At 43.1% G+C, this 105508-nt stretch overlaps 4 protein-coding genes across 4 annotated transcripts; 3 read left to right on the top strand and 1 right to left on the bottom strand.

Annotated features, from left to right (window-relative positions):
* Positions 1 to 1835: 1835 nt before the first annotated feature.
* LOC306912358 (solute carrier family 22 member 23-like) lies at positions 1836 to 61825 on the top strand. Its single transcript, XM_079488515.1, is given in 11 exon segments — positions 1836 to 2959; positions 17270 to 17373; positions 17895 to 18049; positions 43685 to 43853; positions 45680 to 45807; positions 47193 to 47295; positions 48989 to 49018; positions 49020 to 49228; positions 51770 to 51802; positions 56692 to 56815; positions 58874 to 61825. Coding segments are annotated over 11 exon segments (3231 nt in total). The 5' UTR covers positions 1836 to 2497; the 3' UTR covers positions 60588 to 61825.
* A 3319-nt stretch (positions 61826 to 65144) lies between these two features.
* Positions 65145 to 70151, top strand: LOC306912503 (tubulin beta-2A chain). The gene is made up of 4 exons (XM_079488775.1): positions 65145 to 65305; positions 65851 to 65959; positions 67306 to 67416; positions 68329 to 70151. The coding sequence occupies exons 1-4, from the start codon at positions 65249 to 65251 to the stop codon at positions 69414 to 69416; spliced, it is 1365 nt and encodes a 454-aa protein (XP_079344901.1). The 5' UTR covers positions 65145 to 65248; the 3' UTR covers positions 69417 to 70151.
* Positions 70152 to 71473: 1322 nt separating this feature from the next.
* LOC306943809 (desmoglein-2-like protein) lies at positions 71474 to 85446 on the bottom strand (the record flags this gene model as incomplete). The annotated part of the gene is made up of 13 exons (XM_079530334.1): positions 71474 to 73753; positions 73962 to 74318; positions 75089 to 75216; positions 76042 to 76281; positions 77065 to 77286; positions 77398 to 77540; positions 77634 to 77914; positions 78462 to 78647; positions 79455 to 79589; positions 80315 to 80472; positions 82063 to 82204; positions 82309 to 82415; positions 85434 to 85446. The coding sequence occupies 13 exons, from the start codon at positions 85444 to 85446 to the stop codon at positions 72413 to 72415; spliced, it is 3453 nt and encodes a 1150-aa protein (XP_079386460.1). The 3' UTR covers positions 71474 to 72412.
* Positions 85447 to 90496: 5050 nt separating this feature from the next.
* LOC306912384 (desmocollin 2-like protein) lies at positions 90497 to 102088 on the top strand. Its single transcript, XM_079488562.1, has 16 exons — positions 90497 to 90623; positions 90871 to 90961; positions 91283 to 91488; positions 91587 to 91679; positions 92082 to 92237; positions 93032 to 93176; positions 93815 to 93969; positions 94404 to 94538; positions 95272 to 95457; positions 95603 to 95850; positions 96487 to 96629; positions 97537 to 97758; positions 98381 to 98602; positions 99047 to 99162; positions 99407 to 99802; positions 100275 to 102088. The coding sequence occupies exons 1-16, from the start codon at positions 90585 to 90587 to the stop codon at positions 100470 to 100472; spliced, it is 2751 nt and encodes a 916-aa protein (XP_079344688.1). The 5' UTR covers positions 90497 to 90584; the 3' UTR covers positions 100473 to 102088.
* Positions 102089 to 105508: the final 3420 nt, after the last annotated feature.

Below are 105508 nucleotides of genomic sequence, written 5' to 3'. Positions count from 1 at the left end.
AGGAAAAATGAGGTCAGTCCGTTGCTCTCCTCAGGTTGGCAGAGGGAGTGTAGCGGCCAGGATTACATCAATTGACACTGGATGAAAAAGGTTACAAAAAACAAAACAAAAAGTTCTTTCTTGTATTTCATATATTTCTTGACTAGATTACACATTTCATTTCAGTCCTCATTTTACCCTTCATATTGAGCCATATGAGATTGCTGATGTCATCAGTATGCCAATTGTATGTGCATGCCCCCCTTTGTGCCCATATATGGAGCTAACTGATTGCCTGTGGTATAATCTCTGATTGATTTATTATTGGATGATGACAATTTTCTCCCCCTCCCTGTCTGTGATCTCACCTGAGCTGCACCTGAGCCACCCGACGGGTAGTCAGGTGGGCACATAAACACACTACTCAAATTGTAAGGCATGTGTGGGTCAAGAAAGCTGAAAGCACCTGTAGATATTTCATCTTCAGGACACATATATCTTAAAAGTCAGATGTTACACCTGTTAGATAGCCATACAGTAGGAGGGGGCTTCGTTCTGCTCGTTCTGTGTAGACTGAGGGGCCCACATGTTTGAGTGAGGGACGTGGTGACCATTGGGAAATCTGGGACAACTTCCAAACAGCCGGTCCAGTCCAGGCGGAACCTGGCTGTCCGTTTTAGGAATTAGGATAATTTTTTATTTTTTATATAGGCCTACAGTATATAATTTACTTTCCCAGGCTGAATTACAGGCCAAATCACAGTCACCGTTCATCAGTTAGTATTTTTGAGTGGTGCAAACCACTCCAACAACCAGCTTTGTCTGTACCTGTGTATGTGTGTACCTGTACGTGGGGCCACATACAGGTGAGCATGGTTGCTATGGTTAGTGTGTGACGTCACTGCACCACTCAGTTCACACGGGTGTGATTTATTTCTGGCACACAGCCGAAAGGGCCTCTCCAACTCAATTTCCCAGGCTGAATTAGAGGCCCAGCACGTCCTGTTAGATCCTAACATGTTAGTAAATTGTTGACCCTGGGCCTTCTAGGGGCCCCTAGTAGTCAAGGGCCTCTGTGCAATGGCCCTATTGGCCCAGTCCATAATCTAAGTCAAATTATTACTATACACACCATTAACCAAATGTTTTAAGTAGTTGAATGAGGAATTTCATTCATAATGTGGAGGTTCCTTACAGAAGTTGATTCAATCAAACCCTTAACCAGTTCTCCTCAATCCAACTGTGTTGCAACTTGCAACTAGGTGATATAGGAGGGTTCTCTACCCAGCCAATCACACTAGACCTAGAACATGTGGGGGAGCAAAATGGGAAACCCTGAGTTAACCCTTTGTTGAGTCAATGATATTGTTTCACAGAAGAGAAAACATATTTTGTATTAGTTAAAGTGTATAGTAGTCGGACAATTAAACCAAAAGCGGTAGGACTGAGTGAGGAGGATGCCTGTAGTCCCTACATTCCCTAATTTAAATCAACACTCATGGATGGTCCTCTCTCTCTCTCTCTCTCTCTCTCTCTCTCTCTCTCTCTATCTCTCTCTCTCTCTCCCCCTCTCTCAATTCAATTCAATTCAATTCAATTCAATTCAATTCAATTCAATTCAATTCAATTCAATTCAATTCAATTCAAAAATGGGCTTTTATAGGCAGAGGAAACATAATTTGCAAAAATGCAAAATACCCTCTCTCTCTCTCTTTCACACACACGCGCACACACACACACACACACACACGCACACACACACGCACGCACACGCACAGTGGGTGGGGATAGAGTGAGTCCCTCCTCCTCTCAGACGTAGGTAGAGTAGACCGTAGACACCTGGTGGTAGGTAGGTGTCTTTTGTTGTCATTGCTTTTCTAGTTGGCATTTTATATTCCTTTACTAAAAGTCTACAGACCTTTTGATGTGTCTTGGGGACCTAGTGCACCATGGCGACATTGCAGTGTCTTTAAAGGCACGGGACTACTAGGTCTCGTCTCTGTCGGTATTTTTGGACAGGTGTGTTACCTGTAGCGCCCTCAGGAGAGGGCGGACTCGGCACTTCCTCCACGGCTGTGACACACACAAGTCGGCTACAATGTATGAGACGAGGGGGCCTCAAGAAGGGACATACTACTCCACTACCGGTTATACATAGGGCTGCATCACTGCAGTCTCTCCTGTTTTCCAGTGATTTTTTTTAAACCGAGATTGAAGCTTTTTAATTTCAGTAGCACGACTAGTCTACTCTGTGGCAGGGAGGGAGCACAGCCACACACACACACGCGGAGTGAATGCTTAGTTCCTGATAATAAAGAGGTGCGTCTTATTTCCATTCCCAGTGATTGAGTGCGCACTGCTTTCAGCAGCACCAGCAGACAGAGCAGAGCGGAGCGGGGGCATTGACGCATTGTGGTGGACTACTCGACTCGACAGGGGCAGTAGTGTAGTAGCACTGCCAAACCGCCCGCCCGCCTGTTCGGCTGCTGCTGCTGTCTGCTGCGCTACAGACGCATCCATGAGCGAGACCGCGATGGCCGTGGTGCAGCTCGACACGGACCAGGACCATCAACCGGAGAACGGCTTCGTGTCTCCCGACCCCACGTCGCCGTCCGTGCTGGCACGCATCGACGACTGTGTTCTGCCGTTTCTCGGGGGATTTGGGAATTACCAGAGACACCTCATCGTGCTGACATGGATCCCGGCGATCTTTATTGGATTCAGCCAATATTCCGACAATTTTCTCCTTGCCCAGCCGAACAACACGTGTGTCCACCAGCCTACTATGGCAAATGTTACCAATTTGACTAGAAGTCATTCCGCTTTATTTCACGCTCCGCACAATAGCAGCACGCGTCCCGCTTTTATTTATGCCAATGGAAGTTATGGCACTCACAATGATTCGGCCAACATGCAGTGCATGTGCAAGGAATGGACATTTGAGCTGCAAACGGGACTTGTGCGGAATGTTGTCACCAAGGTAAGTTATTACCTCGTGCATCATGGAATGTCTTCTCAGTCTTATCAATATATTATGTATCAATGCCCCATCCCATCTATATTTCGTGATGACGAGTGGAATACATTGTGAGTGATGGACACCATCTGATTTCAATACCAGGGTAAACCCAATGAATAGGCCTGTTTTTCCCCGTTTTTTATTCGAACTACAGCATGGCTGGCAGGTGATGGCTTTGATCTGCTCCTGACACCTTTTATATTATTGCATGTGGCAAATATGTTCTATAGCCTCCTATCTGCCTAGTACTGTATGAGGCAGATGAGATGCTGGGGCAGAATGCAGGGTTTCTCTTCCACACAGTGGGCGTTTTACACTGTGGGTTACCTACTGCATAATGCATATGCAATAGCATTGGTAGACTATAATCACTTCCATGCACCTTTTGTTGACAAATCGTGGTTCTAAAGTAGGACATGGGGACACTCAACATGGTATATTATAGACCAGAGAGCATGCTTCATGGCAGCCGGGGACAGCAGCATGAGTGAGTCATCCCAGCAGCTGACTCGAGGTATACGACCTGCTATCAGAGACATGCTACTGTCCTTCGGCATTGTTTCACTTTGTGTCATAATGCTTTCCACTTGAGAAACTAATCATCTTCCCTCAAGTCTTGAGGGCAGATGAGGCCCTCCCCCCCTGCCCTCTCTCTCTCTTTCTGTTTTGCAGTTTGATCTCTATCTCAGTTTGTCAGGATGAGGCCTTATTATGTCCGTCTGTTGTCATTATGGTTCAACAACATGGATGTGATGTTATGCTAAATGAGGGATTATTAACATCAGTCCTTCTTCTGTGTGTGGATAGATACTCTGCATACAGGCCTACCCACGCCAAGCATCATCTCATTGTATGAGGACGTATAACAGAAAATCAGTAATCATGAATTCATAAGGTCCTCCTCACGGTATTTGACTTATGAGCTTTGTGATAATGTCATTTATGAACACGCCTCACAACCTGAGGTGCATTCAAAAGCCACGAGTTTCCTTTTTGCAGCTCATTCATTAGACTGATTTCTATAATAATTCCTACCTGAGAGTGCTGGGTTTTGAAGTTGATATCATTTTCTTTCATTTCCAATGGAAATGTTCCTACAGTAATGTAACATAGCATACCCTATATTGTATTTCTATATGCGTCTATAGCTGCCATGTCAGCAGCACCTAATGTCAGACATTGGCTGTGCTGAAGAACATCCTCATCGTTCTTTGTGAGTGATGCAATGTAATAACCTTGCGCCCTAGTACACTCCACTTGTGCGACACTGTAAACAAGTGGTATCCAGTTCATCAGGATTATTTCTCCCTCAAATATTTGATTTGACAATGATGATCAAATAGAAGTGATAGACTGGTTTGGTTTGATCTGCCACGGGGAAGAGGAGACGGTGTGCCATCCATGCTGAGCTTTTGGCTCGCAGGGATGCCAACGATCCATCTGTTTATCACTGATAATGTCCATGCTTAAACTGCCAGCACATAAAATGGAGCTCTCTTGCATCTTGTCCACTGTGAGGAGACACTATGATACACCCTGCTCTCGTTTTTTGTATTGTCCAGTGATACCTAATTGGAGAGGCTGCTCTAATAATTCTGGTGCACACGCTATTCAGATAGCTTGCATTAATAGCACCCTTCACCTGGGGGCAAACGCATTCAAGCCGGAGCTATATTTGATATTATGATAATCCCTCCCTGCCTGAAGACTAGCCTGTACAGGACACCATCTGAGTGGAGAAACTGATGCAACAGCTTCCCCAATTTCAAATAACTTCATTCCCCCTCGTGAAGATGCTAAGAATAATGAAACGGTTATTCTTAATCCTCTGTCAGCCATACCACCCATGGCCACATTTTGTATTTTAAAACAAAATGCAACGCTATATGTACTTCATTGACCCGTGTCCCCCAGGGCTCTATACTTTTCTATTTTCCCTTACGCCAAATCTTGCATGATGATCTACAAGCTCACAATGCAACGCAGTATGTTGTGAACTTGTAGATCTGCTATATTTGCAGAATGTTCTCCTGTTTTTCTTAGAATGATGATGGCCTCTCAATAATAATAATAATGCAATTTATTTATAAAGCACTTTACATTCTCACAAATCTCAGAGTGCTACAGGGTTAAAAGCATGGCAAAAAACAAACAAATAACAAAAACAGCATAAGCAACAATCAATATCATGGCTAAGATTGGCTAAACTAAGCTTGGCTAAACTAAAAGGGTCAAGTCTAGGTAAGAGATTTTTTTAAACAGAATGCTTTGTTAAAAGAGGGAGGTCTTTAGTCCATTCTTAAAAGCATCTGTGGACTGTGGTGCTCTCAGGTGCAAAGGGAGGGAGTTCCAGAATCCACAGACATGGGGCTGTGTAGCAGAAGGCCCGGTCGCCCATGGTGCGGAGATTGGCGGGTATTGGAAGAGCGGAGGCTTTGAGTGGCAGGTTTAGGGGCGATGAGTTCTTTAAGGTGGGTGGTGGTGGGGGGGGGGGGGGGGGGGGGGGGGGGAGGACATTGTCCTAGATGCACTGATGGGTGAGAAGGGAAATCTTGTATTCAGTCCTGACTCCTGAAGGGGATCTGAGTGTGAGTTAAGTTAACCAGAAAGATATTGTTGCACCTGCAGCCATACACAGCAAGCAAGTGTTAGGATTTCACTGTGTAACAGTGTGCACGTTGACCAACGGTGTTGCACTACACTACAGGACTGTTGATTCTCCTTCATACTTGGTGGCTTAGTGGGCCGTGAATACATGCATTTGTGTTGCCTTTACACACACACACACACACACACACACACACACACACGCACACGCACGTCCTCTGAATGTCATGTTGACACTGCCACCAATGCAGAACAGTCGGTGACAGAGCCGAGCAGTTGGTGAAAGCCTCCCTGGAACGGTGCCCTTCCCTTCCCTGACCCAGACAGACGTTCCGTGTTGTGACAAAGGTCATGCTTGGGAGAAATTGATTGGCGAGGCAGGCGTTCAGGACAGGTGACCCCTGACGACGAGAAGCCAAATTGGAAGAGAATGGACTCTCCAGTCCCGAGCAGCATATCTCTACCTTTCATATGACCTCAGTGGAAGTCGGGGGACGTGACACTGTTGCAGGAAGTGCTGACTCAGCAGCCATGTGTTTGGATTGCCTCGGCATAACTGCACATGACCGTGTGTGTGACTTGTGTGTGTGTGTGTGTGTGAGACATCCTATATACATGGGCAGCGGAACGGAGTGCCAAGACTCGCGTGTGTCTAGTAAAAAGAATATACCATCACGCTTTAACCCCTTCACACCCTATTAACAGTCAACGTTGGTCGCACGCGAAGACATAATAAAATGTCCATTGGCTTTATTCCCAGTGGTGCCTTTTCAACATAGGTTTAATCTGCAGAAGAGAGAGAATATAACGTGCCTCTTGGTGTAGTTCACTAAGGCAACATCTGAAAGGAGGCTTTGAAGTACAATTACTTTACTGTACTTTTACTTCTACTACACTACATCTCAGAGCAATTATTGTACTTTTACTCCATTATTTGAAAACCTTTGTTACTAGTTACTTTGTAGCTTTTCATTATTATTTTCAAAACATACATGAACCACTTCAGCCCCAATACGTTTGTACTTTTACTACCTTTTGAATTCAGGACTTACTTGTAACGGAATATTTCTAGTTCTACATCGCAGTATTGATACTTTTACTTAAGTAAAACACGTGAGTAGGCTACTTTTTCCACCGCTGTGTGCAGGGTATAAAGAGGCTGATGTGGACCTGTTCTAATAGAGTCCTGGGTCTCCTCTGGGTCTCATTTAATTGGGCTGAGCCATAGAAGTGAGAATGTATCATTACTGGGAGACTAGTAGGGTCTCTCTGCTCTCTGCCCAATCCACTGACTCCCATTCAGACAGATATAACGGCGCTGGCGGCACGCACGCTGCTGGAAGAAGCATCTCATCACACACACACACACACACACACACACACACACACACACACACACACACACACACACACGTACGTGTTATAGCATCATCATGGAAGATTGATTAGGATCTTTCTGTTTTGAAACAGGATTATCCTATGGAGATTGGAGAAACATTTGACTGCCACAAAGCTACTGTACACACCTTTTGAAGCTATTGGATTAGATTCAATTTTAGATTAGACTATCATTGTCCCAGAGGGATATTTGTTTTCACAGCCTGTCCGACATAGAAACGCATACCAATAGCATACAACACAACATAGTGAACATACAGGTAAAGACAATTCATAGAATCTCAAATACATCCATTTCACTAACACACAACAACATGTCAGCAACACAGTTTGGTTAAACGCTGCAATAGCCGAGTGGACAAAACTCCTGGAAAAGCAACCCTTTTCCCATCTCAAAGTTGTCTCTGTCCAGATGCCATTATTGTGAAGTGATGATTGAGGGGGTGCTATGTGAATGCTAGGCGTGTGGTGGCTCTGTCATTCATGTGTGAGTTTTTTTGTGGAAAGATATTTCAGAGGCTGCCTGTGATGGTACGTTTGTTTATTTCGTTGGAGATGGTCAACATGTTGAAAAAGCATGAGCAACAGAATGGGATGAATTTGGCTTACTTACTGTAGATTGACTAAAAGACGTGGGGCAAAAGTTTATTGTCCAAAGTCAGTCCAAGTCAAGATATGTGAAGTTGTCTACCTGTTTTATTATCTCTCATGGGTGGAGGAGGGTTCAGTCCAGTGTGTGGTGTGTTAATGACCAGTTATTTTGTCTTGTCCATGTTCAGCTGTAGGTAATTGTCAGGAAATTGCTTTTTGAGCAGTCTGAAAATGGCAGAGTCATCAGAGTATTTGAAGTATGTGGTGATGGGTGAGCGGCTGATAGTCATTTGTGTTGAGGGTGTGTAAAGAAGGCACTGTTAGAGGTCACAGCCCCACAGTCTCTTGCTAAGGAAGATGTGAGTTGATTGAGGAGTGGAGGGATGTTGAGTTGGTGTGAAGTTTCTATTATATAATCTGATGGTGTTGGAAGGCGGAACTGAATTCAACAAAGTGAATTGTTGCTAAATTGTCTGGTGATTCCAGATGTTGGGAGGAGGCATGCTATGTCCCTCCTTTGGCTCTGTATGCAAACTGGCAGGGGTCCAGTTGTGGTCTGATGGCTAGCAGGATTGTATTTTGCTCTCCAGCTTGGTTTGCTGATCAGAACACTGCAGTATCTGCTATTATAATGTAATTTTAATTTTGAGTACTTTAATTAGTACACATATTGTATTTCGTAAAATACAGTAATCATGCAGACATAACCTCTGAAGCATACATACAGTATGTTCTTTACAAGCTTGTTGGTGGGAACACCCAGTCCCAATATCGCTATGAGGTTGCACACCCAAAGATTTGCAAGTTGATACCGTAGTCCAACTCCCCCCGGCCTCTCTTGCTCCATGTGCGTCCATGCTGTTTACCCAGCTGGCCTGTCACTCGCACAGACCCCAGATCAGTATGGGACAGTAGGAGGACGGTCTCAGCTGTTGAGAGGGGATGACCCCGCCGCAGATGCCAAGTCGGCACAACAACGACACCCACTAACGGCGTCAACTGGGAGAAGAGATACTTGTGTGACTGAAAGATAAGACTCTCTGCAGACTGTGGGTGCCGCATGGTTTGTTTCTGATAACTTAAGTGGCGAGGATAAAACTGTGTGCGCACGGCGTGTTTACTGCAAGGCTACGTTCTGATAAGTGGTGGTCTTGATCAGTGAAGAGTGAACATAGAGGCTGGGTGTTTGACCTTTGGCTGGTCTTCAGGTTTTGTTTGTAGGATTAGGACAATGGAATGTGAGGCGGAGGATGGGTAGTGGGTTTCTTTCTCTCTTTGAGCTGGGCAATTTTATAGCCCTATTAAAGGAGCATTCAGTGATTTGGGTGATTAGGAACACCCCCCCCCCGGTCCGCCCCGGTAACAAGATGTGCACATGCACGCACTACAGTGGGGGGACACACGACAAGCCAACAGCACACACACCAAGCCCCGCCCCCGCTCGATCATGATTGGCGGAAGGCCCCTCTCTATCCTGATTAGATGAAGGCTTTGCCACCTAGTCAAAAACGAAAACCTAAGGTTTTTTGACCCCCAGGGGCTCGCTGGGGACAGGGAGGAACTCCTTATATGGTCAGTACACTCTATAGTAGGGAGGATTATCACAACAAAACAAAGAAATCACACCCGTGTGAACTGAGTGGTGTAAGGCCTGTCTGACGTAATGAAATCATGTCTGACGCAATGAAATCACACCCGGGTGAACAGGGTGAACATAGCAACCATGCTAATTTTTTCTGCACTAACAAAGCCAGGTGTAGGAAATCATACCCGGGTGAACAGGGTGAACATAGCAACCATGCTCATTTTTTCTGCACTAACAAAGCCAGTTGTAGGAGTGGTTTACACCACTCAAAAATAAGTGATATTTGAATTAAGTGAAATCACTGAATATACCTTTAATATCGTGTGATACAACATACAAGACTAGATAGATCTTCTGGTATTATGCATATTGGCATATCCGAAGTGTTGTCTTTTCCGTGTTTTAAAAGATGCCTTACAGCAAAGCAGATGTAATTTTCGGCACTTACCTGACTGTTCTAGCTGTTCTATTATTTGGCTTTGTTCCATTAGTTATTATATAAGCATTGATGATTAATATTAATAAATAAATATTATGACACCAGTAGCCACAATCTCGTCACAATATTGTTGATATCAACATATTTGATCAATAGATATCTCCCAACCCTAATCTCAGAAGATAGAGATTGATAGAGATCAGAAGATATGTATTGTTTTATGTCGAGGGGCCTCTATTGTACACCTCCAAGGTTGTTTCCCCCTCTGACCATAGGGGCTTTATATCGAACCATACATGTTATCTTATCTCTGTAGCATCCTTGAACCCATTCCAGACGGATGTAACCCACTTGGGTACTAGGCCTGGTTAGTGGGTACTAGGCCTGGTTAGTGGGTACTAGGCCTGGTTAGTGGGTACTAGGCCTGGTTAGTGTGTACTAGGCCTGGTTAGTGTGTACTAGGCCTGGTTAGTGGGTACTAGGCCTGGCCCTGGGTAGTGGGTACTAGGCCTGGGTAGTGGGTACTAGGCCTGGTTAGTGGGTACTAGGCCTGGGTAGTGGGTACTAGGCCTGGGTAGTGGGTACTAGGCCTGGGTAGTGGGTACTAGGCCTCCTGGCATTGTAGACACTCAGTGGAGCGCTCCTTTCTAGTTTCTCTCTCTGTTGCAAATTGCCAAGGGATATCTATATAAAAATACATACAAATATTGTATAATAATAAAACTACTTTTGCCATTATCTTCTTACTTCTGATGAGGTACATTTATGTATTGTCAAGTAATAAATAAACAATAGCTTACATACAAATGCACATACAGTACCTACCTACCTAACCCTACTGTATCTACCAACGAATCCCAATCCCAATTCTCATCGCATCAGGCCTGTCCCCCTGTCTAGTGCTCAAAGCCTGAAAACAATGCACAATGAATTAATTGAAAAAAGATCGCGATCTAGATTCAGACACCTACGCAATCTCATTTTGTGAAGAATCGTGCAGCAGTAGTTGGCTGTCCAATTTATTTGAGTTACTCTTATGCTTTTGCTATAAGAGTTGTGACTACCCATTTTGCAACCAGATCTTATTTTAATGATGTTTGCGAGACGAGAAACACTCTCCTGGGATTTTGATTTGGGTAATTTGTGTTTTTTTTAGATATTTTAGTATTTCAAAGTGTCTGTGATGTCATGGACACTGGTCTCACTGCTGGATTACTACAATGACCCTAATGCTTTGCTGCACTCACCCCACCTTGGCTTGTGGAGTAGGAGCAAGCCCCCAGGGAGGCTCTCCAACGTTGAAGCGCTCGGCCCTAGTGGTAAGAGCGGGGACTGCAGGCGGACCCGTGGATTTATCATGAGGAAACCCCGTGCATCTGGGCTTTATCATTGAGCGCTCGTTTGCACTACCGCATTTTGGACACCAGATAGTAGATAGTAGTTCTTCCGGGTGCTTCAAAACGCCACTGAGCAACTTCTATCGAAATGAATAGCAGGGGGCGGCCTCTAACCTTTTATTACTCTCTGAGTAGGAGAGGGCTGTCTTACTGAGACAACATGTAGTCCTTTATTACTCTCTGAGTAGGAGAGGGCTGTCTTACTGAGACAACATGTAGTCCAGGAAGGAAATGAGACCAGTGTACATGACATCACTGGCACATTGAAATACTGAAATATCTAAAAGCACATACAGTATTACACACATTAAAACCCCATGGGAAAGTGTTTCTTGTCTCCCAAACATCATTAAAATAAGATCTGGTTGCGAAAGGGGTGAAGTGGCCCTTTTATGTCAAGCTTTGATGTTGTCTGTTTAAAACCACAGTAGTCGGCTCCAGGTGCCACATTTTGAATGTTGGCAACTAAAGGAAAAAATTAGAATCGTGATATCAATTCTTGTGGAGGAAAATCGAGATTCACATTTGAGCAGTTGTGGACATACCTGTAATACTGTACTAGCATTGTAACCTTCATATAGCTGATCTCTCTAGAGGTGTAAAAAACAACAACATACAGTACATTGATCGAACAGACAATAGTGAAACCTACTGACGCTAAGGTAATTTGTCATGCGGCTGGAGCAGCCTTCTTGTAACGCTGGGCATTTTTTCCTCTGTGGGACGAGCACAGAAGCTCCAGTTGTTCATTATTTTCCATTGAGTAGAATGGTGTGTTGTGTCTGTCTGCAGTGCTCTGTGAATGTGCCAGTATTGTTTTTTATTTCAGGAAAGTGCACATGCTGTTACCCATCTTGTTCAACATGTTTCTGTTCATCCTCTAGTCTTTTGTGTTTTATTGTCTAGATGCTGTAGTGGCAGTTATTGGCAGGCGTTGCTCCACACCCAGTTAATATGAACTGGCTCCTATGTATTGAATTGCACACGCAGTGCACTGTCTGCAATGGCATTTAGTTTACACGGTGAGAATCCTCGGTGTTATTTTAACTCTGGGAGTGAAAAAACAGACCTGCAACTCTCAGGACTTTCCTGTGTGTACGTTACTACTACAGGACAGAATGCCGTAATAGAATGCCTGTAATGCACGCTATGCGATGCTTGCCTGCTCGGCTGCTCCACATTCATTCACTTGTTCACACTCCCTCTCTCTCACAGTACCTCTCCGTCATCATTGCTCATTTTCACGAAAATCGTATTCTCTCAAACCTTGGGGATGCAGGAGGAAATCGTGTTAAAACTTACACTGTGGGAATTCAAAAGAGATGGATAAGCAAGGCGAGGGGGGGGGGGGGGGGGGGTCTGTTGCTAGGCAGTAACTCTGCAGCAGTCTCCCCTCTCACATTTCTTCCTCCACGGACGGACGCTGGCCTCGTAGGTAGCTGTCTCCCAACACATCTTTCACCTTAGAATATAATTGTCTCTGTCTGTTAATATGCCTCGATCCCCTTCCTCTATCGGTGCCTTCATTTTTTATTTTTTTTCCCCCTCTGAATCGAACCCCTCCCACCTAGTTTCTCTTTCTTTCTTCGAACACCCCCCCCCCCCCCCCCCCCCCCCCCCCGCCACCCCCGCACTGTAGTTCAACGAGTGCAGTCGGGGACTCGGGGTGCAGCTGTAGTTGGGAGGAGGCGTCCCCATCATGGCTAATGACGCTCACTGGCGCAGAATGACCATTGATGTAGGACAACAGACCGCTTTTTTAGACAGACAGACACCCCAGGGTTTTCACTGCTTGTCTCCCGGTCCCCCATCTGTGCCTTGGAACAGTGTGGAGGACACGATACGCACAAGTGCGTGTGTGCATGCAGTCGCACGCACAGACTGTGAGACACACACAGTTGCACGCACGTACGCACGCACGCACGCACGCACGCACGCACGTCACACACACAGTTCCAGGCAGCAGTAGGGCTTTTGTCCGGTGCTTTGTGCTTGTCAGCTAACAAATTAAGAGGTGTCTGCCTAACTACCTACACAACAAGACTTTTCATTCAATGCTTCGGAATAAGAGTTGGAATGGCGTTTAAGATGATTGCCTGCGACCGACCAGCAGGCAACGTTGTTGTTAATATAACAGAGTGCGCAAATGTAGTCATTTAATTACATACATTCAGACATCTCTCAATGAAAACCATTTATTGGAATGAATTTAAGGTAGGGAACGGGTTAAAACAAAATATTTTTGGTTAAAGGGTTAAATCGCTATATTCTGATAGTAATCATTGCTATAGAGTGGTTTGTTCAGTAACAGGGGTCTCCCTGTCTCTCCAGCTCTTTACATTTTCAGGTAGGTGACACAATTTCAGCCAATCAGGAGAGAGTAGCCATTTATCACCTTATCAACGTGATGTTTATAGTGTCCGTGTCATCATTTACAGTTCCACTTTTTTAATCTGTATCCTGACTGTGTTCTCTATCCTGATTGGATCAAATCTGCATCCCGACCTGAAAATGCATTTTCTGTTTAATTAAAAGCTGGAGACTCCTGTTACTGAACAAACACTACCCATTCTGGGCGGGAACCCCTTTTTAGTGTTTTAACTAAGCATTATGTAATACTTTAGCTATTGAAAAATAGCAGATCTACAAGCTCATAGCGCGCCACCGAGTGGCACGCTACGTGCTTGTAGGTCTGCTATTTTTTTTAAATCGTGAAAATCAGGCCGCAATGAGTACTACAATATAGAGCTTTTTAACACTTATTTTAACCAAAGAAAAGTACTTACCCGCTACCTTTAAAGGAGCATTCAGTGATTTGGGTGATTTGGAAAACCACCCAGTCCGCCCGGCAACAAAATGTGCACATGCACGCTCTACAGTGGGGGGAAGTGCAACAGGCCAACAGCATGTGCACCAAGGCCCGCCCCCAGTCGATCATGATTGCAGGAAGGCCCCTCTCATCCTGATTGGATGAAGGCTTTGCCACCCGCCACCAAAACTGAAACTAGGGTTTTTTGACCCCAGGGGCTCACTGGGGACAGGGAGGAACTCCTTATATGGTCAGCACACTCTATAGTAGGGAGGATTATCCAGAAAAAAATAAAAAATAAGTGATATTTGAATTAAGTCAAATCACTGAATATACCTTTAACTAATTACAATGACGGTGTGTCTCTGGTCCCATGATGCTGCAGAACCATCTGTGCGAGCATGACACAGACTGTCTGAGATCACCCTCCGCCCCCAAAGCAGGGCCTAAAGACGGTCTCTTTATTTAACCAGGCAAAACAAATTAAAGAACACATTAAAATGTTCAATTGTGGCCAGGGAGAGCGGGCTAAAAGAAATAACTCAAGATGCACAGTTATTACATGGACATGATAATGGATAATATAAATGAGCCGAACCGCTCGTTATGGTACGTAAAGAGGAGGCTGGAGAGTTGAAAGGAGATTGATCACTGATGAGCTGTCATTTATTGCACTGTAGCAGCGAGAGATGTTGAACATTATAAGAATGAATGTCGGTCTGCTTAAATAGACCACGTAGATTGGACCATTTAAGATTGCTGCAATTTGTGTAATTGGAGGTCGTATGAGAGTGAGACACAAAATGAATAAATGTACTATTAGGAATTAGAAGAACACGGATACATTGCAGTGTGTATACCATTTATATATTGCCTTTTTCAACATGGGTGGCCACAGTGGAAATCAACTGCCATGTTATTCTTATACAGTATGCTGTTAACTGCTTAACAGCTTTCATTCTACGTTGTAACTTGTAACATTTAAGGTGTGTTTTGGATGACTTGTACATAGTCTTACAGTTACACCTTGCCCAGCTCTTTGGCACAAATGCCCATTTTGTTGGGCACTGTCCAACATTATGCAACATAGTAAATTTCCTGCCACAGATGTCCATTCTGCATTGTCATCAAAGTGTGATCAGCCGTGACGCAGCATTAGTCATGTGTTTGTTATTCAGAGTTCAGACACAAAGGTTCAAGTCTTCATAAATTATAGCACACGCAATGGATTTTTGATTCGGTGATATGCTGGGCGAGCATCTTTACATTCAAGTGTTCCATGTTTTCCTCTCTTGGTGCCATTGCACAACAGGTACTTGTTTGCCTCCCTGTCTTTGTCCCGGCTGACATCGATACCGAAGCCATTGAATGAGTGGCATGCCTGGGTCATGTGACCCATGCCTGGGTCATGTGACCCATGTCTGGGTCATGTGATGGCTGGGTGGCTCTGGGTAATCCTGGAGCGTACCATTCTGAGCAGGTCACTATCCTGGAGCGTACCATTCTGAGCAGGTCACTATGCTGGAGCGTACCATTCTGAGCAGGTCACTATGTATCCTGGAGCGTACCATTCTGAGCAGGTCACTATGTATCCTGGAGCGTACCGTTCTGAGCAGGTCACTATGTATCCTGGAGCGTACCATTCTGAGCAGGTCACTATGCTGGAGCGTACCATTCTGAGCAGGTCACTATGCTAAGAGGTTAGAAGAGGATAGAATCCCCCTCTCTCACTGAAACTGTTAAACACGGTGACGGCCAAGAGGACTTTGTTTGTATCCCAAAGGGGATGATTTCTCTAAATCTCTGCAATTGTTCTTGACAATGAGAACGTAAACCTGAAACTTTAATGTGGAGTGTTGCTTGGGTTCTCTGACCGGCTGCCTGATAAGTGCACCTGTTACCACTGCCACACCCCAGCATGCCTGTCCCTCTATGCCTAATGTCCCCCAACAGACAGCTGGAAGGCCTTTATCCCTCTCCCCCTGTCCCAAAGCTATGGGACTACTACTAAAACTAGCCTTCATTTGACATGACGGTATGGCAGTAGAAATGACAGTCACATAAATGTTTGACTAGTGGTATGTAGCATATGTTAACGAGGCATTTTTCTAACTTCACTGGTTTTACCTCTAGGCTCTATGCCCTCATGTTTTACATTTTTTAGTTTCCATTCCTTAGATGTTTCTAGTCTTGTGATGTTTCTTCTTTTTATGCATTTGCCTAGTAGCACATTGAGATTCTGTGGAATGTAAAGTGGCATTATAAATGTCATTATTATGTTTAAATAGCTGTTTTTGCATAATGAGACTATAGCTGCAAAAACAACATTCTTCAGGGATGTTTGCCTGTTCATATTTGGGACTATAATTATTACTTTTCTTTAGGCATTTCTGTTTCTATTTTTATTTTGATGGACAGTGAACAGAAACGGGGGGGGGGGGGAGAGAATGTGGATGACATGCAGTAAAGAGCCTTGGGTCTGAATCGAACGCGGGACAGCTGCAGTAAGGACTCTATAGCCTTATTTACGTGGTATGCGATCTAAAGCCCAAACCACGAGACATGGGTCGAGAGAGACGGGACGAAGCGGTTTTAGCGTTCGTCCCAGCGGTGTGATATGCCCTGTTGCACGAACTGGTTCAATTCAATGGCCCAAACCACACCAATGGGTCGCCATGCAACTCCTCTGAGAGGCACTGGGGCATTATTTTGACATTAGTTTATTACAATTATTCTGTGATCAAAGTCTACTGTTCAGGTCTTGAGCGACCCATATTTACAGTGCTGCAGAAAAAATAATTAACAAGTTGAACACATGCAAATTGCGCGCACACACACACGCACGCGCACGCACGCACGCACGCACGCACACTGTATAATTTGCATGCTAGGAATCCCATTGCTGCTCGAGGGAAGTAAAGGCTTCCTTCAGTGAATAGTTGACTCATGACTTTGAGATGGAAAATACAGCTTTCGCAATATCATGGACTCAGCACAATACAGTGAAAACAACAGTGATCACTTTTGCCCAGCACTTTGAGTTAAATAAAGAACTGAAGGCACGTATTCCATTATCCAAAAACACATCCCCATTGCTCTCTCAAAGTTAAAACGAATGTTTTGGCCCATAGAATAGGTGAAAAGATATCTCCTTTTTAGTTCATTTCGATGTGTGCATGCATATAAAATCACATTATTACTATGCATACAGTACTGCTCACTATCACTGATATCTGCTAAGAGAGATGTCCTTTTTTAACAAGCACCTTATGTATTTGATATGGTTAACCTGCTATGCTAGGTTTTTTTTACTTTGTTTATTTCAATATTCTTATGGCTATATAAACTGCAAATCATCGGAGACTGTACAGAAAGAAAAGCATTTCACCCTCTGTAAACCTATGTGACAATGAACTTGAAAGTGTTTGTTTACTTCTCTCAACAGTGGAGTCTGGTGTGTGACTCAGCATGGAAGGTCCACATTGCAAAGTTCTCCCTCTTGGTGGGATCCATCTTCGGATACCTCGTGTTTGGCGTTCTTGCCGACTGGTAAGATACTGACTGCATACAGAGGTCTTCATTGCTGCTGTCATTGTGGCAGTCATTTTTTTCAAATACATTTACCACTACATCTCGGAGGCAAATGTACTTTTACTCGACTACAATTCTATGAAAACTAGTTATTTGAGTGGTTGGTTGAGTATTATTACGAAACACACTAAACACAAGTTCATCCCTATTCATATTTCGGCCATTTGAAAATTGCATATCTACATGATCACAATCTGTCGCAAGCTTGTAGATCTGCTATTTTCAAAACACATTTGAAAACTTGTGAAATGGGCCATTCTGCATGATGAGTACAGTACTTTCTGCTTTTCGTACTTCAAGTACATTTTAATACCTACTTTTGCTCAAGTGCATTTGATTTTTTTTTTACTATTTCTACAGTACATTGCGGTATTGATACTTTTACTTAAGTAAAAAAAAAAGTAGTACTTTTTCCACCACTGTACTTGAACTGCATTGAACTTGTATCGTCCCCTTTCCAACTTTCTCTTGTCCAATAGGTTTGGCCGCCATCCGGTGCTGATCATCTCTGTGCTCTTCATGTTGGTGTTCGGTCTGACCGTGGCCTTCTCCGTCAACGTTCCCATGTTCAGCACCCTGAGGTTCTTCGAGGGCTTCTGCTTGGCAGGGATCAACCTATCCCTCTTCGTTCTCAGTAAGTGATAACATACATGCAGGATATATTGTAACGTAATGCATACTATATAATTGTCGTTTACACCGTGGGTTTGTTCATTAAAGCCATTAAAACCGGGAAAGCATCTGTGTAACTTTAGATGCTAGCGTTGGCTATTCAAAAATAGCAGATATACAAGCTCACATCGTGTCGCTTCATGGCGCACTGTGAAGCTTGTACACATGTAGTGTATCTGCTATATTGGAATTTTTGAAAGTTCTGAGAGCTACTGATTTAGAAGGCATCAATGGTCATAATGGGTTAAAATACTCTATTAACACCTCCTTAGAAGCCCGGAACTATTTAATCCATTTCATCCAGGGTGCCCATCATTTGTAGCGCACGGACCACTTTTACCGGCGCACCGGAAGCTGGTGTGCATGTCTGTGTAGCAGCTAACGATAGCTCTAGAGTCGATCGACAACAACGGGAGGTAATAATAAATCTATCGCGACTAGCGACTGGACCGCTGAGCGCCGTCTAACACAGGATCTTTTTTTCAGAATTAGACGGGATGATTTAGATCGGGAGTTATGATCGTTTTAAGATTTTCGTTTTCGTCAGCTAAACGGGCAGGGGAGATTTTCGATGGCGTGTCACTTTTTGACACGTCATCGGATCGGGCAACAAGCGCTCCAAGGCTCTAGAGCGATGCGAACGGTTTTGTTTTCATTAATCTCCGTCCTGTTTATCAATCTCCGTGTTGGACACTTGACCATGACCTTGAACTTGGACGGAGAACTCCGGCTTGGACATCCAAGGTGTTAATATGTCACAGAAGGATGAGTTCCGTGCCCTTCGGGTCTAACTTGGACATCTTGTTTTGAGAGTTGTTTGTCTCTGGTGTGGGTCTATGTGTCACCCACAGGTCAGGCAGCTGCTTTAATGTATGTTCTAACCAGAGAGAGGGAGAGAGGGAGAGAGGGGGAGAGAGGGAGAGAGAGGGGGAGAGAGAGGGAGAGAGGGAGGGAGGGAGAGAGAGAGAGGGAGAGAGAGAGAGGGAGAGAGAGAGAGGGAGAGAGGGAGGGAGGGAGGGAGAGAGAGAGAGGGGGAGAGGGGGAGAGACAAAGGTCACTTCTGCTTCATGGCAATACAGGACCTGCAGGTCTATTACATGGACCACTGACAGAGTCCTTTAATGCCTTCAGGGAAAAACCTTTGCTGCTTTGTTTTGGTCTGGGCTCTACTTCTAGGAAATGGCAGCTACTGTATTGCCGTTACTCAGCAAATTAAAAAGTAGTGAGGTGGAAGGAAAAGTTATCCTTAGTTTACCCTCAAACACTATCCTGAGTGTTATTTCAACTCGGATGGTGTAAACATGGCCTCTTGTGAACCTTAACTCATAAATATGAACACGCAGGGTTTTATATTACAATGTATATCTTCCCTGATATCAAGAAAGTGAACTTGATTAAAGAGAAAAGTGCTACTAGGCAAATGCATAAATAGAAGAAACATCCCATGACTAAAAACATCTAAGGAATGGAAACAAAACATTTAAAACATGAGGGCATAGAGCCTAGAGGTAAAACCTAGTGAAGTTAGAAACATGGCTTGTTAAAAAGGCTTAAAAAAACATGTTGTATTAACTATATTCTAATAGTAATCATTGCTGTGTTTGTTCAGTAGCAGAGGATCCCAGATTCCCAGTCTCTCTCTCTCTCTCTTTTTAGTAGACAGAAAATGCATTTTCAGATCGGGATACCAATTTTATCCAACAATCGGGAGAGAAATGAGAAGTGATGACGCAAAGTAATGAGCAGACACATTTCTAACTGGAACACTATCCAACAGAAGCTGATTTAGTTGGTACTCTCTCCTGATTGGATGAAATTGGCAACCCACCTGAAAATGTATTTCCTGTTTTATTAACAAGCTGGAGAGAGACCAGTTATTGAACCAAACACTAGTCTACAGCAATGATTATTATGTGAAATATAGAGCTTGTAACTCCTACCATATCTGCTCTTAAATACTCTTGCAAAACATTTTATTTGAGTGGAGCAGCTAAAATACTTTTATCATTTTTGGATTGGCCATTACTCCTGGTCCATATCTTGGCAAAGGAAGAGAGGAGAGGAGAGGAGTAGAGTTGCTGCTTCACTGCGTCACTGCTGTTAACTGTTGCTATTCTGCACATGTATATTGCCCATGGAGATGATTGCAACCTTCTCTCTGTACAGTAAAGGCTTGAGGACTGATCATCTGTCCTCCTGTTAAATTGATATACTAGTTGAGAGAAAGAGAGCGGGTGGGAGAAAGAGGGAGGGAGACACACAGAAAGGGAAGGGGTATTTGTGATAGAGTGCTTATAATTGGCCTTGCCGTTGATGTGGAGTTTGGTCGCTCGATGGAGCCTTAAAAGCCTCTTTGGCGGCAGTTATGTAGAGCAGAGGGACGTGACAAAAGTGTAGGGAATATGTGCGAGGGAACAAGGGCAAGATGACGAACGAGGGAGACCTCCGTGTCCTTGTCATTCTAATTTATTTATTTCCCATCATATACCTCAAAAAGCTTCAGCGCACTCCCAAAATAGAAGTACTGTCTGGTCCAGTCCTGAGGCAAGGGCAGAGAGGCAGCCCGACTGACGGGGGGGCTTTCCTGGGGTTGAGGAGACTGCATGGTTAATTGAGCCTTGACAGTTTGTCTTCATTGAGTTAAAAGAGAAGCTTGAACTTGAAGACAGTAGCCTAGTAGTAGTAGTATTTCCTCATCAAGCGACAGTTTAATTACTAAAGTTTGTACATTTTGAAGTACAGTTTGTATATTGTTCCATACATCATCATAATTGTAATTGCCTAAAATCATACATCTTGTACACTGGCCACTGCTGCTTGTATTTATTACATTGTCATGACTCATGAAGGGTAATTCTGCATTTCTACTCCGGTATATTTGGATTGAGAGGGTGAACAGAGAGACGGGAGGGGTGGGAGAGAGAGAGAGGGGGATGACTTGCACTAAAGAGCCTTGGGTCGGATTGGAACCCATGCCGGCTGCAGGAAGGACTACCTAGTAGTATGCTCTCTTAGAAGGTGAGCGACCCTCAGTGCAGTACTTTTGATAACAGAAACGACAGTGTAGCAAGAAATGTATATAGGAACAGAGGGCCCAATCTCTTTTTTTTAATAATATTTATTTTATTTGGAAAAAGCAGTACAATAACAGCATTTCTATGTATACATAGGACACAAGTGCAGTTCCCAGGATTTTCTTTTTTTTCCACCCTCTTCCCTCCCTCCCCCCTCCAAGTGACTCCATCTCCAGTGTCTCTGTAACATCCTTGCTTTCTTCAGGACTACATATGGCATCAAGTCAACACTTAACAGGGGCAAAGGGCAATATCGCTTCAGAGTGTACATTTCAGAAGGAGAAAAAGAAGAGAGAGTGGGCAGACAAAAGAAAAAGACAAAGACAAAAAAACAACAACAACCAAGAAACGAAAGTATTTACAATATTGCTGAGGGGAACAAAAACAAAACAGCTTTGGACTTCGACCATGAGAAGAGGAAGGGTGTCTTAAACATTTTCTACAAAGATCATAAAGCAGGCTATTAGGACCAGTGAGATCACACAAAGTCAGCTAGAGGGCCCAATCTCAACATCATTTCCATTTTATTATTATTATTATCATTAGTAGTATTATAAAATTGTACACATTGTCGCATTCTATTTAACTTTTTCACTACACCATCTCAGAAGTACTACTACTACTTTGTATGATCAACACTTTCATTCCTCCCTCTCTCGTTCTCTCTCTCTCTCCCTCCCCCATGTCGCCATTCTTTGTATTCTCCATCCCAGTGATTGCAGAGTAAATAGGGTTTTAAGGAGTGTCACTCTGAATCTCTGAGCCAGCCAACTCCTCAGGTAACACAGTCATAAGAACAGTCAGCCATAGACATGCAGGGAGCTCTGTGTTTTGACTTTGGCTGTTGTCAAGCAACATGCACCAAACACAAATATCTTCAAACCACTTCTTCAGTTAAGTGCTAATTTATCAAACAGGGAAGATTATATAGCATTGCTAGCCAGCTGGGCTCTAAGGATAGCTATGATGGTCTGTCCGCCCCAACACTTTACTCCTAAATAAGATATCTTCAAAAGTACGCCCAACACTTTACTGCTACTGTAAATAAGATATATCTTCAAAAGCACTTTCTGGATTGCCTGTGTGGAGTTTGCTGCTTCCAGGAAGATTAACCTTAGTGATTTTGGTGACCCCCCCCCATAGCATTTCCTCTCGGTTCTTCCTTGGATTTCCTCTGAAAGAACACATTGACACAAGATATCTGAAAATGTAATGGGCAGATTGCCATGAAATCTGCTGAGTAATCCTCAGCAATAATCACCTGAGGTCTCATGACCTTTCCTCTAGTGCCACCTTCAGGCTACAATGTCATCTTTTCACAGAAGATACATCATACCATAATAGGCAGATTACATGATGAACCCTGCTGATTTTGGTGAAATCCCCCCCCCGTTCCCTTTCCAATAGCGCCTCGGACCAGGAAGAACATGCTTGTGATGAGATTAGACAAGTAGGCCTATGGTAGCCTATACACTTATGAGAATATGACTATATGAGTGGTCACTGCTTCCAAAGCTTCTGGTACTTTATAGCACATGTATTATCTCTGCCAGTCCAGTGGGCCAAAGGCCGGAGTACAAACAAACACCCAACGTCTTCACCCCCACCCCACGCCCTGAGCAAGCATGTTTTCAGAGGTGGCGAGAAAAAACTCCTTTTGCAAAAACCGGCCAGCCGTGACCGTGTCAGGGAGAAAGCAGGAGAGAGGAGAGAGACGAAAGAGATGCAAGCAACTACTATTGTAACTAGGGTTGTCCCGATCTGATCGCGTGATCGGAAATCGGGGCCAATCACGGCATTTTCAAATGATCGGAATCTGATCGTGAGCAATATTTATATCCATTGGATTTGATATTATAATTGTAATTTTGGATAGTCTACTATGGTGATATGTCTATGTTCTATGAAAATATCATCCTTAATTGTAACAATAGTTATTAATAGTAACTAACGATAACAATAATTAAATAGGCCCCAGAGCTGCAAATTGTATCAAATGGGGGCCAATTAATGTATGTCAAACTGGGGGTTGAAAGGTTTGACACTGTCACTGTGTCATGGCATGTTAAGAACCATCCAATAGAGTAGAGTAGAGTTCAACTTACATATAGGTTCAACATGTTGGCTATACTTCCTCCCTTACTGCGGTGTGTTGTGTCTACTGGGTCACATGATGTTTTCCCCTCAGCTGTTCTGTATTGACTAAACTCCACCAGTGCTGGTGCTTATAAAAGGTTAGCGATATATCATTCAATAACACACACACTATTTATATAGGGACAACCATCATTTGAATGCAGATGGATTAACAAGTTAGTATTTAGTGCATAGATAGACGCATGAGTACATGGGCCCTGATGAAGGCCCCTGAGCCAAAACCCATTGGTCACCTGCGGTTTTAACTTTGCCAAACCATGACCTAATAAAGGCTTTTTAGCTCCTTAGTGCCTTGGATTCTTCTTAAGTTCACCGGATTCTCTCTCTCGGATGTTAGCCTTCTACAAAGGGAAGGAACGTAAATGTTTTGACCTGCCTGTGTGCATGACATGTGTTTTGAGTTTTAAAACGATTTGGAAAGATCCATTCCATTCCATTTAATAATGGAACAATAGACTTACAATTATTGTTTATATCATTGTAGATTAGTGGTATCTGTTAGTTACTAGACCACAAACAGACATCTCTTAGTCAGTTGCATTCCTAAAGCCATTGTGTATTGCCAATAATCCAGTTTAACTCCTTACATAGTCACTGTCAGCCATTGAGCAATCCCGTTTTAACCACAAGTTATGTTGTGGTGTCTTTCATTGCCTCTGCCTGCAATGGAGAGTTGGGCGAAAACCATTCTTTAGCTCCGTTTGAACTGGAGACAGTGACCATATTCACAGCACAGTGGCCATTTTTCTCTCTTACGTCATACTCGCCCCTTGAGTATCCATATGGAGGTTTAGGGGTCGTTACAATTACACAAATGTTTAATCCTTCGTTGGATATAATTAACAAGGAGACACTCACAAACCCCCACCCCCACTAATCCCCAGGCTGTGCACTGGGAAATGCACGCATGCAGAGTTGTAAAGCTGCTGGTAAGCGCCGTTCGTAATGGAATAGTTTGCACACTGCCACCGTCCATTCCGCTGCGATGGCCTGTCGGCTTCGGGTCCACTGTGGTTGGCGGCCAAGTCTGATGTGGGGTGACACCTAATACGGTGCAGCCCCAGACACTAAATAGCGCCGTCCAGAGAGAGAGAGAGAGAGAGGGAATGAAAGCAGAATGGGGGTGATTGGTGGAGAGTGAAGGGAACAGTGGGGGAGAACAACGGTTCAGGAAACGGCACCGGGATAAAAGAGAAAAGTATTAATGAGAGACTTGAGTGTGAGAGATCTTTTGTCTGCATTAACCATTCTCGCATTAATGATTCCGGCTGCCTGTCCGTCTCGATGGTGCTACGCTGTGGTGCAGCACGAGGAAAATCGCACTGCCTCGGTCTCGACGTGAAAGGGTGAAAGTGCTGCCGCATGGTAACACTAAGCCCTTTCATGTGAAATGGTCCGGACCGATACATCATCTCTCTGTGGCATTGATCTATGTCGGCTATTAAATATTACAGGGTGGGGGAAAGCAAAGCGTATACAGTATAGCAGTGAAGAGTCATCCGATGCAGTGCTGCTATTTATACCCCAGTGTCCCATCTAGTGAGTGTGTGTTAGCATTTTTAGCATTGTAGCAGCAGGCAGGCCCTTCGGTGCTTTACTGCTCAGGGTCATACTGCTGCGTGCTAGTACTCGCTCTCTACTGTAAATGTAACAGAAGCACAAGCAGGTGCACACACACACACACACACACACACACACACACACACACACACACACACACACACACACACACACACACACACACACACACACACACACACACACACAGTCACTCACCCACGTGAACACACAGCTTGATGTCGAGCTGTGAGTCACGCAAAGCTGGCTGTGTTGGGTGTTTTGTGTGAGATCATTGTGTTCAGAGTGAGACAGGGTGGTTGTGCTCTTGGGCAGTGGTCAACAACAGCAGGCTGTTTGTTTACCTCTATGCTTTAATTGTACTGTTCCGCATGTTTCTAATCCACACCATACTGTCCAATGTGTCCATGCCCAACAGAAACAAACTTTTCAGTATTACCCGTATTGCTTCCAAGATAATCAGACTCCCTACACCCACACTTTCTTATATGAACAATAAGGCCATCACACGGTTAACACTTTCAATATCAAATGACACTGATCATCCCCTGTATCGCTTTTTTAACCACATGCCATCTGGACAAAGATACAGAACCTTGCCATGGAAATATGTCTGTTTTATGTTTTAGTAGGAGTTTTGTCCCCTCAGCCATCGCGGCATTAAACAAACGATCGGATCGGATGGTTCTGTATAGTGTATACAGTGGGGACCTCATGTATTTGTATTGTCTTGGAGTTTTGTGCTATGTGTTGTTTTTGATGTGGGTGTTTGAACAGATCTGTGAAGACGAATATCCTTCGGGACAATAAAGATTATTATTATTAGCGCTAGCAGCAGGTGGAGCTACAAGAGGCTGCTCATTTAAGATACAAATAATTGATTTGTTTTATTATTTTTTCCAGAGTAGTCTAATAATGACAAATATCGACGATGATGTCATGTGAGTGACCGCAGCCCTGGTGATCACATGACATTTGTGGAAATGTTCATGTTCAAATATTTCACATTGAAAGCTTCCAACTTTTGATCAGATCGCAGCTTTTAACTAAAAAGTAAATGTTCCCCAGTATTGTAAATATAAATTGTTGGACATTTATTTGATTGACTTTCATGTAATTAATCTCAATGGCTTCTCAAGTCACTTTTAGATGCATACGTGCACCATGTATTATACACTATATTCAAAAGGATAAAACTGTCGTTGGTCATAGCCACTGTTAATTATACAAATTCAACATCAACTTTATTATCACATCACAAGTTTACTGACTGTAGGTGTAAAAGCGTGGGTGAAATTATTTTCTGTACAAGCTCCAACATTTTGCAGTTACAAAATGTAATCATAGAGAAAGAAACTAAGGAGAGAGTCAGATGACATGAATATTATTGATGTAGCCTTGCGTAGCCACACTTTTGAAATGCTTCCGTCATACAGTCTGGAGCACGGACGCTCTGCACATGATCAGAGGATGAAGCAGATGTGACGCCTCCTCCCCGCTTCTGTTTCGCCTTTACAGTTAAAATAAAAATAATCACAGCATATTAGCTATCAGAAATGGACGTTCTAAAATAAAAATGTCAAGATATTTTAAAATATTGAACAGAAATGACGAAACTATGACGCCTTCCGTTGTCGCTGTGGCTTCGTTAGGTGTGGGTTACTGGGTTCAGAGACTCTATTTAGCATTCAGAGGTTGTGGAATAGTTGGCTGGCTACGTGATACTAGATGACATGACAACGATATAAAATATACATATCGTGTGTGCTCAAAGGAAACAAAATGAGGCAGATTACCGCTCTTTGTGTACGAGACATAATTTAGCCACAGATATCAAACATGTAAGTGATGCTGCCACTGCCAGTCCAACAGCAATGGAGTGTATTAGTCATTCATATTCATATTTTATACCTGTGGATACATGGTTACACTGTGTTCGTGCACTGTGACAGCACTCATATCACACCTGTAAATTGCTTATTTCCCAGGCAGTCCAAGTATTGAGAACCAGGGATGTTTTTATTTATAGAATACCTTGTTTCTGGTACTCTATTCGTAATCCATTACATGCGTAATTACTTACTACAGCCTATCTCTGTCCTGCGTTTCATTTCTGCTGCACTGACAACTGTATTTCCCCCATGGGGTCAATAAAGGTCTATCTATACACTGTAGTCATATACCGTGCATAAAGTGACGATGCCTGTGTGACGGTTTGTGTTGCCAAGACTTGGCGACAGGGCTTAGCACCCGTTCAACAGCTTGTTGGTTGACAGGATGACACTTCCTTGTTTCACTTGCCTACCACCATACAAGTGTAATTGAGCATACATACAGCAATCATCATACGTGTGCTGCAGCTGTGGCTGGTTGCATCATTACACATACAATTCTCTTTCTAAGAAGGTATATGAAATTAATACACATTGTTTTCTACATAATTTACACAATTACACAGACTATTACTGGTTAATTCTAAGGGATAAACCTGACCAAAATCTATTTAATACCAGAAATCAAAAGCAGATTATTATCAGTATTTACATATAATAGTCTAAAACTATAATAATGAAGTATTTAGGACAGCCCAGTTTGTTTCTAGAGCCTGGAGTAGAAGACATCAGCTTGTGACTGCAACTTGTTCCTGTTCGCAGATGACTCGGCACTGCTAGTCTCGGACAGGAACAAACTACAGGTTGAAAAGGCCCTCAGCTCTGAACTCGGTAGAATCTGCACCTGGCTCGCTGATAACAAACTATCTTTACACCTGGGGAAAACTGAATCCATTCTCTTTGGATCTAATAGTAATCTCAGCAAGGCAAATGGCTTCTTGGTTAGAGTGGGTGACAATGTTATCACACGTAAAGATGAAATGACCTACCTAGGTTCCATCCTGGAGGCTAATCTTTCCGGTGATAAAATGGCCACCAACGTAATCAAAAAAGTCAACCAAAGAACAAGATTCCTTTACAGGATCTCCTCACTGGTCAACAAAAACACCTTGAAGACCTTAACAGGAGCCCTCGTACAAGGTTTCTTTGACTATGCATGCACCTCCTGGTACCACAGCACCTCAAAGCCTTTGACAGGCTGGAATGGCTTAGGGTCGACGACAGAGTACAGCATCTTGCAATGGGTCTGGTCCACAAGATAAGATACACCACCAAGATACCCATGTACCTGTCTAGATACTTCCTTAATGTTAACGAAGTCCACACCCACAACACCAGAGGAAGTGCAACGAACCATGTACAACCCAGATTCGGCACAAACAAGGGACTAAATTATTTTCGCTCCTATGCCACCAAAATGTGGAACGCCCTACCAACAGTCATTAAGACATGCGAATCCCTTGACTCCTTCAAAACCGCTCTCAAAGGGCACCTACGGACGGCTGCAATTCGAAACTGGCCTCCGTAAAATCTGAATCCCACCGCCCACCCCCTTTTCCCCTCACTGTATATGTTTCTTTTCCCTTTTTATCTCCCTTATGATGAATTCCTGTTCTGTTCTTTGACTATATAGAAGTGTCTATTTGTACGTCTCTAAATGTTTTGATGAATTGAACAAGGTGGACCCTCTTGTAAACGAGTGTAATGCTTAATTTGTATCGTCCACTCACAGTTAACAGTCTTTGTATTGAGTTTGTGCTTGAAATGTACTGTAATTCTGCAAACTGTTAATAAATATTTCAATCAATCAAACAAACAAACAATCCCAGCTCTTCAAGTAGGTACATGTTGTCAGTGCGTCCCCATTTTGCTTTAAATGCAAGACAGAGATTGGTAATTATGTTCACTGTCTTTGGTCCTGTGTGAAGCTTCAGAACTATTGGTATGACATTGTATCAGAACTCTCTGTTATTTTTGGTGTCCCGATCGATTTAAACCCGTTGTGTCTTTTACTTGGTCTCCCAGATGATCATGTTATTGATGTCAAACATAAGAGGTTGTTCAACTTATTAACGTTTGCTGCTAGGAAAAATATTCTTTTGTTTTGGATCAAGGATGTTGCTCCATCAAAGAAATCATGGCATAACATTATAATGGACTGTATTCCTTGTGAATACATTACATGCATGTTGCATTCTAAATTGGACACTTTCTACAAAATTTGGGACCCTTATTTAGATCATATTGGACCAACATTGTCTGCCACAATACTTGGAGGTTTTCCGTGCCAGCCTTAGATATCTTATATGCCAGCATTCTTCCCTAGTGTGTGCTCTGCTTTGGGGTGGGGGCTGGTCTGCCCTTTGGGTATGGGGGGGTGGTCGCCCGGGCAGGGGTCTCGATGCATTGCATCGGGGCCGCTTCTTGGGGCGGTGGCCCTGCCGCCTGGAGGGGGGGCGGTTGCCGCCTTTGAGTGGAGTATGCATGGGTCTGCTCTTATTCTAATGTTTTGTGCCTATGATAACTGTATTGTCTGCCTTTTTAACATATATTTATATACTGTATGGATGTATTTCCTGAATGGGAGTATCAAAACTCAAGAGTCATTATGGTTCATTGTCCTTGCCATGTCTTTGTATGTTCAATCTTTTTATTTATAATGATGTTGTGCCTGAGCTGTTTTTCTGTTTTTATTTTCTTTTGTTGTTTGTTATTATGTTCTTGTTGTGTAATGTCTGTTTGTTGTCTAAGTTTGTTAAAAAACCAATAAATATACTTTGTAAAAAAAAAAAAAAAGTAGGTACATGTGTCTCCTGTTACAGGCCTAATGGTGTATTTTATTTTATGGTATTTTATTTTATGTTGTATTTTATGTAATCTGCCCTGTAAGGATCTGGAGTGTATTAGTCAGTTTGGTATTCACTTGATCATTGTTTGCAAACTGTCATGTCGGTTTATTGTCATTGTTTATGTAAAAAGTGTCCTGTAAGTCCATATGGGCTGGGCTTCTTCGGAAGCATGACACTTGCATGACAGCATGACAAAGAATCAATCAATTAAAAAAAAGCTATATTACAGGGGTATTGTTGCACTGAAGGATCAGATGGGGCCATAATTATAGTGTAATAATCAGTGTTAGTCACAGTAAAGATATAGTAATATGTGTATCATTTGATATGTTATTGAAATGTTGTGTGTAAAATGCATGTGAGCACAAGCACCTCACATGACCACGGCATTTCAGCCATGCTCTCGGAGTCCATCTCAGGATACGTTTTGGATGTCAAGAAGTTAGTATGATGTCACATCCAGGCTGTTTGTTGGTTCTACTAGCTTGTCTATACCTGCCTAGAGAGGAAGACGTATAATCTTGTGTATGTGTGTGCACATGCGCATGTACACGAGCGTGTGTGGCAGAGAGAGAGAGAGAGAGAGAGAGAGCGAGAGAGAGAAAGAAAATGTGTGCCTTGGGGCCTGGTACTAAACAGAGCAGTGCGGTCAGGGGCATGCATGGTGGTTGGGGGGGGGGGGGGGGGGGGTGTTATAGAAACATGCTGTTTGTTGTAGTGTTTACTTTCATGTATCCCAAAGAGAACACATCAAAGAACGCATTACTAATCTCAACCTTTGACCCAGATTCTTACTGACCCAGATGAGTCACTGGGTGCACTGCACACGTCACCCATATGGCTATGATCAGCCAGGAAGAAAACATACTATAGTGTTGGTGCACAGTCAAATGGAAACCAAAATATAGAAAACATACTCTAGTGTTGGTGCACAGTCAAATGGAAACCAAAATATAGAAAACATACTCTAGTGTTGGTGCACAGTCAAATGGAAACCAAAATATAGAAAACATACTCTAGTGTTGGTGCACAGTCAAATGGAAACCAAAATATAGCCATTAAGGATAAACTAACAACACTGAGGATTTTAAAGTCTTATATACATTCAAGCTTCAAAATGCTGTTTGGCTAGCACTTGTTAATATATTATTATTAGGGATGTCACGATACCACAATTTCTGTGTTAGCTGATACCGATACCGAATACAGATACCAGAGAATAATATGATATAATAATAAAAAAATATCTTATTTTGAAGTCCACCTACTGGGAATAGTGTTTATAGCTAGACTCCTCACTCAAATGTGCACTCCACATGCCCCAACATTTTATTTACCTGCCATAGTGTCAACCCCTTACCCCTGTATTGGATCTGTGGCATATTGTGATATGATATGACCAAATAAGGGGCGATCCGATACCGATAAAGTATCGGGACATCTCTAATTATTATGTTGTTTTTAGGTTTAATTGTTTCAAGTTTTGTTGGTTATTCATTTCGCTTATATAACTGGACACGGGAGAAGTACAGCAGTTTCACATCCACGTCTGCTATGCCGTCCAAAAACATCTTCCAAAGGTTGTTATTACTATAATCTTTTCTGTAAAGTCAGGATTGCTGGTGATGACAATGCTAATAACTTCCTTTGTCAGCTGAAGGGTCTCTATATGACACAACCAACGGCCGGTGAAGTGAAACCAATTTGATGGCTCACTGTTTGCACAAGAGCTTGTTCAGCAGCTTCAGTACCGGTTTTGACTACTATAAAAATACTGTTATAAAATAACTTGGTGTAAGATATTAACTAGGGGAGTAATCTGCGAGCTCACAACAATTCTCAACAATTATGATTATTTAGGAAAATATTCAATGCATCATGAATTCTCTTACTTCATCAAGTCTTTCACGTTTACTTCCTAGAAGTGCCATGTTTCATAATTCTAATGTCATACTCATTCTGTTGATTCAGGTCTACTGTAGCTGAGTTTTAGCCAACAACGAAAGAGGAAGGTCAATAAAGGTTGCATGTTCTGTTATTTGCTGACATGCTGGGAGTGTGGTCCGCGCTGATGTACATTTGAAATCAGGATTATGTTCGTGAATAGCTTGAGAATCTTATTTTGACCTTTTTTAAGAATCAATTCCAACATCGATCCCATGATATCCATGCAGTTAATTTGCCACCTTCAGATCTATGCAACACAACACATCGATGCATTTGTACACCCCTATGGGGTTCAATCCTCGGCTGAATCAATAAAAATGGTGGCCAAAACCTCCCTGCTTGGGCATCAAGGGTAGACCTGTCACAATTATCTGTCTAATAGCAATTATTTGAGATGATCACTATTATTTTTGCATAATCATCATCAATCGTGTTCATGTTTAAAAATGACCTACCAGCTTGTAGATCAACCTTTTCCTCTATTTTGTACATTTCAGACAGAATTAAATCATTAATCACAATTATTTGTGCGATAAATTAATCATCAATTTAAATTAGTAATGGTGACCGTCCTAATCAAGGGTTGGATTGGGGGGGTTGGTTAGTTCCTGCAACATACAGTACCAGCGTCATGTCCAGGCCAGGGGGTGTTATTGTACACCATGCTACGGAAACGGCAGATGACCTATGGGCCACATGGCTCGGGAACCACTGCTTCCTACGGCTACTTACTTACACAACACTGTACGTTCTATTGTGCTGACTCAAACCAGCTTCAGTTGAAAATATGTGTTTTTGCCGACACGCCGCATGACACTCAGCATAAATCAGGCTCTACACTGCATTGACTCTGTGTGCTCTCTGTCTGTGTCATAGTTTAACATGTACAAATATAGATGGTTGGAGCTGAGGGCACATACTGGGGCAGACTACAGACTACTGTACGTCTCTTATAGCATCACAGCTTAAGGCAGGTTCGCAATGAGACACGGCTTTTACGGTACGCTGCTGCTCATGGTTTATCCATCTCTCCATCTGATCTGTCCTTAATGGGACGGTATGTGACCGTGTAATGTAGTCTTCTACGGTGCATCATACATGCTATATATATATATATATATATATATATATATATATATATATACACCGCAGCAGATATTGCTGTTTTGCTGCGTATACATTAGGGCTAGGTGAGATCGATTGTAAAGAATCGAATTACATCATGATTACATTTAACCATAACTTTGGCAAGTCATTTTAGAAAAAAAAGAGAAAAAAAAAAATCAAAAGCAGTAGGGCTTGAGTGCTTAAGAATTAAATGACATTGTATAAATTATGATTAAGTCAACAGTTCTAGGTAGGGTTGTCCCGAAAATCGGAGCCGATCACGTCCTCTCCAAATGATCGGAATCGGGAGCAAAATAATGTGATCGGGACATCCCTAGTATCAATATTATATCCATATCATGATATTAGACTGGATAGTGTGTGATTTTGGATATTATATTATATTATGATAATAGCATAAGTGTTCTATAAAAATATAAATATCGGATCGGTAAAAATCGGCAGATACTCAAAATCAAGTGCTCGGAATCTGATTGGGAGCGAAAAAACGTGGACATCCCTATAGTTCTAGGTCATATCTCGTTCTCTAGCCATGTAGCCATGTCCCTGCTTTCTTCCTTCCATGATCCATCCTTTAGTTTTTTGCGATGCAGGCGGGCGGAGCCGTCTCTTTCAGACAGGCTTGGTTCCGCTGGCTCCGTGCACGTCATTCAGACAGGCTTGGTTCCGCTGGCTCCGTGCACGTCATTCAGACAGGCTTGGTTCCGCTGGCTCCGTGCACGTCATTCAGACAGGCTGGGTGCTGCCGGCTCCGTCGTGCTGCAGCACTGTGCCATGCTGTGCCAGGAGAGAGGCCAGGCCAGCTCGCTGATCCTCTCCTCCACTGTTCTCTCCTGGTAATGAGGTGCTTTCTCACAGTGCCCCCCCTCGCCTCCTTACCACAGGCATTAATCTCTCCACACAGAGAGACGAGGGCCGGGGGCATCAGACAGAGGAAATTGTGGGGGATCGTGTCTGTCTGTGTGTTTGTGTGCGCGTAGTACACGTTTCCCTTCATTTGTGTCAATGTCATGCTCCAGGTTTTTGCTTCTGCGTACAATTATGTGACAGACAGATTACTTAGTTTGTTTGCCTATTTGCTCGTCCGTCTACTGGAGCAGTATTTTTGTGTGTGTGTGTGTGTGTGTGTGTGTGTGTGTGTGTGTGTGTGTGTGTGTGTGTGTGTGTGTGTGTGTGTGTGTGTGTGTGTGTGTGTGTGTGTGTGTGTGTGTGTGTGTGTGTGTGTGTGTGTGTGTGTGTGTGTGTGTGTGTGTGTGTGTGTGTGTGTGTGTGTGTGTGTGTGTGTGTGTGTGTGTGGAGAGATCTGGCCCCACAAAACATTGTCTGGTACTGGACAGTGAAGATGAGCATTTCATTCCGTTACACGGTCTATGGCTCCCTGGGGACTAGCGATGGAGGCGTCTCTTCTTCTTCACACAACTGCAGCCATGCTACACAGACAGGGCCCAGTGTTGCCTCGGGTACTAGAAAGATCTTTGTTGGGGGTTTAAAAAGAAGAAAGGAGAAAAAAAAAGGCCAGAGAGGCATCCGATCTGTCACATGTCCTCATGTTATCCCTAACCGATAAAACAGGCCATTGACGAGATACATCAAATTGAGCATCACTCTTTCTAATGGAGACAGACAGGGCTATAGGCACCACGTCGTGAGAGCACAAAGGCTTTCCGACCAGAGGAAAGGAAACCAGTTTCCACTGTGAAGCACAAGTCCAACCATCCTCCGTCTGTGTTGTGCTTCCTCCTCCCCCCCCTCCTCCTCCCCCCACGCCATCTCCTGATAAATGGGTTAAGGTGCAGACTCGGTCCCCCCTCCCCCCCCCCCCCCCCCCCCCGGGGGGGAGGGTTAAAGTTCCCTTTTTGTGCAGTGTGTGCATTCTTCTGCACGCTCGGCAGAGTTCCAACCTGCCGTCCGTCCTGTCTCTCTGCATGGCATTTTTACTATACAATGCTATAAAGCTCTCCATCTGGGTTTCCTCTGGATTTCCTCCAGGGCTACAGCTTTCTCATCAGACTGAAATAGAGTGGATATTGTGATCAGCGCAAAGTAGCTATACACTAGATCCCTTGTTGTTCACAAGACGTACCACATGCTACACGGTCGGATTTAAAGTACATGCATACTAGCCGTTGTCCCGCGATCGGCACATCCCTAGTATCAATATTATATCCATTTCATCATATTAGACTGGATATTGGCCGGCGTTTTGGATATTGTACTATCGTGATCGGATCGGGAAAAATCGTTAACGGCAGATACTCTGCGTACCGGAAGCAAAAAAAAACGTGCTCGCTAGTATTCGTGTTGGGATCCGGAACAGGATCCAACATTGAGTTCTATCACATTTGGAACTTGGTTTGATCACACTGTCAGATCTGGTATTCACGTCTGCTACGCAATTACAATACTAGCGCTGCTGAAACTTGAATTTCAAGGACCACCAAAACTCTTGAGGGTACAAAATACAAATAGGTTTAATTTGTGCACTCTCAAGAGTTACAGACTTCTAGTGGTCCATGTTGAAACCCCTTTTAAAGCGAACCACTAAGGAATCGGAGGGAATTGTTAAGGAATAGGAATCGTTAAAATCCTCAAAGATCCCAACCCTGCACAGTATGACCCAATGGATCTGAGCATGGGTTTCCCGAGTGGGACATCAAACCGCTACCGCTCAGCCAAAGTGGAATCCCTCCCTCAGGGGAAAGGGAGATATTAGGCTTCTGGGCCTTCAGGCTGCAGTCTATCCTGCTACACCGTCTCATTCCACAGATGCCCGAGTGAAGTCCATTGATTAACAAAATTAGCATGTTAAATCACTGCAAATTGTCTCTGTAAACAGATGGAGATAATGAATCCCATGTTTTCTATTGAATCGGTTCCGATGACACTGTGGTGCGCTTTGTGTGTGAGACTGAATCTTTTATTGTCTGAGAGTGGGAACCTTTTTATCAGTGACCATGTTCCCATAGGGGACCTGCTTGTAGAGCTGATAGTCTGGCTGTGTGCATTCAACACAAGACACATCTCATGCTTTTACATCATCAAACGATAGTGAAACCCTTTGAGCTGTTTCAGTCAGATGTTGACAGCTGCACATTTTGTTGATCAGGCCACATAGATCAAAGAACCCTTATAACTATGGTTAATTGCCAGTAATTGGCCGTGTTTGTTTTGTGCGATAAGACATTGATGAATGATTATGGGCTTATCTCAAAAGTCCATAGGACCTCGTGCACACGCAAACATGCACATTACTGACACGCACACACACACACACACACACACACACACACACACACACAGTCCACTCTGTGTCGTAGTTTGTGTTGTTTTTACTGGGATACCAGCATGGAGTCCCAGGCTAGATTAAGTCAATGAACTAACAGTATTTGGTCCCTAAATAATTCAACATTTGTCTAATGGAACTGGTTTGGAATGGATATTCCAAAGCTGACACGGTGCAAACACCGTTTAATTGTAACGTTTGCAACGACGATGTCCAAACGTCACTCGACATTACCGTTTAACGAAAGGCGAGTCAAACACCAAGGGGTCTGTCCCTGCATAAAGAGTGCAACAGGACAGCTCTGGCTCACAGCCTAGACGGCAGGTGAAAATGAGTGATTCATGAGACTGCTCAAAATAGTTGATCTGATCAGCAGTAACCTCACGTTGCCAGACTGTTGTCTCTCACGATTTTCAAATGCTTCCGTCATACAGTCTGGAGAATGAAAGCTCTGATCATGAGCAAGCGATAAAGCGGAAGTGAAGCCTCCTCCCCACTTCTGTTTCATCTTTACAGCCGCACAAATTTATCCTAATATAAATCGCAATCATCTAAGCATATGTAGCTTATTGCTTAGCAGAAATGAAAATAAAATGTTTTTTAAAATATATTTTCTTGAACCGAAATGGCATCTTCCTTGCTCGGATTTGCTCGGAGGTGCAGTTCCAGACTATAGCATTCTGATTGCAAAGCAAACAGCAGGTCTATGAATAGGTCTGAAACTTACAACACCGCAAATTGCGAGAGAACGACAGTAGTGTACGATGCGTGTCGTCATGCCGGTGTCATTGCTGTGTGTGGTTTATTTGCCACTTCTAAAACGGTTAGTCCCAATACTTGATTCTGATTGGCTGGTTACCGTCACGTGACCGTTGTAAATTTCACCGATAACCCACACCTTCAATCACTTTATATAATTCGCAGCTGATTCCGCATCTCTGTAGCTGTACTGGGGAAGGGGAGCGCTTTATTGCCTTACGAATGCCGTGCGGGCGTCTAAGCACCGCCCGGCTCATATGACTGTAAATGTGTGGCTCCAGGCAGTCCCGTAAAGACATCAAGCGCTATTCTCCCGTCACATAGTCTACTTGCCGAGCAAAACAAGGAAGTGATGTGGCTCGCTCTGGTGGTGCAAAGCATAGCTACTTTTGTGAATGTAATAGTTTTATTAAGTTAATATTGCTATATGTTTGTAACCGTTTTAGAAAAGCAATAAGCCACTCGAGGCCCCAGCTTATCGGGTATTTTACAATGGCTGGAGACACGCAAATTCGTGAAGCGTTCCGTATTAAAAAAAAAAAAAAAAAGAAGACCCTCCGCTGCACGTCGGGTCTGCCTACACCTCCCAGCCATTGTAAAATACCCGATAACCTGAGACCTCTCGTGGCTTATTGCTTAATTCTATGCCTGGTTGCTGGTGTCAATTTCCACATGGCTAGTATGACGGAGCGGTTATGTTGTGATTCATCTTCATGGCGTGCAGACTATGGGATGTTATCCCCATAGGTTGTTGCTGGAGACAAGGCACCCAATCAGCAAGCAGAAGTAGTCGGCAGTATGGTTGCCAGTGTAGTCAACTTTTTTGTGTCAGAAATAAGCTAACCAGCCTCCCAAAACCAGCCAAGCAACTGTGAGGTAATGAAATCTGTGGACTAGGCAACCCAGTGAGAAACTGTCCTTCTCTCGCAATTTGCGGTGTTGCAACCCAGTGAGCAACTGTCGTTCTTTCGCAATTTGCAAGTGTTGCAAGTTTCAGACCTATTCATAGACCTGCTGTTTCCTACTCACTAATTCTTGTTATCTTGAGCCCATTCTAACAAAAACAAAAAATGGACAAAATGTCATTGACTGGGATACCGTTTCCGACACTCTTTTATTTGAAAATCTGTGTATTACATAGATTGATATAGAGTATATATCTGTAGATGGATATCTAAACAGTATAAAGGCATACTGTAGATAGAGAGACAGACAGACAGACAGAGACAAATAGATATTAGTTTGTATGCTGCTGTACCATCATGCGGCAGTCTGTAGGCTACAGCTGTGAATAGCTGTGTTGAAACAAGAAAATCAAAATTGATTAAATCAATGAATTACCTGCTGATTGTTATTATCTGCGGGGGTCCGCTATAACTGCCTCTGTGTCAGTTTCAGCGCAGTAGTTTAGGTAGGAACCAAAGTTCTCTAAGGTGGAACTATTGTGTTCTGAGTGAAAACTAGACCGCGGGGACCCTCCTTATCCGCGGACCCCCACGCAGTATCCCGCGGGCCCCCGCGGAGGACGCCGCGATAGTCTGCGTGGGGGTCCGCAACGCATGACTGTCCCCGCAGACGTCGGCAAGGGAACAACCAAATGGACCAACAGTCCATTTGTACAGTGTCTTTCGTTTTTTTGGACGAAAGACAAACATGCAAGACAAGCGCCCACACTGGTTACATTGCTTATCTGTCATGCAAACGCTATCTGTACAGCCTACAATGTTCAACGTCAGATTATTAACTCCCCCTTGTGCCATTATCATCTGCCAGTAAACACAACACCGATAGCACATGGCTAACTTGTTAGCCGTGCCAGCCAGGGAGGAGGAGGCATGACAACTGTTTGAAAGTATTGTACAGTCACTACAATGACAACTATTGAAACTTTATTGGAAACAAACAACACTGCGTGGTCCACCCAGCTCAACCCCTCTGCCCCCATTCACTTGACACCTCGGACCGTTTCCCACCAGTTGGTTCCCAATGGGAACCGGTTCAGTTCTTTTTGGTTCTTACTCCATGAGCCAGAGCTCCAAAATTGGAACGTTAATTCAGAAATGAGTGGGCAAAACCATATCTATATTAGATTGGTAACACCATGACACTTCTCCAATTGAGTACTTACACGAAGACAATGATTTATTTTATTACAAATTTCACATTTTTCAATATGCAAATGAAGCATTATGTAGGAACATATGCAAAATAATCACAAATATGAAAAAGCTACTACTGTGGAAGGGTTACCATGTATTAATTTACTTGTATTGATCCTATAAACAATTTAATATAGGTCTAGTTTTCACTCTGAACACAATAGTTCTACCTTAGAGAACTTTGGTTCCTACCTAAACTACTGCACTGAAACTGACACAGAGGCAGTTATAGCGGACCCCCGCAGATAATAACAATCAGCAGGTAATTCATTGATTTAATCAATTCTTGTTTCAACACAGCTATTCACAGCTGTAGCCTACACTGACTGTCGCATGATGGAACAGCAGCATAAAAACTAATATCTATTTGTCTGTGTCTGTCTGTCTGTCTCTCTATCTACAGTATGCATTTATACTGTTTAGATATCCAATCCATCTACAGATATATACTCTATATCAATCTATGTAATACACAGATTGTCAAATAAAAGAGTGTCGGAAATGGTATCCCAGTCAATGACATTTTGTCATTTTTTTTTGTTGTTAGAATGGGCTCAAGATAACAAGAATTAGTGAGTAGTAATTTGACACACAAACCCAGTGGCCAGGCCAGGGATCAGAGTGTGATATCATGGCCATGGGCCGTGAGGAGCATGTGACCAGGAAAGGTCATGGCATTAGCTGCTAGGGACAGGCAGTGGCCCCCTCTGAGGGCCCCGGGTGAAGTGATCAACCCAGTTGTTTCACTCTACAACAATGGGCCTCCTTCACTGAACATTCTGTACTTGACACAAGGCTAGTGTACTGGTGAGATTTGTACCAGAGAGGGGGGGGGGGGTCTGTGAATCGCACAGTTGTTTTGGCAAAGTCAGCAAACCAGTTAAAGTTTGAAACGTACTGTAATTCTGCAAACTGTTAATAAATACTTCAATCAAAAAGCTTCTTTGGGGATTGTCATGGTTATTAATTGGCTATTGGCTCATACTTTGACGATGTTTTGTTTTTTTCACCCAGTGTGTGTTGTGCACACGATAATAGGTATTTTATTGGAACTTTTAAACTTCCTTTTATGTTAAGCTTTAACCACTGAAGCCTTTTTGCTATGTTGAAAAGATTGGGTGAGTACACTGGGCTGTGGGTGGGTGAGTACACTGGGCTGTGGGTGGGTGAGTACACTGGGCTGTGGGTGAGTACACTGGGCTGTGGGTGGGTGAGTACACTGGGCTGTGGGTGGGTGAGTACACTGGGCTGTGGGTGAGTACACTGGGCTGTGGGTGGGTGAGTACACTGGGCTGTGGGTGGGTGAGTACACTGGGCTGTGGGTGGGTGAGTACACTGGGCTGTGGGTGGGTGAGTACACTGGGCTGTGGGTGGGTGAGTACACTGGGCTGTGGGTGGGTGAGTACACTGGGCTGTGGGTGGGTGAGTACACTGGGCTGTGGGTGAGTACACTGGGCTGTGGGTGGGTGAGTACACTGGGCTGTGGGTGGGTGAGTACACTGGGCTGTGGGTGAGTACACTGGGCTGTGGGTGGGTGAGTACACTGGGCTGTGGGTGGGTGAGTACACTGGGCTGTGGGTGGGTGAGTACACTGGGCTGTGGGTGGGTGAGTACACTGGGCTGTGGGTGAGTACACTGGGCTGTGGGTGGGTGAGTACACTGGGCTGTGGGTGGGTGAGTACACTGGGCTGTGGGTGGGTGAGTACACTGGGCTCTGGGTGGGTGAGTACACTGGGCTGTGGGTGAGTACACTGGGCTGTGGGTGAGTACACTGGGCGCAGGGCCGGATTAACACCTCTGAGGGCCCCTGGGCACTGAAGCTCGAAGGGCCCCCCTTCCCATGCACGCGTAAAAATGTGTGTTTTACAACGGTTTTCTGCCGTTGTATTGGCCTATTCCCGGTCACCTACCCCGCCCCAGAGTGACAGCCAGGCAGTAACAAACACATTATTTTTATTTGACCCACATAGTAAGCAAATAGGTAAGAGAATTGGCCAGTGTATTTCAGTTTTTTACCTTTTTGTCGAGCCACCCTATGCAAGCAGAATGAAAACAGCAATGCTGGATGGCGGACGTACGTCTTTTATTACACCAGAATCACTTCTCCACCTGACCTCTTACAGCCCAGTGGGCCCACCCACCTTGAACAACAGCCAATCACCTGACCTCACACAGCCCAGTGGGCCCACCCGCCTTGAACAACAGCCAATCTAGCGCATTGTTGCTGCTTTACACACAATTGCACTTTTCAGCTGCCTTCTCACCAACAATAAAACATTAATCTTTTTAGACGCCATTTATTTCATTCGGATTAGCAGGGAAAGTTTCTGTGGAGCTAAAAAAAAAGTGACACACAAACCCAGTGGCCAGGCCAGGGATCAAAGTGCCCATATGGTAGATCTGGCCCTGACTGGGTGAGTGCTTGCCTTATGGGTGACATCAGATGATTTACGGGTGGATAATATGTGTGTTAATGCTACCCAGATCGTGCAAGGCATTGTGGGAGTGTTGATTTAGTGGGATATGGAGGATTACGGGTAAGCAGGGGTAAGGCGCTCAACTCTACAAACCCCTTCTACTAATGTAGATTCCACCCACAGTTGATGTTTACTTACAGTATATGTATTGTATTCTGGAGAGGGCGATGTGTGCTTACAATGTTACCGGATGAAGGCCATGTGGGTTACAATGTTACCTGATGAAGGCCACGTAGGCCCAAACAATGTGTGTTTTTTTTACCGTTATCTGGTAATAATAATTTATTTTGGGAGCTTTCAAAACTGTGTGCAGACTTCCTCCTTTTCTTCAGTTTATCTTTTTTGTTCCAGCACCCGTTGAATTTTCTTGGATATGCATGCACCTCCTGACCACTATTGCTTACAAAATACATTTGTCACAAGGTGTGTGTGTGTGTGTGTGTGTGTGTGTGTGCGTGCGTTTATGTGTGTGTGCGTGCGTGCTTGCGTGCATGTGTCAGCATTTTTTTACACAGTCTGCAAGTACACGGGACATACTGTGCGGGCACAGCAAACTGACCTGTTCAGTACACATGGCATCTCATGCGTGGCTGCAGAATTCAGACCCCATGTAGTCCACAACCAGTGATCCATGAGTTTGCTCTCTCGATGGAGGCTTGAGGTTAGCTGGTTCAGTCCCAGCAGGCCTCGCTCGCATTGCCTCGCTCTCCACTCATTGGCTTTGTCATTCCAGCTGCGATGGTGTCTGTGAACAGAGGGCATTATTCATGTCCTCAGGAGGGGGGCAAGTCCTAATTGAAATTCCAGGCTTTTCCTCTGGACCGAAACAGAGCTGCCGACACCCACTGTATTATTCCGGTCTTGTCACCTTGAAAGGCCCATCTGGAGACTGGCCGCGTGCCTCGGCTGCAGAAAAGACCCAGACCCAAAAAATAGAAAGTGATGTGTGAGATGGAGAGAGGGATGAATGAAGTAGGGCAGGCAACAGCAAGAATGCCAGTGTTCATTAAGCTTCTGCAGTTTTCATCCAAAGATGGATGCTAGGGAGTCCATGCTCCATGCATCGCAGATTCAGACCATTGGGGATTTCCCTTCGCTACATGCTAATGCTTACATTTATGCTAAGTCGTATGACGGTATTGCACGCCGTAAATAGTCTCATCTACAAACTCACAAGTCACAACGCTTGTGCATGTTGTGATGAGTGTGTATTTCGCATATTTTTGGTACAAGACGTAGTCTTATATAACTAAGTACAAATCGAGCATAGATCTGTTTTGTCTTGTCACAAAACTTTGAAGTATCTGAACTAGGCTTAACCCATTCTGTACGGGAATCCCTTTTGGTGTTTTAGGCATTATGTTATGCTTTAGCTATTGAAAAACAGCAGATCTACAAGCTCATAGCGCGGCACCGAGTGCCGCGCTACGAGCTTGTAGGTCTGCTATTTTTCAAAAATCTTGAAAATGTGGCGCAAATCTTTGAATATATATATTCTTTCAGCGTGAACGTTTTCAACTCAAATCTTTGCTTCTGAGGGGTTCCTGGAATAACATATTTTCAGATGGGGGTCGGTGGCCAATTACATATCATTTTTGGGGTCCTTGACATGAAATTTGAGCACCACACTGATACAGAAACATACTGTAGGTATTTCAGAAAACTGTCAGGATTTAGAAGACATTTTTTTTAAATGTTGACGTCAGGCCTAAATGGGTTAAAGGGCCTGAGTGGCTCTGGTTGCTGCCAGCCAGCGTGGCGTGCATGCTAATCACTGGCTGAATGAATCGGTGCCATTCTGATAGAGGAGCAACGAGTACAAGGAACCTCTTTCTACTTCAACGCTCCAGAGAGAAGCCCACTGCCTCGCTGCGCTGAATAACAACCATAGACGCGCAGATTTATCTCTGATTCTTCTGAATTCTAGTCCTAATAATAAAGTAAATAATGTTTTGAGTGTGTGTGCCATGTTTATTATTGACCCACATTGTGTGTGCGTGTGTCTGCTGCTCCTTAATTGAAAGATGAGGTCATTGTTGGAATAAGGCTGGTAGAATGAAATCGCCCACGGTTAATTTCATAACGAGACTATTCTCCAGGACAGTCTCTATTAGACGCAGAGTGCTAGATCTGACATTGTATTCACTATGCTAGTTTAGTCATTGAAAGATGACTCTCCACTCAAAGCCTGTGAAGCCTGTGTTTTTTCCATCTTGAACTCGATGCCCTTTATAGAATAACCAAGTGACTTGTCAAGTGACCTTTGACCCTCTTCCTTTTGTTCTTTCTGCCAGGAATCGAGCTCTGTCTTCCAGGATGGCGTTTCTCCATGACCATGGTGGCCAATTTTGTGATCTTGGGCGGGCAGCTGGCGATGCCGGGCGTGGCTTACCTCTGCCGTGACTGGCAGGTTCTGCAGGCTGTCATCATCTGCCCACTGCTGCTGATGCTCTCCTACATCTGGTGAGGGGAAGGGATGATCCTGTCCGCCACACGCTAGCACAGACCCGTCATATCATCTAATGGCTTCCCATGAATATTTGAACATTTAAAACCGCCCTTTTGCACAGCGTGTCTCTATAAGAGGCTATAAGAGGGTCTGTCCATCTGTGTCTCTGTCTGTTTGTCTGGAGCTCATTTCGCATACTGCTGAATCGATCGGTGCCAAACGTTTCGTGCACACTGCCACACGCCCATGCCGATCAATTAATTCACTCCGCCGCCAGATATATAGCATATGCCAATGGTCCATGCTCATGAGCTGTTGACCAATACAGTAAGTCAACAAAAGTTTACAAAGTTTACTTCCTCACTCTCTTTATATGCCAATGGTCAATGCCCATGTTGCAAGTTCAGATGGAATGGATGTAGGAAAGAAGGAAGAACAGATTTCCTCATTTTATTGTAGGATTCAGTGAATTTTTTAAAACATTTACGAATGTCCCTCTGGTTAAGCAATACTCATTAGTACCCGTTGTCCGAACCCTGTTCTGTCTGTCTGTCTGTCTGTCTGTCTGTCTGTCTGCCTGTGACCCCTTTTATGACCATATGGATATCTTTTTTTTTTATCTGTCTGTAAATCCCAAATCCCCATATGTGGGGATTTGCCTATTTTAAGAGAACCGTAGAGCTGGCCGACTTCACACCGAGTGTGAAGTCGATCGGTTGGACGGCTCTTGAGATCAGCAAACGCAGAGATTCTGTGCATACACAGTTGGGCATGTATCCATTAATAAATTACATTGAATCCATTGGAAACGCAGGTTCTTTTCTCCATTCGCTGAAAAGTAACGCTTTTACAAGGTTTCTGCCCGACTACAGCAACGCTATACAGTAGCCATAGTGAGCATTAGCAGAAAGTCAGGCTCCACAAGGGCATTTCCAGCAGCGTATTCCCAGCCGTAATGGGTTTAATACCTTATCGTTAAGTCGTCTCCAATGACCTCTACTATTACAGCAGTCTATTTTGGTAAGATTCAAGCACTAAACACTCATTTATTAACCTCCATTTACCCTCTGCCATGACACACATTACGCTAATATAGTCCACTACAGCCAGGAGGCAGCAGGGATTTAGTTCTGCCACGGTGTAGTATCGCAAAGCATGTCTGACTGTGATGCATCTGGACAACAAAAGAGCTTTTCCATTCAGAAGAAATCTAAACTATTTCAGGGCCCTAACCCCCCCCCCCCCCCCCCCCCCCCTGTCGCGTACAAGATTGCTGACACAATGCACTTAGGGGAAAACGAAAAGCAGTATTAGCTTTACACAAAGTGAGGGATTCGTTTCAGATGATGTAGTGAGATTTGAGTCGGGCTCCCGTTTCACGTCTGTGTTGAAAGCAAGGAGTCGTTTAACCCATTTAGGCCTTGAGTTAAAAACATTCACTTTGAAAGAATATATATTCAAAGATTTGTGCCACATTTTCACGATTTTTCAAAAATAGCAGACCTACAAGCTAGCGCGCCACTCGGTGGCGCGCTATGAGCTTGTAGATCTGCTATTTTTCAATAGCTAAATTATAACGTAATGTTTAAAACGCCAAAAGGGGTTCCCGCCCAAAATGGGTTAATTTAGACGTCCATTTTTTATTAACCACTTACTTGAACCCCAGCATTCATATTCTGTAGGGAACGTTAGCCAAAAATTGCCGATCTACAAGGCTATTTATGCCGAAGAGATTTGGTTTAAATGGGGGGGGAAAAGAAGTCCAAGTACAGAGCCAACTTGGGTCCAGTTTACTAAGGGTTGAAGTTGTTAACAAAGTGGTGTTCTGTCATCTTTTCAGGATCTTCCCCGAGTCCCTGCGGTGGCTGTTGGCCACACAGCAGTACTGCCGCTCCAAATGGATCATGGGCTATATCGCAAAGAAAAACCAGGCCAACGTGGACCTAGACGCAGATCAGATCCTTTCAGGTAACGGAAGCACACATATTGTCACATAGTAAATATTGTGTTATAACTAATATTTTGTGGGTAGTCATTGCCATTTACATTACCTTCCTCTTAATACAGTCATGTATATTAATACATTTTGTGCCTGTCTGGTGTATATTAGTTTTACAATTAATTTAATTAAATTCCAGGTATTTACTTGTCATTCCAACTGCAAAGACAATTGTGTTTGCCAATGCACTGATAAAATGTGTGAGCGACGCTTTTTTTTCCCTTTTTTTTGGTGGCTTCCCTTCCCAGCACAACTCCTGAGGGAGTCGTTATTACCTTGAGTGAATACTTGGAGCGCACAGGGACATTGTATACACTACAGACTGCAGAGCACGAGTCCACCACATGGATTCAGAGTTGTATAGTCATCAAAGCCAGTGATTTATCTGCCTTTTTCCTTTCAAGGCCCCCCTCTACACTGTAACTCTTTTTCTTTATGAGGAAAGCGGACATAACTAATTGTTTTTAGAGGACATGGCCGATTTCCCTATTGCACTGTAACGTACTTCTCTTAGTCATGTTTACTGTTATTATTAGACAATACAGTGCAGTGCACTTGCTTTGTTTGGCCACGAGTTGTTTACGTTGGAATCGCTCAGTCACAACACCTGTGCGCACCTCTGACATTTTATTCACCCTCTTCCTGCTGGTGTTAATACAGTAGCTGGTTGTCGCCAAGCCTTAAGTGAAATTGCTTGATGAAAGTAGCTTCACACACACACACACACACACACACACACACACACACACACACACACACACACACACACACACACACACACACAACTGTGTTGTTCTGTACTGAATGAACGGCATAGTGATTAATCTGCACATAACTCTGTCAAAGTAGATAAAGGCAAACAGCCCACAGTGTACACGGTGACTGTGGATGTAAGCTCTAGAAAGTCTTGAATTATTAAAATGGCCTTTTGGGAGGATTATTCTGATACTGTCTGTATTTTCCTTGGCCCGATTCATCAGAAATAATACCACGATATGACAAGGGAGAAAATGTGATGGGGATGTGGATACCAAGGCACACATCTCTGGATCCAGCATCAGAATGCAGGGTTTTGTTTCCCCGGCAACCTGCTCCGTACCAAAAATATCCAAGACACCTCATTCCCTGTGTGTCACCCGCAGTTTCAGGGCGTTGTCCTGAAGGCACATTCTTCCTTCTATTCATTGTCTCATCAAGTCCTCACATAACCAGCTGTCCATCTTCCCCCGGATGTTGTTGTACCTGTCGTTCCATACATCATCTGTTGAGGACTTCCTTCCCCTTCCTTCCTGACTGAAGAGATGAGTCACAGTGTCGACGGTGACGTCTCGTGTTGTCTCTTTCATCTTTGCAGAGCTGCAGAGGAGTCTTCAGAAGAAACCCAAGAGGACCTGCATAGTGAAAATGGTCGGGACGAGGAACCTGTGGAAGAACATTGTCGTGCTCTGCGTCAACTCGTGAGTAGCACATGGATGCAGTGTGGGGAAACTGCATATTTTGCATATCTCTCTGTGTGTGTGTGTGTGTGGGTGGGTGGGTGGGTGGGTGGGGTGTGGTATGACTATGAGTGGGTGTGTGGGTGGGTGGGGTTATGTATGACTATGGGTGGGTGGGTGGGTGGGTGGGTGGGGTTATGTATGACTGAGTGGGTGTGTGCCAAGGAGGTACCAGTCAGATGTGTATGTATGTATGTTTTTTTTTTTTTTTTTTTGTCAAATCAGTTTGTATTAACAGGTTATAAATTGTTATACAATAGGCACAGTATACATTATTTTTCTTTTCTTTTCTTTTTTGAATGATAAATAAAAAGGGAAAATAAGACGGACAAAAATAAAACCCTCAGTCCCTCCCACCCATACTGCATCAAATCTAGTAGTAAGATGAAATGCTGTCATGGAAACAACAGCACTTGAAATGATGATGATGGAACAGTCAACCACATCAATGCTATCCTGTCCATTAGGTGTGTATGTTTTTTGTTTTCTGTGCGAGTCAAGATGACCTGGCTGGGATACTTGATACGCTATTGATCAGTAGAACCTCACCTCTATCCAGCTGTCTTGTCCTGTCTGTCTGTCTGTCTGTCTGTCTGTCTGTCTGTCTGTCTGTCTCCTCTGTCTGTCTCTCTGTCTGTCTCTCTGTCTGTCTCTCTGTCCGTCCGTCCTTATGGCTGTTGCTCTCCCCACTTATCTGAAGCATTATTTCTCCTCTCTTCTCCTCTCCCCCCACACCTTAGACCTTGTCCTTATAGTTCCACAGGCACAATGTTGACTCTGCCTGCATGGTGTCCCTGACTCCCTAACTCACCATGAATTATACATGAGCTTTGTCCTCGTGAATCGGTAGATGGTGTGTGTGTGAGTGTGTGTGTGTGTGTGTGTGTGAGCGTGTGTCTAAGGAATGGATGAAAACAAGGAGATAAACATAGAATCTCTCCTCTTCCTCTCTCATCGGTTCCCCCCCCACCTTCGGTATCTTCATCCCTCATCTTGCATGACTCTTCTCCTCTTGCATTCTTTCTCTTGTTCTTGCTCATCTTTTTTTTCCTTTGGCATAATTTCCTTTCTTCCCTCTCCCCTCCCCCTCATCCTTCTATCTCTCACTGTCCTCCCTTCAAACATTTCCATCTTCCCTTCCCACGCTCCCATTCTCCTCTACGCCCCCCCCCCCTGTGTGACACACACAGTCCAAATCATTCAACTTGATGACACTTCGGATTGTCACTGTGTACACCCCTCTCCCTCGCTGTCACATTTTATATCGTTATTTCGTGCTCTTCTCTGCATTCTCCCCAACCATACTTAGTGTGTGTGTGTGTGTGGGTGTGGGTGTGGGTGTGGGCGCGGCGCTGCGCGGCGCGGTGCCGCAACATGTTGTGAGCTTGTAGATAGGCTATTTTCGGTTATTAGTAATTTTAGATAAAACTAGCAATAGAATACATGTAGAAGCATCTTCCATAAACATGAATGAATGGTCTCCGAAATGTAATAAAGGTTAAAGCCTCAATCTGTGATTTCTTCCACTGGTTGGCTGTATGTGGAACAGCAGCAACATAGATTTAGATTATGTTTAGAATGCCTAGACATCTTCATGAGATTTTATTTCTGCTTTATTCCGTGTGTGTGTGCGCGCGTGTGTGTGTGCGTGCAGGCTGACGGGCTATGGGATCCACCACTGCTTCGCGCAGCATGATGGACGACCTGGAGGCCCCGGGCACCAACACCATGTTCCACAACTTCTACGCAGACTACTACACCATGGCGGGCATCGCCGTGGCGTCCCTGCTGGCGCTGTGCCCGGCGGTGGGCCTGATGGGCCGGCGGGGCGGTCTGCTCATGTTCATGATCATCACGGCGCTGGCCTCCCTGCTGCAGCTGGGCCTCCTCAACTGTGAGTACTAGGGTGGGGAACCTCTAGGAGTTTCACCATTCCCTCTTAACACAACGGTTGCCGGGATTCCTTCAAAATAGGAGCTCTGGGGTGCCGGAAAGATATGGCTGCTTTTACTCTGAAACCCACGACCCGGCAACAATCCGCTAAATAAGTGTGCTTTACATTGCTAGCTTACAATGCAATCGTTTTAGTTTATACGATATATAATCCAAAAAGCATTCATATTTTGCGCGAGAGACGGATGAGGAGCAGAAATGAAGCGCCAGTATATCGATCCGTTCAACACCACGGAGAGCGCCCTGGATTAGGAGAGACGAGTCATTCTTTCTGCCGCGCTAACGGCTAAATCAACGTTAAGCTAACAGGGGCTCAGAGCGTAGCATACGGTAGCCGAAAGGCGAACTGACAAATAAAAAAAAAAGGAAAAAATTCAGAATATTCTTATCTCGCCCCGTATCATTGAGGATGCGCTAGGACGTCTGAGGACGTCGTATGTACCCCTCGGTTCGAGTCCCTATGACGTTTCCAGACGTCCTATGTACAGAATGTGTTGACGGCTGACGTCGAAATAAATAAAATTCTTCTCAATATTTCATGTCAAGGACCCCAAAAGTGTCCAAATGAACCCGTAAGGGTCACTCTCAGAGTGAAATGAAAACGTTTGAGAACCACTGGTATAGTAATTGTATAGCAGACGTTCCAAATACGATGGAACCCGTTCCGGTTCTTCAATCCCGGAACCGGGTCTGTAAAAGAACCAGTTCTGGGTCCCAACTCTAATTGTGAGTGGAATCGCTTGTCACGATATATATATATATATATATATATTTATTTTAATTATTATTATATTTTTTTCTCCCAAAATTATATATATTTCTTTAGCCATTCTGCAACATTCCAAATCTTTGTTGTAAAACGCCAAATATGGGGACGCTCGGAGCGTGCACAACGACATGGAAACATTTCTATTCATGTGTTCTGTTTTTAGACGGATGAATTCAAACATGACACAATTTATGTTACTTTCATCCAGCTGTTTTTTTTTTTTTACACAGATGAAAGGAAAACCATTCGAACGATTAAGCAAAAATAATTGCGATTAGCTCAAGGAACTGGGATCAGGCGATTATGTAACAGTTGTGACAAGGCCTACGCAACACGTGCAAACACAAACAAGCTTCTTGTGTTCTATAATACCGAGGGGCAGATTTGACCTCCAGGCAGGGGCATGAATGAGCACGTTATATTATGTGACCCTCATATCAGTCTTTAGATTAGAGAAGTGTCTTCACCCGCGTTTGAGTCCAATGTCTTCTCCCACAGAGCGCTCTCCAAACACCCACATTCATTCCTTCCACTGACTTGAACCTACAATATGCCAACATTACACTGTAAAGTCCAGAGTGTATATTCAACTCTGAGCATGTCATTTGATAAACGGAGCGTGTAAATGGAATCAAATGGACCCACAAATGGAGCCAAATGGAACCTCCTCTGTACACGTACACGTCCACAGTTAAATAGACACAGAGTGCTTAAGAAAACCCATTGTTGATCGCTATGAAACAAGGGTCAGAGAATGGCTGTGCCTTTTTAAAGTTGTTGTACAACGGCAGCTTTTGAAGGCTTTTACGTAATTATGTGATTACACGCTGCCTTGCTGTCAATGTGTAGGAAGGCAATTCAAGATCGCCAGAATGGTACACTACAAGCCATTCCATTCACTCAATGAAGTCACTCTTAATGTTTAACAAGAGTTTACACATGAAGGTTACGCTTGTGTGTTTTTATGTTCTCTTTGAAGTGGTTTGCTTCACCATGTTGAAAAGGTTTTTGCTGCGTGTGTGTGTGGTCTTTTCATGTTTTTTGGAGGGAGAGCGAGTGCATTTTCCGGCACCCGCGGCAGTGTTTCTCGACGGCATCAGTCTTGACACCCTAACCTCACAGGGTAGCCACGGCTGATTTTTAACCGGCAGTGGAGTGTAATAATCCCCCCGACCTTCCCCGGCAGGTGCCGCCCCTCCCCCCGGCAGTGCCGCGGCTGTTTCCGGTAGATGCTGCGTCTGCTGGACCGGCGGCCGCCGAATGGACCGGCACTGCCGCTGAACGGAGCGGCAGTTCTGTGCCATAATTCCCCCACCTTCCCCGGCAGGTGCCGCCCCTCCCCCCAGCAGTGGGGAGGGGCAGTGGGGAGTGTCTGATTGCCCCTGCCGGAGAATGCACTCGCTCCTTCGGGTGCATTACTTAGTTTAGACAGTTTTTGGTTTAGACTAGTCATTGGTTAGACCAGTCATTAGTCCTACAACTACAACCTATCTCAAACCCTCACCCTAAACCTAACCTCCCACGGGGCAGCACACCTAAACCTAACCTTAACCCATGTCTAACCAATGACTAGTCTAAACTAAGTATGCACCCCGCTCCTTCTGTTTTTTTTTAACCTATTGGTCCAGCTTCTGTTGTGACACTTTGGTGGTATTATATATTGTTTCCTTCCTAGGTGACTATGATTACTAATGCATTTTATTTCATCCACAGTGCTGGGGAAATACAGCGCTCACCTGAATATAGGTAGGACCCTCTCTTTGTGTGTATTCTATTCAGTTCTTAGCTCGATGGATGGATGGATGGCTCAGTCGAGTCAGTCCAAGCCATAGTGTCAGTTAGATCAATGGTTCTCAACCTTTTCAGGCCGCGACCTCCCCAAATAATCATGTGTTTTTTAACTGGGGACCCCTTGACAACTGACAAGCACTTAAAGTAGTTGAGGCTCAGGCTATACACTTAAAGTAGTTGAGGCTCAGGCTATACACTTGAAGTAGTTGAGGCTCAGGCTATACACTTAAAGTAGTTGAGGCTCAGGCTATACAGTTGAGGCTCAGGCTATACACTTAAAGTAGTTGAGGCTCAGGATATACACTTAAAGTAGTTGAGGCTCAGGCTATACAGTTGAGGCTCAGGCTATACACTTAAAGTAGTTGAGGCTCAGGATATACACTTAAAGTAGTTGAGGCTCAGGATATACACTTAAAGTAGTTGAGGCTCAGGATATACACTTAAAGTAGTTGAGGCTCAGGCTATACACTTAAAGTAGTTGAGGCTCAGGATATACACTTAAAGTAGTTGAGGCTCAGGCTATACACTTAAAGTAGTTGAGGCTCAGGATATACACTTAAAGTAGTTGAGGCTCAGGCTATACACTTAAAGTAGTTGAGGCTCAGGCTATACACTTAAAGTAGTTGAGGCTCAGGATATACACTTAAAGTAGTTGAGGCTCAGGATATACACTTAAAGTAGTTGAGGCTCAGGATATACACTTAAAGTAGTTGAGGCTCAGGATATACACTTAAAGTAGTTGAGGCTCAGGCTATACACTTAAAGTAGTTGAGGCTCAGGATATACACTTAAAGTAGTTGAGGCTCAGGATATACACTTAAAGTAGTTGAGGCTCAGGATATACACTTAAAGTAGTTGAGGCTCAGGATATACACTTAAAGTAGTTGAGGCTCAGGATATACACTTAAAGTAGTTGAGGCTCAGGCTATACACTTAAAGTAGTTGAGGCTCAGGATATACACTTAAAGTAGTTGAGGCTCAGGATATACACTTAAAGTAGTTGAGGCTCAGGATATACACTTAAAGTAGTTGAGGCTCAGGATATACACTTAAAGTAGTTGAGGCATTACATTTGGTTTGGCTCGAAGTTTTGCCTCTTTCTTATATCATTTGACAATTTGGTCAATACTTATTATTTTGTGTCTCATGTAGTGGTCTTAAAAGTCTTAAAAGACACTTTACTGTCATCTGGGGACCCCCCCAAAAAAAAGAATACAAATAATAATAATCATGTGGGGAGGGGACTCCCCCTGGCGGGCCTGACCCACAGGTTGAGATCACTGTGTTAAATCAAATGAGCTTCATTGAGTTTGGGAAGGATTCAAACTCTATTGCCCAATGTACTGTATCTCCTGTAACATTTATAGATAAACATTTCCTACCAGGGAAATACAGCTGTCATGGCAGTGCTTCGGATGGAAACGTAGGACACATAAAGACAAAAGACATACAACCAAACATATACAAAAGAGTAAACCGTAAAGGAATTGGAACACCACACAAACCAAAAGGAGATTTAAACTGGTAGGATTTTTTTTTAATAATCTTAAATTATTTTGAAATCTGGTAGCATCACTCACTACAAGATAATCTTATAAGATTCTCTTATCAGATAATCTTAAACATGCGCACACTACAAGAACAATGCGGCATCACACACACACACACACTACAGGATTCTGTTAAGATTACCAGAATGCCCGATACTCAGGAGGGCTGTTTCCGACCCAAATTCACCCCGATTATCTTTTAGTGTGAGTCATGTGGTATGAGCTATTCACACGTTAAGAGTGACCTGAGGCCGATTCCACAAATACCTTCTAAATCAGTAGCCCCAGTATGTTCCCTCAGCACTACGCTCATTCTGTAGATCCGAGATGAGGTCACACCCTGGGCCCCTCCCACCGCGGTTGAGAAATGGCGCATGTTTCCACAAGGAATGCTTCTTACCATTTTCTGCACAATGAATCCAAAAAGTGAAGGGCCAAAAAAGTTTTACACTAATTCAAACTTGGTGTCGGCCAAGAAAATCCAAGTTTAAACAGTTAAACGAGCGTTTAAATCGGTTGTTTAGCATGTTTTTCAAGGAAGTTGAAAAGCTTTTGCGCCTCCCCGGCGCCTCCCCTGGTCGAATGGGGAATTAGATTTCCAACTGACTTCAGTTCACTCGACATGCACGTGCACATGCACGACTTCCTTGATAAACATGGAAGCGGCTGACTAAACAACCGCTGTAAACGCTCGTGTAACCGTTTAAACTTGGATTTTCTTGGCCGATGCTAAGTTTGAATTGGTGTAAAACTTTTTTGGCCCTTCACTTGTTGGATTCATTGTGCAGAAAAGGGTAGGAAGCGTTGACCTCATCTCGGAGCTACAGAATGAGCGTAGGGAGAGGGCACATATGGGGCTACTAAATCAGTAGTTCTCAAACTATTTTGTGCCAAGGACCCTGAAACACTTCAAAAATGTCAAAAAAGAAAGAAAAAAGTATCTACCCTCTGTATCCATCAGGACTACACAAACATCTCTACTTTTAATTGAACTCTGAGAGTGTACAAATGGGTCCGTTTGGTTCCAATTGGACACTCTCTGAGTTAAACTGATACTGAGGATTGTGTCTGTGTAGAGAGAGAGAAACACTCTGTCCTGATGGTGTCTCAGGTGTAATTAAAGTCCCACTCTTCACTCATTTCCTGGCCTTTGTGTCCTGAGGAGAACGGAGCCCTCTGTTAGGCATCTGTTTTCATTTGACCCTCGCCATTCTGCTCCAATCAGTTCATCAATCTCTCCATTCACTCCCACGTAATCCCTCCACCGGGCCGCAGAATGAGCCATCCTGTGGTCCTACGGGGGATTAGAGATTACAGCTGGTCACAGAAGCAGCCTCCTGTGATCCTGTTTGGGACAACTTAAACGTGTCTCATTCACGTCCATGGGAATCTAAGCCTTGTTTCAGTCTAAATGATCCTTCAGAATTAGACGGTCGGATTGGAGGAAAGCCTTTGCGGGGGAAACAACAATGTAGCTTTGATTTGACCACTTTGATAGATGAAACTTTTGCCGTCAGAATTTGAAAATGGTCCCGCCAATGGCCTCCATCCATTGGTTTAATTTAAGGGTTTTCAGGTGTCATCCCTTGTAAAATCTCAAAAATCCCCTTCCACTAAACTGGTAAAATATGCATCCACAGCAGGGAGTTAAAATAGTAAGTACCTCAGATGGTCATTATCATAAATCATTAATCATAGCATCCCTATTCTGGCCACCTGAATATTCAGTGAAAGTAGCCAATCTATAAGATATGTGTGGATTGTGAGCTGGCTATTTTCAGTGACCATATATAGTGTAGAGGGGGGGAAAAGTAGGGGGGCTAGTATAGACTCCTGGGCGACTTCAGTCTATTATAGGGTTTAAGTCAGAGGTTTTCAACCAGTGGTCCTTGAGGGGGTTCCAAGTGGTTCAAAGGTAAATGATGGAGAGTTGGTAACCAAATGGACCCTTATAGATCTTTAACTCTTGAGTGTGTAAAATGAAACCAAATGGATGCTCTCAAGAGTTAAATTATTAAACATCTGCATTACTTAATTTACAAGAAGTCTACAAAATTAGAGAATGTAGAAGTTGGAACAATTGCTATTTCGATCAACGTTTGCCTGCTATCTCTCCTAATGGTACCACATCAATACAGCATGGGAAAAACCTTCAAACTAAATATTCAAAGCCAAATGTCATCAAATGGTGGTCCGTGGCTCAAATGCCAAATAAATAATGGACCTTGATATGAAAAGGGTTGAAAACCACTGGTTTAAGTGGTCTATAAAGTGAGGAATAGAGCTACAAAACCCTCCCACCCAGTCATGGCATCAGTGGTTTATAAAGTGAGGAATAGAGCTACAAAACCCTCCCACCCAGTCATGGCATCAGTGGTTTATAAAGTGAGGAATAGAGCTACAAAACCCTCCCACCCAGTCATGGCATCAGTGCCTCTGCAGCAGGTGGTTTATAAAGTGAGGAATAGAGGTACAAAACCCTCCCACCCAGTCATGGCATCAGTGCCTCTGCAGCAGGTGGTTTATAAAGTGAGGAATAGAGGTACAAAACCCTCCCACCCAGTCATGGCATCAGTGCCTCTGCAGCAGGTGTCCTTGTTGCTGTACTAGTGACCCCTACTGGTTGGCCGGGGCATTTCTTCAGTGGGGAGGAGGTGGGTGTTGGGAGTGATGACGTGAACCTCATTGCGAAACATAAATGAAAAATGAAGTTATATTTTATATGTGATGATTTTGGCTTAATGGAGGCATTTTCTGTCATTTCCCATTTTTGCAATCAATAAAAAGGCAACAAATTCAACAAAAATTCAAACCAAAATTCAACAAAACTGCACTTCCTCTGTACCAACAATTCAACATCTGCGGTATAAGTTGGAAGCACGTTGTGCTTTTAAAAAGTGTTAACTCACTAAAGCCAGATCTACAAGCACACAGCGCGTCGCGTGGAGACGTGCTTTGTAGATCAGCTATTTTAGCAACCATGTATAAATCAGGCATAAAGCATACATTATATTACACTGCTGTGATTTTACATTCCATGAGGCAGGCCTAGGTCTTCACTTTACAATCACTACAGTGTGCATACAATCACTACTGTGTGTGTGTGTGTGTGTGTGTGTGTGTGTGTGTGTGTGTGTGTGTGTGTGTGTGTGTGTGTGTGTGTGTGTGTGTGTGTGTGTGTGTGTGTGTGTGTGTGTGTGTGTGTGTGTGTGTGTGTGTGTGTGTGTGTGTGTGTGTGTGTGTGTGTGTGTGTGTGTGTGTGTGTGTGTGTGTGTGTGTGTGTGTGGTCTGCAGAGCGCTCAGATACGCTGAATAGGAACTTCTCCATTGCCTTCTCCATCATTGGCATGTTTTCCTCCCACGCGGTCAGCAATCTGAGCATCTTCTTCTGTGCAGAGATCACCCCTACCGTCATCAGGTGAGCCCACCCAAACACTAGGACTGAACCAACCAAGGAGGCTCTGAAAGGGGGGCGGGGGTCTTAGAATTCATATCATCATGTCTTTTTTTTTCCCCCTCAAAACATTGCAGCAGCAGTTGCACGAGTTTTAGCGCAGTGGTTCCCCAGCTAAATGATAGTTTGGAACCAAATGGACCCTTATGGGTCTGTAACTCTTGAGTGTACGAATGTTGTACACTATCAGAGTTAAATTAACATTGATTGTACAATATAAATTGGGGGTCCCAGAGATAGAAATGCCATTAAATGGGGGTCCTAAATGCATGTCAAACTGGGGATCCTTGAAATGAAAATGGTTGAAAATCACTGCTAGAGCCGTAAAACTCTTCTCTTATTGGGGGGGGGTCCCTGGCGTATCTTTTCAAATGGGAACCACTGTTTTAGGGAACTGGTTTCCTGTCCACACTGCTGAAATGGGAACATAAATCATCATACATTTATAACCCTAGAAATAAGTATGACAACTTTAGCTTTTTTATTGCTGGGAGTTTATTGAGGTCATTCAGTCAATAGACCGGTTTTTAGGTTTCATTTACCGACAGGTAGGGTGAAACCGGCTGTAGGCTACATAAACCTGTAACCGCACACTGTGAGTTATCTAAACACTAATCTAAATTACATCCGTCTTGTCTGTCTGTCTATTGTATGTATGTGCTGTGTGTACTACCGTATGTATGCATATATCATATCTATTTCCACGTACATTATGTACTGTATAATATGCATGTCCTTGCAGATGCATTAGCTATACCAACCCACCCACTCCTGCTCGGGGGTGTGCTGTGAGCTCACCGACCTCATGGAAAGCCCCGCAGCATCCCCCATATGGCTTCAGTGTTATTGCGTAATTGTACATCCGCACCTTGTATGATGAAATAAGCCCCCTCCCCCCCTCTGGACATTATATGACACAGCATTGGATGTTGCTGGTGATGCTCAGTTATGTAAGGTGCTGCACTGCAAGGGGCTCTGTCTCTAGTGGTCAACATCAGCGATGACAGGAGAGGAATGGAACTGCATTCAATGTGGTGGTACGGCAGCACTCTCTGCTGCCGTGTGGATGAAATGGCACTGATGTCTAATATGAGTGTGTGCACAGGCAGCAGCAGCAACCTGTCGGCCAGTCAGGATGCTGCAAGTGGGCCCCAAAATAACTGGCAGAACACTTCCAACGGTTTTATTGATAATTATAATGTGAATATAAATAAATAATTAAAGGACCACTTCACCACTTTTCAACCTATCTTCATATAATAGGTCCTCACTAATAATCGTGTCTGTGTCTCATAGGAGGGCTGTGGGCAGTTTACAAACCCGTCCACCAGTGACATCATCAATGGGGAATCTAATAGAAAAGCTAATAGAAATTGCAGGCTTTCTAGTCTTGAAAAGTTGCAATGCGAAAAAGGAAGCCATCGTTCTCACGATAATACAAATCTAAATTTTTTTGTAAAAAAACATCTTGTTTAAAAAAAATCTGCCTAACGATGATGTCACTGGTGGACGGGTTTCCGAACTGCCCACAGCCCTCCTATGAGACACAGACTGAGTAGAAAAGAATGGTGGTATTTTATCATGATTATTAGTGAGGACCTATTATATGAACATGGGTTGAAAAGTGGTGAAGTGGTCCTTTAATGCAAAACAAAATGTCATGGTATGTTTTCTTTAAAACACAGAACAATTATTTTTTCTTTGTGATACAGATGAATAGTAACTTACACTATACTACCGTAGTTCCATTGATCCAAGGCGGAACACAATCGATTGATTATTGATTAAAATAGCCATGCTCTGAAAATGCATGTGGCCCACCCATCTGACCACTTAACATAGGTCCTGGCCAGTGGTCAGTGGTTGTAACAGTATATGTCCTACCTTTAGGGGCGGTGGTCTGGGTCTGGTCCTGGCCAGTGGCCAGTAGTTGTAACACTATATTTCTTACCATAGGGGCGGTGGTCTGGGTCTGATCCTGGCCAGTGGTCAGTGGTTGTAACACTATATTTCTTACCATAGGGGCGGTGGTCTGGGTCTTGTCCTGGCCAGTGCGGGCTTCGGCATGCTGACGGCCCCCATCATGGAGCTCCACAACCAGAAGGGCTACTTCCTCCATCACGTCATCTTCGCCTGCTGCACCCTCATCTGCATCATCTGCATCCTGCTGCTGCCCGAGACGCGCTACCAGCCCCTCCCCGAGACCCTCCTGGACGGCGAGAGCTACGTGCGGCGGCCCCAGCTCGTCACCCGGAGGCCGGGCGAACAGCTCCTCCTGCTGGCGCAGGCCGAGAGCAACCGCTCCATGCAGGACTACACGCAGGTGAACGACACGCCGCTCCACGAGGGGGTGCCGCCCACCGCCGTGGCCACCATGGACTCCACGGCCTCCTCGGCGGTGGACCTGACCGCTCCGTCGGTCATAGACATATCCGTCCCCGCGTCGCTGGAGGTCCACACCGTCTCCAAGATCGAGCTCAAAGATCCCAACGGTCGCTCGGTGTCGCCCTCGTCCATAACCATCGCCAGCTTGGATAAAGGCTGCATCATACTGGCCAGTCAAGAACACCTGCTGTTGTCCACTCCTCTACACAAGGCCCCGTGCGCGAAGCACCCGCTCCTGACCGATGCCGAGGACTCCACCACGCCGCTCATGGGTTCCATGGAGCCGTCCACTGACCTTCCCCTTCCCGTGATGAGAGATGCTGCTCCATCGCCTGGAAAAGAGCCCGCCGCCTCCGGCCCTGCCATGGAAACCCAGCCTACCTCTCTGGTGGACGACCCTTGTGTGGAATCTCTGCCTACCTCGGCGTCGCTCCCTGCCACTCCTGTCATGGAACCCATGCCAAGGTCCGCGGTGCTGGTATCCCCCGTTCTCCCGGAATCCGCCATTCCCCTGGAACCCCCCATTCCCCCGGCCGACGATGACATCATCAATACCGCTCCGGTGTTGGAGATGACCACACAACCGTGTGCGGATGCTGCACCTGCTGCCGTGGTGGACCCTGTTGTTACCCTGCCTGCGCAAGACCATCACCCTCCCACCCCTCCTGCCACTCCCTCTCCGGCTCCAATTGCTGCCCCTCCGCCGTCGTCAGATGGCGGTGTTCCTGCTGACCCCTCCCCCACCGTCAGTGCTGATCCTGACGTTCTCATCCAGATAGACTCTGAATCAATAGATGAGTCCATGTCTGTGCCCTCCATCCCCCACGAGCCGCCCTCCCCGAGGGACTCTCCCGTTCCTGCCCCGGATGTAGACTCTGTCCAAACCCCGCAGTTAGACTCGACCTCCCCCTGTGCCATTGATGTTTCCCCTGCTGCCCCTGCCCCCCTACCACCACCACCCTCTCCCCCTCCTCCACCCTCTTCCCCTCCTCCACCACACGTCGAATCAGATCCGATCCCCTCTGTTGATCGGTCTGCGTCCCCTGCCATAGACGCTGTTGGCTCAGCTATGCCGCCTCCGATCATTCTCCCCGTCACGGACACTGTGCATCATGCGTCCCCTCCGGACGCCAACTCCACTCTTCTGACTGTCACAGCCGTTGCTCGGCCCTCTCTGGACTCTGCCACTTCGCTCGCCGTAGACTCTGCGCCGAGCGCCGCCACAGACTGTGATCCTCCCACCTCCATAGTGAACTGCACCGTCTCCTCGCCTATAGACTCCGGTGTCCCTCCCATCACAGACTGTGCCATCACAGAAATCAACATTGTCAACGGAGTGACGTCGTCATGATCCAGCAAGACAAACAAATCTTAAAAAGAGAACAGATGACCCTGTGTCAGGAATGAAGCCCATAAGGGCACTGACTATCCTGCTGGGGCCACAGGCACTTAATGAAGACTGCCGCCATTCGGAGGAACATGTTTTACAGTGGTGCTTGTTTCTCAGTAGTCATTGTACTGCGATTAGCCAATGAACAGGATGATGCAAGTGGGAGAGTGCCAGAGGTTGGTCTGTGACAGTATGAAAGTCAATTCTGCTCTGCTGAATGTCATCAGACATCCACCAGCCTATGAAATACCTTCATGTAAATCAGCAAGGTTCACTGTCTTGTCATTTTTAAGAGTTTAAAAAGAAAAGAAAAGTACCCCATGTTCACTGAGTCATGTCATCAAGGTGGGTGGTAAATGCAATGATGCTAAGAAACAAAAAAATAATTGTACTTTTGCTCCGTTCAACATAGTTGTGTACAAATACCACCTTACCTTGATGAAGGGAAATGTTTTGTCTTTGATGAGTTAAAGAATTGGAGCACTTTTTTGTATGTATACAGTACATGAAACCAAAACTGTTTGGCCCAAATGAAATGTTATCTTAATGACATCAAAATATTTTACAAGACAGTATTAGTAGGCTTAAACCGATAATAGTTCAGTCCCAAGAACGTAGTCCTATACAAAATGTGTACAATTAGTACATTGGGCGTATTCTAAAGTTAAAAAAAACCAATTTGGTCTTTTGAAGAAGACAGAAAATTGATAACAAAAAGTAACATTTTAAAAGTATGGTTTGTAAATGAGTTGGTAGAGTTGCATTTGTTAACATGTGACTGAGTACATGAATGGTGTTAGCGAGAACGCGACGGATCCAGATTTTGTGGGTCTGAAGCAGCCTTTTATTTTTCCAAATGTTCCTTTCAATGACATTTATGGTATGCAATTGTTTTTTTGTAAATGCAATATTGTAAGTAAATGCATACTTTGTTGTTGTGCTTGAGTTTTTAAGCATAATCCTCCATGGTGTGCCCTTATTGTATAAAGGTATAAGACATTCGTACAATGTTTGTGTGAATGTTAACGTGGCACCTTATGCTTTGCAATGCAGACAAAGCATGAAAAGAAATCTTGTGAACTTGTCAATATAACAAGCTGATGTTCAGAATGGTAACTATCCTAAAAAGACACGAGCTATTTTTGAAATGGGTGACAGAATGTTTCATTTCATCACAAACAATATAAACATTGCCAGTCTCCATTGTGTTTTTCAAATCACAATTTAAAGTGAACATTCTTTTTTCTTCTTTTTTTGTATACCATGATTCATATCTACACATAAAACTAAGTTTACCTTGCTGTTAACAATATTCACACGGCGGACATTTTTATCTTACGTCATCCTCTGTGGTGGTTCCCAACCTCCCCGAGTATGACGTCTGAGCAAAATGACCGCTGTGTGAATATGTTCAATAGCTGCAATAGTTTTATACATTTGTGGAAAATGTAGGTCCAATCCTTCCTTTTATTGCTCATCTTACACCTTAACATATTAACATGATTAAATTAACGTGGACTTTTGCTCAAGGAAATTGTCTCTGATAAGTATATAAAAGATGTGCGTGTATATATATACATGAGGAGCTTTTTCTTCCAAAGCCCATGTCCAATTGTGGACAGCATTATACTTGACTAAGATCTGTGACTAACTTGACAATGGTAGCTACATACTTGATGCAATGGAGGTAATTGTAATATATATCCTTTCCTTTATCCAGAGGAAGAACTATGATTACAGATAGGCCACTGTTTACAGCAATTTTCATAACAATAATAATACAAAACTATCGTACTGTAGAAATTTAGAGCCAAATGAATGATGTCTTGTCATTTCAAATGTGACAGAGCTCATGCTCACAGTGTGTTGTATTGTTAGATATTGTCGCTGTGGGGCAAAAAACCTTGTATGTCCAAAACTGTATAGGCCTGCTTTTAAGGAAATGGAGAAAAAGAACATGTGTTCCAATGGATTCAGCAGCGTTATTATTTAGTCGCTCATTTTAATACTTTTATTGGTTAATTATTTAAAAAACCCACAGACAGACTTAATCACTTTCGAACATAAAAGCAAAGAAAAAGGCCAATCTACTTGAAGCTCATAAGTGCTATGCGTTGTGAGCTTGTCGACCGGATATTGTCACCTTGTTTGCGCGACACTGTCGTATATAACGAAGTAGGGCATTCATTTACAGAAAGACTTCAGTTGGAATTTTGAAGATACAGGGTTTCCGCCCGACAGTGACTCTTATTCATCCAGGGAATAGCACTCATCTAAAGAGAAATGCAGTATCATTCAGTGCTCGAGGACATCATCGGATGTTCACAGTTGATCCCACTGTCTACATGTACTACTTGTGTGGTTGTCAAGAGTCTTACCGGTACTTTGTTCCGTCTTTATCTCCAAGTCATATGCACTGTTCTATATTACACTATATGCTTTGATACCTGGTGGTCAAGCATATACCTGCTTTAGGTGGTTTTCCTGTGAATGGCGTTTATCCATCACTTCCATGCAGCTCATGGAAGGCTCTAATTATAAACATGTATGGGATTGCCAATTGCCATCTATGGAAATATACGAATGAATGTTTGATGTGAGTGAAAAACATTGCAATACTCAAAGCACAATGTTCTGTAATCCTGTGAAGACAGATCATTTAGACATTGTCTGCCTTAAAAGACAAGACGGCATAGTCTGGATACAAATTGACCTTTGTAATAGACCAACGCATACAGTAATTCACTTCATGAGATAAGGTGTTTACAATGCGTTAAACAGGTCTTAACAACTCCAGCATCCACATTTGGGCGAGTATATATTGCCTGCAGTGATTAATCGCTACCCATTTGTCTGACTACCCATGTCCTTGAATGCTACTCTCTCTCTCCGTCTGTGTGTGTGTGTATGTCAGAGAAATAATGTTTGCATTGCTGAAGCCCATGTAATTCCTGTGTAGAGACAATGACATAATTCAACCGGTGTCTGATCAGATTTCAGTTGGATGCTTTTGTTTTGACGTGATGCCACACTCTCTGCAGCCATTGGTGTAGCTGTCTTGCATCTAGTAAGCCTTCAGTTTAAATAGGTCGAGGATGCAAAATGGTAACATAATTGAGAGCAACCCACGGCAAGGCACGTCACCAATGATGGCATAGAGCACGAAGTGACTAATACATGTGATAGATTACAGTAGAGTACTAGGTATGGATAAGAATTAACAACCACATGAAATTAAATTACTTGTGATTGTCAGATGAGACCAGCTGTATCATGCCGTAGATTGCAACATGGACTGGTAAACAGTTCTAAACTTGACTAGGAATAGTCTCCAGTCCTCCACCTTCCCCACTGTAAACACCTCAGAGCTTCTATAGTATGGCATAGAATCTCTGCTAATGGGAGATTTGAATGAATGTAAAAACAAAAACAAAACATGGATTGTACCATTATACACTATGTTTCTTTTTCCTTTAACACAAATAATGCACTTGTACATAAGCCATACATGTTGTTAAAATAAAATCCATTATTTATTGATCAACTGTGGGTATCCTTGTATCTTTCATTTCCTCCGGCTGTGTTCTGTGAACCAGCCTGTATGATGCAATTCATTTCAACGCTTGGGTCATACGGTTACCATATCACATCAAGACCTGAAATATTAAATGTTTTCCCCACCAATTGTTAGAATACCATGTTACTTTTTGATCAAATCAAAACCAAGTGACTATACTGCACATTTCATACAGCAAGAGCAACTCTACTGTATTGCTTTACGGACAAGAATGATGACTAAAAAAAGTAGCCTAAGCATACCTTTGATAAAAGGCATCCTCAAACATTGTGCATTAGCTGTTTACTGAACACAATATTCATAAAAGTAACAAACTGATATCTTTGATTGATTGATTGATTGAATACTTTATTAGTCAGAATTGTAAAACAGCATGTGTTACTGTAGGATATTAAAGCTAAAAGGATAACACAAAAAGGTCCTGGGGACTTATTTCCATTGGTGCTACAGTATGTATTCAATTCATCAACAAATATAGCCTACTGAATATAGGCTACTGTTTGAAGCTAACCTGGTTTGCTGTAATGCATAAAGGTACAACAACATACCCTGGCTATATATTAAAATATTCTCTTCTATGAGTGTTTTTGCGATACATAATATAGGCTACGTAAGTACGTATATATTGGCAGTAAAACAGTAACAGTCTGGGCTTGGAAACTAAGGAGTGTCCTTTTAAAAAATGGGTACACGGGCAGAAAAGCAGGCAGTATTTTGTCTGGGACAGACAGGGTGTCAGGCTCGGCTCCATCAGTGGGTGATGCAGCATCCTCCCATCCTCTGGTCCACTGCATCAAATCAGTGGCACGCCATTGGCTGAGGGGAACATTCGGGGTGCTCTGCTGCTGTGACGTCATCCAGCCAGCAGCACGTTTATCTCCGTGGCCGGCTCCTCGCCTCTCAGGAATGTAACGTTAGCATCAAGTGTTGCTCTGATCGTGAGGCTCGTTGATACAGCGGCAGAGGAAGGAAAGGAAGACTGGAAACCACCGGTGAAGTTTATTGGGACAACATTTAGGCTTTCAGCTCGCCTTCAAATCGCACCATGAGGGAGATTGTTCATATCCAGGCTGGACAGTGTGGAAATCAGATTGGCGCTAAGGTAAAGGCTATGTTTTTTTGTTTTGTTTTTAATTATTTTATTTTTTAACAAAATGAAATACAATAAATGATAATGACAAGGCATTTAGTATTTAATACTCGCTTTTGTTATGGTCTTTACCTGCAAGGCTGCATGGCCATATTGTTTTATGCAATTTAGTCAATAGCTTAGCCTACTAAAACAACTTCTATATCACCTTACGGGATCTTGAAGATAATGTAAAGCTTTTGAGATCATGTTGATAACTATGTTTATGATGAGTGGGTGCGGTCGTGTCCTGTGGGCTGGTCTGGTCGTCTGGGGATGACAACGGCAGGCTGCAGCAGTGGCTGGCAGCAGCTAGGCTGCCCGACTAGCGCGTCAAGAGATGCGCAGCTGCAATAATATGGCCACGACACGACAACCCACAGGAATGGGTTATAATGTTTGGCCACTTACATTAAATCTGATGTGTGTGTATATATATCTGTCTGATGAACACTGACTTTAGTATTATCTATTATGTCTACTTATAGGCCTATTCTTTACTATCTGTTTCATTTTAGTTCTGGGAGGTGATAAGTGATGAACACGGAATTGATCCCACTGGCAGTTACCAAGGTGACAGTGACCTGCAGCTGGAGAGGATAAATGTGTACTACAATGAGGCATCAGGTAAATCTACAAATTCACAAGCTGTATAGCCTTCCTTATAAACACATTACGTTTTTCTTTTGAACCATGCATTTCCGATTCAGCAAGCGTTTTTCTGCTTTTGTTAATAGCCCAGCAGCTATATATGCAAGCCGAAGACCTAATTTGGTGGTAAAAGTAGGTTCAGCTAACAGCACAGGGATAAAATGAGGACACCAGAACCTGCTAAATGCAGTCCCCCCCCCCCCCCCCCCTCTCCCTTTCTCTCTGAGGCACACAGGTATATATCTGCACTCTGCAGTCTCTGTTTAGCTGACCCAGAGCGGAGAACGCACAGTGCTGAACTCACTCACTGCACACATGCGACCGGCTTTATTAGCCAGGCATTTTGAAGGTCATTGCAAATGCATCTAGTGTCCCTCGTCGTCACTGGCACTGCTATATTGAGCAGCCAGAGTCATGTGGCCACTAGCTGCTTTGGCAGTGCATAGTCAGCCTGGTTTCCAGCTTGATTCTCTGCGTTCCGTGATTTGTTTTGTCACGAGAGTGACAAAACAAATCACAGAACCTATAGGGAATCAGGCTGGAAACCAGACCAGTGCATAGAGGCCTAAACAGGAAAGCTGCATATAGGCCTTACACAGACAGGACATTCACTACAACGCCTGCCTATAGGCCTATCCTATTTCCAATGATCAGCGGTAGCCCGTATTGATTGTTTCCGTTTCGCGAGCTGGCCTGGCATCAATGTTAACTGTGGGGGCACTACTGTCTCAACGTGAATTGATTTCATATACCACTAATAAATTCCCCCTAAAATATTCAGTGAGATGAGATGACTGACAGATCTGTACGTGCATGGGCAAGCACTCCTTAAGAGAGCCAAGACAGATGATGAGTGAAAAAAAGGGGGGCAGCCAGGTCTGTGGGGACATCACGCCTTGAATGGATTTTCACAGAACTCAGCGCTTATGCAGCCCACTCGTCTAAAATTAGCAGTTTGGTATGCAACATGCTGCTGCAGTCTGCATGCAAGACACCGGGTCACAGATGGAGGGAGGGGGGTGGGGGATGCCAAGGTGTGTGGAGGAGGAGGAGGAGGAGGAGGGTGATGCAGGTGTGTGACGGAAAAAGCTCCCTGCATCGCTTAAAGACAAAATGAAGTTTCCACGTAAGATTAATGACATAATTGTTATCACTCTCTTTATTAAAACGCTATTTAATCTAACGGTCACTTTTGTACATGGATCATTCTCTCCGCCCTTGCCCCTATACTGCAACGATTGCATCATTCCTTTCCTTTCTCTATCAACCAGCCATTAACTTAATTATATCTCTCCTCTCCTCTCTTCTCTTTCCTGACAAAGGTAATAAGTTTGTCCCTCGCGCCATCCTGGTGGACCTGGAGCCAGGCACCATGGATTCGGTCCGCTCCGGCCCCTTCGGACAGCTCTTCAGGCCCGACAACTTTGTCTTCGGTGAGTGTTGCTGACGCTGCTCATCCTCAGGCAGCTCGGCTGCACGGTTTGTGTGCGTGTCAGCATAGATGTCATATTCTGTTAATCCATTGAGACCTGGAACGCATCCATGTCACGTTAGCGTTTAACCACATTAACCATTAACCCATTTTGGGCGGGAACCCCTTTTGGTGTTTTAAACATTGTTATAATTTAGCTATTGAAAAATAGCAGATCTACAAGCTCATAGCGCGCCACCGAGTGGCGTGCTATGAACTTGTAGGTCTGCTATTTTTGAAAAATCGTTAAAATGTGCCTCAAATCTTTCCGAAAATTGTCATGATTTAGAAAACTTTTTTTTTTTAATTTCGACGTCAGGCCTGAATGGGTTAAAGCCAGCAGCCAGCAGCTTTTTATTTATTTTTTCCCCGACAGTAATGTACTGTATATTCAGATTCACCCATGTAAAGCTTCTGCAGCCCCTCAGCAATGTGCCAGTTGTATGTGATGCATTTTCTATGCACAGCTGTGTCACGCTGACACAGCTCTAGGTGTGTGACTCAGCAAAATGTAGTCTTCCGGGGGATACTATACTGCAGTGCTGATCTGAGCTGAGAGTACAGCCAAAGCCAATACAATCCACCACCAGCTGCCTCACTACTTCTCTGGCCATACTGCTCCACAATGGCGAGCTGAAGGAGCAACTGCCTTTTATTGGCGAATACCATATGAATATATACAGTACATTAACATTAAAATAGACAAATATAAACATCAAATGCAATACATTTACGGCAAAGCACGTTGCCTATAATTCTAGAAAGTTATACAAATTATCTTAGCTCTGTGTTTGTTTCTCCATTCTAATTCATGAATTAGTCTTTGCATAAATGGCATGTTTATACTGTTACACCCCACCCATCCACCCTCCAGGTCAGAGTGGAGCTGGAAACAACTGGGCCAAGGGCCACTACACAGAGGGAGCTGAGCTGGTGGACTCGGTACTGGACGTGGTGAGGAAGGAGTCAGAGAACTGCGACTGCCTCCAGGGCTTCCAGCTCACACACTCTCTGGGCGGCGGTACAGGCTCGGGCATGGGCACGCTGCTCATCAGCAAGATCCGCGAGGAGTACCCCGACCGCATCATGAACACCTTCAGCGTCATGCCTTCCCCCAAGGTGTCGGACACCGTGGTGGAGCCCTACAACGCCACGCTCTCCGTTCACCAGCTGGTGGAGAACACGGACGAGACCTTCAGCATCGACAACGAGGCACTGTACGACATCTGCTTCCGCACGCTCAAACTGACAACGCCCACCTACGGCGACCTGAACCACCTGGTCTCGGCCACCATGAGCGGGGTAACCACCTGCCTGCGCTTCCCGGGCCAGCTCAACGCAGACCTCCGCAAGCTGGCCGTCAACATGGTGCCCTTCCCCCGGCTGCACTTCTTCATGCCGGGCTTCGCCCCGCTCACCAGCCGAGGGAGCCAGCAGTACCGAGCCCTCTCCGTGCCGGAGCTCACGCAGCAGATGTTCGACGCCAAGAACATGATGGCCGCCTGCGACCCGCGCCACGGCCGCTACCTCACCGTGGCGGCCATCTTCCGCGGCCGCATGTCCATGAAGGAGGTGGACGAGCAGATGCTGAGCGTCCAGAACAAGAACAGCAGCTACTTCGTGGAGTGGATCCCCAACAACGTTAAGACGGCCGTGTGCGACATCCCGCCACGCGGCCTGAAGATGTCCGCCACCTTCATCGGCAACAGCACGGCCATCCAGGAGCTGTTCAGGAGGATCTCGGAGCAGTTCACCGCCATGTTCCGCCGCAAGGCCTTCCTCCACTGGTACACCGGAGAGGGCATGGACGAGATGGAGTTCACCGAGGCCGAGAGCAACATGAACGACCTGGTGTCGGAGTACCAGCAGTACCAGGACGCCACCGCAGACGAGATGGGAGAGTACGAGGAGGATGAAATCGAGGATGAGGAAGAGGCAGCTCGCCATGATGTCCGTCACTGATGGCGATGCATGTCTGTGTGCTACGTAAACCAATCACTGGGAATAATCAATAATTGTTGTTTGAAGGTGCAGAAGGGAAATACGAATGATTTAAGAGATGTATGTAACTACTGCTGTGTGCAAATTATCTTTAGATACAGCTATTTAGCTAATTGATTAAATTGTCTATCAATGTGGCTCGTATTTGGAAAAAGACCATGAGTGATATTAGAACTTAACAATTATGTGAATATTATAGTCATTGGTTTTCCACGCTTTGCCAGGTTTTGTAACTTTTACTTCCACGTCACTGTTAGTGTCAAAATAAATTTGCTGTCCTATAAATGTTTTGTCTTTTTTTGTATTGCAATGCTTTGCATAAATGTAGATATTTGACTCCATACCAGTACTCATATATTTCAACTCCCAAGTTTACTTACGGTATGATATATTTTCTCACAAAGTACAACATAGTCTATTCAAATTATCTGAGATAAAATGTTGTCTCATGATTTTGTCTCATCATGACCTATTGTGTTTTAATTTGTGTAATATGAGGACAAAACAAAAATGAATAGTTGAAGTACTTACCTTACCTTACTGTCTCTTGTGAGCTGGAAGCTAGTTCTTTTCGATATCAACCAGTCTTGCCGGTTGTCGGGCCACAGACTAGGGATGGGCGTATTCATTCTGAAATATCAATTCTGTCATTTTGCTTTCGAGATTCAATTCGCACATTAAAATATTGATACCAAAGGTTTTCTTCAATTGTAAATTTCTTTCTTATGAAATGTTGTGTAGTCAATAGTCATGTATTGACTGTTGAAAGGAAATTCTTGAATTCTTCTCCTGCCATCTCCCCCTGTTCACAGATATCTGTATGATGAGTAACTAGCAAGTAACCAAGTAACCAATATTAACTCATTCCAGTCATTTAAGAGATATAAACTCTTGTTTGCCTTCTAACACTGAAGGAAATTATTGAGATACATTGAATAATTGACATTGCTCAATGATCTGATCACATTTCAGACTTGCTTATTTTAAATTGCTGAACCAGCTGTCTTGGATATGTCTTCCAAGATGCAAGCTCCAGTCATACTTTATAGACAACAATTTGAATCTGCACCTAGACATTAACTAGGATCTGTCACTCACTTAAACACCAGAGGAAAAGAAAGTCATCCTGCCCTTCACACCTGCAATGATGTCACTACAGTGATGGAACACGTACTGACAGTAAAGTATGACTCATGTTTCACTCCCTCATTGACTCGCACACACAAGCTTCAGAATACAGGAAGCTGAGGCTCCCACTGTTTCCGAAGCCACTGAACTTTAGGTCAATAACGCCCATTCCCAGCAAACATAAGAGGTACAGAAATGAACACATTTTTGGTCATTCTTCAAAAATGCTGGATACGACACTATGAACAGAATCATAGTGTTTACATTGACTAGACTAAACGAAGGCTTGGGGCCACCTTGACACAGATGTTATCAAACAATGACAGGATGAATACTGGAACTAGAAAGGAATGCAGGAAGCATAAATGTGTTAATAATTTCTGTATAATTTTAGAGAGCAAAAAATAGTCAATTGATCAGGAAAATGTTAGATAATGAAGCATTTTTATTGAAACAGTAATTCACATATGTCATTAAGAAAATATTGCTAGTGTGGTGAAACTGAATTTCAGCCAATTGAAACAAACAGGTCTGATCTATGCTTGTCTATTGTCTTTCCACCTTTCCCTATTGAGTGGCTCACAATGTGCTTCCAGTTGTTATTGCTATTTCACTCTTTCCACAGCACGTCTTTTCCTGTGCTCTTTTGTCAACTCTTGTCTGGGTTTATCATCTTTTCCACCAGATCAATCTTGACGCACAACATATTTGGATTTTAATTGTTAAAAGAGATTGTGTGCTTTCATATACAGAAGTTGTTTATTCACTTTTACTTGGGTAATTTCCTGGCAGGCAAATCTTTGTTGCCAAATTATGGACCCCCTGTTGAAGACCTGTGATCTCTAATGTATACGTTACAGCAGTGTGAATGAAAACAAATCAAACCAAGGTGATTTATAACCTTCCAGCTTTATTAAAATATATTGTGCAAAAGTTAATTGTCAATTAAAGAAATTCTAAATGACATGCATTATGTCATAATCTGACTACAGCTACTCATGCAACATACACAATACAAGACAAAAATACTTGACAGTTGTGCATAAAATGTCAGTAGCAAAACAAACAGCAATGACTTCTCTACTAAAATTATCAGTTCTTCAAAAATAGTCTCTATAACCTTTTAAACAAAACATTTTTAAGCATTATTTTCTAATCATGGAAAAACATATGTACATAAAAAAGGATAAAAGACACATTTAAAATGTGTACATCTTTGGTACTACCAACTTTGTGCACCTTTTGGAGTGGACAAATGGATTTCTTTTCAACAACACAAATAAGAAACCCCATATAAATATCAATATACTGGACATACTATAAAGACCCATTTTCCTGCCAGACAATCTATAGATCAACAGTGCAATTCATGGCAAGGTTCAAATGTAATCCACCGCAGCAATCAAACTGCAACATGAGCATCTCCAAAATGCTGAATATTAACAATATTCAGTGTTTAAGACCCCAATACGGCACCCTCTGTTCAAACATAGTGACTCCAGTACCTCCTTTTCGTTTTGGATTTATAAAATTGTGTGTATGTTTAGCAGCTTCGAAAATCTGTGTGAATAATAAAACATTCTGGACTGGGATCTGTTTGGAGAACTTAAAGGGCCAATTAAAAGCGTATACACAGTAGTGTTACAGGGAAGGGGGGCATATTGTCTTTTCAGCACACATTTCATGTTGTCAAGCAGAAAACACTTTACTATGCATTTTATTTATAGTCCTTCCATTGTGCATATGCTATACAACACATCTACAGTATTATAATTTCACCAAGAATTGAATATATTCCCATGGGTACAAATGTAAACCGTTGGACTGTCCTATGCTCTTGTACTGGTTTCAATATTACTCTCAGTGACCGAGATCTTCTTACTACTCTGCACGACAACTCTGTGACTGCCTTGCTGCAAGGCTGTGGGTTCCAGCGCAGAGGCCTCGGCTGACCCCGTGGACCTCAGTGACACACTCTGACCTTTCACCTCCACGCCATGACCTCTGACCTCTAAGCCCTGCTCTGCAGAGCCCGACCCTGCCTGAAGCGTCACCTGGGCTAAGCCTGCACTTCCCCCTACTACGCCTGAAGATGCTGACCTGCTCGTCTCAACCATGCGCACTTGCCCGGATCGGGAGATGTTCGATCCTTGAGAGAAGCCATCCACGCCATGACCTCTGAACTCTAAGCCCTCCCCCGAAGAGCCCGACCCTGTCTGAAGCGTCGTCACCTGGGCTAAGCCTGCACTGCCCCCTCCTACGCCTGAAGATGCTGACCCGCTCGTCTCAACCACACGCACCTGCCTGGATCGGGAGATGTTTGATCCTTGAGAGAATCCTGGTGCTGTTCCAGCATGATGACCTGTAGTCGTGATCAACGTCTGGCCGCCCCCCTGCGAGCTGCCCATCTCCCCCCGGATGGTTTGGCTGACCCCTGTAACGACGTGCCCAGCAGCACCTCCTGCTACACCCATCTGCCTCCCTAGAGTCCCTACAAGTACCATTCCCTGGGAACCATGGCCGTGACCTAGGCCCATTAGAGACTGGTCTCCCCCTGCTACAAGCACCATTCCCTGGGAACCATGAGCGTGACCTAGGCCCATTAGAGACTGGTCTCCCCCTGCTACAAGCACCATCTGGGGTTGGTTCTCAACCACGTACATGGGGGTGGCAGCGTAGTACATTGTGGGCTGCTGGATGAGCAGCGTCTGGCTAGGAATCAAGATGTTGTCTTGGACATGGACTCTGGGCATAGTGACTGATCCCTGGGCTCTCTCACTGACCAGCCTATCCTGGACGATGGCGGACGCTCCTGTAGCCACGTTGGAGGTGTTGAGGCTGCCGACACTGACGTGCTCTCTGTCTCGGCTGGTTTCTGTGTGGGAGTGGGTGTGTGTATGACTATGAGTGGAAGTGGAGGGTCTGGGAGGTGAGACTGGTCTGGCTGGACGGACAGACACCTCCACAGACTCAGTCTCCAAGGTGGTCCCCTGGCAGATATCAGCTAAGGTTTTGAACTTGGGTCCCAGGTCATCGAGGAAGTCAAGGCTGTTATCATTCTCCAAAAGACTGCAGCATCCCACCGAGCCTGCCAAAGACTCCTGGCCCTCATAGTCGTAGATCCGAAGAGCATCCTTCTCGTGGGCATGTTGTGCGGCATGGTCGGCTTTCTGCAAAAATATAGCAACGGGGACTATGAGTGTAAACTTCATAAACACTGAAGCATGTTTAGACCACCTTTATTTTTGACAAAGTTACAATATTGCTTGCTGTCTTTTTATTCATTTCAGTGCACTTTAAAAGTGCAGATTAACGTGCAGATTAAAGAACAGTCCCTGAGATTTTATGAACAAAATTCAAACATCCACCATGACTCACACTTGCGTAGTAGTCCTGCAGGAAGTCTTCCGACAGGGCCATACCATCGTACGCTCCTGCTCCATACCTGGAGAGATACTCGTGGCCTGTGATGAGACCCCCACCCAGGTGGTCCACCTCCCCATGCTCGCCGTGTTTATGGTAATACTGATAATTCTGCATGTTCTCCGTTGTCAACATGGAGGAAGACGTCAAACCTCCGCCGCATGCAGCCATTCCTCCTCCACCTGCCACTGAACCTCCTCCTGCTCCTCCTCCATGGAGCCCACGCCCACCCCCTCCTCCATATGAATTCACATCTGTGGCCGTGATTCTCCCATGGTCCACTTCTGTTGGAATCTGAAGGAGAGGAACCTCCTGTGTGAGAAGGGAGAAAGCAATCATCAATGTGAAAAGGCATTAAGTGTTAAAAAGCTGAAATTGTATACGTGTCGTGTCTCGCACCGAGAATAGAAGATCTATAAGCTCACCAGGTGTTGCGCTGCTCTTCATTGTGAGCTTGTAGATGTGCGATTTTCAGAGTGAGACCCGAGCCGCGCAAATACGTGTTAATAAGGCGTTTCTCTGTGATCCACTGGGGTACCCCTTTTGTTACAATGACTCTATACTAATCAATTCATTTAGGTTTTAGCAGATTCAATCAGCCAATCTATAACGCCTCAGCTCAAAACCCAAAATATACATTTGGTGTCTTGTCACGACTCAAACATACAAAAATATAGTATTGAAAATAGCCGGTTTACGAGCTTCTAGATCTGCTTTTACTATTTATAAAAAGTATTTTTAATTCATGGAGGCAAAATCTTTTGTTGTTGGCACTTTTAGATGTTGTATATATAATTATATTTTGAAATTGTAGAAAATGTTTTAAAAATGTTTTACTCGCTACCCCTAAAAATGTGTCACTATATAACACACTGTACATACAGTACATACTGCAGCATAATGTGAAAATGTAGCCAACGTACAGTACATCTGGATAGCATAACTAGCATCTATCTAAATAGGGAACATCTGCTGATACAAGGCAATAAGGAATGCTTAGGGGGTGAGGTCGGTGGAGCCTGTCCTGAAGATGTGATTTGTTCAGACTGGGTGGAAAGCAAAACAACTGCAGTTATAGTTACCCTGTCTTCCCCTTGCCCCTCAGTATAATAGGAGATTAGCTGTTCTTTCGTGTCGAAGGGAATGGCCTTGAAGTTCCCCATGGCTGCCGCACCTCCACAGAGGCAGAATAACAGCAGGAGTGGCACCACTGAAACACACACACGCGCGCACACACACACACACACACACACACACACACACACACACACACACACACACACACACACACACACACACACACACACACACACACACACACACACACACACACACACACACACACACACACACACACACACACACACACACACACACACACACACACAATTAATTCACGCTATTTCACAGCCCCATGCAACTATGATGACGAATGAAGCGTCTGTTGGTGTATAAGCTAGTGAGTGGACTTACTGAAAGTCACGGCCGGGCAAAATAACAAATGTTGTGCCAAGGTTAAATGTTTGAGAACCTCCTGCCTCCTGCCTCATACTGTATGAACCCGATCTGTGACCCACCCTCCCTGTTGATCCTGTCAAATCACTATTTAACAGGTCTGGTTAGGCATCAAGGGAGGGGTGGTGATTCTTATCAAGGCTGCAGTGAAGCATAACCCCTATCTAGGGCTGTTACGATTACACATTGTCACACAAAATAATTGCGATTAACAATTGAATTGTGTTTTTGCCTTTTAGGCTTCGTAATCAAAAATTGCACAGGGCAGATATGACAAATAATTTAAATATACAAAGAAATTACTGACACATTTCATAATTTAATATGAAATATTTAGCTGACAATTACGGTATTTCAAATATGTGTTTGTTACACATAATGGGGATTATTGTGTTGTAAGCTTGTAGATCTGCTATTTCTGCTATTTTTGGAAAATCTTCCAAATTTCAAATAATTGCGAATATTTCAAATAATTGCGATTAAGCGATTATGTATCGGTAAAAATCAAGACACTACTCACACAGCAGCAGCAGTAGACCGAGGAGCAGGAGGAGGACGCCAGAAGTTCCAAAGGTGGCACCCTTTGGCTTGGGCACACAGGTCTTTGTGGTGGTGCTCTCCGTTTCCTCACATGTGCACACCACCACGTCCATCACCTGGACATCACCACATGACTTGCCCTGCTGGTCTGTGATCTCCATGGCGATCTTGTACTGGCCTGGCCACAGGCTGGCTTGGTTTCGAAGAATGGCCGAGGTCTCTTGGGATTGGGAAAGAGATGTGAGTAATGCACTGAATCAGTGATAGGTGTTACCTCTGTGTGTGCCCAGAGTCACATTGTTTCTATGTATTTTTGTTTCAATTACGATGTGCTTTCTTATTTTCTATTAATCTGCTGGTCTATGTGCTTTAAGAAGCCATTGAGTCATGATATATGGCTGTGGTGCAGGTTATTGCTCAATGATTGAGAAACCACGCCCAAGACTCACCTATCAGGCTACACTGATTGAGTGATTGGCACTCACAATGTTTGTGGCACCTGGGGAGTGTGGCTCTGTCAGTCCAGGGTGCAATACAGTTTTCTGCACCACGAAGGGAGCGACTTTCGGCCTATAATTTTAGGCCGCGATGGAGGGGCGCCATCTCAAGCGAACTTGAGCCACAAGAGACACCACCGGCACCGAGCGAGCTAAAGCGAGCGAGTTTCCGTGTCGAACGTTGCGAAGTTCGCTGTAGCCGACCGACTCAGCCCCGTTCGAGTTGCGACCCGATAGGCAGAGACAGAGAATAGAAAAAACCACCCCCCTACAATGAACACAGCAGAGTGCTCCCTACCACACTGACGGCCTCACCCAATCACATTATTGATTATTTCCCGAATCTTGCTAGTCTATTGGATCTTATTGGATAGCACTACCACTGGATGAAGTGAACTTTTCTATTGTGGATTATTGAATTTCTTGGATGAAGACTTTCTATTAAAGGACAGGTTCAGAGCTAAAGGAAATGCTAAATTAAAACCTCAGTCACAACAAGGCCTCACCGTTGATATGATCCACTGTCCATTTCCCGTTGCGGTTCCCCTGAATCACCCTGAACTCAAATGGTGCTGAATTTGGGAATTCATCGTGGTCTATGGCTGTGACATAGACCACACTGTCACCGTAACACACCGTCTGACTGGTACTGGTCAGTGTTGGACAGTCGTCATTGGCATCTTCCACCTGAATGGCAATGGTCCCTGTGGCCGTTTTAGTGGGCAAATCTGAAGAAAAGATGAAGAAAAAAAAACAGTGATGATGAAATAAGGATTCTTTAATTGTATGCTGTCCATACTACTGATATACCTGGCATACATACAGTACTTCCTACTTACCACTGGTAATACAAATTATTTCGGCGTAATATGTTCCATTGATCAAGTACTTGGACTCTCGATCAGGCAATTTGGCCAGCTTGATATCTGCTGTCTTTTCGTCAATAATCAACCAGTTATTGATGTCCTTTATTTTTGCGTACCTGTGACCAGGAAAATGTAAATAAGGATAAAATAATAAAAACATTCAATTGAGACACGTACAAAACGCATGTGGGCCTATGATAGATGCTTACCTGACATTGGTGGCAATTTTCAGAGTGTCACTGTCGATAGCAGCGTAGTTAGTGATGATCTGGTGAAGGTTGATCTTGCTTATGTCCTCTGAGATGGTCACCACCTTGACAGCTGGGTGGAAGCGGGGTGGCTCCACCTGGTTCACCACGTTGATCTTGATCAACGTGGTTTTGGGAACCAGGCTGGGAGGTCTAATGCTACTAGAGCCAAAGTTGTACTCTGCCTTATTGGAGACGGACACTGCCAGGTTGAGCACTTTGAGTTCCTCGTAGTCCAGAGCCTTCAGATTCAAATGAGAAAAACACATTTCAATCGTGTTAAAGGGGCCTAAGACCCTAGGCCGATTTAGTTTCTTGTTTTCCTGTAGGTTAAATGTGGAACGAGCTTCTAAAATGTCTTTCTTGCCTTGATCTCCTAACCCCCCCCCTCCTCCTCCCTTCTTCCCTTTCTTTTTTTTCTTGGAAAAAGAAACACAGATGTTTCTGATTGACTTGACATTATAGTACACTGTGATGATATACGTAAGCAATGCAGGTGCAGCTAATAAAAATGATGACTGTGTTAGATTTTTGTATTGTCAATACTTGCACATTGGCACAACTAAATCTAACACGCCCATCCCAGTTGTTTACATGAATGGTGTATTATGAGGTCAGGTTTACCCTACTCATGTTTACCCATGAGTTTACCCATGTGTAGATTTTAATCTGTAGCGGAAAACAAACTACCAAATCGCCCTTCATGCTAATTTAATTAAATTGAATAAGTTAAAATGTGAATTAACACAGGATTTTCATGTGTACATAATAATAACGCTGTCCCCATACCTGGTTAATCATGATAATGCCCTCATTGGTGGTCTGATCAGTGGTGATGCTGAAATAGCCAGCCTCATTCCCCGACACGATGGAGAAGACAGCATGCCAGCTAGCGCTAAACTCCATATCCAGGTCAATGGCTTTGATCCTCATCACCTCTACATTGATGGTGTTCTCCTGAACATGGCCTTCATACTGCAAAATATAAAGATTTTTTTTACAGCAATCAGTATACTGTAGCCAATATATTTTTAGGTTTCGAGTATTTTCACTACTATATTTTTGTACGTTTGAGTCGTGACGAGACACCAAATGTATATTTTGGGTTTCGAGCTGAAAAGTTTGGGAACCGCTGATTTAGATCGCCATACAGTATACTGATTGCTTGTACATACAGTAGATGCTATCGCAAGTTGTTTTTTAGACAGATGCTAGATTTGAAGCTGCACTCCCAAATGTATTTGAATTAACCAACTGTAAATGTTATGTTTATTGTAACTAGCACATCCGGCAGTGGTTGGTGGTCTGCCTATACTGTTCCACTGTGAAATGTAGACCCTGGTGTTGGGTAGACACCTACTGGTTGACCACTATTACTGCCTGAAGATCATAAGCACACATTGTCATTTTAAATCCGATAATATACAATTGTAGAATTGAAGAAAACAAAATAAACAATTATTTTTGCGCAAACACCCAACAGCACACTCAAATGTGTTCTTGAGTGTGCGTATATTATTCTGTTCAAATCACAGCCAAGAAAACATTGGTGAATGTCAGAATCTTTGTGAAAACTGCTTAAGCGGGTCCTAAGAAGACATTTCTCTGAAAAATGGTTATTGAATGAGGCCCAATATCTCCCCCAGCCAAGAAACGTGTCTCTCTCATGCTGGAGACGTGTGCGCATGAGAGACATCATGAATGGATTTCGGCTTTAATGTATATCTATCAATCTTCAAAAAGCAAAAGCATAGAAGATGCTTTTGTAAATGGTGTGCTTACCGTTTCCCTTTCCAGGGTTGGGATGTTATCATTTATATCTAGGAGTGTGATCACAACGTCTGCCGTCGCTGAGTTTCCTCCTGCGGCTCCGTTCATGTCTCCGCCTCTTACAGTCAACGTATATGAGCCTCTCGTCTAGATAATGTGAGAAGATCAGACGATCAGCAGCTTGACAAAAAAAAGGTTCAAACTATTACTTCCACCCTAAAAACATTTTTACTTAAATTGGACGTTTAGTACCGCACTCCCAATTATAGCTGTTTATTGTTGCACATTGTCGTTTGAGGCTAATATTCCATCCCTCTTGTGCTAGTTGCCAAACAAATATTGAATATGATATCCATCACGTATATTACATGTATTATGACATATTTGTCATATTTTCTATATATCTGGGAATGGGATACTTATTTAAATGTACATTTAAATGTACATTTACATGTGTAGATAAATAAAATAAATAAATAAATAGTCACTTAAATACATTTATTTATTGATTTATATATTTCCTTGCATATTTATTTATTTATTTTTGCATTTATTTATTTATTCAATTATTTATTTATTTTTAGATATGGCAGTTTTAGCCCTCCATAGTAAACATCCTGTTTCTAATTAACTCCAATGAATAAATAAAAATGGTCTATGCAGTGTAACCACTAGTGATCATGTTTGGCGATCCTATCTAAACTATTGTGTTATATAAGCAGGATTCAAAGTGATTGTGCTACTGTTACACAACAGAGGAGAATGTCAGGTGTGTTATTTGCTCACAAGGCTACTATATACGCATATCAATAATGTATTGGTACAGTAAATGTCAACCTGCAGCACCAATGTGTTTGTGTGCACCTCCTTACCTCCCTATCCAGAGTGTTCTGTTGAACCATGACTTCTCCTGTCTGGTGGTTGATGGAGAACATCCCAGACGTGGAACTTGACTCTACAAGGCTGTAGTAGATCTGAGCATTGGCCCCTTCATCTGCATCCGTAGCACTCACTCTCATGATGACAGTGCCTAGAAATTACAACATTAGATCATTGTAACGGCAAGTAGGCGTAGATGTTAAAGGAGTAGATGACATTTTTATTACTATGTTGTGAACGTGATTGTAATCATTGCTAGCACTTGCCCTAGCCTCGATGACCATACAGGCGTATGCATAGGCTCAACTTATGTAACTTAGATAGCATTTTATGTAGACATAGCACTCTATAGTGTAGACACATAATTATATAGATATTCCACTGTTAAGTTCTTAGCTTACGTATGATTCATGATGACTATTTTTATGTATTTGATGTATGCCATGTTTTTTGTTCTTGCTTACTGTAAATCGCTCTGGATTAAGAGCGTCTGCTAAATGCCTAAATTTAATGTGGGATTTGTTGATTTTTATTTTTTTATTTCCACTAGTTGAGAATCCGTGAACTGAATGACCTGGTGACCTATGATGACCGTGTAGTCAAGAGGTTGGAGGTCAAGAAATTCAACAGAAAAAGGGAGTTAGAATCTAAAGAGAGGGAGCGCACCGGATTGTCTGGTTGAGTCATTATTATTAGGACATTATCAGTAGTCCATGGACCATTGGTTGAGAAACAGTGGGACACATTGGAAAACCCCTGCTATAGAGTGTTTGTTCAGTAGCAGGGCTCTCTGCATCTGTCCATCTCTTTAATGAACAGAAAATACATTTCCTTTTTTTTTTATATAACTTTTTTTTTTGTATAACTTTTTTTTATAACTTTGTTTACTGTTGTTTAAGGAAGCATTCAAATAAAGAGTTTGAATAATAGCAACATTGTCAGCTTCATCTAAAAAACCCATCTAAAAAACCCACAAATTAAATTTTAGAAAATACATTTTCCAGTGGGTGGCCAATATTCAATCAGTCAGGAGAAAGTGCCCAATTATCAGCTTCTATTTTATAGTGTTGAGTGTTCCAGTTCCAATTTTGTGTCATCGCTTTCAAATTCACTAGCTTGTTTATCCCGTGTCTTGTGTGAGTTCTCTCTCCTGATTGGCTAAAATTGGTATCCCGAAACTGGAAATGCATGTTCTGTTTAATCAAGAGCTGGAGGGACATGGGAAGACCCCTGTTACTGAACAAACACTCTAATTAGAGAATAAAAAGCAATTTAACACGTATTTCTTCACATTAACCCTGAGGATTCTGTGTGTATACTTAAAGGAGCATTCAGTGATTTGGGTGATTTGGAAAACCACCCAGTCCGCCCCGGTAACAAAATGTGCACATGCACGCTCTACAGTGGGGGGAAGTGCAACAGGCCAACAGCATGTGCACCAAGGCCCGCCTCCACTCAATCATGATTGGAGGAAGGCCCCACTCATCCTGATTGGATGAAGGTTTTGCCACCCGCCAACCTTAACTGAAACTAGGGTTTTTTGACCCCAGGGGCTCACTGGGGACAGGGAGGAACTCCTTATATGGTCAGCACACTCTATAATAGGGAGGATTATCCAGAAAAAATAAGTGATATTTGAATTAAGTCAAATCACTGAATATACCTTTAATTGGAGAATGATTAAAAGATTACATATTTGCTGATAAGCATGGTCAGGTTACAGGCTAGTGAACGAACATACCTGCTGCACTGGCTTCATAGACAGATCCAACTTGGCCCATTTGGAACACAGGTGCACAGTCATTCATGTCCACGACATCGATCCTAAGTTCAAGGTCATTCTCGGCACGGCTCCCATTGCTGTATTTTGCGATGCCTTTTAACTACAAAGAGAAATACGACAGCAGCTTAAACATTTATTTTAACTTGAACGTATGCCTGTATGAATGTCCACTTCATTCATTAGAGAGATTAAGGGAGATCTTACTATGTAATAGGGAATGGCCTCGCGGTCCAGAATGCCGGTGATTCTCACCAGCCCTTCGTTGGCGTCGATGACGTATAAACCCACAGGGTCCTTGTCCACGCCATGGCCTGTTAGTGAGTAGGTTACCTTACCCTTATAGTCCTTATCAGAACGAATCTGCAATACATGGACACACACACACACACACACACACACACACACACACACACACACACACACACACACACACACACACACACACACACACACACACACACACACACACACACACACACACACACACACACACACACACTAATTTTGTAACACAAAGTATAAGTAAGGGTAATCATACTCTCTGTACTTTTAGTAGTATGTAGCCAATCATACCACCAACAAACAATAAATAATAGCTGCATACAAAATCTATTCATTTATACTTTTGGAGATGTGAGTTGGATGATTTTGACACACTGTATGAGTGAAAAAGCGAGACGAAAAAATGAAATGTTCATGCTTTGTAGGTTAAACACTTGATATTCTATGCATGTATTCTAGTTCTAGATTACCAATCTTACAGTATGACACGATGTCTGTCTGCACTTATTGTACAATTAACCAATCCTCTGATGAGAAAGATCTGCAACTGCACTGCACACTGGGCATATTGTCTTAATCAATCACTACTGTGATATTTACATTGCCTACTACACAAAGTCACCACTAGATAATAGAGCTATAAACCAATCTAACACAACGCCCAGGTGCAGGTGCAACTGCAAGTGCAGGTGAGGTGACTATGTCTGGAATACTGAACAATGCTGTAGTCATTATAGTGACTAATGTCTCAGCTGGCCTCTAGCTTTATCAGCTAGACAAATCATGCCCAAAGCACATAACTCACGAGTTAAAGAGAAAGTCCATCAAAAATACTTTTTTAGGTTGTTATTCTCAGTAACTAAACTTGAGTTTTGAAGTTTTCCTTTGATATAATATTTGACCTGAAATAGGTAAAGGAAAATGTAAATGGTAATTATGTTCAGGATAAAATGTGTAGCTATGTGGAAGTCTACTTGGTTGGGATTTCCTTTCAAGAAGTGAAAGAACAGACTGAGCCTTGAGAGCATACCTTTGCAATATACGCCAAGCCAGTGTAATCAACATTCTCTTGAAGTTTCTTGGGATAGATGTACCATTCTCTCTTCTGTCTCTTCAGGGCCTGTCCACCTCCTTCTACCTCCACATGTAAGATCTTCAATGATGTAGAGGTACATAGAGGGATGAAAAGGATGAACAAAACAATGTGTGATTAAAATTACAGCTTTATGACAAACTATCTTTTTAAGCTCTTTCAAACTAATTTGACTTCTCATCATCATAACTGACTTTTATTGGCATAGAGAAGGAAATTAGTGTGTATGAAGGACGTGAATACTTTAGTGGAGAAAATAACAAATGCAGATGCTTCCCAGATGATACTTCCCTACTTGTGTATTGCTGTTATAATAAGCAATTCAAATCCCATCATGCTCTGTTGCATGTATACAAATGCTGCATGAGGAGGCCCAGTTGAACTCAATTTTGGATCAAGATGGCAAGAGTAGCCCAGGCGGTGGCGTAACCGTCTGGGCACCCGACTGGTAATCCAGTCGCAGTGTGCCGCGGGTTCGACTCCCGAGCCCGACACGGCCTTTACTGCATGTCTTCCCCCATCTCTCTCCCGTTTCCTGTCAGCCTACTGTCTGTCCCTTCAAAAAACCAATAAAAGGCGTAAGCCGCAAAAAAATATCTTTAAAAAAAAAAAAAAAAAGATGGCAAGAGTAAAAGATCTAAGTGACAATGAAAGCGGGTTTGTTATTGGGGCACGCATGGCAGGATCGAGCTTCAGTCACAAATTACTGTACGCAAATGTTCCAATAGCAACAGTGACAATGCGGGAAAGACATCAGGGATTAGCTTCCGAAATTGTCGTCAAAAGTGCACGTTTAATGACCGCGATGCTCGTGCATTAATGCAATTATGTGAGGAAACACAAGTTCAGGCTGTCAGCCAGAACGGTCCAATGACTAGCCTACTAGTTAGGGATGTCATAGAAGGGTTGCAGAGCATAAACCTCTCATTACAAAGACAAATGCACATTTGACAGTTCAGTGGTACGACAACCACTCATCTACAGAGATGTGGGAAAAAGTGATTTGGTCAGATGAGTCATCATCATCCATCACCATATTCTCCACTAGTGGGCGAGTCAGTGCATCTGTGGCGTACACACCAAGAATACAGCACATGCAGGAATGTGAATGCTTGACCCTTGCAGTGAGGGGGTCTGGTGGCTCTGTTTTGCTGTGGGGGGCATTTTTTGAGTCCACTTGTCCCCTAGCCTAGAGCAGTGGTTCTCAACCTGTGGGTGACCCCACATGGTTTTGGGGGCGGTCCCCAGATGACAGTGAAGTGACAATTTAAGGACTTTTAAGACCTTTCTAATACCTAGAAATAAGAATAAGAATAAGAATAAGAATAAGAATAAGAATAACAAAGAAGAAGAAGAAGGAGAAGAAGAACAACAACAAAAGAAAGAAAGGGAAAAAATTACATTAGCCTACATTACATTACTACATCAAAAGTAATCAACAAACTATACAAACTGGTGAAGTTTACAACTTCTCATTAATTAAAAACAATTCTAACATAGCCCATTTAAAACTATTTCATGAATACAATTTAGAAAATAAAATAAATGCCATAAATAAAAGTGATGTGGAATTGTGGATCATAGTGCCTTGGCCCTTGGCAGACAACCCAATTGAACACCTATGGGAGATTCTGGACTGAGGTGTTAGACAGTGCTCTACCACTATCATCATAACACCAAACGAGACACTTTATTAAAATGGTGTTCCAACTTCCATCATGGCACTTCTGGCAGCTAGATCGGCCCAACACTTTACTAAGACGTACACTTATAGTAGCATACCAAAGATATCTAGGCTATTTAATTAGACTAAATGAATAATGACCTCTTATTACAATACAAGGGAATTGCAGATTTAAGTGAAGAATTAGTAATTATTTACGTGGAAGTAAGCGGCAGAGGTTTGGCCAAATCTTGGCCTACCACCACCACCAACACCACCACACCACCACACCTGTAGTAGCCATAATGATTTATTATTAGATGGGCTAATTTAGCATAACGGTTTTGCTATGTTCGTTGTTATAAATTAATTAATAACTTGTACACCACCAGATTTATCCGTACACTGTGAAGAACGCATACATTCGTGAATTTCGGAAAGAAAAAGAAAAAAAGAAAAAGAAAAAAGAACAATAATAATAAGCTCACTTACCGTTATCAAGAACAGCAGCGCCAATAGAACACCGCTGTACTTGGAAACAGGGGCCATTGGCTTGAAAAACAAACGGTGTTTTTCTCCTTTGGAGTATAGGCTAAAAACCGTGTCCGGTTGAAGCAGATCTATTTTATGCCCTGGCTTCTTTAGATTAGACTTTGACCCTCCTGATACCGTGAAGAGAACAAACTTTTCTCTACAGTAATGTGTTACAGCCACACATAGGCGGTGCCTCTCTCACAGTTGCATTGCTCATAGGCTGCTCCTGATAGCGGTGGAGAGGAGGGGTTGCATGTGTCCGCTGCATAGTTGCTTTCAATTGTGTGCAGTGATGGGAATTCCGGTTGTTTGCAGGGAGCAGTTGTCAACTCTGACCATTTTCCTGGAGTGTTGCTAGGGGCAGGGCAGGCAGAGGCAGGTCAATTTCTTGCTCAAGGAGGTAATTTTAGTTATGTCATAGCTTTATGGCGCAAAACTTGTCGAAGCCTCCTACACAATGACCTGTTCAAATTGACTGCAGGCCAGTGGCCATCTGGATTTCACTGTTTCTGCACTCCTCGCTTGAATTGTTGCGTTTGACTCTATACATTATCTTCTAATACATAAAATAACATTATTTTGCACAGCCTAATGTTTTGGTTACACACAACTCTACAAGACACCATAGGCTACTGTAAAAGTAGGGAATTATTAAAAAAAATAACTCATTCAACTGAACGTATTATTATTGCATCACATATTTAGTAGGCTAATTGATACCAAATATATGTCATTAAGTCTCTGGTGAGGTAAAAAAAAAAAGATTGGGTTTAGATTAATCTAGATTAGTGTTGTGTTTTAGAAATAAAGAAATAACATTGAACATGACATCTGCTATATGATTTCTGAACCAATTTATGTTCTTGATATACAACATATACAAACATAAAAAGTAACCTATATTTGGGTGCTATAGTCTGGTCTGGTGCCGTCACACTCACTCCCATGTGCAAAGCTTCACCCATGGCCGTGAAATTCCAACTGTGCCCTCTGCAGTCCAGGGTCTCAGTCTCTGATTAACACCCATAACCAACCAGCTTGACCAGCTGGACATTAGGCTACTAACATGTTTTACCTGTATTGTAAGTTTGTGTGTGTGTGTGTGTGTGTGTGTGTGTGTGTGTGTGTGTGTGTGTGTGTGTGTGTGTGTGGGCAGTGTGATGTCAGGTTTAGCATTGATAAAGCTGGCCAAGTTACAGGATACTCCTTACTAAAATGGTCACATTACAACATGTTCATTTTCCTCTCCCACAGACTGAATGTGTGGGTGGGAAAGTAAATATGTGAAACGTCTGATTGAGAAAGGGGATTGCACAGGTATATTGTAAACAGATGCGATAAATAATTCTTCAGGGTTTCAATAGGCTATCAGTCTTCATGGTTGATTGCTTTTTTGAGCACATCATTGCCAATGCAATGATCCAAAAAACACAAATATGGATGGATATTTCAGTTAGGAAATAAATAACATCCACTGGCCTGGCTGTGCATTCATTCACCAATCATTAACTAGGGCTGGTTCAACAGATAACACAGGGGAGTGTACGGTAAACACAGCAAAATGGAGTTCTATAAAAAAAAAACTAATAAAAACCTAACAATAACACACATTATGCTATTGATCTTTAATCATCAATGTATATTTTATCACATTTAAATGTGGTACAGTAGGTCTAGAGGTTACAGTAACTAACATGCAGTATTGGGTGTGTCTGGTAGTTCAGGCAGCCTGAGTGACCCCTTGGCCACGCCTGTCTCTAGGGCATGCTTTCTCTCCAGAGAAAGCAAATACCAGATAGGATAATACAAAATAAAGAAAGGTGCTGTGTGAATTTGACTTCTATAAAGACTGTATGTGTGTGCTGAGTGCACAGTATATCTGTCTGTCTGTCTGTCTGTCTGTCTATCTATCTATCTATCTATCTATCTGTTTGTGTAAAATTGTAAAATTATTTGTTTGTTCCATGGCCTGACTGACTTCAGTGATTGTGACACAGTAAATGAGATGCATACTATGCATATGATATTGCATCACAATATCATAGGCCTACTCAATTCAATTCCTACTTTGTAACATTTATGCACAACACAAACATTTGTATATTTCAGTTGTGAATGATGCACCTATTTTCTCAGCTAGACTTGAGAGTCAGCAAGACTCAAGTTCGAATTAAGTGAGATGTTAGACTTAACTGTTCAACTGTTCAAAGAACAATGCAACTTTAAATGTACCACTGTTACAACTAGCCTACTTTTGTCACGTTGCATGTTTTGTGCACGTTCTTTATGTTGCTTTTGTTTGGAGTAGACTTCAGGACTTGTGGCTTGACTTATTTGCACTGTAAGTTGAAAACATACTGAGGCACACACACACACACACACACACACACACACACACACACACACACACACACACACACACACACACACACATTCACCAGAACACAGGAACTTACATGTTAAAATTGTTCTGGTGGGAGAACCCCCGCTTGGGGAGTCTGGGCAGTGCATGCAATCACACAGAGATGTTCACATAAATAATGAATGGTTGTTATTAAAGATGTGTCTTACAAATTGCTTCAGTCATCAAATCAATCTCTGTAGGCCTACATTTTGCGTTTTAATGGCTGAAACTGTACCCAACATTTTCCAATGCTGTAAAGCAAGCCTGATAAAAGTACCAAAAGTACCAAACAACGATTACATCTACTCTGCTAAAAGGTTTCTGGGGGAGGACCCCCCACCACCGCTTGGGGAGTACGTCCCCCGCACCCCCACCAAAACACCCCTCTCCTGGATTCTCACAGTCCAATGTTGCCAGCCTTGAGTTACTATGGTTACTCCAAACAAAAGCAACAGAAAGGGAGAACTGTGCACAAAACCGTAGGCTAGCAGTGAATTTGTCTTGTCTTTGACTTTGAATACGTTAAGTCTCACAGCAGACGTGTCCAAGTCAAGTCTTGTTTTTTTAAGTCTACGGCTGAGAAAAGAGATGCAACACAACAGCACTAAAATATACAAAGGTTTGTGTTATGGATAAATGCTGCAAAGTAGGCCTAGGCTATTGTGATGCATCATATGCATCTCATTTACTGTGTCAAACTCTCTAAAGTTATAGACAGTCAGGTCATGGAACAGACAAATCCTTTTCAGAGCATAAGCAACTTTTATCACTCTGGCAGTATCCCACACAACATGACAACAGTGCAGTGCCACACCCAATGTAAACTTCCTGATGTTCACACAAATTAGAGGACGGTGTGCAAAGAGAGCGGCTTATGTGGATTCGTAAGAAGTTTATGCAACCTAAGATAATAATTTGTCACATACAATTCAGAAGAAGGTTGTGGGCTGGGATCAGGGCCAATTCTAGAGAGAGTCATGGGTGGGGGCATAATTCAACGTAACGTGTAATTCTGCTGAATATCTGTTTAAAGACACACCTATAAGTGATTAAAGCATTTTACAGTCACTCGGTGACAAATGTGGTAGAGCGTAGGGGAGTGTCATCAGAAATGTATATGATCTAAACTGGGCAGAGCAGAGCTCATGCAAAACTGCATATTGTATGGTTCAAGACTACGGTACTTGACTAAAATGTATTTTACTTCGTCTTCAGCTTGAGACCACTGGGCCATTTTTCCACTGTCTGTTTTGCATTATAGTGTTAGATTCCCCCTCAAGCCCTTTCATTATGTCCACACCCATGGCCCACAGAAGACAATTTTGGGTTTTCCTCCATTCCTCTCTCAGTTCTGTGGGATTTTTCTTGCCATTGTCAGTGCGTTTAAATGAGGGTCTCCTCTTCTCTCTGTCCAAAGGACCTTATAGGACACAGGCTCATTGTAGCAGAGCAGGAACACTCCAGTCTTATCAAAAGTGTATGGAGATAATGTGAGCTCTGCTGTGTAAACTGAGCCTCCCCCACATGAGCTCACATTCCTGTGGCGTTATTGAGGAGTCCATTTCTGTTGCTTACCACCATGCTTCTGTGGAATGAAGGCTCAGTAAAGGAGGGGCAGACAGAAATCATCCTCTCTGACATGGAGGCTATACTGGGGAATGGTTTAACTTGGCAGGTTTTCACTAGAGACAGACAAACAAAGTAACAAACAAACAAACAAACAAACAAACAAACAAACAAACAAACACACACAATATTATAGGCTACTCACACATTTAGGCCCCATTATATAGAATATTGCAATAGCCTATATATGTGTCACTAAGTGACGTGGAATATGGCAGAGAATCACAGAGCAAAATATATTTTTGTTGGTGACTATGGTGATTTGCACTATAATTGTCACATAAAAATGCAATATTTATTTTTAATATTTTGCATCACATAGACCTCTGTGATAAAATAAAATAAAATAAAAATAGTGAACCCTTCATGTGGCTGTCTTGGTGAAATGTGTCCCCCTGCTGGTAGCCCCAGAGTTTTGCCTCAATCTTAGTATTCGTACAATGGATGGATATGTAAAGGAGGAAAGTCAGGAAACAAAGACGTTCGCGTCGATACTGTATAGGCTGTGTGTGTGTGTGTGTGTGTGTGTGTGTGTGTGTGCGTGTGCGTGCGTGCGTGCGTGCGTGTTGAGTGAGTGAGTGAGTCGAGTTGTTACAGTAATGAACCAGTGTGCAGGGTGGAGCAGTCAAGGTGTGTCTGTCAGACAACAAAGTGCGTCACGGATTTTAAGGTCTCTGACTAATAGGCTACACTTTCAGCCTGGACTGAACTGCCTGCCCTGGAGTCATACAGCGCGGTGAAAGTATAGCTACGAGGCGATCGATTACATTACTCTGTAATTACTCAGTGATTTATTCTCACAGAGCTCACATCATACTGTAGGCTTCACTGCCGTACGGACGGAATAGGCAGACTCGAGCTACACACCGTTTACCAAAATGAGGGGATATTTCATTTTCAACATTTGCATGTTATTGGTAAGTAAAGTAATCCTACTATATTAGCTTTGTATTTTTTACCGTTTACCAAAGAACTGTATATTATTATTATAGCGTATAGTTGTTGGGCTAAGTTGTAAATAGTTTCACGGTCTTACTTTTACTTCGGTATGGTCCACTGCTTGGGCAGAGCCGCAGATGGCATCATGGCGTGGCCCACCTGCTATGGAGAGTTAACCTGCCTGCAGTACAAATGTTGTTCATTTGTTCGTTTTCTTTTCTATAGATGTCTCCTGCGGAGTCTTGCTTTCTCTCCAACTCCATACGAGTATCAGTGCCCCAGTCAATACTACCAGCACATTTTGTTATTTCAAAAGGTAAGGCTAAAATGTTTAATTTATACCACTCACTGTTTTGAAGCTGCTTAATATGCAATTATGCATTATGAGTACTGCCTACCTGGTATCCATCCAATGCTCCTACACTAATATTAATAATACGGCTTATTATTAATCAATAAATAGTAGTAAGTAGGCTGCCTACTTATTTATTTTATATTAGATCACCAGCACAATATAAACTGTCTGCACATTAATAATATAGCAAATACCCAATGAGGTAGACACAATGATACAAATAAGATGACGTGTGAAGCACATAACATTGGAGCATTCTAAGTCCATTTGTCTCCTCTTTAGTTGCTCTTCATGACCACCACTGTGCGAACTTCTCATCCAGTGACCCTGCCTTTATGTTGGCGAGCAATGGCACTGTAGTGACAACAACCACAGTGCCAAATAAGGAACAAGCCTTTTCAGTCTGGGCTCAGGACCCCAGTGGGAACAAATGTGAAATGGTCATTCAGCTTGTTCGAGTCGTTCCCAGAAGAATTCTGAAAAGAGAGGTGAGAGATTCAAGTCATTGTATTGTAGGCATTACACAACAAAAATCCTATTCCATGTTAATACTCTAATAATATGTTTATAATATGTGCCAGAGCAGGCCTTTCTGAAGAGGTCCAAACGACGTTGGGGTGTTCCACCTTTTGAAATATACGAGAATGGTGTCGGGCCATTTCCAAAACAAATAGACAGGGTAAGCTACTACACGTTAAATATGTCAAGTATTACATGACATTACAAACAATGCAGTATGTTGGTCAAATATTCATGCTTTAGAAATGTGAATGAAGACTTGTATGCCGTCTACTACTATGTTGTTTACTTAGTTTGACTGTATATCTCTCAGAATTATGGACACACACACACACCCAGACACGCCTTGACTCTTTGGTTTCTATGCACAGTAGGCCTATAGCTACTTTGAGCTACTCAATCGACTCTACAACGACACATAATCAGTTACAATCTGGGAATTAACACATTTACCTATTGCTGTCCTGCACTACAGTAGTATCGCTTTAGTCTCTAAACCCAGATGAATGGTGTCCCAAACCCAAAGAATGTTATTGTTAAGCCCTTGTATTTCCTGCTACAGATAGGATCAACCGCTGAGCAGAATTACAATGTGTACTACACGATCAGTGGACCTGGTGTTACTGAGCACCCGGTGGGTCTGTTCAGTGTGGAGAGAGACACCGGAATGCTGTCCGTGCACAGGGCGGTCGACCGTGAGGAGTACGCCATGTATGTGGTAAGTACATAGTACGTAGAAGACCACCAGTGGTGGAAAAAGTATTAAATCTTTGTACTTATGTAAAAGCATCAATACTGCAATGTATAAAATACTCCGTTACAAGTAAAAGTCCAGAATAAAAAAAAATAGTACCAGAAGTAGAAAGTACTCGTCATGCAGGATGTCGCATTTCACAAGTTTTCAAATATAAAAATCTTTTGAAAATAGCCAATCTACAAGCTCACAATGCGTCGCTTGTAGATTGTAGATTGTCTATTTTCAAATGGGCGAAATGCACTGTATATAGATAGGGCTGAAACAATATTTGCCTCTGAGATGTAGTAGAAGTGAAAGTATTGAAAATTGAAGTACAGAAGTTGGGTAAATGTACTTAGTTACTTTGTGTTGAAGACCACCGTACTGATATAAGACTGATCACGGGTCTACAGGTGGGACCATAAATACCACAGCTACAGTATTGATCATTACACTGAAAGGTACAATGTGTCCATCCATTTGGTTACCAACTCTCCATCATTAAGCTGGTGACCACTTGGAACCGCCCCAAGGACCACTGGTGGTCCCTGGACCACTGGTTGAAAACCACTCATGTAGAACATCTAAATATCATGATAACGCATGCACGCACGCACGCACGCACGCACGCACGCACCCACACACACACACACACACACACACACACACACACACACACACACACACACACACACACACACACACACACACACACACACACACACACACACATACACATACACACCACCAGCTAAAGCTAGTCTTTTCTTTTGCAGTTTACAGCTCACGTTTATGACAGAGAGACCCACCAAGAGCGAGACGAGCCTCTGCCTGTGACTGTGGTTGTATTTGATAAGAACGACAACAAGCCAACGTTCACAGGCCCACTCCAGTTCACTGTGCTGGAGCAGAGCAAAGCAGGTGAGAAACACTACTACTGTAACTACTAGTTAATACAGTAACTACTGTATACTGTATAATGCCTGTATATACTGCATACAGCAGTGCTTCCCAAACAGTGGGTCGGTCACTCAGGACCCATGTTTGGGTCGTGGACCAATTTTTTTTTTAAGTAAATGTCCCTGTTTTTGTTTCCTACGTTAAAAAAAGATCTATATATTTCAAAAGACTAAAAATAAATAAACTAAAAAGTCACAACATCAATTTCATCAATTAATAACGATTCCCACATTTTTTCAGAAGTATTTCATTAAAAAAAACAAAAAAACACATGTGCTAAACACTTTGGCAAACACAGTGTACACAGTGTATGCCACAAGGCTATCAATAGAGGGTATGCGTGTGACATCATCATCAAACCAGGAAGTTATACAGGAATGCCTACTGAGTGGCTAAAAACTACTTTCTGGCCTTGACAGCCCATGCATCCAAACAGAAAAGTCATATCTAATTGCATTAAACGACATTAAACAATGTTAAACTCACTTCGCCTGTCACTTTGCCACTCGATTTGCCACTCGATTTCCCATTCACTTTATGCATGCGCATACCCTCTATATGGATTACAGGGTAACCCAAAAACCTTTTATACGCTGCAGGCACACAGGTGGGGACGGTGAATGCCACTGACCGAGATGAGGAGAAAACAATCAATGTTAAGATCAGGTATTCAATCCTGTCCGGACGAGACCTGTTCACCATCAACCCAGTGACAGGTGTCATCAGCACATTAACCAACCAACTGGACAGAGAGGTGAGGGGGCCTATGTTGACTGCTTATGTGGTTTCCTCAGTAATTATATGACAAACACATCTACATTTTTTTTTTTAATCATGAACATACAGACAAAGAAAACTTCCCTTAAAAGAGTTAGGGACCGCACACTCCAGAGACACTCCGAGCGTCTCTGGAGTGTGCGGTCCCTTCCTCTTTTAAGGGAAGTTTTCTTTGTCTGCACTTCACACCTTGCCTACCAGCACCTCCCCCACTTGGATGTGCACGAAAAGCTACCTGTTTATATACCATATTTATACCACTGATATAGCAACATACATTTTAGTTAGAAGACATTTGTAGAATCGGCCCCAATTCTTAATGGTTTAGAATAGATACTTACTGTACTTCTCATTGTTATAATGCACTTAGCTGTGTGAAAAGTTATAATTATTATTATGATTTTGCTTCAGGTGCAAGACACTCATTTTGCCACAGTTGAGATCAAAGACATGAATGGTGACCCGCGAGGTCTGTCTAACACGGCCACAGCCACCATCACACTGGGCGACATCAACGACAATCCTCCCACATTCACAAAGACATCTGTAAGTGTTCAGTTGTTGTTCTTGAATAGCTGAGTTGAAACCGCTGTGAACGAGCACATTGTGACATTCCTTCCTGACATGACAAACAATAGACAAGAAGAGAGTTTTTGCTGATTCATACTTAGTGGTGTCTGCAAATAGCAGATCTACATGTTCACAGCGCGTCACAGCGCTTTGTGCTGAGAGTGTGTAGATCTGAACTGTTTTCCTGTGTGTAACACTGCACAACAGTAATGTCTGATTTATACAAGTAAGACGCGCGAACGCGGGAAGCGAACGCAGCTCGTAAATTGCAAAAACAACAATTAGAATAAATTACGTAATTTTTTAAGGTTTTTTTTAAGTTCTCTTTTTTTTGTGTTTTTTAAGTTTTTTTTTAAAGTTAAGTTTTTTTTTAAGTTAAGTTTTTTTAAGTTAAGTTTTTCCTTTTAAAGTTTTTCCTTTTAAAGTTTTTCCTTTTTAAGTAAGTTAAGTTTTGTGTGTGTGTGCGTGCGTGTGTGTGTGTGTGCGTGCATGTGTGTGTGTGTGTTTGTGTGTGATACAGCTGCGCCCTCTGGTGGTGGGCGGGTGGTGTTACTGCGTGACAGACACACAGACAGACAGACAGACATGATCTGCTGGGTCTCATAGTAAATGCTCACTGCGTTCGCAATCAGACATTACAGCTCTCTTGTGAGGTCTCATTTTACATAAATAACCCATTCTCTCAACATTTTCTTTGTCTCTCTACCAGTATGGTGTGAATATTAAGGAGAACCAAAATCCAGGTCTAATCCTTCGGATTCCGGTTGAGGACAAGGATTTAATAAACACGCCCAACTGGAATTCTCAGTTTGTGATCACTAAGGGAAACGAAAATGACATTTTCAGAATTGAAAGAGACCCCGAAACTAATGAAGGGTTTCTTTACACAACAAAGGTGAGCTAACAATTAAATTACTCCTATTGGCTTGTTTTTAATGAAAGAAATTGGGCCACTGAATGACACTGAACTTACCTCAAATACAGACTTCGTTCTTCTTACACAGTGACATAATGGTTTGTATTTTCATGTGTTTCCTCAGCCTGTAGACTATGAGCAGATGAAAAACCTCAAACTGGAGATCATGGCACGTAACGAAGCTGAACTGAAAGGTGCCACGGCCTCGTGGGTCTCCATACCTGTGGACGTATCTGTGGGCGATGTCGACGAGGGCCCACAGTTCACCGCTCCCACTGTGCGCTTCACTGTCCAGGAGAACACCCCAAATGGCACTCTGATAGGAACCTACACAGCCCTGGATCCTGAGACCAAGAGTAGCGCGGGCATCAAGTGAGCATTATTATCACACGCTTGACTTTGCTCATCTCATTTTGCGTCCTGTGGTGAAGGCTTTAACATTATTATGTCGATGGTGTTGGTTGGGTGGAATCTTCGTACGCCCGAAAACATTACTTTTCAGGAAACGGATAAAAATAACCTGTGTTCTAATGCATCCAATGTGTATCATTTAGTCACAAGCTCTTTTTAATACTTTTCATTGATCAAATATTTATAAAAACCCACAGACAGACTTACAGTAACCTAACCAACCTGGCATCCCTATTTTGGGAAATGGGCATACCGGTGAACATATACTGTACAAGATCACGCTGTGAGCTTTTATGATCGGCTATTTTACTTATTTTTGTACACTGTCACATGAATACATAAATAAATAATAAAATAAAATAAAATAATGCATGGAAAAAACATAAAAAGATGAAATTTAGAGAAACAGCACAAGATTTATGCCCAACAGCAATGATACATATTTCAACACAAGATGGAGTTGTAGCTCTGTGAAAGACAAACAATATAGACTGTTGTCTTTACTTCACACAAGCACTGGAGGGCAGACTTTCACCACCGACGAGAAGAATGTGCTAATGATACATGGATTCTTTGTCCTCTTCTCCTCTCCATTAGGTATTACAAGGTGACAGACCCAGCGTCGTGGATTAATGTAGATGCAAATTCGGGACAATTGAAGGTTGCAAACACAATTGACAGAGAGTCTCACTTTGTCCAGGATGGTGTTTACAACATCACAGTGAAGGCTGTGGACAGCAGTAAGTAATTTGTTCCCCTTGCTGTAGTCAGTGCACTATGCAGTGCTTCCCAAACTGTTACTCTTTAACCAAACAGGCAAGGTTCAAGGAAGTATAACCTCCAGCGAATTCCCTTTGTTTGTTTACACAAAGTTCCTGGCAACGGCAACACCAGTTGATTTGTTGGGCTTGGGGAGAAACCACAAACATGATCCTTTTGTGACTCATAATGTGGCATCATGTCAAAATAATTATAACAATAATTAAATTGCTAATGAGAGTGTCTAACTAAACCTCTCTTTTTGGGGGTTTTGACTCAGCTGCCAAGCCCAGCTCCACCCTTGTCTTTCAACTCTCACTGTTTCATGACAGAGAACATGGGGTGTGTTTTCTCACCTTTAGAGAGCAACATGTCTGGTTACTCATAAATGTTTTGGTGTGTTGTCTGGCTCCTATCCTAGATTTGGTCTGGTGCATTCTGTTGAGACAGCGAATGTCGAAGTGCTGTCATAATATCTGTCAGTCACGCAAGCAGCTATCAGTTGTTATGGCCTCAGTGGGATCATCAGTGGTTTTCTCGAGGCACACATCTACTAGCGAAAATATTACATCTATTTATAAGCCCACAAAGCAATGCAATGCATTGTGAGCTTGTAGATCAGTTATTTTCATTCTTATTATTTTAATTCATGGGAAAATAGATAAATAAAATAAATTTGATTAAAAATGTTCAGCTACAATGACATGCCCAAAATAGGGATGCCTGGTTGAGAGTGGTAACATATTGTTTAGAGTCCGTTTTGGGAAATGACTCTTGAGTGCACACCTGGATTTATATCATGGCTTAACGTTTGGGAAGCACTGCTCTACCAGTTCTAACTCGCATAGATGACTAATCTAACGACCAAACGTGTCTATGTAATTTCAGGCTCTAAAACAGGTACAGGAACAGTTATTATTCAGGTGGAGGATGTCAATGATCATGTGCCAGAGCTTCCCACAAAGGAGCTTTCAGTCTGTGAGAAGGAGGGCGAACTAGGCTCTGTGCCAGTCGTGGCCGAGGACAAAGACCAGTCTCCCTTCGCTGGCCCGTTCAGCTTTGAGTTGGCGGAGGAGCATGATGACAAATGGACCGTCAATAAGTTGAATGGTAAGTTGGTTAGGTTGGGATTGCTTTCTTTACCCATCTCATCTTCCAATGTAAATGCGTGTCTTTTAAATGGGATCGGGATGATAAACTGAGTTGACTGACTAATGGTGTCATTGACATCTTCGTAAACAGATTCATCTCTGGAATATTAACTTCAGCATTCTCCACCATTACCTAAATATCATCATCAGGATTCAGTGTGTGATAGGTTTACTATCCTCACCTTAGGTTACTATAACTTTCCAAAGTTGACTTTTCTCAAAGAGACACCAATATTTGGCTTACATCTTTTGTCATAAATGGTAAATGGTGCATTTAAATTATAGCGCTTTTATCCAAAGCGCTTTACATAGATTGTGCATTACATTCACCCATTCACAAAACCATGCAAGTCACCAACCTGAACATAGGGAACAAATTAGGGGTTCAGAGTCTTGCTCAAGCACACTTTTACACTAACTCTGGGGGAGCCCGGGATCGAACTGGAAACCTTGCGGTTTGGTTCAGCCAAACCGCCACGCTACCCCTGACCCACTGCCGTCATTATCAGTCATCGTGTACAGTGCATTCTTTCCAGTGTTATGTCTCATTTTGGAATAAAACCTTGCGTTTTCCTTCTCAGACACAGCGGCTATATTGCAGCCGTCCAAAGATCTTCCCACGGGGAGATACACCGTTCCTTTGATGGTGAAAGATCTGCAGGGCAGTGGTAGGACACAGATGGCGACAGTGAGGATCTGCCAGTGTTGGAAGGGCGCCTGCTTGGACAAAGAGAGGTCCATGTCACTGGGGGTGTGGGCCGTCCTCGCTATGCTGCTGGCTCTGGCCCTGCTTTTACTGCTCTGTGAGTCTCCAACTACCGTACTTCTATAAATAATACTGTATTTATTGTTCCGTATAGTTCATCCAGCATGAATAAATGACATAGGGGAAGTTTAGCAAAAATATGTACATTCGTACAGTGCTGTAAGGTTTGAGTTAGGTTTTCTAGTTGTCACAGTTATACAGAGCAATGGAAGCATGTATTGAGATTGTTCTGCATAGCAGGTGGAATGATGTAAGGTGCATTTATCTGGCTCTTGTAATGCCACGCACGCACACACGCACACGCACACGCACATACGCACACGCACACACACACACACACACACACACACACACACACACACACACACACACACACACACACACACACACACACGGCCGCTGTTTACCAGGGAAGTATCGCCTACTTCAGCTGAGCTGAACTCATTCTGAAGCTGAGGTGTACTGTACTTGTCTTCCACAGGTATATGCTGTGCATCCTTCTGCGTGACAAAGCCTCAGGCAAAGGATTTCGAGGATATGGGAGACAGCGGTGGTGTGTTGCTGAAATCCAACACAGAGGCCCCTGGGGATGCAGTGGTAGGTGTATACATGCAATAATTAATGCATCAGACGTGTTGCGGTGGTACTGTACAGTAGGCGTACATACATGAAGTAATGTATGCAGTGTATAGAATAACGCATGCATCAGATGTGTTGCAGTGTCGTCACTTTTTTACTTGGTTAACCACAGCATCCCTATTTTTTGGCATGTCATTACAGTCTTTTTAGGTTGTCTGAATTTGGGCATTTGATTTGATTATTTATCTGTATGTCTCTTTAGGATTCAAAGCTCATCGTACCCTCTGTTGTTGAAGGACAAGTGAAGGGTTCCTTGCTTGACGTACAGTGGGTGGGGAACAAGAGTTCCAGCACCGTTGGTGGCCTCAGCGTTAAGGACAATCAAAACAATGGGCCTCTGATGACGGACAGGGGGAACGAAGTCTATATTCAGCAGGACATGGAGCAGTTTGGTACTGGACAGTTTGGTACTGGACAGTTTGGTACTGGACAGTTTGGTACTGGACAGTTTGGTACTGGACAATTTGGTACTGGACAATTTGGTACTGGACAGCACTGGAGCAGTCAGTTTGGGAACAGCAATGGACAGTTTGGACACCTCTTTGATAACTCTACTTCTCATCACACTTGGCAAACAAATGGCCTCTTCATACAGCAGGTAATGTTGTTTTAAATTATTATTATATATTTCTTTTTACATTTTGAGTTCATCCAGCATACAAAAGGTACTGGAATGACCAATGTGGAAATTAATAAACCTGGGCGAGGTGGCTTCTGCAGTCACCGTATTGTATGAGAGCAGGAGCAAGATTGTTGTAAACTCGATGAGCAAACCTTTCACTCTGTGAGGTTTAATAACGTTGCTATCTGAAAGACCAAAGGCAAGTCTCATGTGTAATGTAATCTCTTATTGGCTGAACCATCATGGGCCCCTTTCTCTGTAAGTTATTATTTCTCAACTTGTCGGTGGAATGTTTGTCTGTGTTGGCCGAGTAATATCCGCTGGTCATATCCCGAGCAATTCCATAAGATCACATGGTGTAATATCTCCCCTCCCATCGGTCAGCTACCCCGGATGAATCCACAAGGACTAATAACACATTTCCTCTCCCGTCTACTTTGTCTTTTAGAAGTTGGCCTATCTGGGGACAAAGGAGGAGGGGCGCTTTGCAGATGACATCCTCCACTCGTACGGTTTTGAGGGGGTGGGCTCCGCAGCTGGCTCTGTGGGCTGCTGCAGTGACCAAGGCAACAGCGATGACCTCAGCTTCCTGGACACGCTAGGGCCAAAGTTCAAAACTCTGGCAGAGGTCTGCACTAAGAAATGAACAATGCAACCCGAGGCGGTGTTTGTTTTAATTGCACAGGATGCACAGGGTTGTGCGTAGAATGGAATAGTGGACTCTTGCTACGCGGTAGGATACTGGACAACAAGGAGACATATGAACTGGTCTTGTAAAGCCGGACATATACGAGGTTGTGTGCCGGTATCGTGCACCGAAAAAAGACGATCTGCAAGCTCACAATGCGTCGTGCTGCGATGCGTTGTGAGCTTGTAGGTGAGCTATTTTCCATGCGCACAACAAAGTTTATCAAGCCCTTAAGTGTTAGTACACTGTACTGCTTGTACAGTACTTGAGGACTTTTGGTGAAGGCCTTTTTGCACTGGAAATTATGAACTTGATTATTATGTGCTGTATGTATGTAAATTTTGTTATATTTTGTATCTTGGCAATTGCTTTGTGCTTCGTTTTGCAGGATAAGAGTTGGTGCATTTGTAATGTCACTTTGAAGGCGTACAAGGTTTATTCTTTCGGCATAAATATTGGCTTATCAGATTGCGTGGAACATTTTATTCCACTGTTCTACTTACTGCAGCTATTTGATTAGGTGTCATTGCGCGTGCTGAAGTGCCTTAGTTTTATTTAGCACTGACTGCTCTGTGATTCATTTCAAGTTATTTGCTTAGAGTAGACACATCACACATGTTTAAAGATGATCGTACAGCTCCACGTTACAGTGGAATACCAAAGTGGCTTAGTGTTGCAAATGCGTACTTTATGCTGACTGTACAATCGGGTGTAGCTGGAGCTCGTGGGAAACCTTAAGGTTGATGAGACAGGCCGATGCTGATTTGCGGAAAGTCAGCAAAAGGGTGTGATTGGGAGGAGTGAAAACAGATTGCCTGGGCTTATCTCAGCGTGCATGAGTGACAACAAAGAAATGTATTATTCATTCAAGACCCAACCAGAAAGCCATTTCTCAGGAACTAGAGTGGAAAAAGTCACAGATAGAGCAGTTACCATTTGCCAACTGTAGCTGCACCCATGCAGCGGAAACCATTATGGTTCGTTTTCATTAGCGGCAATGTACAGTAGGAGGCGGTAATGGCGATCTATTTCTCTATCTCACAACACGCTGTAATTATGGTTGTAAAAATGACTTTCTGACTGCAAATGGATTTTTCAACAGAAGATATATTAGGCCTGAAAAGTGGTGTAAAGTAACTAGCCGGTCTACAAACTCAATGCGTCGCAATGCGACATATTGTGAGCTTGTAGATCTGCTATTTTTTAAATAACTTTATAAAATGTATACCTTTTGAAAACTTGTGAAACAGGATATTCTGAGAGTACTTCAACGAGTACTTTCTAATTTGAGTACATTTTGATACCAATACTTTTGTACTTTTATTCAAGTCAATTTGGATTACCGGGCTTTAACTTGTAATAGAATATTTCTATATTTCAGTATTGATACTTTTACTTAAGTACAAAATGTGAGTACTTTTTCCACCACTGGGCCTGATATAGAACATCTTACTTCTAAAATCACAGTGTTATATTATAGCACAGCTCATGATCAGCTTAATGATCAACTACTGTATGTACATAATGCTTCATGTGTGTTCCTTTGGTATTACACAAATATGTTTTTTAATGCAGTTACATTTCTTTCTTAAAGTTGTATATGAAGATTTTTGCCATGCCTTTTTCACACCGAAACCCTGTACTGTTGCATAGTAACAACTAGGAATCACAGTGGAAGGAGAGACTGCTCTCATTCATTTAGTAGTGCAGTGTTTGAATTCAATATTGAATGACTCAGTGGGTGTGGTGCTCTCACTGACTTTGTTGACTCGTACAATAGCATGACATGACATCATCCATCCACTTCTTCGCCCATTAGTTAATGTTTAGCTCCGCTCATCGGCAGCTAGGGACGGTGCAGAAGATATGCTGCGATTCCAAACACGTTGGCAAGCCGCAAGTTCCTAGTTGGGTCACAGAACATCCACTCTGTGGATTTAGGATGAGGACGAGGGTTTATAGATAACAAGCCTATCTACATTATGCAGAAGCATCAATAAATAATACAGTATCAAATCAATTGAAACTAATACTTGAAACAAATTCTAATTCCCCATGACTTTGTGATCTTATTAGGGCTTAGGAAGATTATGTATTATTGAGCATGTGCCTAATTTAGAAGAGGCATTGGCGTTCATGAACAATTCAAAATGCTTTAGATATTTGGGTCAAACAGCATCACACCACAAACTCCTGAGTGTTAATTAAGCACCGAAAGTGTTGAAAACGGGTCGAGTTTTACTCGTTCCGAGTTAAAGATCCTGCTGTGTCTTTCAGTTTGATGAATTTAATTCTGAAGCTGAAAATATGATTATAGGGTCCATCTGTCATGATGAATGCAGTGAAGAGCATCAATGACAAAGGGATGCATCGCTTCTTATGATCAAACATTGATATCCTGTTAAAAAATACAACAATGTTATCTGCTCAGATTACAATAATACTTCAATAATACTGTCAGAATTATGAAAGGATGTGAATGAGTTGTGAACATAAAGGTTTTTTTTTAATTCCCACTGGGCCCAATTAGAGTATCTTGAAATGTCAGCAAAGTCAAAATAATAATAACAATTAAAAAAGAAGCTGTGTAAAAGAAAGCATAGCTTTCAGCATATTGTGCATTACTGTACAATTCCATTATTCCCAATATTTCCTTGCACAATTACACTGACTAATGAACAGTTTTTAAGTGTTGAACTAAAAGGTTTTAATGATTCTCTGTGGAAATAAATACTGCTTACTGGTGAATTCCTCAACCACTTGAACACCACTAGTGTTCAGATTCTGGGGGGAACATTAGTCAAAATTTACAAGCTCACAATGCATCGCAATGCAACGCGTTGCATTGCGATGCATTGTGAGCTTGTAAATCGTCTATTTCTGGCTGAGATTTGGTGTAGACAGGAAAAAAGCACAGTACAGAGACAACTCAAGTAGACAACATAAATATTCCACATGTACGGGTGTTTGTCATTAGCTGTGGGTGTGAGAGTTACATTATGACCTGTCTAAGTCTATGATGAATTGTCACACAGACATGCTGAGGCTGTATACAGCCTGGGCAGTCAATAGTGTAGGACTACCGGCTATGTGTTGCATTGGGACACGTTGTAAGCTTGTAGATCTGCTATTTGTGTGACACCGTGTTGTACAATAAATTATGAATCAGGCTTAAGAATTGTATAAGTTGTCATGGAGATGGAATCAGTCATGGAGGTGCATCATTCACCATTGACAGATGAAATGGTGGGAAAATTCTGTAGAGGTCAGAGTTTGATTCTTGACACCTGCAAGGTGCATATAGCGCCTATATCCAAGGTGCATGCATTACATTCACCCATTCATACACCCACAATTGAGAAAACCATGCAAAGCACGAACCTGCACATCGGGAGCAATTAGGGGTCCAGTGTCTTGCTCAAGGACACTTTGACACTGAAACTGAGAGAGCCGGGGATTGAACTGGGAACCGTTTGTTTCCCAAGCGACAGCATGCTGTTCCTCCCGAGTCCTGACTGAGCCAAAGCCACTGCAATATTCATTGCTTTCAGATATAATTGCTTGTAGATTGTTCAATAACAGGGGTCCGTTTTTCCAGCACTTTAGCAATCAGAAAATACATTTTCTGGTCCGGACATCAATTTTATCAGGAGAGAAAACCCTACAACGTAATTTATCAGTATACAGCTTCACTTTTCTCTTGTTCCGGTTCCAATTTTTGTTTCATCACTTCCAATTTCACTTGTTTATCCTACTGTATATGAAATATCTCTCCTAATTGGATACAATTGGTATGTCAACCTGAAAATGTATTTTGTTTTTTTACTAAAGAGTAAACAAAACGCCTGTGGTCTCTGATGCTAACTAAAGAGCTGCAGAGATGGAGAGACCCCTGTTACTGAACAAACACAAAATATAGATTCAACACATATTTTATCACTTCCACCCTGTTTAACATAACACCAGGCATTACCACAGTATGTCGACCTGACATTAAGAAATTGTAATTGAAGAGCTTTTAGTTAACAAAGACACTGTGTAATGGAAACTGCACACATACTGTAGCATGATGTGAGAGGCATGGTAGGAATACCCTACCAGCAATTAAACAGAGCACTTTGCCTGACCACTCTTACAGCCCCCTGCTTGAGCCTTCACTCTCAGTCACTTCTACGAAGATGCAATTAATTCCAAAGCAGCAGCGTGAAATTAATTTATTGCTTGTAATTAGCTTTCTGCATACTGTGAAAACAATCTCTCTAGATAGTGTGTGTCCTCACCGTCCATCAGTCTGAGGGCACTTGGCTGCATCTCTTAGTTCAATTTGAAGTGACTATGTTAGCTGCCAAGGACATGGAGGAGCCTACACTTATAAGTCTTAACCCTCTGCAGGTTTTGGCTTGTACACTCCCTGAAGTCAGTTCATTCATTCCAGAAATACTAACACGAATATTGTGTCTTTTTGAGCTTTGGGGAATCTCTGGTGACATTTAGATTGTACATTGTGCAATTGTTAAATGACATGTTTTCCTAAGATTCAAATTCACAAAGAAAGTAGACCCCCGCTGACTGACATTGTCTCAAATGACTCCTAATGGTGTGTCAATTCTGATGGAGTGTACCAACAGCACCATGTAATCTCCATCATAAAAAACAGGTTCAGAATTCAGATACAGCACATATGGGTTGCAACCCCTCGGTTACACACTAGGTGTCCCTCTTACCTCTCCTGTGTTTGAAATTCCCTTTATACAGAGGATGAGAGAGGAACACAGGACCACTTCTTTTTTTAGAATGTCGGTTCACTTATATTAAGCTCGAGTCATGGCAGGGACAGTGCAGTTAACATGGATGATTTATGTCAATGTCTGTCCGGATATGACATACAGCCTGTATGCATACGGTACAGTTCATTACTGCATGCTCTAATATGTTTATTATTAGTTATAAAAATATGAGGTATGAACTCGCCACCAACTCCCTCCTGGTGTGGT

This window comes from Electrona antarctica (assembly GCF_951216825.1).
Source record: "Electrona antarctica genome assembly, chromosome: 19".
Classification (NCBI taxonomy): domain Eukaryota; kingdom Metazoa; phylum Chordata; class Actinopteri; order Myctophiformes; family Myctophidae; genus Electrona; species Electrona antarctica.
This window is presented reverse-complemented; position numbering and strand designations above follow the sequence as displayed.

Excerpts from the sequence above, each read along its gene's own strand:
- LOC306912384 (XM_079488562.1), top strand. The coding sequence starts at position 90,585 with ATGAGGGGATATTTCATTTTCAACATTTGCATGTTATTG. Across the intron at positions 97,759-98,380 it reads GACCGTCAATAAGTTGAATG|ACACAGCGGCTATATTGCAG; the intron begins GTAAGTTGGTTA and ends TTTCCTTCTCAG. Across the intron at positions 99,803-100,274 it reads ATGGCCTCTTCATACAGCAG|AAGTTGGCCTATCTGGGGAC; the intron begins GTAATGTTGTTT and ends TTTGTCTTTTAG.
- LOC306912503 (XM_079488775.1), top strand. The coding sequence starts at position 65,249 with ATGAGGGAGATTGTTCATATCCAGGCTGGACAGTGTGGAAATCAGATT. Across the intron at positions 65,306-65,850 it reads GAAATCAGATTGGCGCTAAG|TTCTGGGAGGTGATAAGTGA; the intron begins GTAAAGGCTATG and ends GTTTCATTTTAG. Across the intron at positions 67,417-68,328 it reads GCCCGACAACTTTGTCTTCG|GTCAGAGTGGAGCTGGAAAC; the intron begins GTGAGTGTTGCT and ends TCCACCCTCCAG.